The following is a 144,179-nucleotide window of genomic DNA, read 5'->3' as shown; positions in this document are numbered from 1 at the left end:
TTGGTCGTGCAGTGGATGGTCTTGTCCTTGGTCTTGCAGTGGATGGTCTTGTCCATGTTCTTGCAGTGGATGGTCTTGTCCTTGTTCGTGCAGTGGATGGTCTTGTCCTTGGTCGTGCAGTGGATGGTCTTGTCCTTGGTCGTGCAGCGAATGGTTTTGTCCTTGGTCGTGCAGTGGATGGTCTTGTCCTTGGTCGTGCAGCAGATGGTCTTGTCCTTGTTCTTAAAGTGGATGGTCTTGTCCTTGGTCTTGCAGTGGATGGTCTTGTCCTTGGTCGTGCAGTGGATGGTCTTGTCCTTGGTTGTGCAGTGGATGGTCTTGTTCTTGTTCTTACAGTGGATGGTCTTGTCCTTGGTCTTGCAGTGGATGGTCTTGTCCTTGGTCGTGCAGTGGATGGTCTTGTCCTTGGTCGTGCAGTGGATGGTCTTGTCCTTGGTCTTACAGTGGATGGTCTTGTCCTTGGTCTTGCAGTGGATGGTCTTGTCCTTGGTCTTGCAGTGGATGGTCTTGTCCTTGTTCTTACAGTGGATGGTCTTGTCCTTGTTCTTACAGTGGATGGTCTTGTCCTTGTTCTTACAGTGGATGGTCTTGTCCTTGGTCGTGCAGTGGATGGTCTTGTCCTTGGTTGTGCAGTGGATGGTCTTGTCCTTGGTCTTGCAGTGGATGGTCTTGTCCTTGGTCGTGCAGTGGATGGTCTTGTCCTTGGTCGTGCAGCGGATGGTCTTGTCCTTGGTCTTGCAGTGGATGGTCTTGTCCTTGGTCTTGCAGTGGATGGTCTTGTCCTTGTTCTTACAGTGGATGGTCTTGTCCTTGTTCTTACAGTGGATGGTCTTGTCCTTGTTCTTACAGTGGATGGTCTTGTCCTTGTTCTTACAGTGGATGGTCTTGTCCTTGGTCGTGCAGTGGATGGTCTTGTCCTTGTTCTTACAGTGGATGGTCTTGTCCTTGGTCGTGCAGTGGATGGTCTTGTCCTTGTTCTTACAGTGAATGGTCTTGTCCTTGTTCTTACAGCGGATGGTCTTGTCCTTGGTCGTGCAGTGGATGGTCTTGTCCTTGGTTGTGCAGTGGATGGTCTTGTCCTTGGTCGTGCAGTGGATGGTCTTGTCCTTGTTCTTACAGTGGATGGTCTTGTCCTTGGTCGTGCAGTGGATGGTCTTGTCCTTGGTCGTGCAGTGGATGGTCTTGTCCTTGTTCTTACAGTGGATGGTCTTGTCCTTGTTCGTGCAGTGGATGGTCTTGTCCTTGGTCGTGCAGTGGATGGTCTTGTTCTTGTTCTTACAGTGGATGGTCTTGTCCTTGGTCTTGCAGTGGATGGTCTTGTCCTTGTTCTTACAGTGGATGGTCTTGTCCTTGGTCGTGCAGTGGATGGTCTTGTTCTTGTTCTTACAGTGGATGGTCTTGTCCTTGGTCTTGCAGTGGATGGTCTTGTCCTTGTTCTTACAGTGGATGGTCTTGTCCTTGTTCGTGCAGTGGATGGTCTTGTCCTTGGTCGTGCAGTGGATGGTCTTGTTCTTGTTCTTACAGTGGATGGTCTTGTCCTTGGTCTTGCAGTGGATGGTCTTGTCCTTGTTCTTACAGTGGATGGTATTGTCCTTGTTCTTACAGTGGATGGTCTTGTCCTTGGTCGTGCAGTGGATGGTCTTGTCCTTGGTCTTGCAGTGGATGGTCTTGTCCTTGGTCTTGCAGTGGATGGTCTTGTACTTGGTTGTGCAGTGGATGGTCTTGTCCTTGGTCGTGCAGTGGATGGTCTTGTCCTTGGTCTTGCAGTGGATGGTCTTGTCCTTGGTCTTGCAGTGGACTTGTCCTTGGTCTTACAGTGGATGTCTTATCCTTGGTCGTGCAGTGGATGGTCTTGTTCTTGTTCTTACAGTGGATGGTCTTGTCCTTGGTCGTGCAGTGGATGGTCTTGTCCTTGTTCTTACAGTGGATGGTCTTGTCCTTGGTCGTGCAGTGGATGGTCTTGTCCTTGGTCTTGCAGTGGATGGTCTTGTCCTTGTTCTTACAGTGGATGGTCTTGTCCTTGTTCATAAGGATGCAGTGGATGGTCTTGTCCTTGGTCATGCAGTGGATGGTCTTGTTCTTGTTCTTACAGTGGATGGTCTTGTCCTTGGTCTTGCAGTGGATGGTCTTGTCCTTGTTCTTACAGTGGATGGTCTTGTCCTTGGTCGTGCAGTGGATGGTCTTGTTCTTGTTCTTACAGTGGATGGTCTTGTCCTTGGTCTTGCAGTGGATGGTCTTGTCCTCTTGTTCTTACAGTGGATGGTCTTGTCCTTGTTCAGTCTGATGGCAGTGGATGGTCTTGTCAGTCTCAGTGGATGGTCTTGTTCTTGCTTTGATGCAGTGGATGGTCCTTGTCTGGATGATAGCGGGGTCTTGGCAGTGGCTCGGGATGGTTGTCCTTGATGATCTTTGGATGGTCTTCCTTGTAACAGTGGATGGTCTTGTCCTTGTTCTTACAGTGGATGGTCTTGTCCTTGTTCTTACAGTGGATGGTCTTGTCCTTGGTCTTGCAGTGGATGGTCTTGTCCTTGTTCTTACAGTGGATGGTCTTGTCCTTGGTCGTACAGTGGATGGTCTTGTCCTTGTTCTTACAGGGATGGTCTTGTCCTTGTTCTTACAGTGAATGGTCTTGTCCTTGTTCTTTTGGTGGATGGTCTTTTCCTTGGTCGTGCAGTGGATGGTCTTGTCCTTGGTCGTGCAGTGGAAGGTCTTGTCCTTGGTCTTGCAGTGGATGGTCTTGTCCTTGTGTGAGTGGATGGTCTTGTCCTTGGTCTGTGCAGTGGATGGTCTTGTTCTTGTTCTTACAGTGGATGGTCTTGTCCTTGTTTGCAGTGGATGGTCTTGTCCTTGGTCTTGCAGTGGATGGTCTTGTCCTTGTTCTTACAGTGGATGGTCTTGTCCTTGTTCGTTGCAGTGGATGGTCTTGTCCTTGGTTCACAGTGGATGGTCTTGTTCTTGTTCTCTATAGTGGATGGTCTTGTCCTTGGTCTTGCAGTGGATGGTCTTGTCCTTGTTCTTACAGTGGATGGTCTTGTCCTTGTTCTTGTGGATGGTCTTGTCCTTGGTCGTGCAGTGGATGGTCTTGTCCTTGTTCTTACAGTGGATGGTCTTGTCCTTGGTCGTGCAGTGGATGGTCTTGTCCTTGTGTCGTGCAGTGGATGGTCTTGTCCTTGGTCTTGCAGTGGATGGTCTTGTCCTTGGTCGTGAAGTGGATGGTCTTGTCCTTGGTCTGCAGTGGATGGTCTTGTCCTTGTCTTACAGTGGATGGTCTTGTCCTTGTTCACAGTGGATGGTCTTGTCCTTGGTCTTGCAATGGATGGTCTTGTCCTTGGTCTTACAGTGGATGGTCTTGTCCTTGTTCTTAGTCAGTGGATGGTCTTGTCCTTGTTCTTACAGTGGATGGTCTTGTCCTTGTTCTTAGTGTGGATGGTCTTGTCCTTGTCTTGCAGTGGATGGTCTTGTCCTTGTTCTTACAGTGGATGGTCTTGTCCTTGTTCTTAAAGGATGGTCTTGTCTTGTCTTGTTCTTGTCCTTGGTCGTGCAGTGGATGGTCTTGTCCTTGTTCTTACAGTGGATGGTCTTGTCCTTGTTCTTACAGTGGATGGTCTTGTCCTTGTTCTTGCACGCAGTGCAGATATGGATTCAGACAAATTTTGTTTTTCAACAACTATTTCCTTCTGAAACCTGAAATGGCACACAAACCAGAGATTGATATTAATTGGACACAAGGTCCAAGTGAAAATTGACTTCCACTTTTAACACCTCCGAAGACACACACACCTTGGAGAGGTGCGGGGGGCTGCCACACTGTGCGCCCAGAGAGTTGTTGTTGTGGGAGGTTAAGTGCCTTGCTCAAGGGCACAACAGCAGGCAATGGCATCTAGGATTTGAAACCAGCAACTCTCCAGCAACTCTCCAGCAGCTCACTTCCCGCTAGATCTTTCCAGTCAGACCTAGAAGAACTTGTCAACCCTCCAGTTGCTATTGCCTCTCTAACCACTAGGCTACATATTTCTGTCTTCATCTAAGTTGATAGCATGGTGGTTTGGGCTGAGCCTTGCAGAGAGGTTAACACGTTTAAATGTTTTACTCACCTCGGCTGCAGTGGTTTGCAGGCAGTGGTCCTCACTTTAGTCTGCCTGGGAGCAGTTTGATAGCCTTACGTGGAACACAGATGGAGGTCTCCCAATTAACCTGCACACAACACACACACACACACACACACACACACACACACAGCACACACACACACACACACACACACACACACACACACACACACACACACACACACACAGTCACCTGCAGTTTCAAACAGAAACCTGAGAATCTTGGATAGTTAGGAGAGATGAAGAGATGAAAGACGTCGAAAGGAAAGAGAGAGAGTGCTGCTGTCTCTCAGTGTGTCTGTTTATAGGAGGAGACGTGGAGATGAGAACCCTCCTGCAGGTTTCAAGAGAGAGGAAAGTTTGCTCTTTAAAGACTAAGAACACGGCTCCTTCTGTTTTAGCCCCTGATGCTGTGCCTACCCCCATCTTCCCTGACATATGGTGTGTCACTTTCTCTCACTCCCTCTCTCTTCCTCCCTCTTTCCTTCTCCCTCTCACACATATGCACCTGCATCTTCATCAATGCAGCAAACACAGAAATAGAAAATCAGGTTTTTGCCTGCTGAAAAGATGCCAAGAACCAATTTTTGCTCTCTTGTCCTTGTGCTTGCTATAAATGGTCTTGACTTGTCCTTGTTCTTACAGTGGATGGCTTCTGTCATATGTAAATACATATGGATTGACGAATGGGAAGTGAAAAACTAGTGTTAAAAAATGTTAATATGTGTTTGGGAAAACAAGACATTTGTCCAAGTGAAAATAATGTTTTCCACTTTTAAATCCACATTTTGTTGGCTTGTGAATACAGAGGCCCATGAGGAGAGACGTCTTGGGGAAAATATGTTCATTTTTCAATGTTTCTCTCCCTCCTTTAAAAGGGAGCTGAAAGTAAAAGTGAAAGTATGTGTGGAGGAACACAGGACATCTGCCCCAGTGACATGTGGAGGAACACAGGACATCTGCCCCAGTGACATGTGGAGGAACACAGGACATCTGCCCCAGTGACATGTGGAGGAACACAGGACATCTGCCCCAGTGACATGTGGAGGAACACAGGACATCTGCCCCAGTGACATGTGTGGAGGAACACAGGACATCTGCCTCAATGACATGTGGAGGAACACAGGACATCTGCCCCAGTGACATGTGGAGGAACACAGGACATCTGCCTCTGTGACATGTGTGGAGGAACACAGGGCATCTGCCCCAGTGACATGTGTGGAGGAACACAGGACATCTGCCCCAGTGACATGTGTGGACACACACACACACACACACACACACACACAGGACATCTGCCCCAGTGACATGTGTGAGGAACACAGGACATCTGCCCCAGTGACATGTGGAGGACACCTGCAGTGACATGTGGAGGAACACAGGACATCTGCCCCAGTGACATGTGTGGAGGAACACAGGAGATCTGCCTCAGTGACATGTGTGAGGAACACAGGGCATCTGCCCCAGTGACTGCTGTGGAGGAACACAGGACATCTGCCTAATGACATGTGGAGGAACACAGGACATCTGCCTGCAGTGACATGTGGAGGAACACAGGACATCTGCCCCAGTGACATGTGGAGGAACACAGGACATCTGCCCCAGTGACATGTGTGGAGGAACACAGCACATCTGCCCCAGTGACATGTGTGGAGGATCACAGGCCATCTGCCCCAGTGACATGTGGGAGGAACACAGGACTCTGCCCCAGTGACATGTGGAGGAACACAGGACTTCTGCCCCAGTGACATGTGGAGGAACACAGGACTTCTGCCCCAGTGACATGTGGAGGAACACAGGACATCTGCCCCAGTGACATGTGGAGGAACACAGGACATCTGCCCCAGTGACATGTGGAGGAACACAGGACATCTGCCCCAGTGACATGTGTGGAGGATCACAGGACATCTGCCCCAGTGACATGTGGAGGATCAAGGCCATAGTGTTAAAAAACATGTTAATATTGTGTTTGGGAAAATGTCTAATACATGTGGAGGAACACAGGACATCTGCCCCAGTGACATGTGTGGAGGAACACAGGACATCTGCCCCAGTGACATGTGTGGAGGAACACAGGACATCTGCCCCAGTGACATGTGTGGAGGAACACAGGACATCTGCCCCAGTGACATGTGTGGAGGAACACAGGACTTCTGCCCCAGTGACATGTGGAGGAACACAGGACATCTGCCCCAGTGACATGTGTGGAGGAACACAGGACATCTGCCCCAGTGACATGTGGAGGAACACAGGACATCTGCCCCAGTGACATGTGGAGGAACACAGGACATCTGCCCCAGTGACATGTGTGGAGGAACACAGGACATCTGCCCCAGTGACATGTGTGGAGGAACACACCTTTAGGTGGGTCACAACAGAACTCTAAATATTTAGGTGGGTCACAACAGAACTCTAAATCCTTTAGGTGGGTCACAAAAGAACTCTAAATCCCTTAGGTGGGTCACAGTGCAGAACATTTAGGAATCGACTCAGTTAAACAGCACATTGAGGAAATGCATGTAGTGTTTGGTAGCCTAGTGGGACCTTAATAAGTTACAAACACTAAGTTCCAGAGGGTTAGACTCAGTCTTTTAAAATAGCTTTAGCCCTCATTATAAACTGTTCAGGGTAACACATGTCAGTAGTCTCGCCACCCTGAGCACAAGACACTATTTTAATTGCTGTCTGACCCCATGTCTTTCTGATCTAAGAGTATTGTGTGTGTGTGTGTGTGTGTGTGTGTGTGTGTGTGTGTGTGTGTGTGTGTGTGTGTGTGTGTGTGTGTGTGTGTGTGTGTGTGTGTGTGTGTGTGTGTGTGTGTGTGTGTGTGTGTGTGTGTGTGTGTGTGTGTGTGTGTGTGTGTGTGTGTGTGTGTGTGTGTTGTGCTGGTGTAATGCAGTCATTAACAAAGTAAATGAACGGACTTCATTAAACAGATGATTAGACCTCGCTCACGTTGTTTCAGATTTTGAGCTTTTCCAAAAAGGAGGAGGGAGGATAGGAGGGACAAAGGGAAGAAGAGAGGGAGCAGAGAAAGAGTGTGATGGGGCAAAAGAGGAAGGGAGGAAGCAAAGAAAGTGAATGACGGAGATTATTCACTGGTCTATTCCCTTTCACTACTGTACATATGACTGTACTTATGAACAGTTATGAACACTAAACCATTGAAAAGAGTTCTCAACAAATCAAATCAAATTGTATTTGTCACATACACATGGTTAGCAGATGTTAATGCGAGTGTAGCGAAATGCTTGTGCTTCTAGTTCTGACAATGCAGTAATAACCAACAAGTAATCTAACTAACAATTCCAAAACTACTGTCTTATACACACAAGTGTAAGGGGATAAAGAACATGTACATAAAGATATATGAATGAGTGATGGTACAGAGCAGCATAGGCAAGATATAGTAGATGGTATCGAGTACAGTATATACATATGAGATGAGTATGTAAACAAAGTGGCATAGTTAAAGTGGCTGGTGATACATGTATTACATAAAGATGCAGTAGATGATATAGAGTACAGTATATACGTATACATATGAGATGAATAATGTAGGGTATGTAAACATTATATTAGGTAGCATTGTTTAAAGTGGCTAGTGATATTTTACATAATTTCCCATCAACTCCCATTATTAAAGTGGCTGGAGTTGAGTCAGTGTGTTGGCAGCAGCCACTCCATGTTAGTGGTGGCTGTTTAACAGCCTGATGGCCTTGAGATAGAAGCTGTTTTTCAGTCTCTCGGTCCCAGCTTTGATGCACCTGTACTGACCTCGCCTTCTGGATGATAGCGGGGTGAACAGGCAGTGGCTCGGGTGGTTGATGTCCTTGATGATCTTTATGGCCTTCCTGTAACATCGGGTGGTGTAGGTGTCCTGGAGGGCAGGTAGTTTGCCCCCGGTGATGCGTTGTGCAGACCTCACTACCCTCTGGAGAGCCTTACGGTTGTGGGCGGAGCAGTTGCCGTACCAGGCGGTGATACAGCCCGACAGGATGTTCTCGATTGTGCATCTCTAGAAGTTTTTGAGTGCTTTTGGTGACAAGCCGAATTTCTTCAGCCTCCTGAGGTTGAAGAGGCGCTGCTGCGCCTTCTTCACGATGCTGTCTGTGTGGGTGGACCAATTCAGTTTGTCTGTGATGTGTATGCCGAGGAACTTAAAACTTACTACCCTCTCCACTACTGTTCCATCGATGTGGATAGGGGGGTGTTCCCTCCGCTGTTTCCTGAAGTCCACAATCATCTACTTAGTTTTGTTGACGTTGAGTGTGAGGTTGTTTTCCTGACACCACACTCCGAGGACCCTCACCTCCTCCCTGTAGGCCGTCTTTGTTGGTAATCAAGCCTACCACTGTTGTGTCGTCCGCAAACTTGATGATTGAGTTGGAGGCGTGCGTGGCCACGCAGTCGTGGGGAACAGGGAGTACAGGAGAGGGCTCAGAACGCACCCTTGTGGGGCCCCAGTGTTGAGGATCAGCGGGGTGGAGATGTTGTTGCCTACCCTCACCACCTGGGGGCGGCCCGTCAGGAAGTCCAGTACCCAGTTGCACAGGGCGGGGTCGAGACCCAGGGTCTCGAGCTTGATGACGAGCTTGGAGGGTACTATGGTGTTAAATGCCGAGCTGTAGTCGATGAACAGTATTCTCACATAGGTATTCCTCTTGTCCAGATGGGTTAGGGCAATGTGCAGTGTGGTTGAGATTGCATCGTCTGTGGACCTATTTGGGCGGTAATTTGGGCCTGCAGCCTTGCGAGGGTTAACACGTTTAAATGTTTTACTCACCTCGGCTGCAGTGAAGGAGAGTCTACATGTTTTCGTTGCAGGCCGTGTCAGTGGCACTGTATTGTCCTCAAAGCGGGCAAAAAAGTTATTTAGTCTGCCTGGGAGCAAGACATCCTGGTCCGTGACGGGGCAGGTTTTCTTTTTGTAATCCGTGATTGACTGTAGACCCTGCCACATACCTCTTGTGTCTGAGCCGTTGAATTGAGATTCTACTTTGTTTCTATACTGACGCTTAGCTTGTTTGATTGCCTTGCGGAGGGAATAGCTACACTGTTTGTATTCGGTCATGTTTCCGGTCACCTTTCCCTGATTAAAAGCAGTGGTTCGCGCTTTCAGTTTCACTCGAATGCTGCCATCAATCCACGGTTTCTGGTTTGGGAATGTTTTATTCGTTGCTAAGGGAACGACATCTTCAACGCACGTTCTAATGAACTCGCACACCAATCAGCAGCTGTTGTCTGCGCATGCTATCTATGGACGCGTCTGGGGATATCCCAGTCCACGTGATGGAAGCAGTCTTGGAGTGTGGAATCAGATTGGTCGGACCAGCGTTGGACAGACCTCAGCGTGGGAGCTTCTTGCTTTAGTTTCTGTCTGTAGGCAGGGATCAACAAAATGGAGTCGTGGTCAGCTTTTCCGAAATAAAGGTGTTCTCTGACTGTCGCCTCTTGAATCCTGTCTCTGATATATAAAAAAGAGGTGAGAAAAAAGAGAGATGATTTAGTGTTACCCAGCTCTGTTGTCTCCTGCTGTCTCCTGCTGCATCTGTCTCCTGCTGTCTCTGTCTCCTGCTGGTCTCCTGCTGCATCTGTCTCCTGCAGTGTCTCCTGCTGCATCTGTCTCCTGCTGCGTCTCCTGCTGCGTCTCCTGCTGTGTCTCCTGCTGCGTCTCCTGCAGTGTCTCCTGCTGTGTCTCCTGCTGTGTCTCCTGCTGTGTCTCCTGCAGTGTCTGTCTCCTGCTGTGTCTCCTGCTGTGTCTCCTGCTGCGTCTCCTGCTGTGTCTCCTGCTGCGTCTCCTGCTTCCTGCTGCGTCTCCTGCTGTGTCTCCTGCTGCATCTGTCTCCTTTCCTGCAGTGTCTCCTGCTGTGTCTCCTGCTGCGTCTCCTGCTGTGTCTCCTGCTGTGTCTCCTGCTGTGTCTCCTGCAGTGTCTGTCTCCTGCAGTGTCTGTCTCCTGCTGTGTCTCCTGCTGTGTCTCCTGCTGTGTCTCCTGCTGTGTCTCTGCTGTGTCTGCTGGTGTCTGTCTGCTGTGTCTGCTGTGAATGTCTCCTGCTTTTCCTGCAGTGTCTCTCCTGTGCTATGTGGAACTGTCTCCTCTGTGTCTCCTGCACGTGTCTCCTGCTCTGCTGTCCTGCAGTGTCTGTCTCCTGCTGTGTCTCCTGCTGTGTCTCCTGCTGTTCTCCTGCTGTGTCTGTCTCCTGCTGTGTCTCCTGCTGTGTCTCCTGCTGGTCTCCTGCTGTCTCCTGCTGTGTCTCCTGCTGGTCTCCTGCTGTGTCTGTCTCCTGCTGTGTCTCCTGCTGTGTCTCCTGCGTGTCTCCTGAGTGTCTCCTGCTGTGTCTCCTGCTGTCTGTCTCCTGCTGTCTCCTGCTGCGTCTCCAGCTGTGTCTCCTGCTGCGTCTCCTGCTGGTCAGCTTTCTCCTGCTGTGTCTCCTGCTGTGTCTGTCTCCTGCTGTGTCTCCTGCTCTCCTGATATCTCCTGCTGAGTCTCCTGTGAGTCTCCTGCTGAGTCTATGCTGTGTTCATGCTATATCTCCTGCTGTGGTGTCTCCTGCTGTGTCTCCTGCTGTGTCTGTCTCCTGCTGTCTCCTGTCTCCTGCTGTATCTCTCTCTGCTGTGTCTCCTGCTGTGTCTGTCTGTGTCTCTGCTGTGTCTCCTGCTGTGTCTCCTGCTGTGTCTCCTGCTGTGTCTGTCTCCTGTGTCCTGCTGTGTCTCCTGCAGTGTCTCTGCTCTCCTGCTGTGTCTCCTGCTGTGTCTCCTGCTGTGTCTCCTGCTGTGTCTCATCTGTATCTCCTGCTGTGTCTGTCTCCTGCTGTGTCTCCTGCTGTCTGTCTCCTGCTGTGTCTCCTGCTGTGTCTCCTGCTGTGTCTCCTGCTGTGTCTCCTGCTGTGTCTCCTGCTGTGTCTGTCTCCTGCTGTGTCTCCTGCTGTGTCTCCTGCTGCGTGCTGTGTCTCCTGCTGTGTCTCCTGCTGCGTCTGTCTCCTGCTGTGTCTCCTGCTGTGTCTGTCTCCTGCTGTGTCTCCTGCTGTGTCTCCTGCTGTGTCTGTCTCCTGCTGTGTCTCCTGCTGTGGTGTCTCCTGCTGTGTCTCCTGCTGTGTCTCCTGCTGTGTCTCCTGCTGTGTCTCCCTGCTGTGCTGTCTCCTGCTGTGGTGTCTCCTGCTGTGTCTCCTGCTGTGTCTGTCTCCTGCTGTCTGTCTCCTGCAGTGTCTGTCTCCTGCAGTGTCTGTCTCCTGCTGTCTCCTGCTGTGTCTCCTGCTGTGTCTGCTGCTGTGTCTGCTGTGGTGTCTGTCTCCTGTGTCTGTCTCCTGCTGTGTCTCCTGCAGTGTCTGTCTCCTGCTGTGTCTCCTGCAGTGTCTGTCTCCTGCTGTGTCTCTGTGTGTCTCCTGCAGTGTCTGTCTCCTGCTGTGTCTCCTGCTGTGTCTCCTGCTGTTGTCTCCTGCTGTGTCTCCTGCTGTGTCTCCTGCTATGTCTCCTGCTGTGTCTCCTGTGTCTCCTGCTGTGTCTCCTGCTGTGTCTGTCTCCTGCTGTGTCTCCTGCTGTGTCTCATGCTGTGTCTCCTGCTGTGGTGTCTCCTGCTGTGTCTGTCTACCTGCTGTGTCTCCTGCTGTGTCTGTCTCCTGCTGTGTCTGCTGCTGTGTCTCCTGCAGTGTCTCATGCTATATCTCCTGCTGTGTCTGTCTCCTGCTGTGTCTGTCTCCTGCTGTGTCTGCTGCTGTGTCTCCTGCAGTGTCTCATGCTATATCTCCTGCTGTGTCTCCTGCTGTGTCTGTCTCCTGCTGTGTCTGTCTCCTGCTGTGTCTGCTGCTGTGTCTCCTGCAGTGTCTCATGCTATATCTCCTGCTGTGTCTGCTGTGGTGTCTCCTGCTGTGGTGTCTGCTGCAGTGGAGTTTGGTGAGGAATGTGTGTAGGTTCAATTGACAATGTGTGTGTGTGTATTGGGAGATGAACGGCAGTACCCAGTGGGGGTGTCTGAAGTTCTCTGTCTCTCTCAGAACCCAGTGGAGTCCATAGTTCTCTCTCTCAGTCTCTCTCGGAACCCAGTGGAGGAGTCCATAGTTCTCTCTATCAGTCTCTCTCAGAACCCAGTGGAGGAGTCCCTAGTTCTCTCTCTCAGTCTCTCTCAGAACCCAATGGAGTCCATAGTTCTCTCTCTCGGAACCCAGTGGAGGAGTCCATAGTTCTCTCTTATAGTCTCTCTCAGAACCCAGTGGAGCCCATAGTTCTCTCTCTGTCTCTCTCAGAACCCAGTGGAGGCCATAGTTCTCTCTAATAGTCTCTCTCAGAACCCAGTGGAGCCCATAGTTCTCTCTCTGTCTCTCTCAGAACCCAGTGGAGCCCATAGTTCTCTCTCTGTCTCTCTCAGAACCCAGTGGAGGTGTCCATAGTTCTCTCTATCAGTCTCTCTCAGAACCCAGTGGAGGCCATAGTTCTCTCTATCAGTCTCTCTCAGAACCCAGTGGAGCCCATAGTTCTCTCTATCAGTCTCTCTCAGAACCCAGTGGAGCCCATAGTTCTCTCTCTGAACCCAGTGGAGGTGTCCATAGTTCTCTCTATCAGTCTCTCTCAGAACCCAGTGGAGGCCATAGTTCTCTCTAATAGTCTCTCTCAGAACCCAGTGGAGGTGTCCATAGTTCTCTCTCTCAGTCTCTCTCGGAACCCAGTGGAGGAGTCCATAGTTCTCTCTATCAGTCTCTCTCAGAACCCAGTGGAGGAGTCCCTAGTTCTCTCAGTCTCTCTCAGAACCCAATGGAGTCCATAGTTCTCTCGGAACCCAGTGGAGGAGTCCATAGTTCTCTCTTATAGTCTCTCTCAGAACCCAGTGGAGCCCATAGTTCTCTCTCTGTCTCTCTCAGAACCCAGTGGAGGTGTCCATAGTTCTCTCTATCAGTCTCTCTCAGAACCCAGTGGAGGCCATAGTTCTCTCTATCAGTCTCTCTCAGACCCCAGTGGAGGCCATAGTTCTCTCTCTGTCTCTCTCAGAACCCAGTGGAGGCCATAGTTCTCTCTATCAGTCTCTCTCAGAACCCAGTGGAGCCCATAGTTCTCTCTCTGTCTCTCTCAGAACCCAGTGGAGGTGTCCATAGTTCTCTCTATCAGTCTGTCTCAGAACCCAGTGGAGGCCATAGTTCTCTCTAATAGTCTCTCTCAGAACCCAGTGGAGCCCATAGTGCTCTCTATCAGTCTCTCTCAGAACCCAGTGGAGCCCATAGTTCTCTCTCTGTCTCTCTCAGAACCCAGTGGAGGCCATAGTTCTCTCTAATAGTCTCTCTCAGAACCCAGTGGAGCCCATAGTTCTCTCTCTGTCTCTCTCAGAACCCAGTGGAGCCCATAGTTCTCTCTCTGTCTCTCTCAGAACCCAGTGGAGGTGTCCATAGTTCTCTCTATCAGTCTCTCTCAGAACCCAGTGGAGGCCATAGTTCTCTCTATCAGTCTCTCTCAGAACCCAGTGGAGCCCATAGTTCTCTCTATCAGTCTCTCTCAGAACCCAGTGGAGCCCATAGTTCTCTCTCTGAACCCAGTGGAGGTGTCCATAGTTCTCTCTATCAGTCTCTCTCAGAACCCAGTGGAGGCCATAGTTCTCTCTAATAGTCTCTCTCAGAACCCAGTGGAGGTGTCCATAGTTCTCTCTCTCAGTCTCTCTCGGAACCCAGTGGAGGAGTCCATAGTTCTCTCTATCAGTCTCTCTCAGAACCCAGTGGAGGAGTCCCTAGTTCTCTCAGTCTCTCTCAGAACCCAATGGAGTCCATAGTTCTCTCGGAACCCAGTGGAGGAGTCCATAGTTCTCTCTTGTAGTCTCTCTCAGAACCCAGTGGAGCCCATAGTTCTCTCTCTGTCTCTCTCAGAACCCAGTGGAGGTGTCCATAGTTCTCTCTATCAGTCTCTCTCAGAACCCAGTGGAGGCCATAGTTCTCTCTAATAGTCTCTCTCAGAACCCAGTGGAGCCCATAGTTCTCTCTATCAGTCTCTCTCAGACCCCAGTGGAGGCCATAGTTCTCTCTCTGTCTCTCTCAGAACCCAGTGGAGGCCATAGTTCTCTCTATCAGTCTCTCTCAGAACCCAGTGGAGCCCATAGTTCTCTCTCTGTCTCTCTCAGAACCCAGTGGAGGTGTCCATAGTTCTCTCTATCAGTCTGTCTCAGAACCCAGTGGAGGCCATAGTTCTCTCTAATAGTCTCTCTCAGAACCCAGTGGAGCCCATAGTGCTCTCTATCAGTCTCTCTCAGAACCCAGTGGAGCCCATAGTTCTCTCTCTGTCTCTCTCAGAACCCAGTGGAGCCCATAGTTCTCTCTCTGTCTCTCTCAGAACCCAGTGGAGGCCATAGTTCACTCTCTGTCTCTCTCAGAACCCAGTGGAGGAGTCCATAGTTCTCTCTATCAGAACCCAGTGGAGGAGTCCATAGTTCTCTCTCTGTCTCTCTCAGAACCCAGTGGAGGAGTCCATAGTTCACTCTCTTAGTACTCCGTAAAGGCTACGCCTGGTCATTTTTATTTATTTATTTTTTATTTTACCTTTATTTTACTAGGCAAGTCAGTTAAGAACAACTTCTTATTTTCAATGACGGCCTAGGAACAGTGGGTTAACTGCCTGTTCAGGGGCAGAACGACCGATTTGTACCTTGTCAACTCGGGGATTTGAACTTGCAACCTTTCAGTTACTAGTCAAACGCTCTAACCACTAGGCTACCCTGCCTCCGTCATGATATAAGTCGTGTTGTCCACCACTGCAGGTCTTCATCATGCTTGAACAAAGAAAAAATGTCTTTTCACTGGCACACTATCTTGTTTTATCTGTTTAAATGGCTCTTTCTGAGAGCACCATCTCCTCACTTCTGAACATATCATTACTGTTTAAATGGCTCTTTCTGAGAGCTCCATCTCCTCACTTCTGAACATATCATTACTATTTAAATGGCTCTTTCTGAGAGCACCATCTCCTCACTTCTGAACATATCATTACTGTTTAAATGGCTCTTTCTGAGAGCACCATCTCCTCACTTCTGAACATATCATTACTGTTTAAATGGCTCTTTCTGAGAGCTCCATCTCCTCACTTCTGAACATATCATTACTGTTTAAATGGCTCTTTCTGAGAGCACCATCTCCTCACTTCTGAACACATCATTACAGTGCAGGGAGACAGAGACAGAGAGTACAGCTTCATTCACTGCTCTTATGTTTTCCATTTAGATAGCTCTCATTTCTCAACTGACCCCTTTGATGCCCCGCCTGCGCTCAGAGGAGAGAGACCAACAGACAGAGGATAGAAAGAGAAATGGGGGAAAGGGAGAAAGAGAGAGCAGACCCTGTTCATTTCTTTTGATTGTCAGATCTGTGAGTGTCTCGTTCTGTTATATAAGAGACAGTTTATGGTGTCTGTGTCAAATTTTTCAAGTCAGGTCGCGACCTTAAAGTCTTCCATACACAATGCTAAGCAACCCCCCACACACACCAATCAGTTTGGTCTTTCACTTGTTTCTGAACCGCCCTGCTTCAATCAGAAATGTGAGGGTCGAAGTGTGAGTGGGGTGTTTCCGTCTGTGCGCGCGAGTGTGTGTGTGTGTGTGCGCACGTGGTGCATGTGTTTGTGTGTGTGTTCCCTCAGGAAGGGGGCATTCCTTCTGGCTTTCATCTTTAATGATGCAACGGGTTAGCTGACTGGAGTTGTTTGATCCAGCAACATCCTCCTCTTTAACAGGAGAAGACCAGAAGAAAGGTTGCCTGTTCAAATCCCAGTTGTACCTTAACACTTCTGATAAAGCCTACGGGTTTGTGTTTGGGAGCACAGAACACTAATGACACATCTCTATCACGTTTTAGGTCAGACCCAGATGCAGACAGCGTCGGATTAGCAGCAGTCTATTAATCCAACAGGGGCAATAAGCAGGTCAAGGCAGGCAGAGGTCAGTAATCCAGATATGTGGGGCAAAGGTACAGGACGGCAGGCAGGCAGGCTCAGGGCAGGCAGAGGTCAGTAATCCAGATATGTGGGGCAAAGGTACAGGACGGCAGGCAGGCTCAGGGCAGGCAGAGGTCAGTAATGCAGATATGTGGGGCAAAGGTACAGGACGGCAGGCAGGCTCAGGGCAGGCAGAAAAGGTAAAAACTGGGAAAACTAGAAAACAGGAACAATCGAGAGACAGAAACAGAGGGGAAAATGCTGGTAGGCTTGACGAAACAAAACAAACTGGCAACAGACAAACAGAGAACACAGGTATAAATACACAGGGGATAATGGGGAAGATGGGTGACACCTGGAGGGGGGTGGAGACAATCACAAAGACAGGTGAAACAGATCAGAGTGTGACCATCTCAGTAGGATATGGTGACTTCCTCTCATTGAGAGTCCTTGAAACTTCTCTTTTCATTACTAATGTGAAATCATTCAACAGGTGACTGGAGCAAATACCTGGTAGGCATCCATGTTGCTTTCACCTATCCTATGTTTTCATGTGAGTGGAGAGTAAGGAAAGGAAGTGAGGCGAGGAAACCACTGTAGACCATTAAAATCTGTCCAATGTCTTCTAAAGCAGGCGACTTTTGCTGATGCAAGCAGTAATGAGTCCTTGATGTTTCCGGGAACTACCTGAGGCACGTACAGTGTGGCTGTTGCCTCTACTTACCAATGCGTTTAACCTCCGTCTCAACCCAGCCATACGTCAAACGACAAACACACGCATATTTCTGAAGAGAGCTGCCATCTGTACTTGTTGTCACCTTGACAGCTGTCTCATGTTTGTCTTGTTCTTCCAAAGTACATCTCTATCCTCCCTTGATTATCTCTCTTTTTCTCTCCCCCTCTCTATCCCCCCATCCTCCTCCGTCTTTGGTTTCACTCTCTCGCTCTCCCTATCTCTGCCTCTCCTTGTCCTTTATTTCCTCTATCCTCTCCCCCCACTCTCTTCTCATCCTTAGGTTTCCCCCTTTGTCTTTCCCCCTCTACTTTTCCATTGGTAGCTTGGTGTGTATGTCTGGTTAAGAGCACTGCGGTGTGTGTGTGTGTGTCAGACCGCTGGAGGACTTTTAGAAGTCAGAGAGAGACTGTGGTGGTCCCGAGGGTTGGCAGACATCAGATTCCCCTTTCTGTGAGCCATGACGCTCACAGAAAACAAAGGCAGGGATGGGTTTTTTCTCTTTTTCTGCCTCTATCTCATTCTCCCCCACACTGTCATTACCAGTCTCTACAGAACAGTACAAACATGAAGAGTGATCAAAGTGCCTGGGGTGTCAGTCAGCCAGAAGAGAGGGACAAGAAGAGGGACGTGAGTGGAAGACATGATGAGCTGGTCACCATAGAAACATACATTCCATTACCCTCAGTCACATTTACCAAGCCATGATGAGCCGGTCACCATAGAAACACACATTCCATTTGGCTCAGTCACATTTACCAAGCCATGATGAGCCGGTCACCATAGAAACACACATTCCATTTGGCTCAGTCACATTTACCAAGCCATGATGAGCTGGTCACCATAGAAACACACATTCCATTTGGCTCAGTCACATTTACCAAGCCATGATGAGCTGGTCACCATAGAAACACACATTCCATTTGGCTCAGTCACATTTACCAAGCCATGATGAGCTGGTCACCATAGAAACGCACATTCCATTTGGCTCCGTCACATTTGCCAAGCCATGATGATCTGGTCACAATAGAAACACACATTCTATTTGCCTCAGTCACATTTACCAAGCCATGATGATCTGGTCACAATAGAAACACACATTCTATTTGCCTCAGTCACATTTACCAAGCCATGATGAGCAGAAACAACACTGACTTTTCAGACGGGAGCCAAGCAAGATTACAGCACAAAGACAGAACACACTCTCATCTGTGCTCCTTGGCTAGACGAAGATACCTCTGTGCTCCTTGACTAGAAGAAGATACCTCTGTGCTCCTTGGCTAGACGAAGATACCTCTGTGCTCCTTGACTAGACGAAGATACCTCTGTGCTTCTTGGCTAGACGAAGATACCTCTGTGCTCCTTGTGCACAGAGTGGAGTAGCAGTTCACTACTGGATTGCAGCACAGTGCAACAGGTGCAGAGGTTGTGGGATTCCTCAGCGTGTCTGCTAGATAAATCTGCCCTTGTCTAAAGACAGACTAGTTTAGGAAAGGAGACAAAGTCTAAGGACGCTTCTTCCCTTGTCTCGCCTCCTTCATCTGCATGGTCATGAAAGAACTGGACAGCAGAGAAGAATCCCTGATCTCTCTTTTTCAACTATCCCCTATAAAGTAAATTCACCTGATCGTCAACAGTTCTCTGGAGTCCGGACTCAAATTTTTATTTAACTAGGCAAGTCAGTCAAGAACAAATTCTTATTTACAATGACGGCCTACCCCGGCCAAACCCTAACCCAATTGTGCACCGCCCTATGGGACTCCCAATCATGGCCAGGTTGTGATACAGCCTGGAATCAAACCAGAGTCTGTAGTGATGCCTCTAGCACTGAGATGCGGTGCTTTAGACCGCTGCGCCACTCGAGAGCCCCTTTAAATTATGAGAGAGAACACCTGTCAAGACTAACTCTCCCACCCACATGGGCATGCTCATCTGTGAATGTGTCAGTGTTACTGATGCCATGCAAACCTCCGGGCTTCACTGAGAGGGTGGTCCCCAGGAAGATGTGTCTGTACGTCTCAGGTGCTGTGGAGTCACATCGCCCTCTAGAGGAGACATTTACATTACATTTAAGTCATTTGGCAGACGCTCTTATCCAGAGCGACTTACAAATTGGTGAATTCACCTTATGACATCCAGTGGAACAGCCACTTTACAATAGTGCATCTAAATCATTTAAGGGGGGGTGAGAAGGATTACTTTATCCTATCCTAGGTATTCCTTAAAGAGGTGGGGTTTCAGGTGTCTCCGGAAGGTGGTGATTGACTCTGCATCAAAGCAGCAACAGACCTGCTCCTGTATCAGACTATACATTCGTCACTCGAGAACAGCAGACTCTTGGTGCACCTCAATAGTCTAAACAGGCTTGTATTTCTTCACACACACACACACACACACACACACACACACACACACACACACACACACACACACACACACACACACACACACACACACACACACACACACACTATTGTTTAGCACTCAGATTCCCTGTTCGAAAATGCATTTCTGAAATGAATGCTGAAATCCACCAGAGGGAGGAAGTGACACACGCAATAATTCTTCTCATGTCATACCTCATACGCTAGGTGGTGCAGGATATAAATACATTCAACTACTGTGTAACAACGGCTGCCTTTACACAGGCAGCATAATTCAGATATTTTGCCAATTATTTGCATATCTGATATAAATCTGATCTAATACATAATGTGTAAACAGCAAAAAAACACATGCGGAATCTGATGTTGTATTAACTTCCTGTGTAATACCACTTCCATACGGCTGTGTTTGCCCAATTCGTATATTTTTTTCAGTAATTGGTATTTTGACCAATCAGTTCTGAAAAAGATCTGATGTGAAAAAATATTATGTGATTGGTAAAAGGCCAAGTAGAGGAAAAAAGATCAGAATTGTCTGCCTGTGTAAACGCAGCCATTGTGGATCTGAATCCTGATACAAACCCAATCTTCATTATGCAACCTGGATGCCCAGATCACATTTATTTGCTCTGAAGTGGTGTTTTTGCACATGACCTGACATTACCATGACAACCACTGTCAATTTGAAAGGAACAATAACCAGGTTTACATCCAATCATTTCATGTGAAAGAATTACATGACTCATGGAAAAACATGTATTCTTGTAATGACCTCAGTAATCCATAAACGCAGGAATTAAAGAAGGTCCAGAACGTGTTGTAGAATTCTCTAATTAAACAGACTATTTGTTAACCATAGGCTACTGTTTGGTCGTAGCCTACGCCAAAAGAAACCTGCTCTTTTTAATGTAAAGTAAACAGCAAAAACAACATGCATGTCAAGTTGGTCAGGACATAAGAGCAAATGGGGTAGACTGCATGGTCCCCAAAATGGTTGCCCTCACACAAATAATAAGCTGTGTTCAAGACAACCAAAGCTATGATGTTGTGGGTAAAGGGTGACTGATCTCCAAATAATAATGAGTAGGTATTTATGGCGCATGATGATTTGTAGATTCTCAATGAAGTGTCTGAGCCGCGAGCTGAGGACCAATGAAATCAGATTCCCTCCTTCTTGCAAAGATTTTATCCTCCTCCACTTTACTTGAGGAAGACAACTGATTATGTTTTATTAATCAAATTTGTTTTTTTGTGAGTATTTTATGTTAATTCCTATCACATTACATTACTTTTGGTAATGTCAAATGCATTTAAAACTTCACACACACTAAAACCTTTGAAGGAGTGGGGAAAAGGTGACCACACTGAAAGTCTATTTCAACCAATAGTCTGTTGAATTCAGTGGCGGTCAGTGCCGTTTAAGATGAAGGAAGATCACTTTTTTTCTACATTTGTTTTGCTTTTTTAAATCCCCTTTTTCTCCGCAATTTCGTGGTATGTAATTGGTAGTTACAGTCTTGTCCCATCGCTGCAACTCCCGTACAGTCTCGGGAGAGGCGAAGGTCGAGAGCAGTGTGTCCTCCGAAACACAACCCAGTCAAGCCGCACTGCTTCTTGACACAATGCTCGCTTAACCTGGAAGCACCAATGTGTCGGAGGAAACACTGTACACCTGGCGACCGTGTCAGCGTGCATTGCGCCCGGTCCGCCACAGGAGTCGCTAGTGCACAATGGGACAAGAACTTCCCTGCCGGCCAAATCCTACCCTAACTCAGACGACGCTGGGCCAATTGTGCGCCGCCCCATGGCTCTCCTGGTCACGGCCGGCTGCGACAGAGCCTGGACTCAAACCAGGATCTCTAGTGACACAGAATGACACGTAGCTAGCACTACGATGCTGTGCCTTAGACCACTGAGCCACTAGGGAGGCCTGCAGGGCCTTATTGCTATTACAGCATATTGGATGACTCATTCATATTCCATTCACCAAGTTCAATGTAACATTGATCGGTTTTCCCTATACCCCATCATGAGGTTGCTACAACCTAGCCATGAATTAAAGTTTACAACGTAGGTGCACACAGGTCGAGAGACAGATTTGAGGTGACAGACAGTGACATTCAGTACCGCCTTGCACAATTTTACCTGTGTCGAGCTGATCTAGGGTGTAATCATTAGTCCAACAGTTGCCAACGAGAGTTTCTATTGGACAAATTAATTTGTTTTTCCCCGTTTTGTGTCCGTTTGCTTTAATTTAAGAAACATTTTTCAACAGAATCGGTGAAACGAATACACCCTGATTACACATAAACACAGTTCACTTTCATAGCAGCCAAGTTGTATTCCTTCTGGCATCTCTCCTCCTCTCACCTCTTCCATTCACTTGTTGACTTCAATACACAACACATCAGCTGTATGTGACCAGGTGAAAAAAACTTTCCAAGCCAAACCGCTAAACACATCCTACATCGTTGTCACCAAATTAGTCATAGTCAGCGTAGCTAATAGAAATAACACGTTAGTAAACCCGCTACAATAATGCAGTAAGGTTACAGTGTACAGTCAGTAAGCAGTTACAGCGGCGCGTCCCAGTGGCAAAAAATTAGTAAAACCAAAAGCATACCTTGACTTGGAAGAGTTCCAGTGGTCTGTTGGTAAGTCATAGCCAGCTAGCTAACATAGCATCCCTCTGTTTGAGTGAGGTGTTTCAGTAGGCTAAACTAGCTCACTGCATTTGCTAGCTAATTACGTGAAACTGAAAGTGAAGAAAAATGACAATCTCTCTATTTCTCTCTTGCTTCTCCATCATTTTGGAAGAAATTAATTTGTTCAAAACTGTTCAACTATTGTCTTTCTCTCTCTTCGAGTCAACTACTCACCACATGTTATGCACTGCAGTGCTAGCTAGCTGTAGCTTATGCTTTCAGTACTAGATTAATTCTCTGATCCTTTGATTGGGTGGACAACATGTCAGTTCATGATGCAAGAGCTCTGATAGGCTGGAGGACATCCTCCGGAAGTTGTCATAATTACTGTGTAAGTCTATGGAAGGGGTTGAGAACGTTTAAAGGCATGAGAAAAAAACTAGTTTAACTTTTTTTGCCTTTTACACACTAACAGTTCTTGATAATGTCTGTTTGTGTCTGTGGTTGAGAGGTGGGTAGCCTACTTCAAGTACTAGCTACTTGACTTGTAGCTACCCTAGATAGTTGTATTATTTCAGTCTGGCTTTTTGAGAGGTTTCAGAGATGAACTGATTATCATCCTCGAGTCAACAGTGTGCTTACTTTACTGTGGGACAACATGGATATGTTTGCTGTTACCCTCTTGACAACAGATCTATAGTATTTCATTTGTATTTATTTATTTAACCTTTATTTAACTAGGCAAGTCAGTTAAGAACAAATTCTCATTTACAATGACGGCCTACACCAGCCAAACCCGGACGACGCTGGGCCAATTGTGTGCCGCCTATGGGACTCCCAATCACGGCCGGTTGTGATACAGCCTGGAATCGAACCAAGGTGTCTGTAGTGATGCCTCAAGCACTGAGATGCAGTGCCGTAGTCCGCTATAGCTAGTAGGTAGTGGTATGTAACCTTATTGTCACGCCCTGGTCTTAGTATTTTGTGTTTTCTTTATTTATTTGGTGTGACATGGGTTTTGGTATGTGGTGTGTTTTGTCTTGGGGTTTTTTCATAGGTATTGGGATTGTGGCTTAGTGGGGTTTCTAGCATAGTCTATGGCTGTCTGAAGTGGTTCTCAATCAGAGGCAGGTGTTTATCATTGTCTCTGATTGGGATCCATATTTACGCAGCCATATTCTTTGAGTGTGTCGTGGGTGATTGTTCCTGTTCCTGTCTTAGATTGCACCAGTTTAGGCTGTTTCGGTTTTCACGTCACGTTTATTGATTCGTGTTTCCTTTGGTTCATTAAACATGAATCTCAATAGCCACGCCGCATTTTGGTCCGACTCTCCTTCGCATAAAGAAAACCGTTACACTTATTTAGTCCTACCTATTACGGTGGGTTTTAAATTCAAAGGTATTGGTTTGTTTTTGAGGTAGAATTACTGTCATGTTATTGATGCCAAATTACAACATTTATTTGCACCTTCTTTATTCCAGAATCAATGGGTGCACCCGAGTCTTATCACCGTTCAACAAGGTCAGCTGTTTCAACCTGGAACACTATTCTCCTCCTTTGGTCTGGTTCAGTCATTGCAGGAAATCCTGAAGAGCAGAAGTGTATGAAGGGTTTTGTCCCAGCCCAGCTCTAACACCTGACTTAAATAAACAACATACCGAATCACAGCGATTGACTATTATCTGTAATCCGGTATGAGCTGGAACTAAAGCTTATACACACTCCTGCCATTCAGATCTGGAGTTATCCACCTGTTTATGTCATTGCTCCACTCTCAAGTTAAAGTTGAACTTGTTGACTGATGTCATGGCAGCGGCTGCCAAGAAGGGAGCAGCTGCGAACCAGAAGACTGCAGCCAAGGCAGCACTGGTCCACACCTGCCCTGTCTGTCGGGTGAGCAGTATTGGTTGATACTGTATATGTCTTTAGGTTCCTCTCCATGTGTAGGCTATTGTACTGGCCTGTGTGGCACAGTCTTTCAACTGTGTAGTAGTTTGTTGCATCGTATTGCTTACTTAATCATTTGTGTTAACTTTGAATTCAATCACAGATTGTCAACTTCTTCCATTTTGTACTTGACCTTTACAGATGAAACCCCAAAGACATTCAAGCAGCACTCTGACAGCAAGTATCCCAAGTCTCCAATGGTCCCAGAACTGGTTGATGTGCAGGCCTAAGTGAACACACACACTCAAATAGACCTACAGCTGGGCTAAGATTCTTCCATCATTCACATACAGTAGACAAAAGCTGTGTTCAAATACTCATACTGACCGCACTAACTGTACTATTTGTGATGTGAACTGAGTATATACTATGCTTATTGGTCGTAGTATGGATATAGTTAGTATGCTTATTGGTCGTAGTATGGATATAGTTAGTATGCTTATTGGTCGTAGTATGGATATAGTCAGTATGCTTATTGGTCGTAGTATGGATATAGTTAGTATGCCAAAAGTTCCTGGATGTCGTACTAAATTCGCCAATACACTAAGTATATATGCAGTGGACACTATTTCCGTGCTTTTAGGGCCCATAATGCATTTCTTCAGAAAACACTTTCAGATTTGAAGAAAATGGCGAAAAATAATCAGGCAAAGTCTGATGAGACCGGATCCAAATTCATTGCTTTAACTAATTATGACAAATGTTTAAAAAATGTGGAGCAATGTAATAAAGTAATGATTTTTCAAATAAGTTTTAGCTACACTATCCTTAAGAACTGCATAGCATATACCACCCACTACTGAGGCCTGTATGCTCTAGCCGGCTGGCCCTCGCTACATATTCGTCGCCAGACCCACTGGCTCCAGGTCTTCTATAAGTCTATGCTAGGTAAAGCTCCACCTTATCTCAGTTCACGATAACAACACCCACCCGTAGCACATGTTCCAGCAGGTATATCTCACTGATCATCCCCAAAGCCAACACCTCATTTGGCCGCTGCTAGTGACTGGAACGAATTGCAAAAATCACTGAAGTTGGAGACTTTTATTTCCCTCACCAACTTTAAACATCTGCTATCTGAGCAGCTAACCGATCGCTGCAGCTGTACATAGTCCATCGGTAAATAGCCCTCCCAATCTATCTACCTCATCCCCATACTGTTTTTATTTTATTTACTTTTCTGCTCTTTTGCACACCAGTATCTCTACTTGCACATCGTCATCTGCTCATTTATCACTCCAGTGTTAATCTGCTAAATTGTAACTATTTGCTCCTGTGGCCTATTTATTGCCTACCTCGTGCCTTTTGCACACATTATATATAGACTTTATTTTTTCTACTGTGTCATTGATTTGTTTATTGTGTTATTGACTTGTTTTTATTGTTTACTCCATGTGTAACTCTGTGTTGTTGTCTGTGTTACACTGCTTTGCTTTATCTTGGCCAGGTCGCAGATGCAAATGAGAACTTGTTTTCAACTAGTGGGTACTTCCGGCGCCGACAGAGATGGCCGCCTCGCTTTGCGTTCCTAGGAAACTATGCAGTTTTTTGTTTTTTTTTACGTGTTATTTCTTACATTAGTACCCCAGGTCATCTTAGGTTTCATTACATACAGTCGAGAAGAACTACTGAATATAAGAGCAGCGTCAGCTCACCATCAGTACGATCAAGAATATGACCATCAGTACGACCAAGAATATGCCTTTCACCCAGGACAACGGAATGGATCTCAGCAGGCGACCCAAAAAAACGACTTCGTAAAAGAGGGAAACGAAGCGGTCTTCTGGTCAGACTTCAGAGACGGGCACATCGTGCACCACTCCCTAGTATACTTCTCGCCAATGTCCAGTCTCTTGACAACAAGGTTGATGAAATCCGAGCAAGAGTAGCATTCTAGAGGGACATCAGAGACTGTAACGTTCTTTGCTTCACGGAAACATGGCTCACTGGAGAGACGCTATCGGAGTCGGTGCGGCCAGCTGGTTTCTCCACGCATCGCACCGACAGAAACAAACAAGCAGACACATCGATGGCTCTGAACTAACTTTATTTGACTCTTTGCAAACTGGAATCCATACATCCTGAGGCTGCATTCATTGTAGCTGGGGATTTTAACAAGGCTAATCTGAAAACAAGACTCCCTAAATTGTATCAGCATATCGATTGCGCAACCAGGGCTGGCAAAACCTTGGATCACTGCTATTCTAACTTCCGCGATGCATATAAGGCCCTGCCCCGCCCTCCTTTCGGAAAAGCTGACCACGACTCCATTTTGTTGATCCCTGCCTACAGACAGAAACTGAAACAAGAAGCTCCCACGCTGAGGTCTGTCCAACGCTGGTCCGACCAATCTGATTCCACACTCCAAGAATGCTTCCATCACGTGGACTGGGATATGTTTCGTATTGCGTCAGACAACAACATTGACGAATACGCTGATTTGGTGTGCGAGTTCATTAGAACGTGCGTTGAAGATGTTGTTCCCATAGCAACGATTAACACATTCCCAAACCAGAAACCGTGGATTGATGGCAGCATTCGCGTGAAACTGAAAGCGCGAACCACTGCTTTTAATCAGGGCAAGGTGACCGGAAACATGACCGAATACAAACAGTGTAGCTATTCCCTCCGCAAGGCAATCAAACAAACTAAGCTTCAGTATAGAGACAAAGTAGAATCTCAATTCAACGGCTCAGACACAAGAGGTATGTGGCAGGGTCTACAGTCAATCACAGATTACAAAAAGAAAACCAGCCCCGTCACGGACCAGGATGTCTTGCTCCCAGGCAGACTAAATAACTTTTTTGCCCGCTTTGAGGACAATACAGTGCCACTGACACGGCCTGCAACGAAAACATGTAGACTCTCCTTCACTGCAGCCGAGGTGAGTAAAACATTTAAACGTGTTAACCCTCGCAAGGCTGCTGGCCCAGACGGCATCCCCAGCCGCGCCCTCAGAGCATGCGCTGGCTGGTGTGTTTACGGACATATTCAATCAATCCCTATCCCAGTCTGCTGTTCCCACATGCTTCAAGAGGGACACCATTGTTCCTGTTCCCAAGAAAGCTAAGGTAACTGAGCTAAACGACTACCGCCCCGTAGCACTCACTTCCGTCATCATGAAGTGCTTTGAGAGACTAGTCAAGGACCATATCACCTAAACCCTACCCTAGACATACTCCAATTTGCTTACCGCCCAAATAGGTCCACAGACGATGCAATCTCAACCATACTGCACACTGCCCTAACCCATCTGGACAAGAGGAATACCTATGTGAGAATGCTGTTCATCGACTACAGCTCGGCATTTAACACATAGTACCCTCCAAGCTCGTCATCAAGCTCGAGACCCTGGGTCTCAATCCCGCTCTGTACAACTTGGTACTGGACTTCCTGACGGGCTGCCCCCAGGTGGTGAGGGTAGGCAACAACATCTCCACCCCGCTGATCCTCAACACTGGGGCCCCACAAGGGTGCGTTCTGAGCCCTCTCCTGTACTCCCTGTTCACCCACGAATGCGTGGCCACACACACCTCCAACTCAATCATCAAGTTTGCGGACAACACAACAGTGGTAGGCTTGATTACCAACAACGACGAGACGGCCTACAGGGAGGAGGTGAGGGCCCTCGGAGTGTGGTGTCAGGAAAATAACCTCACACTCAACGTCAACAAAACTAAGGAGATGATTGTGGACTTCAGGAAACAGCAGAGGGAACACCCCCCTATCCACATCGACGGAACAGTAGTGGAGAGGGTTGTAAGCTTTAAGTTCCTCGGCATACACATCACGGACAAACTGAATTGGTCCACCCACACAGACAGCATCGTGAAGAAGGCGCAGCAGCGCCTCTTCAACCTCAGGAGGCTGAAGAAATTTGGCTTGTCACCAAAAGCACTCACAAACTTCTACAGATGAACAATCGAGAGCATCCTGGCGGGCTGTATCACCGCCTGGTACGGCAACTGCTCCGCCCACAACCGTAAGGCTCTCCAGAGGGTAGTGAGGTCTGCACAACGCATCACCGAGGGCAAACTACCTGCCCTCCAGGACACCTACACCACCCGTTGTTACAGGAAGACCATAAAGATCATCAAGGACAACAACCACCCGAGCCACTGCCTGTTCACCCCGCTATCATCCAGAAGGTGAGGTCAGTACAGGTGCATCAAAGCTGGGACCGAGAGACTGAAAAACAGCTTCTATCTCAAGGCCATCAGACTGTTAAACAGCCACCACTAACATTGAGTGGCTGCTGCCAACACACTGATTCAACTCCAGCCACTTTAATAATGGGAATTGTAAAATATATCACTAGCCACTTTAAACAATGCTACCTAATATAATGTTTACATACCCTACATTATTCATCTCATATGTATACGTATATACTGTACTCTATATCATCTACTGCATCTTTATGTAATACATGTATCACTAGCCACTTTAACTATGCCACTTTGTTTACATACTCATCTCATATGTATATACTGTACTCGATACCATCTACTGTATCTTGCCTATGCTTCAGTGAGGATCTCTGAATGATCCAATGTTGACCTAAATGACTAATGATGATAAATACAATCCACCTGTGTGTAATCAAGTCTCCTTATAAATTCACCTGCACTGTGATAGTCTCAGAGGTCCGTTAAAAGCGCAGAGAGCATCATGAAGAACAAGGAACACACCAGGCAGGTCCGAGATACTGTTCTGAAGAAGTTTAAATCCGGATTTGAATACAAAAAGATTTCCCAAGCTTTAAACATCCCAAGGAGCACTGTGCAAGCGATAATATTGAAATGGAAGGAGTATCAGACCACTGCAAATCTACCAAGACCTGGCCGTCCCTCTAAACTTTCAGCTCATACAAGGAGAAGACTGATCAGAGATGCAGCCAAGAGGCCCATGATCACTCTGGATGAACTGCAGAGATCTACAGCTGAGGTGGGAGACTCTGTCCATAGGACAACAATCAGTCGTATATTGCACAAATCTGGCCTTTATGGAAGAGTGGCAAGAAGAAAGCCATTTCTTAAAGATATCCATAAAAAGTGTTGTTTAAAGTTTGCCACAAGCCACCTGGGAGACACACCAAACATGTGGAAGAAGGTGTTCTGGTCAGATGAAACCAAAATTGAACTTTTTGGCAACAATGCAAAACATTATGTTTGGCGTGAAAGCAACACAGCCCATCACCCTGAACACACCATCCCCACTGTCAAACATGGTAGTGGCAGCATCATGTTTTGGGCCTGCTTTTCTTCAGCAGGGACAGGGAAGATGGTTAAAATTGATGGGAAGATGGATGGAGCCAAATACAGGACCATTCTGGAAGAAAACATTTACATTACATTTAACATTTACATTTAAGTCATTTGGCAGACGCTCTTATCCAGAGCGACTTACAAATTGGTGAATTCACCTTATGACATCCAGTGGAACAGCCACTTTACAATAGTGCATCTAAATCATTTAAGGGGGGGTGAGAAGGATTACTTTATCCTATCCTAGGTATTCCTTAAAGAGGTGGGGTTTCAGGTGTCTCCGGAAGGTGGTGATGGACTCCGCTGTCCTGGCGTCGTGAGGGAGTTTGTTCCACCATTGGGGGGCCAGAGCAGCGAACAGTTTTGACTGGGCTGAGCGGGAACTGTACTTCTTCAGTGGTAGGGAGGCGAGCAGGCCAGAGGTGGATGAACGCAGTGCCCTTGTTTGGGTGTAGGGCCTGATCAGAGCCTGGAGGTACTGCGGTGCCGTTCCCCTCACAGCTCCGTAGGCAAGCACCATGGTCTTGTAGCGGATGTGAGCTTCAACTGGAAGCCAGTGGAGAGAGCGGAGGAGCGGGGTGACGTGAGAGAACTTGGGAAGGTTGAACACCAGACGGGCTGCGGCATTCTGGATGAGTTGTAGGGGTTTAATGGCACAGGCAGGGAGCCCAGCCAACAGCGAGTTGCAGTAATCCAGACGGGAGATGACAAGTGCCTGGATTAGGACCTGCGCCGCTTCCTGTGTGAGGCAGGGTCGTACTCTGCGGATGTTGTAGAGCATGAACCTACAGGAACGGGCCACCGCCTTGATGTTAGTTGAGAACGACAGGGTGTTGTCCAGGATCACGCCAAGGTTCTTAGCGCTCTGGGAGGAGGACACAATGGAGTTGTCAACCGTGATGGCGAGATCATGGAACGGGCAGTCCTTCCCCGGGAGGAAGAGCAGCTCCGTCTTGCCGAGGTTCAGCTTGAGGTGGTGATCCGTCATCCACACTGATATGTCTGCCAGACATGCAGAGATGCGATTCGCCACCTGGTCATCAGAAGGGGGAAAGGAGAAGATTAATTGTGTGTCGTCTGCATAGCAATGATAGGAGAGACCATGTGAGGTTATGACAGAGCCAAGTGAGTTGGTGTATAGCGAGAATAGGAGAGGGCCTAGAACAGAGCCCTGGGGGACACCAGTGGTGAGAGCGCGTGGTGAGGAGACAGATTCTCGCCACGCCACCTGGTAGGAGCGACCTGTCAGGTAGGACGCAATCCAAGCGTGGGCCGCGCCGGAGATGCCCAACTCGGAGAGGGTGGAGAGGAAGATCTGATGGTTCACAGTATCGAAGGCAGCCGATAGGTCTAGAAGGATGAGAGCAGAGGAGAGAGAGTTAGCTTTAGCAGTGCGGAGCGCCTCCGTGATACAGAGAAGAGCAGTCTCAGTTGAATGACTAGTCTTGAAACCTGACTGATTTGGATCAAGAATACCTAGGATAGGATAAGTAATCCTTCTCACCCCCCCCCCCCCCCTTAATGACTTAGATGCACTATTGTAAAGTGGCTGTTCCACTGGATGTCAGAAGGTGAATTCACCAATTTGTAAGTCGCTCTGGATAAGAGCGTCTGCTAAATGACTTAAATGTAATGTAAATGTAAGAAGGTCATTCTGAGAGAGATAGCGGGAGAGCTGGCCAAGGACGGCACGTTCAAGAGTTTTGGAGAGAAAAGAAAGAAGGGATACTGGTCTGTAGTTGTTGACATCGGAGGGATCGAGTGTAGGTTTTTTCAGAAGGGGTGCAACTCTCGCTCTCTTGAAGACGGAAGGGACGTAGCCAGCGGTCAGGGATGAGTTGATGAGCGAGGTGAGGTAAGGGAGAAGGTCTCCGGAAATGGTCTGGAGAAGAGAGGAGGGGATAGGGTCAAGCGGGCAGGTTGTTGGGCGGCCGGCCGTCACAAGAAGCGAGATTTCATCTGGAGAGAGAGGGGAGAAAGAGGTCAGAGCACAGGGTAGGGCAGTGTGAGCAGAACCAGCGGTGTCGTTTGACTTAGCAAACGAGGATCGGATGTCGTCGACCTTCTTCTTTTCAAAATGGTTGACGAAGTCATCTGCGGAGAGGGAGGAGGGGGGGGGAGGAGGATTCAGGAGGGAGGAGAAGGTGGCAAAGAGCTTCCTAGGGTTAGAGGCAGATGCTTGGAATTTAGAGTGGTAGAAAGTGGCTTTAGCAGCAGAGACAGAGGAGGAAAATGTAGAGAGGAGGGAGTGAAAGGATGCCAGGTCCGCAGGGAGGCGAGTTTTCCTCCATTTCCGCTCGGCTGCCCGGAGCCCTGTTCTGTGAGCTCGCAATGAGTCGTCGAGCCACGGAGCGGGGAGGGGAGGACCGAGCCGGCCTGGAGGATAGGGGACATAGAGAGTCAAAGGATGCAGAAAGGGAAGAGAGGAGGGTTGAGGAGGCAGAATCAGGAGATAGGTTGGAGAAGGTTTGAGCAGAGGGAAGAGATGATAGGATGGAAGAGGAGAGAGTAGCGGGGGAGAGAGAGCGAAGGTTGGGACGGCGCGATACCATCCGAGTAGGGGCAGTGTGGGAAGTGTTGGATGAGAGCGAGAGGGAAAAGGATACAAGGTAGTGGTCGGAGACTTGGAGGGGAGTTGCAATGAGGTTAGCGGAAGAACAGCATCTAGTAAAGATGAGGTCGAGCGTATTGCCCTCCTTGTGAGTAGGGGGGGAAGTTGAGAGGGTGAGGTCAAAAGAGGAGAGGAGTGGAAAGAAGGAGGCAGAGAGGAATGAGTCAAAGGTAGACGTGGGGAGGTTAAAGTCGCCCAGGACTGTGAGAGGTGAGCCGTCCTCAGGAAAGGAGCTTATCAAGGCATCAAGCTCATTGATGAACTCTCCGAGGGAACCTGGAGGGCGATAAATGATAAGGATGTTAAGCTTGAAAGGGCTGGTAACTGTGACAGCATGGAATTCAAAGGAGGCGATAGACAGATGGGTAAGGGGAGAAAGAGAGAATGACCACTTGGGAGAGATGAGGATCCCGGTGCCACCACCCCGCTGACCAGAAGCTCTCGGGGTGTGCGAGAACACGTGGGCGGACGAAGAGAGAGCAGTAGGAGTAGCAGTGTTATCTGTGGTGATCCATGTTTCCATCAGTGCCAAGAAGTCGAGGGACTGGAGGGAGGCATAGGCTGAGATGAACTCTGCCTTGTTGGCCGCAGATCGGCAGTTCCAGAGGCTACCGGAGACCTGGAACTCCACGTGGGTCGTGCGCGCTGGGACCACCAGATTAGGTGGCCGCGGCCACGCGGTGTGGAGCGTTTGTATGGTCTGTGCAGAGAGGAGAGAACAGGGATAGATAGACACATAGTTGACAGGCTACAGAAGAGGCTACGCTAATGCAGAGGAGATTGGAATGACAAGTGGACTACACGTCTCGAATGTTCAGAAAGTTAAGCTTACGTAGCAAGAATCTTATTGACTAAAATGATTGAAATGATACAGTACTGCTGGAGTAGGCTAGCTGGCAGTGGCTGCGTTGTTGACACTACACTAATCAAGTCGTTCCGTTGAGTGTAATAGTTTCTACAGTGCTGCTATTCGGGGGCTACCTGGCTAGCTAGCAGTGTTGATTACGTTACGTTACGTTAAAAGAACGACAATAGCTGGCTAGCTAACCTAGAAAATCGCTCTAGACTACACAATTGTCTTTGAAACAAAGACGGCTATGTAGCTAGCTAGCTACGATCAAACAAATCAAACCGTTGTACTGTAATGAAGTGAAATGAAAATGTGATACTACCTGTGGAGCGAAGCGGAATGTTGACCGGGTTGTTGAAGTTCTATTCGGTAGACGTTGGCTAGCTGTTGGCTAGCTAGCTAGCAGTATCTCCTGCGGACCGAAGTGTAGATGCGACCGGAAAGCTGAGAGTGTTTTGGTAGAGAAAAGGCCACAGTCGTAGAGCTCTGGTAAAGACGACTTCCTGCTAACTCTGATGGAGTCTGCAAAAGACCTGAAACTGGGACGGAGATTTGTCTTCCAACATGACAATGATCCAAAACATAAAGCAAAATCTACAGTGGAATGGTTAAAAAATAAACATATCCAGGTGTTAGAATGGCCAAGTCAAAGTCCAGACCTGAATCCAATCGAGAATCTGTAGAAAGAACTGAAAACTGCTGTTCACAAATGCTCTCCATCCAACCTCACTGAGCTCGAGCGGTTTTGCAAGGAGGAATGGGAAAAAATTTCAGTCTCTCGATGTGCAAAACTGATAGAGACATACCCCAAGCGACTTACAGCTGTAATTGCAGCAAAAGGTGGCGCTACAAAGTATTAACTTAAGGGGGCTGAATAATTTTGCACGGCCAATTTTTCATTTTTTGATTTGTTAAAAAAGTTTGAAATATCCAATAAATGTCGTTCCACTTCATGATTGTGTCCCACTTGTTGTTGATTCTTCACAAAAAAATATAGTTTTATATCTTTATGTTTGAAGCCTGAAATGTGGCAAAAGGTCGCAAAGTTCAAGGGGGCCGAATACATTCGCAAGGCACTGTACATATTCTTCATCCCCTTACACTTGTGTGTATAAGACAGTCGTTTTGGAATTGTTAGTTAGATTACTTGTTGGTTATTACTGCATTGTCGGAACTAGAAGCACAAGCATTTCGCTACACTCGCATTAACATCTGCTAACCATGTGTATCTGACAAATAACATTTGATTTGATTTGATTACCTGGTTAAATAAAGGTGAAATATTATTATTATTATTATTTTTTACAGCAGTATGTAACTGGAGACTGAAAAGATTTGTCCTCAGATCCTCAAAAAGTTCTACAGCTGCAACATTGAGAGCATCCTGACTAGTTGCATCGCTGCCTGGTATGGCAACTGCTCAGCCTCCGACCGCAAGGCACGACAGAGGGTAATGCGTACAGCCCAGTACATCACTGGAGCCAAGTTTCCTGCCATCCAGGACCTCTATACCAGGCGGTGTCAGAGGAAGGCCCTAAAAATTGTCAAAGACTTCAGCCACCCTAGTCATTGAATGTTTTCTCTGCTACCACATGGCAAGCGGTAACAGAGCGCCAAGTCTAGGACCAAAAGGCTTCTTAACAGCTTCTACCCCCAAGCCATAAGACTGCTGAACAGCTAATGGCTACCCGGACTATTTGCATTGCCCCCCCTCCCCCTCTTTTACATTGCTGAAACTCTGTTCATGATCTATGCATAGTCACTTTAACTCTACCTACATGTACATATTACCTCAATTACCTCGACGAACAGGTGCCCTGTCACATTGATTGGCTCTGTTGCGGTACCCCCTGTATATAGCCTCCACATTGGCTCTGTACCAGTACCGCCTGTATATAGCCTCCACATTGGCTCTGTACCGGTACCCCCTGTATATAGCCTCCACATTGGCTCTGTACTGGTACCCCCTGTATATAGCCTCCACATTGACTCTGTACCGGTACCCCTTGTATATAGCCTCCACATTGACTCTGTATTGGTACCACCTGTATATAGTCTCCACATTGACTCTGTATTGGTACCCCCTGTATATAGTCTCCACATTGACTCTGTACTGGTACCGCCTGTATATAGTCTCCACATTGACTCTGTATTGGTACCCCCTGTATATAGCCTCCACATTGACTCTGTACCGGTACCCCCTGTATATAGCCTCCACATTGACTCTGTACCGGTACCCCCTGTATATAGCCTCCACATTGACTCTGTACTGGTAGACCCTGTATATAGCCTCCACATTGACTCTGTACTGGTAGACCCTGTATATAGCCTCCACATTGACTCTGTACTGGTACCCCCTGCATATATCCTCCACATTGACTCTGTACCGATACCCCCTGTATATAGCCTCCACATTGACTCTGTACCGGTACCCCCTGTATATAGCCTCCACATTGACTCTGTACCGGTACCCCCTGTATATAGCCTCCACATTGACTCTGTACTGGTACCCCCTGTATATAGCCTCCACATTGACTCTGTACCGGTACCCCTGTATATAGCCTCCACATTGACTCTGTACCGGTACCCCCTGTATATAGCCTCCACATTGACTCTGTACCGGTACCCCCTGTATATAGCCTCCACATTGACTCTGTACCGTTACCCCCTGTATATAGCCTCCACATTGACTCTGTATCGTTACCCCCTGTATATAGCCTCCACATTGGCTCTGTACCGGTACCCCCTGTATATAGCCTCCACATTGACTCTGTACCGGTACCCCCTGTATATAGCCTCCACATTGACTCTGTACCGGTACCCCCTGTATATAGCCTCCACATTGACTCTGTACCGGTACCCCCTGTATATAGTCTCCACATTGACTCTGTACCGGTACCCCCTGTATATAGCCTCCACATTGACTCTGTACCGGTAGACCCTGTATATAGCCTCCACATTGACTCTGTACAGGTAGACCCTGTATATAGCCTCCACATTGACTCTGTACTGGTAGACCCTGTATATAGCCTCCACATTGACTCTGTACTGGTAGACCCTGTATATAGCCTCCACATTGACTCTGTACTGGTACCCCCTGCATATAGCCTCCACATTGACTCTGTACCGATACCCCCTGTATATAGCCTCCACATTGACTCTGTACTGGTACCCCCTGTATATAGCCTCCACATTGACTCTGTACCGGTACCCCCTGTATATAGTCTCCACATTGACTCTGTACCGGTACCCCCTGTATATAGCCTCCACATTGACTCTGTACTGGTACCGCCTGTATATAGTCTCCACATTGACTCTGTACTGGTAGACCCTGTATATAGCCTCCACATTGACTCTGTACAGGTACCCCCTGCATATAGCCTCCACATTGACTCTGTACCGATACCCCCTATATATAGCCTCCACATTGACTCTGTACAGGTAGACCCTGTATATAGCCTCCACATTGACTCTGTACTGGTAGACCCTGTATATAGCCTCCACATTGACTCTGTACTGGTACCCCCTGCATATAGCCTCCACATTGACTCTATACCGATACCCCCTGTATATAACCTCCACATTGACTCTGTACTGGTACCCCCTGTATATAGCCTCCACATTGACTCTGTACCGGTACCCCCTGTATATAGCCTCCACATTGACTCTGTACCGGTAGACCCTGTATATAGCCTCCACATTGACTCTGTACAGGTAGACCCTGTATATAGCCTCCACATTGACTCTGTACAGGTAGACCCTGTATATAGCCTCCACATTGACTCTGTACTGGTAGACCCTGTATATAGCCTCCACATTGACTCTGTACTGGTACCCCCTGCATATAGCCTCCACATTGACTCTATACCGATACCCCCTGTATATAACCTCCACATTGACTCTGTACTGGTACCCCCTGTATATAGCCTCCACATTGACTCTGTACCGGTACCCCCTGTATATAGCCTCCACATTGACTCTGTACCGGTAGACCCTGTATATAGCCTCCACATTGACTCTGTACAGGTAGACCCTGTATATAGCCTCCACATTGACTCTGTACTGGTAGACCCTGTATATAGCCTCCACATTGACTCTGTACTGGTAGACCCTGTATATAGCCTCCACATTGACTCTGTACTGGTACCCCCTGTATATAGCCTCCACATTGACTCTGTACCGGTACCCCCTGTATATAGCCTCCACATTGACTCTGTACTGGTACCCCCTGTATATAGCCTCCACATTGACTCTGTACCGGTAGACCCTGTATATAGCCTCCACATTGACTCTGTACTGGTACCGCCTGTATATAGTCTCCACATTGACTCTGTACTGGTAGACCCTGTATACAGTCTCCACATTGACTCTGTACTGGTACCGCCTGTATATAGTCTCCACATTGACTCTGTACTGGTATCCCCTGTATATAGACTCTGTACCGGTACCCCCTGTATATAGCCTCCATATTGACTCTGTACTGGTACCCCCTGTATATAGCCTCCACATTGACTCTGTACTGGTAGACCCTGTATATAGCCTCCACATTGACTCTGTACTGGTACCCCCTGTATATAGCCTCCACATTGACTCTGTACTGGTAGACCCTGTATATAGCCTCCACATTGACTCTGTACTGGTAGACCCTGTATATAGTCTCCACATTGACTCTGTACTGGTACCCCCTGTATATAGCCTCCACATTGACTCTGTATTGGTAGACCCTGTATATAGTCTCCACATTGACTCTGTACTGGTACCCCCTGTATATAGCCTCCACATTGACTCTGTACTGGTAGACCCTGTATATAGTCTCCACATTGACTCTGTACTGGTAGACCCTGTATATAGTCTCCACATTGACTCTGTATTGGTACCCCCTGTATATAGCCTCCACATTGACTCTGTACCGGTAGACCCTGTATATAGCCTCCACATTGACTCTGTACTAGTACCCCCTGTATATAGCCTCCACATTGACTCTGTACTGGTAGACCCTGTATATAGCCTCCACATTGACTCTGTACTGGTAGACCCTGTATATAGTCTCCACATTGACTCTGTATTGGTACCCCCTGTATATAGCCTCCACATTGACTCTGTATTGGTAGACCCTGTATATAGTCTCCACATTGACTCTGTACTGGTACCCCCTGTATATAGCCTCCACATTGACTCTGTATTGGTACCCCCTGTATATAGTCTCCACATTGACTCTGTATTGGTACCCCCTGTATATAGCCTCCACATTGACTCTGTATTGGTAGACCCTGTATATAGCCTCCACATTGACTCTGTATTGGTAGACCCTGTATATAGTCTCCACATTGACTCTGTACTGGTACCCCCTGTATATAGCCTCCACATTGACTCTGTATTGGTACCCTCTGTATACAGTCTCCACATTGACTCTGTATTGGTACCCCCTGTATATAGCCTCCACATTGACTCTGTATTGGTAGACCCTGTATATAGCCTCCACATTGACTCTGTACTGGTACCCCCTGTATATAGTCTCCACATTGACTCTGTATTGGTACCCCCTGTATATAGCCTCCACATTGACTCTGTATTGGTAGACCCTGTATATAGCCTCCACATTGACTCTGTATTGGTAGACCCTGTATATAGTCACGCTACTGTTATTTTACTGCTGCTCTTTCATTATTTGTTACTTTTATTTTTTTACTTATATTTTTTACTTAACACTTTTCTTAAAACTGCATTGTTGGTTAAGGGCTTGTTAAGTAAACATTTCACGGTAAGGTCTACCTACACCTGTTGTATTGGGTGCATATGACACATACAATTTTACTTGGTATGTTAGCTAGTTACCTAACGTTAGTTGGCTACTAACACATCAAACTTGCCAGGCAGTATATTAAGTGTCTGCTATCTAACTAACTACCCAAGGAAGAAGAAGAACAAAGCAAGAACTGTGGTCAGGAAAAGAAGAACCTCAAGAGGAAGAAGCTGCTTCATAAGTGGGATGCACTGTTGAGCGCGACATCCCGAGGAGTTTGTGCTGATTGTACGGAGATTGTGACAGCCGGTTAAATGGCGTCCCTTGAGAAGGCAAGAACAAGATGTATGTCAGGAGAAGTACAGTATATTAGGAATACAGAGGAGGAATGGGGGGGGGGGGGGGGGAGAGAGTGAGCTTTAGTCAGTTGAAAATGGTGGGGAAAAGGGAGATGGTTTGTTGAAGAAGAATGGTACAAAGTGTAAGCAGAGTGAGCTGAAGACCGGAGGAGAAATGGAAGTGAATGATGTGGAAGTATTGGAGGTGGTAGGTGTGATGAAGTTCTCGGGAGCCCGAGGCTTGCACCAGGGGTCAGGATAAAGATGAGTCTATGACAGTAGGAGTGAAGTTTTTGGACCCTTGCCTTTTGACTGACCTATTTGTGGTTTCTAGGTGGATGAAAACAAGAGTTGGCTGCTGTGGAATCAGTGAGGGTAACCAGAAGTGGTCTTGTGATAATTGTTTGAATATATAAGTTAGCCCATATGAGCTTTTGTGCAGAATACATTATGTTGTGACAAGTGTCAAGTTTATGGGCATGTTGCAGTAATGTGTTGGAGGGAGGATCCTAGGTGTGGGAAGTGTGCAGAAGGGCATGAGACAAAGGAATGTGTAGCATTGGGGAAAGTAGTGGTATGTGTTCATTGTAGGGGTGCCCATGGGCCTGGGAATCATACATGTTGTGTGCGAGAGAGGCAGGTTGAACTTGTCTTCAAAATGAGTTACTTCCAAACGAATATTGTTATACTCACTTTAAAGCTGAAGTTGTAGTTCTAGAGGCGGTGTAATTTTGCGAGCCTGAAAAGCCCATCAACGTTCAATGTTTGCCTGCTGCTGGCCCCTCGCTCCCCCCAGTCCCCCATCCCTCCCTCTCTCGGCATCCCCATCCCCCATTCCGCGGTGTTCCCAACGCCGCTGCAAGCTCGAAATCGCTGTAGTGAGAAGCTAGAGCACCGACACCGTTTACATTGCCAGTGCCAGCGAGTTTGAAGATACCTGAACAAAATAAGGAATTTAGAGAGCAACATTTGTCAATCAGACATTGGTAAGGATCACCCGCTAAATATTGTTGTTGTGTCATCTATACTCTTTCCCCCTTTTCCCGTCAATTGTCCGACACGGATATGGCATGGTACTCGGAAAATACAATGATGATGGAGGATAGCTAGCATTAGCGAGCTAGCTAGCCTAGTTGGTGGACAAAAATAACATTTCAGTGATGGACTTGATAGCTTGGTGTGACGAAATGTAATGCATTTCCTCCATCGCTTGAGATAAAATAGCTAGTCAATCTAGTTATCGATTGACAGATTGTACGAGAAGGGACAGTGTGTGACTGATGCAACTATGTTAGTAAACGTGATGGGATACAGTATGATGGCGTTGGAATTGTCTAGTGCCTTGCTAGTTTTCAATAACTAGTCACGCATTTTTCATTCCACGCAGCGCAGTAAAGAGCAGAGTGGTTTTTCAAAATGGTGTCTAAAGCTTATGTGTCCATTTTTGTCAAACCATCTCTGTTCTGTTTAATAATGTTGGAATGTAACTCGCTAAAACCATTGCCGTGGATGTTTTTTTGAGCTAAATCACTTTCCCAAAGCGCTTTGTCAAAAATGAAATGTAATTTTTGTTTGCCGTTCTCAAACCAGCAATAACCGAAGTGGCCATTGCGTTGTTCTCATTTAACCTGGTGTTGTTGAGATTTAACAAGGCAATCAGCAATTTCAGATGCGTGTTAAAAGAGAATCGTGAACAGCCCGAATCCTTTCTGGATTATTGTATTGATGTGAGCCTAATCTGCGAATTTCGGATTATCCGGTTTATAATAGGGATTTATCGCTGGTTTTGTGACTACTGGCTGGCGTTATAACCCGTGTGGGAATTTGTGCAATCAATCACGACATTCATAATAATTAGGACATGTAAATGTTGTCTATATATGGTTTAATAACTATGCCGTGTTATAACGTTATTACTTATCACGGAAATTAATTCATGGCCAAGCAGTATTGACAACACAGGCGTCTAGCTATCGCAAAGTAAGTGGGACAATTAATGTCATTGTGCCTTTTATTCATAACTGCATACCTCGACACAAAGTAAAGACCCTGTATTAACAGCCATTAAAATATTCGCTACAGAGAAAGGAACGGAACTCAAACTACAATGATTTAACCCGATAAAGCCTGAAACCACGTGTAGGCCTACCTTTGTGTGCTTGAGTTATAAACTGTTGTATGCTTGAATGGTAAACAGCTCAAACAATGCAGCCATAAAACTGTCACAGGGAGGCAGAAAGATAAGGGCCTACAGGACTGCGGACGGGAATAGACTGCACTGCTTTCTGATCGTTCTGCTTGTGAATAGGACCAGTGGATCAGTACAGGCCATTTACTCTCAATTCAGGAGGAATCGTCCCATCAGAGGCAGCATTATTACTTAGTCCTCTTTGTGTATTGAATGAATGCTCAGCTGTCAAGGACTGAAAGATGTGTATTTGAAGAGCTTTCTGACTTCAGAACATTATTGTTGATGTCTTGTTTTGATCTCTAGGGTTGTGTGTTTTGATATTAGAGTGGCAGGTCGATTTTGAAATAGGCTAAATCGTCAATATCTGTAGAAATGATTTGACAGAAGTGTTAACAGAATGTTCATTCCAGTTTATCTCAATTAAGTCCTTTGACTGCTTGTTAATCTTTAGGTGAAACGATGCTGTCATTGGGTGTCAGTGTCCTCAGCATCATTTGTTGTAGTGCAAGATTAGTGTGCTTCTTGACTCGTTGTTTGTGTGTGTGTGTGTGTGTGTGTGTGTTAAACATCTCTCGCTGTGTGTGTGTGTGTGCCAGGATCAAACAATCCTGTGTGTCTTTCTGTTCTCGTGGCAGAGGTGCCAGAGTAGAAGCTGGGCCACGAGTGCATTTCTCTGTGGTCTCACTCTCAACTATCTGTGTGTGTGGCCCTAGTTCTGACCCAGGATCATTTGTTTCCTGTGTTATTCCTTTTACACCTGGAAATAAACCCACGGCTAGTCCAGTCAGGTGTCACAACGTGTACTGGCCCACCTCTCTGCCTTGTTATCTCTTGCCCTACCTGACAGTGCTGCTTCTTCTTGGTGACAATCACTCATCGGCCTGTGTAGTATCTGCCAAATCAGAGTTTTAATAAAAAAGGCCTCTATGTCCTCTTACCTTGAGAGTAGAGGTCGACCGATTTAATCGGAATGGCCGATTTAATTAGGGTCGATTTCAAGTTTTCATAACAATTATTTTTTTATATACCATTATTTAACTTGGCAAGTCAGTTAAGAACACATTCTTATTTTCAATGATGGCCTAGGAACGGTGGGTTAACTGCCTTGTTCAGGGGCAGATTTTCACCTTGTCAGCTCAGGGGTTCTAATCTTGCAACCTTACAGTTAAGTAGTCCAACGCTATAACCACATGCACTCCACGAGGAGCCTGCCTGTTACGCGAATGCAGTAGAAGCCAAGGTAAGTTGCTAGCTAGCATTAAACTTATCTTAGAAAAAACAATCAATCATAATCACTAGTTATAACTACTAATCCAGGTTAGCAGGCAATATTAACCAGGTGAAATTGTGTCATTTCTCTTGCGTTCATTGCACGCAGAGTCAGGGTATATGCAACCGTTTGGGCTGCCTGTCTCATTGCGAACTAATTTGCCAGAATTGTACGTAATTATTACATAACATTGAAGGTTGTGCAATGTAACAAGAATATTTAGACTTATGGATGCCACCCGTTAGATAAAATACCGAACGGTTCTGTATTTCACTGAAATAATAAACGTTTTGTTTTCGAAATGGAGCAGTCTGACTGAGCAGCAGCAGGCTCGTAATCATTCATTCAAACCGCACTTGCGTTTTGCCAGCAGCTCTTCAGCTCTTCATAAGCACAGCGCTGTTTATGACTTCAAGCCTATCAACCTAATGGCTGGTGTAACCAATGTGAAATGGCTAGCTAGTTAGCTGTGTGTGCGCTAATACTGTTTCAAACGTCACTCGCTCTGAGACTTGGAGTAGTTATTCCCCTTGCACTGCTTTTGTGGAGCGATGGGTAACGCTGCTTCGAGTGTGGCTGTTGTCGATGTGTTCCTGGTTCGAGCCCAGGTAGGGGCGAGGAGAGGGACGGAAGCTATACTGTTACACCGGCAATACTAAAGTGCCTATAAGAACATCCAATAGTCAAAGGTATATGAAATACAAAATGGTAGAGATATAGTCCTATAAATACTATAATAACTACAACCTAAAACCTCTTACCTTGGAATATTGAAGTCTCATGTTAAAAAGAACCACCAACTTTCATATGTTCTCATGTTCTGAGCACGGAACTTAAACTTTTGCTTTTTTACATGGCACATATTGCACTTATACTTTCTTCTCCAACACTTTGTTTTTGCATTATTTAAACCAAATTGAACATGTTTCATTATTTATTTGAGGCTAAATTGATTTTATTGATGTATTATATTAAGTTAAAATAAGTGTTCATTCAGTATTGTTGTAATTGTCATTATTACAAATAAATAAATAAAAATCGGCCGATTAATCGGTATCGGCTTTTTTGGTCCTCCAATAATCGGTATCGAAAAATGATAATTGGTCAACCTCTACTCGTGAGAGGTCAGTTCTGGCCTACACCATATTCTCTGTAGTATCCCCAAAAGGTGAGCTTGTCCGATCAGACGGACAGAAGTGCTGAAGTCCAAGGCCAGGTCTGTGAGTCAGTCATGCTGTCCAGCCATGCTGTGACCAGTTGGCTTGTCGTCTGTTTAGTCTGCTCTCTGAGACACTACTACAGAGCGGTGTGTGTCTAGGGACTCCCTCTCTTTTCTCTGGTAACACCAACTACATCCTGGTACATCCCTTAGGAAAATGTGGCGCTGGACAACATGATGAGAAGATTTTTAATTTACCGGCCATTTGAGAAATGCACCAGACACATATTCATTAGTGCATCCACCCACAGTGATCACAATCACAGAATTCACATGTAGATTATGGTAATTAATCTGAACAAAAACATGCAACACCTGTAATGAAGCAGCCAATGAAACAGCATTTTCAAACATTTGCCTAAATGTAATTGGCAGGGAAAGGGGAAAACAGCATTCTAAACAGCATGGTAGATGTTAGAGAAAGATGGTAGATCTAAAGATGCAACAACTAGGATGGGTTGCTCATTTGGTAGGGCTGACCCCATGTAGTTGACGGGTCGAATGACTGGGCGATAGGCGGTTGGTCGACCAGTCACTTTTTAGTTGAGCAGTTGCAACAACAAAAAATGTTATACAAAATGTATGGCACATGTCTTGATTGATGCCTGTCATGAGTGATGCCTGTCTCAGTGGACTAGTCCATTGTGGAGACCATGGGGGTGGTTCACCAGTAGTAGATTTACTGTTAATTCACATAATTTCTCATCGACAATGTTTGTTTGGTTACTGTAATTTATGTTGATGCATTCAATATATTATTATTAATCTTTTACAGTTTTCATTGTCAGAGTGGATATGTTGTTTGCAGAGTGCACAACCTAGATACAATGCTATTTTATAGCAAATAAATTGACAACATACTTACAGCATTCTCATAGGGAACAAGCACAGCACTGAGAGAAGTTGATAATACAAATATTGTGGTGGCTGTTTTGTTAGACTTCAGTGTGGCTTTTGACATTATCGATCATAGTCTGCTGCTGGAATAACTTGTGTTATGGCTTTACACCACCTGCTATACCGTGGATAAAGAGCTACCTGTCTAACAGAACACAGAGGGGCCTTCCTAGTGGCACAGTGGTCTAAGGCACTGCATCGCAGTGCTAGAGGCTTCTCTACAGATCTGGGTTTGAGGGTTTGGCCCAGCATCGTCCGGGTTAGGGGAGGGTTTGGCGCAGCATCGTTTGGGTTAGGGGAGGGTTTGGCGCAGCATCGTTTGGGTTAGGGGAGGGTTTGGCCCAGCATCGTCCGGGTTAGGGGAGGGTTTGGCGCAGCATCGTTTGGGTTAGGGGAGGGTTTGGCCAGCCGGGATGTCCTTGTGCGCTCTAGTGATTCCTTGTGGTTGGCCGGGCGCATGCACGATGACTTCGGTCGCCAGTTGTACGGTGTTGCAAGTTCAATTCAGGGTAGCCTAGTGGTTAGAGCGTTCAAACCCCCGAGCTGACAAGGTACAAATCTGTCATTCTGCCTACAAATCAGTCATTGTAGCCGACAGTCATTGTAATTGTAGCCGACAGTCATTGTAGCATACAGTCATTGTAGCCTACAGTCATTGTCATTGTAGCCTACAGTCATTGTAGCCGACAGTCATTGTAATTGTAGCCAACAGTCATTGTAGCCGACAGTCATTGTAGCCGACAGTCATTGTAGCCGACAGTCATTGTAGCCGACAGTCATTGTAGCAGACAGTCATTGTAGCAGACAGTCATTGTAGCAGACAGTCATTGTAGCCGACAGTCATTGTAGCCTACAGTCATTGTAGCCTACAGTCATTGTAATTGTTGCCTACAGTCATTGTAGCCTACAGTCATTGTAGCCTACAGTCATTGTAATTGTAGCCTACAGTCATTGTAGCCTGCAGTCAATGTAGCCTACAGTCATTGTAATTGTAGCCTACAGTCATTGTAATTGTAGCCTACAGTCATTGTAGCCTACAGTCATTGTAATTGTAGCCTACAGTCATTGTAGCCTACAGTCATTGTAGCCTACAGTCATTGTAATTGTAGCCGACAGTCATTGTAGCCTACAGTCATTGTAATTGTAGCCGACAGTCATTGTAGCCTACAGTCATTCTACAATCTCGGAGTGGAAACGTTGTTTGCCGAGTTCACAACCTGCTACACTTGCGACAACGTGAGTTTTGGTTTATTTCATACCACGAGTTGTCCATTGTCTCATTGTCTTTTGTTTGTAGAGCTCCATATGAGCATGGGTCTGGTTTCTCTGTCTGGTTAATGATGAATAATGAGTGCATGCCCCGGAGCACGGGTAGCCGACCTGGCCTGCTGCTCACAAATGTAGGAAAGTGCCCATTTTGGGATGTTTTGATTTCTGATTGGCTTAGTCACCACATCCACCACTAATAAGCTGAGCTTCTCACTCATTATTTCTTCACCTCACAAAGTCTGCTTTTTTTAACATCCATTGCGAATTACCTCCTAATAGGTCCTCACCGTAGGCCTATTTCTGAGTACCATGCGCTCATTTATGCTATTTAGTCCGCCAATGGGCGGCAGGGTAGCCTAGTGGTTAGAGCGTTGGACTTGTAACCGAAAGGTTGTGAGATAGAATCCCCGAGCTGACAAGGTAAAAAATCTGTCGTTCTGCCCCTGAACAAGGCAGTTAACCCACCGTTTCTAGGCCGTCATTGAAAATAGAAAATAAGAACTTGTTCTTAACTGACTTGCCTACTAAAATAGAATGTGATTAGGGTGTATCAATGCGTCCATATGGCAGAGGCTGGTGCTTTAGTTGATTGTTAGGTTTTATATTTTTATCATTTAATTAAGATTTTTAGGATTAACCACATGACACTGATTTTGAGGATCGAAAAACCTTATTATTGAAATAAAATGGTTCCACAAAAATGCACATATGAAAATCATAACTGACACGCAGACTGGTAGAAATGGTAGGATAAATTCTTTATATAATAATTGCCTTACACCTTTCTATGGTCGGATTTTCAAACAATGAAGTATGTTTTGAAAATGCATACAGCCTCCAGCTCATATTATGAAGTGGTTGGTGAAACGCTGATGGCCGACCGAATGTTGTTTTTCCTCCCGGACCGGATACAATTTATCGAATGTTCATTTTTATTTAACGGCCGGCAATTACCGCCTAACGGAATCCCTGAATCAGGACACCCCGTAAGCTTAAAAAATATGAATATTGATGTTTGTCTAGACCCCTTTTTTTAAAGAACCAAGAGTTCATATTTGATTCACATGCTTCTGTCTCACCCTCATTCATGTTCCCTGGGGGAGCCATGTTGGCTCCCAGTATTTTTTTTAGCAGGCCCACAGGCCCAGCCCTGGGCTGGTCTAAGTGGAAGCCATCTCGTGGCCTGTTTGATTTATAATTGATTAGTGCAGCTCCATGTCATCTTCTTTAGCTGTTCTTCCCAGAATATGACAGCTTCAGGCTCCCTGCTTTTCCAAACAGGAATAAATTAGCTCACCTCTTGAATCAAACCAAATCCAAGTTTATTGGTTGTGTACACACATTTGCAGATGTTATCACAGGTGTAGCAGCGAAAGGCTTGTTTCTAACTGTACCCTAGCAATACAAAACAATATGCACATCATCCAAAAAGGAAGTAAAAATAAGGAAATTAAGAAATATCGGACACGGGCAGAGTCCGGAATATATATATATAATACACAAACCTTAACCCCGAAGTGTGTTTTTTTTCTTCTTCCGGTGGTATCTGTTAGCATGTAGCTATGCACATTACCAGGCTAGGAACTGCTGCTCTCTCTGTTATTGTTGTTCCCCGAGGGCCCCCGCACAGCTGAGTCTGGGATCAGGTGTGTTACACTTAATCGTGACCCCCTCGTATGTCCAATCATGTGGTTCTGTGACATGGTAGTTGTGTGAATTAGAGCTCTGACACAAAGAAAGGTGTCGATCACACAGGATGCCTGTAGGAATTTAAAGATCATCTTTTTCTGTGTTTGTTCAGTTTGATTGTCCTGTGAAGAATAGTCTTTACAAATGGAGGTAGTGGTCTGCTGAATGGAAGGCTTAGGGGAAGAATGGGCTTTTCACAACCAAGGGACCAAAAACACTCAACATCAACCATTTTAAAACTAAGGGCTGTTTGATGAAGACACTCCCATTTCCCTTGCCCCAGACACACACACACACTCCAGAGTCGCACCCAGCCTAAAATATGCTTGTGTGACCATCGTTGAACAACATGACCAACGATAGTCACACAAGCATATTTCAGGCGGGATGTGACTCTGGAATCCAGTTTAGCCTCTGAGAGGTCCATGGATTTACCGATCCGAGACCCTTTCACAGGTCTTCCTGCTGCTGGTGCTGTGACACACACACACACTCATACTCTGACACACACACACACTCATACTCTGACACACACACACTCATAGGTTTCTGTGGAGAAGTGAGAGGAGAGGAGAGGTGGAGGTAGGTTTCTGTGGAGAAGTGAGAGGAGAGGTGGAGGTAGGTTTCTGTGGAGAAGTGAGAGGAGAGGAGAGGTGGAGGTAGGTTTCTGTGGAGAAGTGAGAGGAGAGGTGGAGGTAGGTTTCTGTGGAGAAGTGAGAGGAGAGGTGGAGGTAGGTTTCTGTGGAGAAGTGAGAGGAGAGGTGGAGGTAGGTTTCTGTGGAGAAGTGAGAGGAGAGGTGGAGGTAGGTTTCTGTGGAGAAGTGAGAGGAGAGGTGGAGGTAGGTTTCTGTGGAGAAGTGAGAGGAGAGGTGGAGGTAGGTTTCTGTGGAGAAGTGAGAGGAGAGGAGAGGAGAGGTGGAGGTAGGTTTCTGTGGAGAAGTGAGAGGAGAGGTGGAGGTAGGTTTCTGTGGAGAAGTGAGAGGAGAGGTGGAGGTAGGTTTCTGTGGAGAAGTGAGAGGAGAGGTGGAGGTAGGTTTCTGTGGGGAAGTGAGAGGAGAGGTGGAGGTAGGTTTCTGTGGAGAAGTGAGAGGAGAGGTGGAGGTAGGTTTCTGTGGAGAAGTGAGAGGAGAGGTGGAGGTAGGTTTCTGTGGAGAGGAGAGGTGGAGGTAGGTTTCTGTGGAGAAGTGAGAGGAGAGGTGGAGGTAGGTTTCTGTGGAGAAGTGAGAGGAGAGGTGGAGGTAGGTTTCTGTGGAGAAGTGAGAGGAGAGGTGGAGGTAGGTTTCTGTGGAGAAGTGAGAGGAGAGGTGGAGGGAGGGAGAGGATGACTAAGTAAGAGGATGGTAGACGGAGAGAAAGGAGGTGGTGGAGGGAGGGAGAGGATGGTAGACAGAAAGAGAGAAGGAGAAAGGAGGTGATGGTAGAATTATGGGTAGACGTTTCACTCCATTTTACAAGAGCTTTTCCCCTGTTTCCTGACTAATGAATCTCTGGCCAATTAATGAACAATAAACTATCAATTAGTCTAACTACCAGAGAGAAAATGAAAAAAAAAACACCCTATTTGAGTGGCAACAGTAATGATAGCAGACTATCTGTGTGTATGTATGTGGAGGTGTATTAGTGGTATCACAGTGGTTGGTTCCCACTGTGTTATTGAATTAGAAACACTGCAATTAGATTGTACTGACGACCTCCTCTATCAAGTGTGAGCCAGCCATCACCATGGATACGGGGGAGGGGGGGGGGCAAACGGGAAGGAGAGAAACCGAAAGAGAGTATGGAAGGGATAAACAGAGGGCGGAATATATCTGATTGATTGAGGTTGAGTGGGTTCCAATCAGTGACTCAGCCACGCCATCTCTCTTCTTCACTTCCAGTCTCACTCCTTCAATTCCAATCAATGACACTTAGCACGGAACCTGGGTTCTAGAGAACCAGACGGTGGGCAGGTTCAAGCCCAACATTAAAATGCACGAGTCAACTAATTGTGTGTGTGTGTGTGTGTCAGCGGCTGCCTCTAAACCTGTCCTTTAGCCAGCGGTAGCTCGTTAACCAGCGGGACTACACAGTGGAACACACAGGGTTTCCACCGAGTGACACAGACTCTTCTGGCCTGCTATGCTGCTACAGTGTTCCTCTCAGCAGTCAGCAGATGAATCATTTACACCTGGCCTTGTTTTTTCTCTCTCCCTCTCTCAATTTAAGGGGCTATGTTGGCATGGGAAACACATGTTTACATTAAATAGATAATAAACAAAAGTGAAATAAGCAATACAAATTTAACCGTAAACATTTTTTTTATAAAAATGCGATAATTTATAATGACATGGCCTGTGTCTCATAATGTGCCTGCATTCCGTACAGAACCAGGCTGGTAATGTCTAGCCATCTCTTAAATTACCATGCCCTTGTGTTCTCATATTGATTTGGATAGATTTACTGTAATTGCAAATAATTTATTTATTTATTTTAAATTTTATTTCAGATTTCAAAGTGCCATGTATTATTTTCTGAGAAATCCTCGAGAGGGCACAATTTTTTTTAAACGTAACTTTTTAAATGTATTTCACCGTTATTTAACCAGGTAGGCTAGTTGATGACAAGTTCTCATTTACAACTGCGACCTGGCCAAGATAAAGCAAAGCAGTGCGACACAAACAACAACACATGGAATAAACAAACATAGTCAATAATACAATAGAAAAAGTCTATATACAATGTGTGCAAATGGGGTGAGATATGGGAGGTAAGGCAATAAATAGGCCATAGTGGCGAAGTAATTACAAATATAGCAATTAAACACTGGAGTGATAGATGTGCAGAAGATGAGTGTGCAAGTAGAGATACTGGGGTGCAAAGGAGCAAGATAAATAACAGTATGTGGAGGAGGTAGTTGGATGGGCTATTTACAGATGAGCTATGTACAGGTGCAGTGATCTGTGAGCTGCTCTGACAGCTGGTGCTTAAACTAGTGAGGGAGATATGAGTCTCCAGCTTCAGTGATTTTTGCAGTTCGTTCCAGTCATTGGCAGCAGAGAACTGGAAGGAAAGGTGGCCGAACGAGGAATTGGCTTTGGGGGTGACCAGTGAAATATACCTGCTGGAGCACGTGCTATGGGTTGGTGCTGCTATGGTGACCAGTGAACTGAGATAAGGTGTGGCTTTACCTAGCAGAGACTTGTTGATGACCTGGAGCCAGTGGGTTTGGCGACGAATATGAAGCGAGGGCCAGCCAACGAGAGCATACAGGTCGCAGTGGTGGGTAGTATATGGGGCTTTGGTGACAAAACGGATGTAGATTGTTGGAGGCTATTTTGTAAATGACATTGCTGAAGTCAAGGATCGGTAGGATGGTCAGTTTTATGAGGGTATGTTTTAGAGGTCGACCGATTTGATTTTTCAATGCCGATACTGATTATTGGAGGACCAAAAAAAGCTGATACCGATTAATCGACCGATTTAAAAAAAAAAAAAAAAAAATTTAAAATAATAATAATATAAAAAAATAAAATAATAAAAATAAAAATAAATGTAATAATAATAAAATAAACAAAAAAATGTAATAATGACAATTACAACAATACTGAATGAATACTTTTTTTGAACTTAATACATCAATAAAAATCAATTTAGCCTCAAATAAATAATGAATCATGTTCAATTTGGTTTAAATAATGCAAAAACAAAGTGTTGGAGAAGAAAGTAAAAGTGCAATATGTGCCATGTAAAAAAAGCTAACGTTTCAGTTCCTTGCTTAGAACATGAGAACATATGAATTTTGGTGGTTCTTTTTAACATGAGACTTCAATATTCCAAGGTAAGAGGTTTTAGGTTGTAGTTATTATAGGAATTACAGGATACCCGGGCCAGGTCGTTTGGAAAGTCCTGCTCGCTGAAGTGTTTTAGGGAGCGTTTGACAGTGATGAGGGGTGGTCGTTTGACCGCCAACCCATTACGGACACAGGCAATGAGGCAATGATTGCTGAGATCTTGGTTGAAGACAGCAGAGGTGTATTTGGAGGGCAGGTTGGTTAGGATGATATCTATGATGGTGCCCATGTTTACAGATTTTGGGTTGTACCTGGTAGGTTCATTGATCATTTGTGTGAGATTGGAGACATTAAGCTTGATACCAAAAGAATACCACAAAAAGAAGAAAACAATTACGAGGAGAAGGACTATTATTTTTCCCCAGTATTTAAGTTTCTGTTTTCGAAAAGACACTTAATAGAACATCCAATTCTGTTGTCCACAACAACGCTTAAACCACATCAAGGGACCTTTGTTTGAGAAAATCTGAGACAGTTACCTTTTAATTCCGATGCACACCAGCCAGACAGTTGTGTTTGGCTAGCTGTGTTTCTGCAGCTCGCTTGTGATGGAGGTTTCAAAACAAATGGCCACTGGATTGATGTAAATAATCATGGGTCTGCCAGGTAGGCATAGGCTACTTTGTAGTTCCCTTTTCATTGCACTTCATCTGTCTGAAAATGGTAATTCCATCATTTGCATCACTAACGTCTACACAAAGTAGTAGATAGTAGTTGAAAAGGGCCGTCCCCATTTAGTCTATTGTTTGGTCAATAGGCTGTTGGTCGAGAATTGGCACATATATAAAAAGAAATGTGGCACACAAGACACCGGTCTGATTCATGCCTGTCTCCGTGGAGACCGCGAGGATGGCTCACCAGTAGTAGATTTACTGTTAATTGCCATCCTTTTTAATGTACAATGTTTATTTGGTTTCAGTCATTTCTGTTAATGCATTCAATATTATTATTCCAGTCTCCCCGTTTTCATTGTCTGAGTGGACACTTTGTTTGCAGATTGCACAACCTAAGCTGTTATTGTTATATAAAACATTTTTTACCCTTTTTTCTCCCCAATTTCAATCTTGTCTCATAGCTGCAACTCACCAACGGGCTCAGGAGGCGAAGGTCAATTCATGCGTCCTCCGAAACATGTCCTGCCAAACCGCACTTTTTAACACCTGGCCGCTTAACCCAAAAGCCAGCTGCACCAATGTGTCAGAGGAAACGCCATTCAACTGACAACCGAGGTCAGCCTGCAGGCGCTCAGCCCGCCACAAGGAGTCGCAAGAGCGCGATGAGCCAAGTAAAGTCCCCCCCGGCCAAAACCGAGTGACGCTGGGCCAATTGTGTGCCCTCCTATGGGACTCCCGGTCACAGCCAGTTGTGACACAGCCTGGGATCAAACCCGGGTCTGTAATGACGCCTCAAGAAATGCAATGCAGTGCCTTAGACCGCTGTGTCACTCGGGAGGCAGTTTTGGTTTATTTCGACAAGCAAACAAAGTCTGTTTTTACAACCATTTAGAATGACAATAGTTCCTCAACTTAGCCTATTTGAAAAATCTTTCCAGCTCTCTCCCTTTCCATAACCAGTCATCATGAAATGGGAAAAAATGTCATGCTCTGATCCACTGGAAACGTCATAAAATAGGCCTACCTGATTTCTTCTTATCCCTTGCGCAAATAGACTACAGCAGTGTCTGTCTGTCTGTCTGTCTGTCTGTCTGTCTGTCTGTCTGTCTGTCTGTCTGTCTTTCCGTCGGTCTGTCTGTCTGTCTGTCTGTCTGTCTGTCTGTCTTTCCGTCCGTCCAAATGGAAAAGTTTGCTGACCACTGGTGTAGCCTATTACCGGCAACTTTAGGAGCTTAATGGCAAACTCTGCAAAGACTAGCAGCAGCGGGAGGATGGTATGGGAGCAGGCTTTTTTTCTTCTGGTTAGGCTATATTGATCTCTAGCTCCCTCTTTAGTCATTTGTGTGTCTTCATTTGTAATATCAGTGCTGAAAGCATCAGACAATCTCAGTAGCCTACACATAGTTGATTTTATTAAAACATTGGGTGTGTCTATGTATGGAAAAATACACGTAAAAATAATTGCCAGTCGATTGGTCGAAAGAAGAGACGACGTTGTCGACTAAGATTATTATATTTTGTCGGGAACAGCCCTACATTATTTTCACATTCTAAAATGTGTCTGAATATTGTGGGCACAGCCTGACTAAATTGGCAACATGCTCCCGACGCAAGCAGCAGGGTAGCCTAGTGGTTAGAGCATTGGACTAGCATTGGACTAGGAACCGAAAGGTTGCAAGTTCAAACCCCCGAGCTGACAAGGTACACAATCTGTCGTTCTGCCCCTGAACAGGCAGTTAACCCACTGTTCCTAGGCCGTCATTGAAAATAAGAATTTTTTCTTAACTGACTTGCCTAGTTAAATAAAGGTAAACAACAAGCACACTAATGAAGTCTGTCTATGTGGTAGCTAGTCAGTCTCACCATTTTGAGATGTTGAAGAGTTATTCAGGGTTTCTGTATCATGTTTTAAAATGAGAAAGCAACCAAAAAGCGGGTTCCCTTTGTAATGTAAGGCTTTGAATGGGAAACCAAGTTGAAGCCATCATTTTGATGTCATCTTGGTCATGATAACGGGACATGGTTTTACAGCAACAGAGTAACAGAAACACTGGGAAACAAAGGAAAGTGCTTGCATCTCTCATAAAAACGGATCAGAAATGAAATCACAGATAATTGTAGTGGAGCAGGCGAACTTAAAAAAGCGGATACCATAACTTCAGTGACTTGTCAAGGACCAAAGAGCCGAGAGGAAATGTCAGATTTTCAAGGTAAGCTATTCCATGATGACTGAATTGAGGATGACAAGTTTTTAACCAAGACTTTGATATTTTTAAATACCTGGTTTACATACTCATTCTTGACTTAGAATTTACTGGTAGATATCATAACTTAGAAACTCTTTCTTACTGCTTTCCTACACCTACCGCTGTCGGTCTTCACTCCACACAACAACCAGCTGTTTGAGAGTGGTGCATTCTCTCTGCCAGACATTATCTAGGCCAGTGGTTCTTAACCTTGTTGGAGGTACTGAACCCCACCAGTTTCATATGCGCATTCACCGAACCCTTCTTAATTGGAAAAATAAAATGTAATTTTTTCCAAATTCAAAACATAGGTATATATTTTACTGGTGCACAACATGAACCGTTTATCAACATCACTGTGTTCAAAGAACAAAATCGTCAAAACATGAGCTTTCTTAGCAATAACAGGGTACGTTACCATTTGTTGATACCAAAACGTTGAAAGCGTTGTTGTTCTGAAGAGTTGTTGTTGAACCTGGCTATGCTGAATTTCAATGATTTCATCGAGGTATTCATCATTGACATCTGTTGTCTCAACACTAAACGTGAACGGCGGTCTCACCCATGCTGGACATGACTCTCTTGTAGGGAAGTATCCGTCGAGAGACTTTGCAAGCTCATCTAAGTACGTGGCAATTGCTTGCTTCAGTTCCGCCGGTACAGAAATGTCTCCGATTCCAGATACATCTTCGATCTTACTTACACAGTCGTCCAGCAGGGGAAAGTTTGCGAAGTTATCGTTCTCTGTTCGTCGTTTCCATAACGGTAGCTTTTTTTGAAAAGCCTTCAGGTTTTCCTCCGCTTCGATGATGTTGACTCCACCACCCTGATTGAGATGATTGAGATGATTGAGAGCTGCGGAGATATCAGCCATGTACGCTAAAATGAGAATGAACTCAGAATTTTTGAAGCAATCTGCATGTTGGTGCTCTTGCAAAAACAGGGCTAATTCCACACGCACGGCAAAAACACGATTCCGCACCTGTCCCCGGGATAACCACCGAACGTTAGAATGGTACAGAAGTACCTCGAATTCAGAGCCCATTTCTTTACACAGCTCACTGAAGATGCGGTGCCTCAGAGCACTAGTTCGCACATAGTTCACGCATTCCACTACATTTGTAATACTTCTGCCAGTTTTGGAGGCAAGGTTTTTGTTGCCAATGCATGCCTGTGCAGAATACAATGCGTAACAATGACGGGTGATGCATCGGCTTTCTCTAGCGCACCAAAACCAGACTTTCTTCCCAGCACGACTGGAGCTCCGTCCGAACAAACTGGAGAAACCATATCCCACGAAAGATGGTTGTCTTTGGAGAAGTCATCCACAAGTTTCTTCACATCGGCTGCCTTAGTTGTTGTTGTAAGAGGCTTACAAAATAAAACAATCTTCCTTTATCATGTCGTCTTTCACATAGCGCACGAATACAGCAAGCTGGCTTAGATTGGAAGCGTCTGTGGTCTCGTCGAGTTGAAGGCTGAATTTTGCCGGGCTTGAAATCAGATCTGCAACTACTTGAGCCAAGATGTCTTTGCTCATGTCCTCTATTCTGTCGCTGATGGTGTCATTTGAAAGAGGAATTTGGGATAACTTAACTTCAGCCTCTTTTCCCAGCATGATATTCGCCATCTTCAACACAGCTGATTGTATCAGTGTTTCACCAATGATGTGTGGTTTGCCCTGCTTTGCGATCAGGTAAGCAACTTCGTACAATGCTGTAAGGATCGGTTTGATGATGGGTACAAAGCCGAGAACAGGCAGAGTAGCCTTTTCATCGAATCTGTCTCTCTTCACCTTGAATTCAGCGAGCGTTGTGTTCTTGCATTTTCCATCTCCATGCAGAAGTGTTCTCTTAGTTTTGCCGGTGCTAGACTAGAATTGCTCAACTTGGCATTGCAAATCATGCAGTTAGGACGCTGACTCCCATCACGTTCCGTTATACATGTGAATCCATATTGTACATATTCGTCCGACCACTTTCTTTTTTTGCTCGACATAGTAAGTATGAAGGGATTAAAATATTACGAAAGAAATCACAAGACAGTCACAAGTCGACTACTGAGCGCACCAAATTCCCTGCAGCACAGATAGGCCAAGCGATGTAGCGTGATCACCTGCAGCCAATGATGGCCAAGCGGGGCGTGTCATCACGAATCATATGAGTCGGATGTGTGTCTTGACCTCCGCCGAACCCCTGAGACTGACTCACCGAACCCCTGGGGTTCGATCGAACCCAGATTAATTAAGAACCACTGATCTAGGCTATATGTGTGCAGCGCGCGTGATAAATAACAAACGAACAGCTTCGACAATCCATCTGTTTAAAAAAAAAAATCATTTATAGAACCTAGATGTAAAATAGCATTATTACAATATTTTTGGGGTCAAAGCTGAAGGGGATGATCGACTGGCCCGGAGGGTTTCCAGAACCTTCACTGTATGCTGAGCCTTGACACACAGACACACATAGACACACACATAGACACACATATACACACACACACACACCTCTTCAGAAAGTTGGTTTATTTTTGGCAGTTGCACATTACCGTTTAAATAAATCACGATGATTAAAAAAGAGCTAATCGTAAAGCAAAATCTAATGTGAGCAAGTAAAACATAGAACCTGAGAGTAATAGGCTGCTGGTATCAATGACACGTGGAAGTCTTTATAAAACAATAGGCTGCTGGTATCAATGACACGTGGAAGTCTTTATAAAACAATAGGCTGTTGGTATCAATGACACGTGGAAGTCTTTATAAAACAATAGGCTGCTGGTATCAATGACACGTGGAAGTCTTTATAAAACAAAATCAATGACACGTGGAAGTCTTTATAAAACAAAAGGCTGCTGGTATCAATGGCACGTGGAAGTCTTTATAAAACAAAAGGCTGCTGGTATCAATGACACGTGGAAGTCTTTATAAAACAATAGGCTGCTGGTTTCAATGGCACGTGGAAGTCTTTATAAAACAATAGGCTGCTGGTATCAATGGCACGTGGAAGTCTTTATAAAACAATAGGCTGTTGGTATCAATGGCACATGGAAGTCTTTATAAAACAATAGGCTGCTGGTATCAATGACACGTGGAAGTCTTTATAAAACAATAGGCTGCTGGTATCAATGGCACGTGGAAGTCTTTATAAAACAATAGGCTGCTGGTATCAATGGCACGTCTTTATAAAACAATAGGAAGTCTTTATAAAACAATAGGCTGCTGGTATCAATGGCACGTGGAAGTCTTTATAAAACAATAGGCTGCTGGTATCAATGGCACGTGGAAGTCTTTATAAAACAATAGGCTGCTGGTATCAATGGCACGTGGAAGTCTTTATAAAACAATAGGCTGCTGGTATCAATGACACGTGGAAGTCTTTATAAAACAATAGGCTGCTGGTATCAATGACACGTGGAAGTCTTTATAAAACAATAGGCTGCTGGTATCAATGACACGTGGAAGTCTTTATAAAACAATAGGCTGCTGGTATCAATGACACGTGGAAGTCTTTATAAAACAATAGGCTGCTGGTATCAATGACACGTGGAAGTCTTTATAAAACAATAGGCTGCTGGTATCAATGACACGTGGAAGTCTTTATAAAACAATAGGCTGCTGGTATCAATGACACATGGAAGTCTTTATTAAACAATTGCCTCCACAGATATGGTTTGATTTTGACGAGGCTATTTTGAAGCCAGGTTAAACATGCCTCATAATATGTATTAAAACGTTAAGTTGCTGTATGTTTTCAAAGTGTATACGGCCTCCAGCTCATTGCAACGTGGTGTGTGACTCGCTGATGAAGCCTGCCTGTTGTTGACTATGCATTTTAATGGCGAATGAGATGCACGCTTCTATTACAAGTTGAGAAATAAAAAATAATAGGTATTTTTAATCGTGGCCCAAAAACTATTTTTAACACAATTACATTCGTAATTTTTGCCCAAAAATAAAACCGCTGACAGATCCCCAATCTGTAGGCTCTGTATGATATGCACATGTGATAAATAATATACTTAAAGAATTTATACACGCGGCAATCTAATTACACAAGATTATGCAAATGAACCCGTAGACCGATAAGCGTGACCGGTCAAATGCCTTTACATCAACCGGTGTCTGTATCAATGACTAGGGGGAAAAACAGCATTTCTTCTTCTCTGAAACATGTCTGGCTAATGGAAACCCTGCATTGTAAAACATTTACTATACAAATACAACGTAATAAAAACACACAACATTTACAAGCAGTTTAAGAAAAGCAAGAACATTCCTTTAGCTCATCTATTATGGTAGGATTTAAGTGTGAATGGTATGATTTTTCACGTTTAATTTTTTTACCTTTATTTAACTAGGCAAGTCAGTTAAGAACAAATTCTTATTTTCAACAACATCCTAGAAACAGTGGGTTAACTGCCTGTTCAGGGGCAGATTTGTACCTTGTCAGCTCTGGGATTTGAACTTGCAACCTTCCGGTTACGCTCTAACGCTCTAACCACTAGGCTACCCTGCCACCTGGTAGGGTCAAGTGTGATTTGTAATTGTCTGTTTATGGGAAGTATCAGGCTTAAATTTAATGCACTCATTAAAAATAATCTATATTTTTTCTATTTGAACATGTTCATATTGCAACACCATAGGCCTATTTATTGAAAACATAACACATTTTCAGTCAAGAAAGTAGAAATATAGGCCCACTAACAATAGAGCTAGTGAATGGTAGAGTGGTGACATGGAGGGAGGGATATGGGGGAGGGAGAGGGAAAGGGAGGGGAGGGGAGGGGAGGGAGGGAGTGACATGGAGGGAGGAGGGAGTGACATGGAGGGGAGGGAGGAGGGAGTGACATGGAGGGAGAGAGGGATATAGGGGAGGGAGGGAGTGACATGGAGGGGAGGGAGTGACATGGAGGGAGAGAGGGATATAGGGGAGGGAGGGAGTGACATGGAGTGAGGGAGGGATGTAGAGCACTCGGGGGCACCTTCATTTTCTATCAGCAGAACAAGGTGATCCTGTCAAGGATTAATCAGACACAGAGTGGAACAACACACACACACCGCAGAATAGCACACAACAGACACACAATAACTCAACACTAAATAACATTTACGCAGTCTACACAATGCAGTAAAATACAGATGGGCACACAACAGACACACAATAACTCAACACTAAATAACATTTACGCAGTCTACACAATGCAGTAAAATACAGATGGGCACACACAGCACCACACTGACTGACAGGGGCACACACACACACACACACACACACACACACACTTGACTCGCAACACATTTGCTTTGATTAGCTCATCTGTGTATTGATCCATTGCTTGGTGGATGATTTGGCAAACCCCTATATTCTCTCTCCTTCTGTCTCTCTCTGTTTTTGTGCCTTCTCACCGGCTGGTGGTGTGTTTGCTTTGCTGCCTCCTGTGCATTGCATGGACATATACACACACACACACACACACACACACACACGTATACAAAACATTAAGAACTTCCTAATATTGAGCTGCAAACAGCCTCATATTGTCGGGGCATGGACTCTACAAGGTGTTGAAAGTGTTCCACAGGGATGCTGGTCCATGTTGACTCCAATGCTTCCCACAGTTGTGTCAAGTTGGCTGGATGTCCTTTGGGTAGTGGACCCTTCTTGATACACACAGGAAAGTGTTGACCGTGAAAATCCCAGCAGCGTTGCAGGTCTTGACTCACTCAAACCGGTGCGCCTGGCACCTAATTCCATACCCCGTTCAAAGTTATTTAAATCTTTTGTCTTGCTCATTCACCCTCTGAATGGTACACATACACAATCCATGTCTTGATTGTCTCAAGGCTTAAAAATCCTTATTTAACCTGTCTCCTCCCCTTCATCTACACTGATTTAAGTTGTTTTAACAAGTGACATCAATAAGGGATCATAGATTTCACCTGGTCAGTGACTTGGAAGAGCAGGTGTTCCTAATGTTTTGTACACTCAAGTGTACATACACACGCATCAGTTAAGACAACCATTCCTACCACATATAAGCATGAACATGCATCTCTATCTCTCTCTCTGTTTCTCTCTCTGTCTCTGTTTCTCTCTGTTTCTCTCTCTGTATCTCTCTCTCGCTCTCTCTCTGCATCTCTCTCTGTATCTCTCGCTCTCTCTGTATCTCTCGCTCTCTCTGTATCTCTCGCTCTCTCTGTATCTCTCGCTCACTCTGTATCTCTCGCTTTCTCTGTATCTCTCGCTCTCTCTCTCTGTATCTCTCGCTCTCTGTATCTCTCTCACTCTCTGTATCTCTCTCGCTCTCTGTATCTCTCTCGCTCTTTCTGTATCTCTCGCTCTCTCTGTATCTCTCTCTCTCTCTGTATCTCTCGCTCACTCTGTATCTCTCGCTCTCTGTATCTCTCGCTCTCTGTATCTCTCACTCTCTGTATCTCTCTCGCTCTCTGTATCTCTCTCGCTCTCTGTATCACTCGCTCTCTCTCTGTATCTCTCTCTGTATCTCTCTCTCTGTATCTCTCTCTGTATCTCTCTCGCTCTCTGTATCTCTCGCTCTCTGTATCTCTCTCTCTGTATCTCTCTCTCTGTGTATCTCTCTATCTGTGTATCTCTCTGTATCTCTCTCGCTCTCTGTATCTCTCGCTCTCTGTATCTCTCACTCTCTGTATCTCTCTCGCTCTCTGTATCTCTCTCGCTCTCTGTGTCTCTCGCTCTCTCTCTGTATCTCTCGCTCTCTCTCTGTATCTCTCTCTCTGTATCTCTCTCTGTATCTCTCTCGCTCTCTGTATCTCTCGCTCTCTGTATCTCTCTCTCTGTGTATCTCTCTATCTGTGTAGCTCTCTGTATTTCTCTCGCTCTCTGTATCTCTCTCGCTCTCTGTATCTCTCTCGCTCTCTGTATCTCTCTCGCTCTCTGTATCTCTCGCTCTCTCTGTATCTCTCGCTCTCTCTGTATCGCTCTCTCTCTGTATCTGTATCTCTCTCTCTGTATCTCTCTCTCTCTCTCTCTCACACTCACAAACACACACATCAGTACAACCATTCAGCATAAGATTCCTCAATGTAAACAAACACGTACCTCTACCATGACTGTGATTGATGTGTTTACTTTGCTGTGTTCATTATAATCATGTTCTGTCGCTGTTTTAATTTCAGATTTGCATATCCACTCCCACCTCTTCCTCATTTGCATACAGCAAGAATGGCGAGCGGGCACCCCACTGACAAATACAGTTTCATGTACCAACCAGACACGCACAAGAGGTACGACACACACACCAGACATGTACGAGAGGTAAAACACACACACACCCCAGACATGTACAAGAAGTAAAACACACACACCAGACATGTACGAGAGGTAAAACACACGCACACACACACACCAGGCATGTGCGAGAGGTAAAACACACACCAGACATGTACGAGAGGTAAAACACACACACACACACCAGACATGTACGAGAGGTAAAACACACACACACCCCAGACATGTACGAGAGGTAAAACACACACACCAGACATGTACGAGAAGTAAAAGACACACACACACACACACACACACACCAGGCATGTGCGAGAGGTAAAACACACACCAGGCATGTACGAGAGGTAAAACACACACACACACACCAGACATGTACGAGAGGTAAAACACACACACACACACAGACATGTACGAGAGGTAAAACACACACACCAGACATGTACGAGAGGTAAAACACACACACCAGACATGTACGAGAGGTGAAACACACACACACACACACCAGACATGTACGAGAAGTAAAACACACACACACCAGACATTTATGAGAGGTAAAACACACACACACACACAACCCAGACATGTACGAGAGGTAAAACACACACACACACACCAGACATGTACGAGAGGTAAAACACACACACACCAGACATGTACGAGAAGTAAAACACACACACACCAGACATGTACGAGAAGTAAAAGACACACACACACACACACACCAGACATGTACGAGAAGTAAAAGACACACACAGACACACACACAAACACCAGACATGTACGAGAGGTAAAACACACACACACCAGACATGTACGAGAGGTAAAACACACACACACCAGACATGTACGAGAGGTAAAACACACACCCCAGACATGTGCGAGAGGTAAAACACGCACACCCCAGACATGTACGAGAGGTATAACACACACACCCCAGACATGTACGAGAGGTAAAACACACACACCCCAGACATGTACGAGAGGTAAAACGCACACACCAGACATGTACGAGAGGTAAAACACACACACACACCAGACATGTACGAGAGGTAAAACACACACACACACACACAGACATGTACGAGAGTCACACACACACACCAGACATGTACGAGAGGTACACACACACACCATACATGTACGAGAGGTAAAACACACACACACACCAGACATGTACGAGAGGTACAACACACACACCAGGCATGTACGAGAGGTACAACACACACCAGGCATGTACGAGAGGTAAAACACACACACACACCAGACATGTACGAGAGGTAAAACACACACACACATCCCAGACATGTACGAGAGGTAAAACACACACACACACACACACCAGACATGTACGAGAGGTACAACACACACACCAGACATGTACGAGAGGTAAAACACCCACACACTAGACATGTACGAGAGGTACAACACACACACACCCCAGACATGTACGAAAGGTAAAACACACACACACCCCAGACATGTACGAGAGGTAAAACACACACACACACACAGACATGTACGAGAGGTAAAACACACACACACACACCAGACATGTACGAGAGGTAAAACACACACACACACACACACCCCAGACATGTACGAGAAGTAAAACACACACAACACACCAGACATGCACGAGAGGTAAAACACACACACACACACCAGACATGTACGAGAGGTAAAACACACACACACACATCCCAGACATGTACGAGAGGTAAAACACACACACACACACACCAGACATGTACGAGAAGTCACACACACACGCCAGACATGTACGAGAGGTAAAACACACACACACACACGCACCATACATGTACGAGAGGTAAAACACACACACACCCCAGACATGTACGAGAGGTAAAATGCACACACACACCAGACATGTACGAGAGGTAAACACACACCCCAGACATGTACAGAGGTAAGACATCCCAGACATGTACGAGAGGTAAAACACACACACACACACACACCAGACATGTACGAGAGGTAAAACACACACACCAGACATGTACGAGGGTAAAACACCCACACACTAGACATGTACGAGAGGTACAACACACACACACCCCAGACATGTACGAAAGGTAAAACACACACACACCCCAGACATGTACGAGAGGTAAAACACACACACACACCCAGACATGTACGAGAGGTAAAACACACACACACACACCAGACATGTACGAGAGGTAAAACACACACACACACACACCCCCAGACATGTACGACACACACACACACCAGACATGCACGAGAGGTAAAACACACACACACACAGACATGTACACACACACACACATCCCAGACATGTACGAGAGGTAAAACACACACACACACACACCAGACATGTACGAGAAGTCACACACACACGAGACATGTACGGTAAAACACACACACACACACGCACCATACATGTACACACACACACACCCCAGACATGTACGAGAGGTAAAATGCACACACACACCAGACATGTACGAGAGGTACAACACACACCCCAGACATGTACGACACACACACACACCAGACATGTACGAGAGGTAACACACACACACACCCCAGACATGTACGAGAGGTAAAACACACACACACACCCCAGACATGTACGAGAGGTAAAACACACACACACACACACAGACATGTACGAGAGGTAAAACACACACACCAGACATGTACGAGAGGTAAAACACCCACACACTAGACATGTACGAGAGGTACAACACACACACACACACACACACACACACCAGACATGTACGAGAGGTAAAACACACACACACACACACCCCAGACATGTACGAGAAGTAAAACACACACACACCAGACATGTACGAGAGGTAAAACACACACACACACACACATCCCAGACATGTACGAGAGGTGAAATGCACACACACACCAGACATGTACGAGAGGTACAACACACACACACACCAGACATGTACGAGAGGTAAAACACACACACCAGGCATGTACGAGAGGTACAACACACACACACACCAGACATGTACGAGAGGTAAAACACACACACACCCCAGACATGTACGTGAGGTAATACACACACACACCGTTAGACATGTACGAGAGGTAAAATGCACACACACACCAGACATGTACGAGAGGTACAACACACACACACCCCAGACATGTACGAGAGGTAAAACACACACACACCCCAGACATCTACGAGAGGTAAAACGCACACACACCCCAGACATGTACGAGAGGTGAAATGCACACACACACCAGACATGTACGAGAGGTACAACACACACACCAGGCATGTACGAGAGGTACAACACACTCACACACCAGGCATGTACGAACACACACATCCCAGACATGTACGAGACACACACACACACCAGACATGTACGAGAGGTAAAACACACATCCCAGACATGTACGAGAAAAACACACACACACACACCCAGACATGTACGAGAGGTAAAACACACACACCAGGCATGTACGAGAGGTACAACACACTCACACACCAGGCATGTACGAGAGGTAAAACACACACACACATCCCAGACATGTACGAGAGGTAAAACACACACACACACCCAGACATGTACGAGAGGTAAAACACACACACCAGACATGTACGAGAGGTAAAACACCCACACACTAGACATGAACGAGAGGTACAACACACACACACACACACCAGACATGTACGAGAGGTAAAACACACACACACATCCCAGACATGTACGAGAGGTAAAACACACACACACACACACACACCAGACATGTACACACACACACCAGACATGTACGAGAGGTAAAACACCCACACACTAGACATGTACGAGAGGTACAACACACACACACACCCCAGACATGTACGAGAGGTAAAACACACACACACATCCCAGACATGTACGAGAGGTAAAACACACACACACACACCAGACATGTACGAGAGGTAAAACACACACACCAGACATGTACGAGAGGTAAAACACCCACACACTAGACATGTACGAGAGGTACAACACACACACACACACAGACATGTACGAAAGGTAAAACACACACACACACACACACCCCAGACATGTACGGTAAAACACACACACACACACCAGACATGTACGAGAGGTAAAACACACACACACACATCCCAGACATGTACGAGAGGTAAAACACACACACACACACACCAGACATGTACGAGAGGTACAACACACACACACCAGACATGCACGAGAGGTACACACACCCCAGACATGTACGAGAGGTAAAACACACACACACCCCAGACATGTACGTGAGGTAAAACACACACACACCCCAGACATGTACGAGAGGTAAAATGCACACACACACCAGACATGTACGAGAGGTACAACGCACACACACCCCAGACATGTACGAGAGGTAAAACACACACACACCCCAGACATCTACGAGAGGTAAAACGCACACACACCCCAGACATGTACGAGAGGTGAAATGCACACACACACCAGACATGTACGAGAGGTACAACACACACACCAGGCATGTACGAGAGGTACAACACACACACACACCAGACATGTACGAGAGGTAAAACACACACACACCCCAGACATGTACGAGAGGTAAAACACACACACACATCCCAGACATGTACGAGAGGTAAAACGCACACACACACCAGACATGTACGAGAGGTACAACACACACCCCAGCCATGTACGAGAGGTAAAACACACACATCAGACATGTTTGAGAGGTAACCCAAACACATGCACCCCACTCATACTTTCTATGCACCAAGCAAACACACACGAGGTATGGACACCTACCAACCAGACACACACACACCAGTAAGACCTACCTAGTAGAAAGAGGTAAGTACACACATTATGACCAGGCGTTATAAACTGTATTATTCACGCTGTTCTTCTCCCCTCTGTCAATGTAGATTGTGTGAGAAAGAGACTGTGCTTGTCCTGTTGTCTTTTCCTTCTATACACTCTAATATGCCCTCCTCCCCTTCCCTGTCCCCCCCAGTAAGAACAGATTATCCAGCAGCATGAATCCCGTCTACAGTCCTGTTCAGCCTGGAGCTCCGTACGGTAACCCCAAGAACATGGCCTACACAGGTGAGACACACACATACATTACCTTGCTCCCATACACCAATCAACACCCTCTAATCAAACCGGCGTGATTGTGCTAGCTAACGGTGGACAGAAATGGCAGGAGGAAACAGATCTGTCTGGTGTAAGATGTGCCATGCTGGATCCTTACTAGGAATGTTGCAAACGCACAATTTTGCTTAACGTTTAAACTGCCATTTATTATGGTCTTTCTGTTAATTAAAACGATAAGAATAATGTTCCTAATGCGTATGTATGACCACTAGGGCCTTATGGTTAGGTTTAGGGCTAACCCTTAGGCTAACCAATAGGGCTAACCCTTAGGCTAACCCATAGGGCTAACCCATAGGGCTAACCCTTAGGCTAACCTATAGGGCTAACCCTTAGGGCTAACCCTTAGGCTAACCCTAACCCAAGGACGTTCTATCTACCCTGGCCGTATACCCTTGAGAGTGCGTAGGCTACGACTTGTTTGTTTGTCTATACGGTAGCTTTTCAAATGCCGACACGAAACCTCTGAAGATTGTTTTGTGCCACTGAACGGTTATTTTACTCTGTGCCACTGAACGGTTATTTTACTCTGTGCCACTGAATGGTTATTTTACTCTGTGCCACTGAATGGTTATTTTACTCTGTGCCACTGAATGGTTATTTTATTCTGTGCCACTGAATGGTTATTTTATTCTGTGCCACTGAATGGTTATTTTACTCTGTGCCACTGAATGGTTATTTTACTCTGTGCCACTGAATGGTTATTTTACTCTGTGCCACTGAATGGTTATTTTATTCTGTGCCACTGAATGGTTATTTTACTCTGTGCCACTGAATGGTTATTTTACTCTGTGCCACTGAATGGTTATTTTACTCTGTGCCACTGAACGGTTATTTTACTCTGTGCCACTGAATGGTTATTTTATTCTGTGCCACTGAATGGTTATTTTATTCTGTGCCACTGAATGGTTATTTTACTCTGTGCCACTGAATGGTTATTTTACTCTGTGCCACTGAATGGTTATTTTACTCTGTGCCACTGAATGGTTATTTCGCTTGTCTGTAAAGGAATGCCAGTTCCTGTACTCTGACCACTGTCTCCTAAAAAAAGTCCTTTTAAAGTTTGTTAAATACCGTGATTTACCAAGACATGTAGCAGAACGAAAACACATCTTCCGGTAGGGTGCGAATCCTAATATTCAGTATTTTTGGAATGGAGGAGACTGATTAGTTGCCGTACCTCCATGAATGCGAACCTGGCATCTTTCATAGAGAGCTAGCATGGGCCGGAGGCTTTACCTCACAATGTAATGTTGTATTTTGCCATTTATTGGCTTGTAATGTCTCGCAACTTCAGTAAAGCAAAACCTATCATTACTGAATAGGCAAGGGTATTCTATACGCAACAGACTGAACACACTGGCATTGTTAACGTTTAAACTCCTAATCCCTACGCTGACAACAGGCGTTCAGGAAGTGACCCGTTCTGATCTATCAGTCTCCTCTACATCAGTCTCCTCTACATCAGTCTCTTCTACATCAGTCTCTTCTACATCAGTCTCTTCTACATCAGTCTCTTCTACATCAGTCTCTTCTACATCAGTCTCTTCTACATCAGTCTCTTCTACAACCGTCTCTTCTACAACCGTCTCCTCTACAACCGTCTCCTCTACAACCGTCTCCTCTACATCAGTCTCTTCTACATCAGTCTCCTCTACAACCGTCTCCTCTACAACCGTCTCCTCTACAACCGTCTCCTCTACAACCGTCTCCTCTACATCCGTCTCCTCTACATCAGTCTCCTCTACATCAGTCTCCTCTACATCAGTCTCCTCTACATCAGTCTCCTCTACAACCGTCTCCTCTACATCAGTCTCCTCTACATCAGTCTCCTCTAGAACTGTCTCTTCTACAACTGTCTCCTCTACAACCGTCTCCTCTACAATCATAGTATGACAGCCATTCATTATAACAGGGATGTTATGACTAGAGGTTGACCGATTATGATTTTTCACCGCCGATACCGATTATTGGAGGACCAAAAAATGCAGATACCGATTAATTGGACGATTTAAAAAAAAAAAAAAAAAGATATATATAATTTTTACATTTGATTTGTAATAATGACAATTATAACAATACTGAATGAACACTTATTTTAACTTAATATGATACACCAATAAAATCAATTTAGCCACAAATAAATAATAAAACATGTTCAATTTGGTTTAAATAATGCAAAAACAAAGTGTTTATTTATGTGTGTGTGTGTGTGTGTGTGTGTGTGTGTGTGTGTGTGTGTGTGTGTGTGTGTGTGTGTGTGTGTGTGTGTGTGTGTGTGTGTGTGTGTGTGTGTGTGTGTGTGTGTGATATATACAGTGAGGGGAAAAAGTATTTGATCCCCTGCTGATGTACGTTTGCCCACTGACAAAGAAATGATCAGTCTATAATTTTAATGGTAGGTTTATTTGAACAGTGAGAGACAGCATAACATAAAAAAAATCCAGAAAAACGCACGTCAAAAATGTTATAAATTGATTTGCATTTTAATGAGGGAAATAAGTATTTGACCCCCTCTCAATCAGAAACATTTCTGGCTCCCAGGTGTCTTATATACAGGTAACAAGCTGAGATTAGGAGCACACTCTTAAAGGGAGTGCTCCTAATCTCAGGTTGTTACCTGTATAAAAGACTCCTGTCCACAGAAGCAATCAATCAATCAGATTCCAAACTCTCCACCATGGCCAAGACCAAAGAGCTCTCCAAGGATGTTAGGGACAAGATTATAGATCTACTCAAGGCTAAAATGGGCTACAAGACCATCGCCAAGCAGCTTGGTGAGAAGGTGACAACAGTTGGTGCGATTATTCGCAAATGGAAGAAACACAAAAGAACTGTCAATCTCCCTCGGCCTGGGGCTCCATGCAAGGTCTCATCTCGTGGAGTTGCAATGATCATGAGAACGGTGAGGAATCAGCCCAGAACTACACGGGAGGATCTTGTCAATGATCTCAAGGCAGAAAACAATTGGTAACACACTATGCCGTGAAGGACTGAAATCCTGCAGCGCCCGCAAGGTCCCCCTGCTCAAGAAAGCACATATACATGCCCGTCTGAAGTTTGCCAATGAATGTTTCAGAGGACAACTGGGTGAAAGTGTTGTGGTCAGATGAGACCAAAATGGAGCTCTTTGGCATCAACTCAACTCGCCGTGTTTGGAGGAGGAGGAATGCTGCCTATGACCCCAAGAACACCATCCCCACCGTCAAACATGGAGGTGGAAACATTGTGCTTTGGGGCTGTTTTTCTGCTAAGGGGACAGGACAACTTCACCGCATCAAAGGGACAATGGACGGGGCCATGTACCGTCAAATCTTGGGTGAGAACCTCCTTCCCTCAGCCAGGGCATTGAACATGGGTCATGGATGGGTACTCCAGCATGACAATGACCCAAAACACACGGCCAAGGCAACAAAGGAGTGGCTCAAGAAGAAGCACATTAAGGTCCTGGAGTGGCCTAACCCGTCTCCAGACCTTAATCCCATAGAACATCTGTGGAGGAAGCTGAAGGTTTGAGTTGCCAAACGCCAGCCTCAACCTTAATGACTTGGAGAAGATCTGCAAAGAGGAGTGGGACAAAATCCCTCCTGTGGTGTGTGCAAACCTGCTGGCCAATTACAAGAAAAGTCTGACCTCTGTGATTGGGTTTTGCCACCAAGTACTAAGTCATGTTTTGCAGAGGGGTCAAATACTTATTTCCCTTATTAAAATGCAAATCAATTTATAACATTTTACATGCGTTTTTCTGGATTTTTTTGTTGTTATTCTGTCTCTCACTGTTCAAATAAACCTACCATTAAAATTATAGACTGATCATTTCTTTGTCAGTTGGCAAATGTACAAAATCAGCAGGGGATCAAATACTTTTTTCCCTCACTGTGTGTGTATATATATATATATATATATATATATATACAGTGCCTTGCGAAAGTATTCGGCCCCCTTGAACTTTGTGACCTTTTGCCACATTTCAGGCTTCAAACATAAAGATATAAAACTGTATTTTTTTGTGAAGAATCAACAACAAGTGGGACACAATCATGAAGTGGAATGACATTTATTGGATATTTCAAACTTTTTTAACAAATCAAAAACTGAAAAATTGGGAGTGCAAAATTATTCAGCCCCCTTAAGTTAATACTTTGTAGCGCCACCTTTTGCTGCGATTACAGCTGTAAGTCGCTTGGGGTATGTCTATCAGTTTTGCACATCGAGAGACTGAAATTTTTTCCCATTCCTCCTTGCAAAACAGCTCGAGCTCAGTGAGGTTGGATGGAGAGCATTTGTGAACAGCAGTTTTCAGTTCTTTCCACAGATTCTCGATTGGATTCAGGTTTGGACTTTGACTTGGCCATTCTAACACCTGGATATGTTTATTTTTGAACCATTCCATTGTAGATTTTGCTTTATGTTTTGGATCATTGTCTTGTTGGAAGACAAATCTCCGTCCCAGTCTCAGGTCTTTTGCAGACTCCATCAGGTTTTCTTCCAGAATGGTCCTGTATTTGGCTCCATCCATCGTCCCATCAATTTTAACCATCTTCCCTGTCCCTGCTGAAGAAAAGCAGGCCCAAACCATGATTCTGCCACCACCATGTTTGACAGTGGGGATGGTGTGTTCAGGGTGATGTGCTGTGTTGCTTTTACGCCAAACATAACGTTTTATATTGGGGCGGCAGCGTAGCCTAGTGGTTAGAGCATTGGACTAGTAACTGGAAGGTTGTGAGTTCAAACCCCTGAGCTGACAAGGTAGAAATCTGTTGTTCTGCCCCCGAACAGGCAGTTAACCCACTGTTCCCAGGCCGTCATTGAAAATAAGAATGTGTTCTTAACTGACTTGCCTGGTTAAATAAAGGTAAAAAAAAAATTGTTGCCAAAAAGTTCAATTTTGGTTTCATCTGACCAGAGCACCTTCTTCCACATGTTTGGTGTGTCTCCCAGGTGGCTTGTGGCAAACTTTAAACAACACTTTTTATGGATATCTTTAAGAAATGGCTTTCTTCTTGCCTCTCTTCCATAAAGGCCAGATTTGTGCAATATACGACTGATTGTTGTCCTATGGACAGAGTCTCCCACCTCAGCTGTAGATCTCTGCAGTTCATCCAGAGTGATCATGGGCCTCTTGGCTGCATCTCTGATCAGTCTTCTCCTTGTATGAGCTGAAAGTTTAGAGGGACGGCCAGGTCTTGGTAGATTTGCAGTGGTCTGATACTCCTTCCATTTCAATATTATCGCTTGCACAGTGCTCCTTGGGATGTTTAAAGCTTGGGAAATCTTTTTGTATCCAAATCCGGCTTTAAACTTCTTCACAACAGTATCTCGGACCTGCCTGGTGTATTCCTTGATCTTCATGATGCTCTCTGCGCTTTTAACGGACCTCTGAGACTATCACAGTGCAGGTGCATTTATACGGAGACTTGATTACGCACAGGTGGATTGTATTTACCATCATTAGTCATTTAGGTCAACATTGGATCATTCAGAGATCCTCACTGAACTTCTGGAGAGAGTTTGCTGCACTGAAAGTAAAGGGGCTGAATAATTTTGCACGGCCAATTTTTCAGTTTTTGAATTGTTAAAAAAGTTTGAAATATCCAATAAATGTCGTTCCACTTCATGATTGTGTCCCACTTGTTGTTGATTCTAAACAAAAAAATACAGTTTTATATCTTTATGTTTGAAGCCTGAAATGTGGCAAAAGGTCGCAAAGTTCAAGGGGGCCGAATACTTTTGCAAGGCACTGTATATACAGACAGACAGACAGACAGACAGACAGACAGACAGACGGTACCCGTCAAAAGTTTGGACGGACACACTTACTCATTCCAGGGTTTTTCTTTATTTTTACTATTTTCTTCATTGTAGAATAATAGTGAAGACATCAAAACTATGAAATAACACATATTATGTATTAACCCAAAAAGTTATAAACAAATCAAAATATATTTTATATTCTTCAAAGTAGTAATCTGGAAAATTTCAAGAACTTTAAAAGTTTCTTCCAGTGCAGTCGCAAAAACCATCAAGCGCTATGATGAAACTGGCTCTCATGAGGACCGCCACAGGAAAGGAAGACCCAGAGTTACCTCTGCTGCAGAGGATCAGTTCATTTAGTTACCAGCCTCAGAAATTGCAGCCCAAATAAATGCTCCAGAGTTCAAGTAACAGACACATCTCAACATCAACTGTTCAGAGGAGACTGCATGAATCAAATCAAATTTGATTTGTCACATGCGCCGAATACAACAGGTGGAACCAGGAAGAAGGCTGGAACCAGGAAGAAACCTAGAGAGGAACCAGGCTATGAGGGGTTGCCAGTCCTCTTCCAGCTGTGCCGGGTGGAGATTATAGCAGAACATGGCCAAGATATTCAAATGTTCATAGATGACCAGCAGGGTCAAATAATAATAATCACAGTGGTTGTTGAGGGTGCAACAGGTCAGCCCCTCAGGAGTAAATGTCAGTTGGCCTTTCATAGCCGATCATTGAGAGTATCTCTACTGCTCCTGCTGTCTTTAGAGAGTTGAAAACAGCAGGTCTGGGACAGGTAGCACGTCCGGTGAACAGGTCAGGTTTCCATGGCCACAGGCAGAACAATTGAAACTGAGACTGTTGTGTCATTGGCAAACTAAATGATGGTTTGGAGTCATGCCTGGCCCTGCAGTCATGAGTGAACAGGGAGTACAAGAGGGGACTGAGCATGCACCCCTGAGGGGCCCCCGTGTTGAGGATCAGCATGGCGGATGTGTTGTTATCTACCCTTACCACCTGGGCGGCGGCCCGTCAGGAAGTCCAGGATCCAGTTGCAGAGGGAGATGTTTAGTCCCAGGGTCCTTAGACCTCATGGTCGAATTGCTGCAAAGAAACCACTACTAAAGGATACCAATAAGAAGAACAGACTTGCTTGGTCCACGAAACATGAGCAGCGTACATTAGACCTGTGGAAAACTGTCCTTTGGTCTGACGAGTCCAAATGTGAGATTTTTGGTTCCAACCGCTGTGTCTTTGTGAGACACAGAGTAGGTGAGCAAAAAAAAAATGTATTTATTTATTTGTCATATACAAATGGTTAGCAGATGTTAATGCGAGCGTAGCGAAATGCTTGTGCATCTAGTTCCGACAATGCAGTAATAACCAACAAGTAATCTAACTAACAATTCCAAAACTACTGTCTTATACACACAAGTGTAAGGGGATAAAGAATATGTACATAAAGATATATGAATGAGTGATGGTACAGAGCAGCATAGGCAAGATACAGTAGATGGTATCGAGTACAGTATATACATATGAGATGAGTATGTAAACAAAGTGGCATAGTTAAAGTGGCTAGTGATACATGTATTACATAAAGATGCAGTAGATGATATAGAGTACAGTATATACGTATACATATGAGATGAATAATGTAGGGTATGTAAACATTATATTAGGTAGCATTGTTTAAAGTGGCTAGTGATATATTTTACATAATTTCCCTTCAATTCCCATTATTAAAGTGGCTGGAGTTGAGTCAGTGTGTTGGCAGCAGCCACTCAATGTTAGTGGTGGCTGTTTAACAGTCTGATGGCCTTGAGATAGAAGCTGTTTTTCAGGCCCTCGGTCCCAGCTTTGATGCACCTGTACTGACCTCGCCTTCTGGATGATAGCGGGGTGAACAGGCAGTGGCTCGGGGGTTGTTGTCCTTGATGATCTTTATGGCCTTCCTGTAACATCGGGTGGTGTAGGTGTCCTGGAGGGCAGGTAGTTTGCCCCCGGTGATGCGTTGTGCAGACCTCACTACCCTCTGGAGAGCCTTACGGTTGTGGGCGGAGCAGTTGCCGTACCAGGCGGTGATACAGCCCGCCAGGATGCTCTCGATTGTGCATCTGTAGAAGTTTGTGAGTGCTTTTGGTGACAAGCCGAATTTCGTCAGCCTCTTGAGGTTGTAGAGGCGCTGCTGCGCCTTCTTCACGATGCTGTCTGTGTGGGTGGACCAATTCAGTTTGTCCGTGATGTGAATGCCGAGGAACTTAAAGCTTACTACCCTCTCCACTACTGTTCCATCGATGTGGATAGGGGGGTGTTCCCTCTGCTGTTTCCTGAAGTCCACAATCATCACCTTAGTTTTGTTGACGTTGAGTGTGCGGTTATTTTCCTGACACCACACTCCGAGGGCCCTCACCTCCTCCCTGTAGGCCGTCTCGTCGTTGTTGGTAATCAAGCCTACCACTGTTGTGTCGTCTGCAAACTTGATGATTGAGTTGGAGGCGTGTGTGGCCACGCAGTCGTGGGTGAACAGGGAGTACAGGAGAGGGCTCAGAACGCACCCTTGTGGGGCCCCAGTGTTGAGGATCAGTGGGGTGGAGATGTTGTTGCCTACCCTCACCACCTGGGGGAGGCCCGTCAGGAAGTCCAGTACCCAGTTGCACAGGGCGGGGTCGAGACCCAGGGTCTCGAGCTTGATGACGAGCTTGGAGGGTACTATGTGTTAAATGCCGAGCTGTATTCGATGAACAGCATTCTCACATAGGTATTCCTCTTGTCCAGATGGGTTAGGGCAGTGTGCAGTGTGGTTGAGATTGCATCGTCTGTGGACCTATTTGGGCGGTAAGCAAATTGAAGTGGGTCTAGGGTGTCAGGTAGGGTGGAGGTGATATGGTCCTTGACTAGTCTCTCAAAGCACTTCATGATGACGGAAGTGAGTGCTACGGGGCGGTGGTCGTTTAGCTCAGTTACCTTAGCTTTCTTGGGAACAGGAACAATGGTGGCCCTCTTGAAGCATGTGGGAACACTAGACTGGGATAGGGATTGATTGAATATGTCCATAACCACACCAGCCAGCTGATCTGCTCATGCTCTGAGGGCGCGGCTGGGGATGCCGTCTGGGCCTGCAGCCTTGCGAGGGTTAACACGTTTAAATGTTTTACTCACCTCGGCTGCAGTGAAGGAGAGTCTACATGTTTTCGTTGCAGGCCGTGTCAGTGGCACTGTATTGTCCTCAAAGCGGGCAAAAAAGTTATTTAGTCTGCCTTTGAGCAAGACATCCTGGTCCGTGACGGGGCTGGTTTTCTTTTTGTAATCCGTGATTGACTGTAGACCCTGCCACATACCTCTTGTGTCTGAGCCATTGAATTCAGATTCTACTTTGTCTCTATACTGATGCTTAGCTTGTTTGATTGCCTTGCGGAGGGAATAGCTACACTGTTTGTATTCGGTCATGTTTCCTGTCACCTTGCCCTGATTAAAAGCAGTGGTTCGCACTTTCAGTTTCACGCGAATGCTGCCATCAATCCACGGTTTCTGGTTTGGGAATGTGTTGATCGTTGCTATGGGAACAACATCTTCAACGCACGTTCTAATGAACTCGCACACCGAATCAGCGTATTCGTCAATGTTGTTGTCTGACGCAATACGAAACATATCCCAGTCCACGTGATGGAAGCAGTCTTGGAGTGTGGAATCAGATTGGTCGGACCAGCGTTGGACAGACCTCAGCATGGGAGCTTCTTGTTTTAGTTTCTGTCTGTAGGCAGGGATCAACAAAATGGAGTCGTGATCAGCTTTTCCGAAAGGAGGGCGGGGCAGGGCCTTATATGCGTCGCGGAAGTTAGAATAGCAATGATCCAAGGTTTTGCCAGCCCTGGTTGCGCAATCAATATGCTGATACAATTTAGGGAGTCTTGTTTTCAGATTAGCCTTGTTAAAATCCCCAGCTACAATTAATGCAGCCTCAGGATGTATGGATTCCAGTTTGCAAAGAGTCAAATAAAGTTTGTTCAGAGCCATCGATGTGTCTGCTTGGGGGGAAATATATACGGCTGTGATTATAATCGAAGAGAATTCCCTTGGTGGTTAATGCGGTCGACATTTGATTGTGAGGAATTCTAAATCAGGTGAACAGAAGGATTTGAGTTCCTGTATGTTTTTGTGATCACGCCACGTCTCGTTAGCCATAAGGCATATGCCCCCGCCCCTCTTCTTACCAGAAAGATGTTTGTTTCTGTCGGCGCGATGCGTGGAGAAACCAGCTGGCTGCACCGACTCCGATAGCGTCTCTCCTGTGAGCCATGTTTCCGTGAAGCAAAGAACGTTACATTCTCTGATGTCCCTCTGGAATGCCACCCTTGCTCGGATTTCATCAACCTTGTTGTCAAGAGACTGGACATTGGCGAGAAGTATACTAGGGAGTGGTGCACGATGTGCCCGTCTACGTAGTCTGACCAGAAGACCGCCTCGTTTCCCTCTTTTACAAAGTCGTTTTTTTGGGTCGCCGGCTGGGATCCATTCCGTTGTCCTGGGTGAAAGGCAGAACACAGGATCCGCTTCGCGAAAGTCATATTCTTGGTCGTACTGATGGTGAGTTGACGCTGCTCTTATATTCAATAGTTCTTCTCGACTGTATGTAATGAAACCTAAGATGACCTGGGGTACTAATGTAAGAAATAACACGTAAAAAAAACAAAAAACTGCATAGTTTCCTAGGAACGCGAAGCGAGGCGGCCATCTCTGTCGGCGCCGGATGTAGACTAGGGTGATTTCCGTAAGTGTGGTTCCCACTGTGAAGCATGGAGGAAGAGTTGTCCGTGATTTAATTAGATTCCAGGCATATATATCAGCATTCTGCAGCAATACGCCATACCATCTGGTTTGCACTTAGTGGGACTATAATTTGTTTTTCAACACGACAATGACCCAACACACTTCCAGGCTGTGTAAGTGCTATTTGACTGAGAAGGAGAGTGATGGAGTGCTGCATCAGATGACCTGGCCTCCACAATCACCTGACCTCAAACCAATTCAGATGGTTTGGGATGAGTTGGACTCCATTTTTTTGGTTACTACATGATTCCATATGTGTTATTTCATAGTTTTGATGTCTTCACTATTATTCTACAATGTCGGAAATAGTCAAAGTTAAGAAAAACCCTTGTGTGTCCAAACTTTTGACTTATACTGTACACTACCATTCAAAAGTTTGGGGTCACTTAGAAATGTCCTTGTTTTTGAAAGAAAAGCAAAAAATGTGTCTATTAATATAACAACAAATTGATAAGAAATACAGCGTAGACATTGTTAATGTTGTTAATGACTATTGTAGCTGGAAACGGCTGATTTTGAGTGGAATATCTACATGGGAGTACAGAGGCCCATTATCAGCAACCATCACTCCTGTGTTCCAATGGCACGTTGTGTTGGCTAATCCAAGTTTATCATTTTAAAAGGCTATTTGATCATTAGAAAACCCTTTTGCAAATATGTTAGCACAGCTGAAAAGTGTTGTGCTTATTAAAGAAGAAATAAAACTGGCCTTTAGACTAGTTGAGTATCTGGAGCATCAGCATTTGTGGGTTCGATTAAGGCTCAAAATGGCCAGAAACAAATATCTTTCTTCTGAAACTCGTCAGTCTATTCTTGTTCTGAGAGATTAAGGCTATTCCATGCGAGAAATTGCCAAGAAACTAAAGATCTTGTATAATGCTGTGTACCACTCCTTTCACAGAACAGCGCAAACAGGCTCTAACCAGAATAGAATGAGTCTGAGAAACAGATGCCTCACAAGTCCTCAACTGGCAGCTTAATTAAAATAGTACCCGCAAAACACCAGTCTCAACGTCAACAGTTGCTGGCCTTCTTGGCAGAGTTCCTCTGTCCAGTGTCTGTGTTCATTTGCCCATCTTAATCTTTTCTTTTTATTGGCCAGTCTGAGATATGGCTTTTGCTTTGCAACTCTGCCTAGAAGGCCAGCATCCCAGAGTCGCCTCTTCACTGTTGACGTTGAGACTGGTGTTTTGCATTAAGATTACGATTTCCCTTCACTGGAACTAAGAGGCCTAAACCATGAAAAACATCCCCATACCATTATTCCTCCTCCATCAAACTTCACAGTTGACACTAGGCATTGGGGCAGATAGCGTTCTCCTGGCATCCGCCAAACCCAGGCGTGATTCATCACTCCAGAGAATGCGTTTCCACTGCTCCAGAGTCCAATGGTCCCGTTTTGTAGGCTTGTGTGTCCTACCACTTCGCGGCTGAGCCGTTGTTGCTCCTAGACGTTTCCACTTCACAATAGCTGCACTTACAGTTGACCGGGGCAGCTCTAGCAGGGCAGAAATGTGACGAACTGACTTGTTGGAAAGGTGGCATCCTATGATGGTGCCATGTTGAAAGCCACTGAGCTCTTCAGTAAGGCAATTCTACTGCCAATGTTTGTCTGTGGAGATTGCATGTGCTTGATTTAACACACCTGTCAGCAACAGGTGGCTGAAATAACCAAATCCACTCATTTGAAGGGGTGTCCACCTACCTTTGTGTCTATATAGTGTACATACTATATATCCTCTTTCTCCTGTTCTTCTGTATCTACTTCCTTCATTTACACTCTTATTCATCGTTCCCTCTCCTTCCTCCTCTCATTTCTCACCCTCCTCCGACACAGTGTCTCGTTAGTGGTTAGAGTGGGGGGTTGTAATGTCTGCTAATTGGTGAAACAATTAGCTGTCTCCGCTTAGGTGTTTCACACAACCAGACAACTGGGACCAGACAGTGTGTTAACCATATGTGTTTGTGTGTGTAATGAAGAGTTAGAACCGACACTATTCAACCTGTTGTAGACTGCTGAACAAAACATCAGGACACTATCTGCATGTGTTTATGCACTTTGCAGTGTGTTCTTTGTGATACAGACTAATCTGGTGGCGTGAAAAACGCACACCTGCGAAGTAGAACACTCGAGAAATTAAAGGAGAGCCACACACTCTAGGAGCTCAGATGCAATAGTTGAATAACCTAATATCCAATGTTTTGACAGACAAGCTGTCTTCATCAGGGTATAATACCCAGATGGAGACAGTTGGATATTAGGTTATTCAATTATTGCGTCTGAGCTCCTAGTGTGTGTGGCTTTTCTTTTCTTTGTGACACAGGCACTATGTTCTGTCTACACACACACACACACACACACACACAGAGAGACACACACAGAGACCGACACAGGTGTTAACTCAGCATGAGAGCTCTCCACCTCCTGCTGTGTTTTAGAGCCATATGACAGGCCTTATATACACACACACCCCTCCCTACAGGTCATAGCTGTGTGTCCAAGGTTAAGGGGTTTCTTTGTATGCATCTATTCCTATGTCAACATTTACAATTGTACATTCACCCCAGAGTGTGTTAAATGCCAGTGTCTGTGTGTTGCGTTCATCCGAGTGTGTGTTATTGAGACAGACAATGTGTAATGATCACCATCTGTGCACATCCTGCTCAGTAACTACCCACTCTACCTACTGGTGTCTCTCTCGCTCTCTCAAGGCGTCAGCATACATAGGTTGGGTTTGCTCCTAGCAGAACTCGGCTAGGCGAAGTGAACATCTGTGCTCTCATACTCCCTTAAAATATGTTCCCCTGAAAAACAAGAAGAAAAGGGTACTAATACTGTGTGTCCCTCCTTGAGACACCGTACCAACAATATAACCAGGAGCACTTCCTCAAAATAGTCAGATTCACTTTAAGATAAATCAAGAAATATGTCATTAATTGTTGATGGTTTTTGCTGGGTAGGTCTTCATCGCAAAATTGTACATCTCAGATGTTTGGTGCCGTATTTTTCAAGTGTAAAAATGTGTTTTCTCTCGTTGAATGACAACAAATACTTAATTGAAGAATCCCTACTGGTGACCAATCATCGACGAAAGGGCGTGGACTTCCGGAACAAACAGCCGGGGAAAAAACTTGTCGGAGACCAAAACAAACAAAAATGGTCAAACTATATGTACAAACTGTTTCAGATGGGAAGCATGCGGGCACCTTAAGACTCTCTCTTGTCCTGTGTCTGTAGGCTACCCAGGAGGTTACCCTACTGCTGCTCCCACCTACACCCCTAACCTCTACCAAACGGGTAGTCCAGGGTACCCACCAGGTAGGAACAAACACACACACCCAACCTCTACCAATCAGTCCAGGGTACCCACCGGGTAGGAACACACACACACCCCCAACCTCTACCAATCAGCCCAGGGTACCCACCAGGTAGGAACACACACACACACCCAACCTCTACCAAACGGGTAGTCCAGGGTACCCACCAGGTAGGAACACACCTACACACCTAACCTCTACCAAACGGGTAGTCCAGGGTACCCACCAGGTAGGAACACACACACACACCTAACCTCTACCAAACGGGTAGTCCAGGGTACCCACCAGGTAGGAACACACACACACACCTAACCTCTACCAAACGGGTAGTCCAGGGTACCCACCAGGTAGGAACACACCTACACACCTAACCTCTACCAAACGGGTAGTCCAGGGTACCCACCAGGTAGGAACACACATACACACACCCAACCTCTACCAAACTGGTAGTCCAGGGTACCCACCAGGTAGGAACACACACACACACCTAACCTCTACCAAACGGGTAGTCCAGGGTACCCACCAGGTAGGAACACACACACACCCAACCTCTACCAAACGGGTAGTCCAGGGTACCCACCAGGTAGGAACACACACACACACCCAACCTCTACCAAACGGGTAGTCCAGGGTACCCACCGGGTAGGAACACACACACACCCCCAACCTCTACCAATCAGTCCAGGGTACCCACCAGGTAGGAACACACACACACACACACACCAACCTCTACCAAACGGGTAGTCCAGGGTACCCACCAGGTAGGAACACACACACACACCCAACCTCTACCAAACAGGTAGTCTAGGGTACCCACCGGGTAGGAACACACACACACACACCCAACCTCTACCAAACGGGTAGTCCAGGGTACCCACCAGGTAGGAACACACACCCAACCTCTACCAAACAGGTAGTCCAGGGTACCCACCGGGTAGGAACACACACACACACCCAACCTCTACCAATCAGTCTAGGGTACCCACCGGGTAAGAACACACACACCGGGTAAGAACACACACACACCCAACCTCTTGGAGGTAGTTGCTACTGTAGCTGTCAGCTAACTCTTGGAGGTGGTTACTACTGTAGCTGTCAGCTAGTACTAGGAGGTAGTTACTACTGTAGCTGTCAGCTAGTACTAGGAGGTAGTTACTACTGTAGCTGTCAGCTAACTCTAGGAGGTAGTTACTACTGTAGCTGTCAACTAGTACTAGGAGGTAGTTACTACTGTAGCTGTCAGCTAACTCTAGGAGGTAGTTACTACTGTAGCTGTCAGCTAGTACTAGGAGGTAGTTACTACTGTAGCTGTCAGCTAACTCTAGGAGGTAGTTACTACTGTAGCTGTCAGCTAACTCTAGGAGGTAGTTACTACTGTAGCTGTCAGCTAGTACTAGGAGGTAGTTACTACTGTAGCTGTCAGCTAACTCTAGGAGGTAGTTACTACTGTAGCTGTCAGCTAACTCTAGGAGGTAGTTACTACTGTAGCTGTCATCTAGTACTAGGAGGTAGTTACTACTGTAGCTGTCATCTAGTACTAGGAGGTAGTTACTACTGTAGCTGTCAGCTAACTCTAGGAGGTAGTTACTACTGTAGCTGTCAGCTAGTACTAGGAGGTAGTTACTACTGTAGCTGTCATCTAGTACTAGGAGGTAGTTACTACTGTAGCTGTCAGCTAACTCTAGGAGGTAGTTACTACTGTAGCTGTCAGCTAACTCTAGGAGGTAGTTACTACTGTAGCTGTCAGCTAACTCTAGGAGGTAGTTACTACTGTAGCTGTCATCTAGTACTAGGAGGTAGTTACTACTGTAGCTGTCAGCTAACTCTAGGAGGTAGTTACTACTGTAGCTGTCAGCTAGTACTAGGAGGTAGTTACTACTGTAGCTGTCAGCTAGTACTAGGAGGTAGTTACTACTGTAGCTGTCAGCTAACTCTAGGGGGTAGTTACTACTGTAGCTGTCAGCTAACTCTAGGAGGTAGTTACTACTGTAGCTGTCAGCTAGTACTAGGAGGTAGTTACTACTGTAGCTGTCAGCTAGTACTAGGAGGTAGTTACTACTGTAGCTGTCAGCTAACTCTAGGGGGTAGTTACTACTGTAGCTGTCAGCTAACTCTAGGAGGTAGTTACTACTGTAGCTGTCAGCTAACTCTAGGAGGTAGTTACTACTGTAGCTGTCAGCTAACTCTAGGAGGTAGTTACTACTGTAGCTGTCAGCTAAGTCTAGGAGGTAGTTACTACTGTAGCTGTCAGCTAGTACTAGGAGGTAGTTACTACTGTAGCTGTCAGCTAACTCTAGGAGGTAGTTACTACTGTAGCTGTCAGCTAGTACTAGGAGGTAGTTACTACTGTAGCTGTCATCTAGTACTAGGAGGTAGTTACTACTGTAGCTGTCAGCTAACTCTAGGAGGTAGTTACTACTGTAGCTGTCAGCTAACTCTAGGAGGTAGTTACTACTGTAGCTGTCAGCTAACTCTAGGAGGTAGTTACTACTGTAGCTGTCATCTAGTACTAGGAGGTAGTTACTACTGTAGCTGTCAGCTAACTCTAGGAGGTAGTTACTACTGTAGCTGTCAGCTAGTACTAGGAGGTAGTTACTACTGTAGCTGTCAGCTAGTACTAGGAGGTAGTTACTACTGTAGCTGTCAGCTAACTCTAGGGGTAGTTACTACTGTAGCTGTCAGCTAACTCTAGGAGGTAGTTACTACTGTAGCTGTCAGCTAGTACTAGGAGGTAGTTACTACTGTAGCTGTCAGCTAGTACTAGGATGTAGTTACTACTGTAGCTGTCAGCTAACTCTAGGGGTAGTTACTACTGTAGCTGTCAGCTAACTCTAGGAGGTAGTTACTACTGTAGCTGTCAGCTAACTCTAGGAGGTAGTTACTACTGTAGCTGTCAGCTAACTCTAGGAGGTAGTTACTACTGTAGCTGTCAGCTAACTCTAGGAGGTAGTTACTACTGTAGCTGTCAGCTAGTACTAGGAGGTAGTTACTACTGTAGCTGTCAGCTAACTCTAGGAGGTAGTTACTACTGTAGCTGTCAGCTAGTACTAGGAGGTAGTTACTACTGTAGCTGTCATCTAGTACTAGGAGGTAGTTACTACTGTAGCTGTCAGCTAACTCTAGGAGGTAGTTACTACTGTAGCTGTCAGCTAACTCTAGGAGGTAGTTACTACTGTAGCTGTCAGCTAACTCTAGGAGGTAGTTACTACTGTAGCTGTCATCTAGTACTAGGAGGTAGTTACTACTGTAGCTGTCAGCTAACTCTAGGAGGTAGTTACTACTGTAGCTGTCAGCTAGTACTAGGAGGTAGTTACTACTGTAGCTGTCAGCTAGTACTAGGAGGTAGTTACTACTGTAGCTGTCAGCTAACTCTAGGGGGTAGTTACTACTGTAGCTGTCAGCTAACTCTAGGAGGTAGTTACTACTGTAGCTGTCAGCTAACTCTAGGAGGTAGTTACTACTGTAGCTGTCAGCTAACTCTAGGAGGTAGTTACTACTGTAGCTGTCAGCTAACTCTAGGAGGTAGTTACTACTGTAGCTGTCAGCTAACTCTAGGAGGTAGTTACTACTGTAGCTGTCAGCTAGTACTAGGAGGTAGTTACTACTGTAGCTGTCAGCTAACTCTAGGAGGTAGTTACTACTGTAGCTGTCATCTAGTACTAGGAGGTAGTTACTACTGTAGCTGTCATCTAGTACTAGGAGGTAGTTACTACTGTAGCTGTCAGCTAACTCTAGGAGGTAGTTACTACTGTAGCTGTCAGCTAACTCTAGGAGGTAGTTACTACTGTAGCTGTCAGCTAACTCTAGGAGGTAGTTATTACTGTAGCTGTCAGCTAACTCTAGGAGGTAGTTACTACTGTAGCTATCAGCTAACTCTAGGAGGTAGTTACTACTGTAGCTGTCAGCTAACTCTAGGAGGTAGTTACTTCTGTAGCTGTCAGCTAGTACTAGGAGGTAGTTACCACTGTAGCTGTCAGCTAGTACTAGGAGGTAGTTACTACTGTAGCTGTCAGCTAGTACTAGGAGGTAGTTACTACTGTAGCTGTCAGCTAGTACTAGGAGGTAGTTACTACTGTAGCTGTCAGCTAACTCTAGGAGGTAGTTACTACTGTAGCTGTCAGCTAACTCTAGCAAGTAGTTACTACTGTAGCTGTCAGCTAGTACTAGGAGGTAGTTACTACTGTAGCTGTCAGCTAACTCTAGGAGGTAGTTACTACTGTAGCTGTCAGCTAACTCTAGGAGGTAGTTACTACTGTAGCTGTCAGCTAACTCTAGGAGGTAGTTACTACTGTAGCTGTCAGCTAACTCTAGGAGGTAGTTACTACTGTAGCTGTCAGCTAACTCTAGGAGGTAGTTACTACTGTAGCTGTCAGCTAACTCTAGGAGGTAGTTACTACTGTAGCTGTCAGCTAACTCTAGGAGGTAGTTACTACTGTAGCTGTCAGCTAACTCTAGGAGGTAGTTACTACTGTAGCTGTCAGCTAACTCTAGGAGGTAGTTACTACTGTAGCTGTCAGCTAACTCTAGGAGGTAGTTACTACTGTAGCTGTCAGCTAGTACTAGGAGGTAGTTACTACTGTAGCTGTCAGCTAACTCTAGGAGGTAGTTACTACTGTAGCTGTCAGCTAACTCTAGGAGGTAGTTACTACTGTAGCTGTCAGCTAACTCTAGGAGGTAGTTACTACTGTAGCTGTCAGCTAGTACTAGGAGGTAGTTACTACTGTAGCTGTCAGCTAGTACTAGAAGGTAGTTACTACTGTAGCTGTCAGCTAGTGCTAGGAGGTAGTTACTACTGTAGCTGTCAGCTAACTCTAGGAGGTAGTTACTACTGTAGCTGTCAGCTAACTCTAGGAGGTAGTTACTACTGTAGCTGTCAGCTAACTCTAGGAGGTAGTTACTACTGTAGCTGTCAGCTAACTCTAGGAGGTAGTTACTACTGTAGCTGTCAGTTAGTACTAGGAGGTAGTTACTACTGTAGCTGTCAGCTAGTACTAGAAGGTAGTTACTACTGTAGCTGTCAGCTAGTGCTAGGAGGTAGTTACTACTGTAGCTGTCAGCTAACTCTAGGAGGTAGTTACTACTGTAGCTGTCAGCTAACTCTAGGAGGTAGTTACTACTGTAGCTGTCAGCTAACTCTAGGAGGTAGTTACTACTGTAGCTGTCAGCTAACTCTAGGAGGTAGTTACTACTGTAGCTGTCAGCTAGTACTAGGAGGTAGTTACTACTGTAGCTGTCAGCTAGTACTAGGAGGTAGTTACTACTGTAGCTGTCAGCTAGTACTAGGAGGTAGTTACTACTGTAGCTGTCAGCTAACTCTAGGAGGTAGTTACTACTGTAGCTGTCAGCTAACTCTAGGAGGTAGTTACTACTGTAGCTGTCAGCTAACTCTAGGAGGTAGTTACTACTGTAGCTGTCAGCTAACTCTAGGATGTAGTTACTACTGTAGCTGTCAGCTAACTCTAGGAGGTAGTTACTACTGTAGCTGTCAGCTAGTACTAGGAGGTAGTTACTACTGTAGCTGTCAGCTAACTCTAGGAGGTAGTTACTACTGTAGCTGTCAGCTAACTCTAGGAGGTAGTTACTACTGTAGCTGTCAGCTAGTACTAGGAGGTAGTTACTACTGTAGCTGTCAGCTTGTACTAGGAGGTAGTTACTACTGTAGCTGTCAGCTAACTCTAGGAGGTAGTTACTACTGTAGCTGTCAGCTAGTACTAGGAGGTAGTTACTACTGTAGCTGTCAGCTAACTCTAGGAGGTAGTTACTACTGTAGCTGTCAGCTAACTCTAGGAGGTAGTTACTACTGTAGCTGTCAGCTAGTACTAGGAGGTAGTTACTACTGTAGCTGTCAGCTAGTACTAGGAGGTAGTTACTACTGTAGCTGTCAGCTAACTCTAGGAGGTATTTACTACTGTAGCTGTCAGCTAACTCTAGGAGGTAGTTACTACTGTAGCTGTCATCTAGTACTAGGAGGTAGTTACTACTGTAGCTGTCATCTAGTACTAGGAGGTAGTTACTACTGTAGCTGTCAGCTAACTCTAGGAGGTTGTTGCTACTGTAGCTGTCAGCTAACTCTAGGAGGTAGTTACTACTGTAGCTGTCAGCTAACTCTAGGAGGTAGTTACTACTGTAGCTGTCATCTAGTACTAGGAGGTAGTTACTACTGTAGCTGTCAGCTAACTCTAGGAGGTAGTTACTACTGTAGCTGTCATCTAGTACTAGGAGGTAGTTGCTACTGTAGCTGTCAGCTAACTCTAGGAGGTAGTTGCTACTGTAGCTGTCAGCTAACTCTAGGAGGTAGTTACTACTGTAGCTGTCAGCTAACTCTAGGAGGTAGTTACTACTGTAGCTGTCATCTAGTACTAGGAGGTAGTTACTACTGTAGCTGTCAGCTAACTCTAGGAGGTAGTTACTACTGTAGCTGTCATCTAGTACTAGGAGGTAGTTACTACTGTAGCTGTCATCTAGTACTAGGAGGTAGTTACTACTGTAGCTGTCATCTAGTACTAGGAGGTAGTTACTACTGTAGCTGTCAGCTAACTCTAGGAGGTAGTTACTACTGTAGCTGTCATCTAGTACTAGGAGGTAGTTGCTACTGTAGCTGTCAGCTAGTACTAGGAGGTAGTTACTACTGTAGCTGTCAGCTAGTACTAGGAGGTAGTTACTACTGTAGCTGTCATCTAGTACTAGGAGGTAGTTACTACTGTAGCTGTCAGCTAACTCTAGGAGGTAGTTACTACTGTAGCTGTCAGCTAACTCTAGGGGGTAGTTACAACTGTAGCTGTCAGCTAACTCTAGGAGGTAGTTACTACTGTAGCTGTCATCTAGTACTAGGAGGTAGTTACTACTGTAGCTGTCAGCTAACTCTAGGAGGTAGTTACTACTGTAGCTGTCAGCTAACTCTAGGAGGTAGTTACTACTGTAGCTGTCAATCAGATCAGTCACCGTCTAAATGTACATTGAGAGTTAGAATAGTGGTAGGAATTTAGAAATATAGTTGTGTATCAGCAGTTTTTCTCTTGTTATCTCAGTCACTCAATTAGCCCATGTCAGCTTTTAGATTGTTAAGTTAGCCTGGCGACCAGCTATCTAAACTTAGTAATCATGGTCGCATTACCGGCCGGGGGGGGGCCCATTCATTTTGTTACCAGTTTCACTCAGATATCATATTAACAACTCCGAACAATTCTCTCCAAAATATACAATTCTCTCCAACATATACAATACTCTCCAACATATACAATTCTCTCCAACATATACCAAATGGATATGAGTTCGGAGACCAAATGGATGTGAATATGCAGACGTGCGAGCAACTGTGGCCCCTGGTGATGACATCAGCTTTTTTGTGGCTCCCCATCCCTGGTCTAGAAGGTGGAGGGTAAAGGCATTGCTGGCCAGTATATATTCTGAAGGTCTGAGTGATAATGACTGACAGCTTCCCCGATGGGAGGGTTTGTCCCCCTGTCTGTGCTCTTGTCTGTCTGTCCCCCCCAGCAGACGGGCTGGCAGTGGTCCTCATGCTCCACACACACTGTGTTAGTGGAACAGCAGACCCACTTGACTAGGACTTCAATGTGTATTTTTTTATTTTACCTTTATTTAACTAGGCAAGTCAGTTAAGAACAAATTCTTATTTTCAATGACAGCCTAGGAACAGTGGGTTAACTGGGTAGTACACGAGTAGTACTGTTCAGGGGCAGAATGACAGATGTGTACCTTGTCAGCTCGGTGGTTTGAACTTACAACCTTCCGGTTACTAGTCCAACGCTCCAATCACTTGCTGTTGAAACGTTGGCGAATAAATGATTGCATCCGGAGCTACAAGTAGCTTTTCATTTTCTTTTCCCGTAATCTGTAGCTAACAACCTTGTCTCATCTCCACCTTGCAGCCCTAGTGATTCTCTGATGGGTTACTTGTTTTCTTCTACAGCACTAGACTTCAACGTTCTGAATAGCCGACCCCCCTCAAGTCATATTTAGAGGCCAACATCGTGATTAATATATTGTCCACATAATATTCATTCACCCATGGCCTTCGGACTGGACACAATAACACAGACTGATATCGGCTGCACGCTGATGTTTGTGTAATTGCCATTCAGAGCTGGCTAATGCTGATGCACGGTGGAGCTCCTCGGCATCTCTCGCTCTCTTTGTTCCTGTGTCCTTGGCTTTGTGTTCTATAATCCTCTGAGCAGCGCAGCATGATCTTCAGCTGCCCCCTGGTGGTTCCACCAGATTACTACACAAAGTACTACACAAGTCAGCTGCCCCCTGGTGGTTCTTACAGATTACTACACAAAGTACTACTTGTGTACTACAAAAACATATAGCGCAGGGGTCCCCTGACAGGTCAATCGGGAACTACCAGTAGCTGGCATCCCACATATGAGTAGCTCACCAAACAATTCTGAAAGTACATGCAATTTGTTATGATTTCCCCTGCAAACTGTCAATCAAATCTCACAAGTTTTGGACAACGCAAGCTTCCAGCTTTTATCTAATCAACGCAACATTGACTTTATCCCACCCCCGGTTAGCCGCTATTTGCTTAAAAGAAAAAAACTTAACTCAAAATCTGCCAATACATTTCCATAAATATTGCCCCTGTCTGTCTGGGATGCCCACGTTTGTCTTATTAGTCTGTCTGTAGCCAGTTGATGTAGGTTGACAGAAATACTTTCCCCTTCTCAATTAAATGTTGACTGCAAAGTAGGCTTACCTGGCAGAATTATATAATAAGTACACTGAACACAAATGTAAACACAACATGCAACAATTACAAAGATTTTACTGAGTTACAGTTCATATAAGGAAATCAGTCAATTGAACTAAATTCATTAGCCACTAACCTATGTATTTCACATGACTGGGAATACAGATATGCATCTGTTGGTCACAGATACCTTATAAAAAGATAGGGATTGTGGCCTGGGGAATGTTGTCCCACTCCTCTTCAATGGCTGTGCAAAGTTGCTTGATATTGACGGGAACTGGAACACGCTGTTGTACACATCAATTCGGAGCATCCCAAACATGCTCAATGGGTGACATGTCTGGTTACTATGCAGGCCATGGAAAAACTGGGACATTTTCAGTTTCCTGGAATTGTGTACAGATATTTGCGACATGGGGCCATGCATTATCATGGTGAAACATCAGGTGATGGCGGCGGATGAATGGCACAACAATGGGTCTCGGGATCTTGTCACAGTATCTCTGTGCATTCAAATTGCCATCAATAAAATGCAATTGTGTTCGTTGTCTATAGCTTACGCCTGCCCGTACCATAATTCCCACGCCACTATGGGGCACTCTGTTCACAACGTTGACATCAGCAAACCGCTCGCCCACACGACGCCATTCACGTGGTCTGCGGTTTGAGGCCAGTTGGGGATACTGACAAATTCTTTAAAACAACATTGGCAGCGGCTTATTGTAGAGAAATTAACCTTCAATTGTCTGGCAATAGCTCTCGTGGGCATTCCTGCAGTCAGCATGCCAATTGCACGCTCCCACAACTTGAGACATCTGTGGCATTGTGTTGTGACAAAACTGCACATTTTAGTGGCCTTTATTTGTCCCCAGCACAAAGTGCTCCTGTATAATGATCGTGCTGTTTAATCAGCTTCTTGATATGCCACACCTGTCAGGTGGATGGATTATCTTGGCAAAGGGGAAATGCTCACTAACAGGGATGTAAACAAATTTGTGCACAAAAATTTGAGAGAAATAAACCTTTTGTGTGTATGGAACATTTCTGGAATCTTTTATTTCAGCTCATGAAACATGGGAACCAACACTTTACATGTTGCGTTTATATTTTTGTTCAGTGTTTATCATTTATCTATTATTTATTATTTGTAAACTTTGCCATGAAATGAGCAGCAGCAGTACTGAACCATTGCTAGACCGGCACATTCCTCACTCGTTAGATGAGCAATTAAAGGGGAATTACACTCATCTAAACGTGTTTGTTTTATTTAAGCATTGACATGGACTCCACTTGCATATTTTCTCTATAAACAATTGTAATTTTGAGAGTGAAATATAAAATCGATCTAAAACCAGGAAATGTACAACTGAGAAAACAACCTCATTTGGGAATATATAAAACTGATTTTATAGGACCCTCTTCGAGTTGTTTATTAACCTTTATATGAACAGGTATATTGACAGAAAACACTGCACTACTTTCTCTTGTACGCTAAGGACCCAGAAGAGAACAGAATAATGTGCCTATTTGAAAGCTCGAATGAGCTCTCAACATATTTCATTATTTTAAAGTAGCTCTCATGCTAGAAAAGGTTGGAGACCCCTGGTATAGAGTAGTCAGCTATCCCCTGGTGGTTCTAGCAGAGTAGGACACAAAGAGACCCTTTTCCAGCACGCGACACACTGACGTCATGCACAGATGCGTGTGCCTCGTGGTGGCAGTATGAAGCCATCGCCTTCTGCGCCCATTCAACAACAGCCTACATTTATGCTCTATTACTTCAAAACAAAATCACTTTCTTGGGTTCTCGTACACTTACAATTATGTTTTGTTTTTGCTTGAAGATTATATTTGGTTGTGATCTTTTCAAAATACCTATTTTGGATGCAGCGGTCGTTAGCTAGAATGCTAACGTTCATTGATATAGGCTGTAGCCAAAGAGCAATATTACTGGTTGAAGTTGTTTTTTAAGTATATTGCAGTTGATTTGGGATGATGACACAAACATTATATTAAGCAGGACATTCAAACGAGCCTTAAAATCCAATTATAATCCAAAAGTATTGAGAAATGCACTCAAAAGCAGCTTGTAAATAGAGGCTTTTGTTGCTGCCTTCCAAGTTGTGCGCATCGGCCTCGTGCTGCACTGTAAAGAGGTCTATAGAGCAGTCCTAGGATAACCATAGGCACATCTCAATAACCCGCTATATATAGCCTAATAGTTTAATGTATGTAGCATAAAGCAATATAAGTAGCTAATAAGATATTGTGTAATGCATGTGGTGTATCTAAATCATGTCAGTGGCTTCATTTCCTTTCCCTGTTGTCATCTGAAAACACTGGACAGGGGGAAGCAATATTTTAGATTCCTGCCTAATGCCTATACTCAGTGGTGTAAAAATACAATCAAGTACTACTTTAAGTCGTTTTTTGGGGGTATCAGTACTTTACTTTACTTTATTTATATTTTTGCCAACTTTTACTTCACTACATTAATAAAGAAAATAAAGTACGTTTTACTCCATATATTTTCCCTGACATCCAAAAGTACTCGTTACATTTTGACAGGAAAATGTTCCAATTCACACTTATCATGAGAACATCCCTGATCATCCCCATGCCTCTGATCTGGTGGACTCACTTGTGCTTCGTTTGTAAATTATGTCGAGTGTTGGAATGTTCCCCCTGACTATCCGTCAATTTAAAAAAAGAAGAATATTGTGCAGTCTGCTTTGCTTAATATAAAGAATTTTAAATGGTTTATACGTTTACTTTTACTTTTGATACTTAAGTATATTTAAAACCAAAAACTTTTTGACTTTTATTCAAGTAGTATTTTACTGGGTGACTTTCACTAGGAGGAAACTAGTGATGAGGCTCTACCACTAGGAGACTGTAGTGATGAGGCTCCACCACTAGAAGGAGATTGTAATGACGAGGCTTTACCAAAAGGACAAGACTGTAGTGACGAGGCTCTACCACTAGGAGACTGTAGTGACGAGGCTCTACCACTAGGAGACTGTAGTGATGAGGCTCTACCACTAGGAGACTGTAGTGATGAGGCTCCACCACTAGGAGACTGTAGTGATGAGGCTCTACCACTTGGAGACTGTAGTGATGAGGCTCTACCACTAGGAGACTGTAGTGATGAGGCTCTACCACTAGGAGACTGTAGTGATGAGGCTCCACCACTAGGAGACTGTAGTGATGAGGCTCCACCACTAGGAGACTGTAGTGATGAGGCTCTACCACTAGGAGACTGTAGTGATGAGGCTCTACCACTAGGAGGAGACTGTAGTGATGGGGCTCTACCACTAGGAGGAGACTAATGATGAGGCTACACCACTAGGAGGAGACTGTAGTGATGGGGCTCTACCACTAGGAGGAGACTGTAGTGATGGGGCTCTACCACTAGGAGACTGTAGTGATGAGGCTCTACCACTAGGAGACTGTAGTGATGAGGCTCTACCACTAGGAGACTGTAGTGATGAGGCTCTACCACTAGGAGACTGTAGTGATGAGGCTCTACCACTAGGAGGAGACTGTAGTGATGAGGCTCTACCACTAGGATACTGTAGTGATGAGGCTCTACCACTAGGAGGAGACTGTAGTGATGAGGCTCTACCACTAGGAGGAGACTGTAGTGATGAGGCTCTACCACTAGGAGGAGACTGTAGTGATGAGGCTCTACCACTAGGAGGAGACTGTAGTGATGAGGCTTTACCACTAGGAGACTGTAGTGATGAGGCTCTACCACTAGGATACTGTAGTGATGAGGCTCTACCACTAGGGGGAGACTGTAGTGATGAGGCTCTACCACTAGGAGGAGACTAATGATGAGGCTACACCACTAGGAGGAGACTGTAGTGATGGGGCTCTACCACTAGGAGACTGTAGTGATGAGGCTCTACCACTAGGAGACTGTAGTGATGAGGCTCTACCACTAGGAGGAGACTGTAGTGATGAGGCTCTACCACTAGGAGACTGTAGTGATGAGGCTCTCCCACTAGGAGACTGTAGTGATGAGGCTACACCACTAGGAGACTGTAGTGATGAGGTTCTACCACTAGGAGGAGACTGTAGTGATGAGGCTCTACCACTAGGAGACTGTAGTGATGAGGCTCTCCCACTAGGAGACTGTAGTGATGAGGCTCTCCCACTAGGAGACTGTAGTGATGAGGCTCTCCCACTAGGAGACTGTAATGATGAGGCTACACCACTAGGAGACTGTAGTGATGAGGCTCTACCACTAGGAGACTGTAGTGATGAGGCTCTACCACTAGGAGGAGACTGTAGTGATGGGGCTCTACCACTAGGAGACTGTAGTGATGAGGCTCTACCACTAGGAGACTAATGATGAGGCTACACCACTAGGAGGAGACTGTAGTGATGGGGCTCTACCACTAGGAGACTGTAGTGATGAGGCTCTACCACTAGGAGGAGACTGTAGTGATGGGGCTCTACCACTAGGAGGAGACTAATGATGAGGCTACACCACTAGGAGGAGACTGTAGTGATGGGGCTCTACCACTAGGAGGAGACTGTAGTGATGGGGCTCTACCACTAGGAGACTGTAGTGATGAGGCTCTACCACTAGGAGACTGTAGTGATGAGGCTCTACCACTAGGAGACTGTAGTGATGAGGCTCTACCACTAGGAGGAGACTGTAGTGATGAGGCTCTACCACTAGGAGGAGACTAATGATGAGGCTACACCACTAGGAGGAGACTGTAGTGATGAGGCTTTACCACTAGGAGACTGTAGTGATGAGGCTCTACCACTAGGATACTGTAGTGATGAGGCTCTACCACTAGGGGGAGACTGTAGTGATGAGGCTCTACCACTAGGAGGAGACTAATGATGAGGCTACACCACTAGGAGGAGACTGTAGTGATGGGGCTCTACCACTAGGAGACTGTAGTGATGAGGCTCTACCACTAGGAGACTGTAGTGATGAGGCTCTACCACTAGGAGACTGTAGTGATGAGGCTCTACCACTAGGAGACTGTAGTGATGAGGCTCCACCACTAGGAGGAGACTGTAGTGATGAGGCTCTCCCACTAGGAGACTGTAATGATGAGGCTACACCACTAGGAGGAGACTGTAGTGATGAGACTCTACCACTAGGAGACTGTAGTGATGAGGCTCTCCCACTAGGAGACTGTAGTGATGAGGCTCTCCCACTAGGAGACTGTAATGATGAGGCTACACCACTAGGAGGAGACTGTAGTGATGAGACTCTACCACTAGGAGACTGTAGTGATGAGGCTCTCCCACTAGGAGACTGTAGTGATGAGGCTCTCCCACTAGGAGACTGTAATGATGAGGCTACACCACTAGGAGACTGTAGTGATGAGACTCTACCACTAGGAGACTGTAGTGATGAGGCTCTACCACTAGGAGGAGACTGTAGTGATGGGGCTCTACCACTAGGAGACTGTAGTGATGAGGCTCTCCCACTAGGAGACTGTAGTGATGAGGCTCTACCACTAGGAGACTGCAGTGATGAGGCTCTACCACTAGGAGACTGTAGTGATGAGGCTTTACCACTAGGAGACTGTAGTGATGAGGCTCTACCACTAGGAGACTGTAGTGATGAGGCTTTACCACTTGGAGACTGTAGTGATGAGGCTTTACCACTTGGAGACTGTAGTGATGAGGCTTTACCACTTGGAGACTGTAGTGATGAGGCTTTACCACTTGGGGACTGTAGTGATGAGGCTTTACCACTAGGAGACCGTAGTGATGAGGCTTTACCACTTGGAGACTGTAGTGATGAGGCTCTGCCACTAGGAGACTGTAGTGATGAGGCTCTACCACTAGGATGAGACTGTAGTGATGAGGCTCTACCACTAGGAGACTGTAGTGATGAGGCTTTACCACTAGGAGACTGTAGTGATGAGGTTCTACCACTAGGAGACTGTAGTGATGAAGTGATGAGGCTCTACCACTAGGAGACTGTAGTGATGAAGTGATGAGGCTCTACCACTAGGAGACTGTAGTGATGAAGTGATGAGGCTCTACCACTAGGAGACTGTAGTGATGAAGTGATGAGGCTCTACCACTAGGAGACTGTAGTGATGAAGTGATGAGGCTCTACCACTAGGAGACTGTAGTGATGAGGCTTTACCACTAGGAGACTGTAGTGATGAGGCTCTCCCACTAGGAGACTGTAATGATGAGGCTACACCACTAGGAAGAGACTGTAGTGATGAGGCTCTACCCCTAGGAGGAGACTGTAATGATGAGGCTACACCACTCGGAGGAGACTGTAGTGATGAGGCTTTACCACTAGGAGGAGACTGTAATGATGAGACTCTACCACTAGGAGGAGACTGTAGTGATGAGACTCTACCACTAGGAGGAGACTGTAATGATGAGGCTACACCACTAGGAGTAGACTGTAGTGATGAGGCTTTACCACTTGGATACTGTAATGATGAGGCTCTACCACTAGGGGGAGACATTGACTAGTCATTCTCTGACTGGATTGCATTCTATTGCCGTGTTCATTTTTGCACAATTTTTTTTAATTTTCTCTATTTGTAGTCATTTTGGCCAAATTATCAAGTCTTATTCACATGTTTTGTCATTTGAATAATGATTTAGTCTAGTTATTGTCAAAATGACAAAAACAGTGGGCCAAAATGCCCTTTCATTTTAGTCACATCGGATTTGTATTGCCTCATTAAACTATAGTAAACATAAATCACTGACTTCCATGTGCACAAGTATGCATAGCCTTGTCCTACCAACATAATTGAAGATAGGTCTATTATCAGAATTTCTAACGTTATGCCTTATTCAACATGTCAGAGGCATGTTTGTTCTACATACCATATGTCTATCTGAACGCTCCAGAACGTTGCATCCTGCTGAATGCAGGTTGTTAGCTGTAGCTAGCTAATGAGGTAACATGACTGAACAAGGCGTATCCTGAACACATGTTTAATGGTCTGGTCTGCAAGTAGCCTGGTGTTAGAGCGGACCACAATATGATTCATGCGATAAAAGGAGAGAAAAAAACATAGAGCCAGTGGGTCATTATGGGTCATTATGGGTCATTCCTGAAAAGCTCTCAATCTCTCCAAAACCTCTTGTCCAGTCCATTTACTAGTCTGTTTTTGGTCACAGAGATGATTTTTGTCACGTTTTAGTCTACTGAAATAATTTTAATTTCGTTTTTTCTTTTCTGGGTCTATTTAGTCAGTTAAAGTCTCGTCAATTGCCACTGAAATATAGGTGTTTCACAAATATTTGAGTCACTATTGTTGTTGATGAAATGAACACTTCTGAAGTACTTCATTAGGACTGAGAGGAAGGGTATGTTACTCTTATACATGTCTTGGCTGCTGGATCTATGTTTTATCTCTCTCTTTCTCTCTGTGTGTGTGTGTGTGTAGGATACACCACAGCGGGTACTCCGTATAAAGTGCCCCCCACCCAGACGAACGGAGCCCCTCCGCCCTACTCCCCCTCCCCCAACCCCTACCAAACAGCCATGTACCCCATCAGAAGTGCCTACCCCCAGCAGAACATGCAGAGCATGCAGAACCTGCAGAGCATGCAGAACCTGCAGAACTTATATGCACAGGTAAGCACACATACCCTTCACACAAACACACACACACACACACACACACCCTACTCCTACCCTCAGCAGCTTCTATACAAACACACACACACACCTATATACAATCCTAACCTCAGCGTACACACACATCCTACTCCCTCAACGTCTACTACCCTCAGTAGGACCTTTATGTACTGATAAGCACACACACACCCTAACCTCTCTCTCTGTCTCCCTGTAGGCAGCAGCGTATTATGGCCAGCCAGTGTATGCGGCCCAGCCCTATGTAAATCAACACACTACTCACATGCACACACACATCAACACACACAGACACACACTAACACAGTCACACTCTGACCTCTGTCTCTGTGTCTGTAGGCGTATTACACCCAGCCTGTGTATGCTGCTCAGCCTCAGCCTCATGTAATCCACCACACCACAGTGGTTCAGCCAAACAGCATGCCCTCAGCCCTCTACCCCGCCCCGGTCCAAGCCCCTAGAAACAACGGAATGGCTGCCATGGGGATGGTTGCCGGGACCACCATGGCTATGAGTGCAGGTAGGACGGATGACTGAGGAAGCTGATGTGGCTACATCATGTTGACATCACGTGAACATTAAATATATTTTCATATTAAACACATTTTTTTAAATGATTCTATTTAATTTCCTATGCAAAATGGATTATGCTAAAATGATTGTGTTTTTGGTATAAGTTGTATTAGTTTGGTCTGCGTCATATAGTCCCTGATGTTACGGTCCAAACAATAGTGATGATGCATGGTGTCGTCCTGTAGGAACCCTGTTGACCACGCCTCAGCACGCTCAGCTGGGTGCTCACCAACATGTCACCATGCCACAGTACCGGTCCCAGGGCACACCTGGTTACAGCTATGTCCCGCCCCACTGGTAGACCCCGCCCCCCGAGAGGTAAGTCATCTCAGAATTCCAAATGTCCACATTCCGCTGTCAATCAATCCGATGTCTTTAAACTCCTTCTCTGGGTCCCGTCTCTGTCGTTTCAGATCTGGAGTCCAACGTATGCAACTACTCCAGTCTTACACGGGCTTCTTATGGTCACCATGGCAACCTCACATCTGTCTGCAACAACAAAACTAAAGAGCAACGGACACTTGCTGCATTCTGTAGTGTTTTATAAAAGCTTATTTTTTTATTTTTTTTACACAACGATTCTTTTCTTCTTCTTTGATTTGCCGATATGTCAATTTGTTACGTTGTTTTCTTTCTTTTGTTTGTTTTATTTATTTCATTTTTTTTTTACTTTTTTTTTTTACATCATTTCAATTTTTCCATTGTCATTGGAACTCCAGAGTGATTGACCAATCATGGGTGTCTGTTGCTCTGCTTGTGGTCCGTGTTCTGTTGGTGGGTCCAGATCCAATGGTGGGAATGTACTGGACACTTCCACCACCACCTTCATCATCACGCCATCATCATCATCAATTTATGCTGCCAAATTTTCTAACGATTAGATGTCAGCACAGAGTTGTGATTTGATTGATTTCTGTTTGTTTTAACCCTTTAATTTTCCACAAAGCACTGTCTTGGAACAGTATACCTCTTTTCTCTTTGTTCACAATCTCTGTTCCACTTCTCCTTCTGATCTTCAGTTCATCTTCCACTTCTGATAACAAGGGTTGTCTTCCAGCTGCTAGCTGTTTCTTAGATAGATCTGTAACGTCTAGATCCGCTGTCTGACTAGATCTGTAACGTCTAGATCTGTAAAGTCTAGATCCACTGTCTGACTAGATCCTCTATCTGACTAGATCTGTAACGTCTAGATCCGCTGTCTGACTAGATCTGTAACGTCTAGATCCACTGTCTGACTAGATCCTCTATCTGACTAGATCTGTAACGTCTAGATCCACTGTCTGACTAGATCCGCTATCTGACTAGATCTGTAACGTCTAGATCCGCTGTCTGACTAGATCTGTAACGTCTAGATCCACTGTCTGACTAGATCTGTAACGTCTAGATCTGTAAAGTCTAGATCCACTGTCTGACTAGATCCGCTATCTGACTAGATCTGTAACGTCTAGATCTACTGTCTGACTAGATCCGCTATCTGACTAGATCTGTAACGTCTAGATCCACTGTCTGACTAGATCCACTATCTGACTAGATCTGTAACGTCTAGATCTACTGTCTGACTAGATCCGCTATCTGACTAGATCTGTAACGTCTAGATCCGCTGTCTGACTAGATCTGTAACGTCTAGATCTGTAAAGTCTAGATCCACTGTCTGACTAGATCTGTAACGTCTAGATCTGTAAAGTCTAGATCCGCTATCTGACTAGATCTGTAACGTCTAGATCCGCTATCTGACTAGATCTGTAACGTCTAGGTCCGCTATCTGACTAGATCTGCAACGTCTAGATCCGCTATCTGACTAGATCTGCAACGTCTAGGTCCGCTGTCTGACTAGATCTGCAACGTCTAGGTCCGCTATCTGACTAGATCTGCAACGTCTAGATCCGCTATCTGACTAGATCTGTAACGACTAGATCTGCTGTGTGGCTGTAAAGACGTGGTATGCAGCATCACAAGGTCACAGTACTTACCAGTTACTGAATTCATCTCATTATAGAGGCCATTTGTCATTTAGCGTAAACTGATCAATTATAAAATGTTAATATATTTATATAGCTGTGTGTACAGGATGTGTTCATGCACACAGTCACCCACATACATACATACATACATACATACATACATACATGCAAAGTCATACTTAAAGCAGGATCACTTAATATAATCAAATAATCATACATGGATTCAAACGTGTTCCAACACACTTAAACACACACATATACATACGCTCTCTCTCTCACACACACACACACTCTCACACACACACACACACACACACAGTACATTAGACCACCACTCGGACTGTTTGCTTATTGAGGAACATGTTTAGGAGTTAAAGGGATATGGAAGCACTTGGCAGGGTGACGTGGCAGAGGAGGGTCAGGAGGGGAGTGGAGGGTCAGGAGGGGAGTGGAGGGTCAGGAGGGGAGTGGAGGGTCAGGAGGGGAGTGGAGGGTCAGGAGGGGAGTGGAGGGTCAGGAGGGGAGTGGAGGGTCAGGAGGGGAGGGGAGTAGAGGGTCAGAAGGGGAGTGGAGGGTCAGGAGGGGAGTGGAGGCTCAGGGGGGGAGTGGTGGGTCGGGAGGGGAGTGGAGGGTCAGGAGGGGAGTGGAGGGTCAGGAGGGGGAGTGGTGGGTCGGGAGGGGGAGTGGTGGGTCAGGAGGGGAGTGGAGGGTCAGGAGGGGGAGTGGAGGGTCAGGAGGGGGAGTGGAGGGTCAGGAGGGGGAGTGGAGGCTCAGGGGGGGAGTGGTGGGTCGGGAGGGGGAGTGGTGGGTCGGGAGGGGAGTGGAGGGTCAGGAGGGGAGTGGAGGCTCAGGAGGGGGAGTGGAGGCTCAGGGGGGGAGTGGAGGGTCAGGAGGGGAGTGGAGGGTCAGGGGGAGTGGTGGGTCGGGAGGGGGAGTGGTGGGTAGGGGGGAGTGGAGGGTCAGGGGGAGTGGAGGCTCAGGGGGGAGTGGTGGGTCAGGGGGAGTGGAGGGTCAGGGGGAGTGGAGGCTCAGGGGGAGTGGAGGGTCAGGGGGAGTGGAGGCTCAGGGGGAGTGGAGGCTCAGGGGGGGAGTGGAGGGTCAGGGGGGAGTGGAGGGTCAGGGGGGGAGTGGAGGGTCAGGAGGGGAGTGGAGGGTCAGGGGGGAGAGCAGCAGGGAACAGTGTATACCATGTTTCAGGGTTTTAATAGATAAGTATGAATCACAGTTAGGATCTGTGAGGCACGGGTCATTACAAAGCATTTACAATGTATCAAAGTAGATCAAGTCGTTAATTGCAATAATAAGATAACATGCCTCGTTATACGGTTACCGCACAGTAATTATTTTATAGTCATTTAGAATTAAAATCATTTTACAATTCTTATTCCTGGTAATCCTTAAATCTGGATTATGGGCTGTGTATCCAGACTCAATCCATTTGAATCACTGTTACTGTATTCTGAGGTGTCAGCAGTACATATCAGAGTTCACTGTTACTGTATTCTGAGGTGTCAGAAGTACATATCAGAGTTCACTGTTACTGTATTCTGTGGCGTCAGCAGTGCATATCAGAGTTCACTGTTACTGTATTCTGAGGTGTCAGCAGTACATATCAGAGTTCACTGTTACTGTATTCTGTGGCGTCAGCAGTACATATCAGAGTTCACTGTTACTGTATTCTGTGGCGTCAGCAGTGCATATCAGAGTTCACTGTTACTGTATTCTGAGGTGTCAGCAGTACATATCAGAGTTCACTGTTACTGTATTCTGTGGCGTCAGCAGTGCATATCAGAGTTCACTGTTACTGTATTCTGTGGCGTCAGCAGTGCATATCAGAGTTCACTGTTACTGTATTCTGAGGTGTCAGCAGTACATATCAGAGTTCACTGTTACTGTATTCTGTGGCGTCAGCAGTGCATATCAGAGTTCACTGTTACTGTATTCTGTGGCGTCAGCAGTGCATATCAGAGTTCACTGTTACTGTATTCTGAGGTGTCAGCAGTACATATCAGAGTTCACTGTTACTGTATTCTGTGGCGTCAGCAGTACATATCAGAGTTCACTGTTACTGTATTCTGAGGTGTCAGCAGTACATATCAGAGTTCACTGTTACTGTATTCTGTGGCGTCAGCAGTGCATATCAGAGTTCACTGTTACTGTATTCTGAGGTGTCAGCAGTACATATCAGAGTTCACTGTTACTGTATTCTGTGGCGTCAGCAGTGCATATCAGAGTTCACTGTTACTGTATTCTGTGGCGTCAGCAGTGCATATCAGAGTTCACTGTTACTGTATTCTGTGGCGTCAGCAGTGCATATCAGAGTTATTCTAATGATCTCACGAGGAAGCGTTGCACAATTTAAAAAAGCCTGACAACAATAATTTCTACTAGTTACCAGGTAGCTAGGCTTTGTAGTGAAACAGAGAGAGGCAGTTTCAACTGTCATTTAAGAAAACAAACCAATAGATATCAAGCGTTCAGTAAGGGTTCCTTAGTCCTGATAATGTTTGTACAAGTTAGTATAAATATCAACATAAGAAAATGGCTTATTGTTCCTGAGCATTTATTGAATCATCCACTGTTTCATTGTTGTTTCACATTGAGGTTAAGAAAAAGATGGCGTGTTTTTCCTTCTGTGGTCTTTTGAGCGTTGTGGGGATGGTTCATATTCAGGTGTAGTGTAGCATGGAGCGTCATGCACCACAATGCAGTCTATTTATACACGGAGTAGTTGTGTGTTACTGTGCTTGAATTAAGGTAGGAAGGAAGGAAGGAAGGAAGGAAGGAAGGAAGGAAGGAAGGAAGGAAGGAAGGAAGGAAGGAAGGAAGGAAGAAAGGCGACTAGAGTAATGGCTGATTTCTGTCTATCACTCTGGTGGTGTATTTTAGTAACTGGTTTATTCCAAACATGATCTGTCTGAAAATGACCTCCACATCCTGCCATCGGGGTTGGAACTGGTCTGATTCTATATCTCTCTTCCTCAATTTTACTCTCTCTGTGGCTCTGTGTTCCAGCTCTCTCCTCACTCTCTCTCTCTCTCTGTGGCTCTGTGTTCCAGCTCTCTCCTCACTCTCTCTCTCTCTGTGGCTCTGTGTTCCAGCTCTCTCCTCACTCTCTCTCTCTCTGTGGCTCTGTGTTCCAGCTCTCTCCTCACTCTCTCTCTCTCTTTCTCTCTGTGGCTCTGTGTTCCAGCTCTCTCCTCACTCTCTCTCTCTCTCTCTCTGTATGGCTCTGTGTTCCAGCTCTCTCTCTCTGTCTGGCTCTTTGTTCCAGCTCTCTCTCTCTCTCTGTGTGTTCCAGCTCTCCCTCTCTGTGTCTGGCTCTTTGTTCCAGCTCTCTCTCTCTTCTCTCTCTCTCTCTGTGTCTGTGTTCCAGCTGTCTCCTCTCTCTCTCGGTGTCTCTGTTCCAACTGTCTCTTCTCTCTCTCTCTGTGTCTCTGTGTTCCAGCTGTCTCCTCTCTCTGTGTGTCTCTGTTCCAGCTGTCTCTTCTCTCTCTTTGTGTGTCTCTATGTTCCAGCTGTCTCTTTCTCTCTCTGTGTCTCTGTGTTCCAGCAGTCTCCTCTCTCTCTCTCGGTCTCTATTTTCCAGCTGTCTCCTCTCTCTCTCTCTGTGTCGCTGTGTTCCAGCTGTCTCCTCTCTCTCTCTCTGTGTGTCTCTATGTTCCAGCTGTCTCCTCTCTCTCTCTCTCTCTCTCTCTCTCTCTCTCTCTCTCTCTCTCTCTCTCTCTGCGTTCCAGCTGTCTCCTCTCTCTCTCTGTGTCTGTGTTCCTGCTGTCTCCTCTCTCTCTGTCTCTGTGTTCCAGCTGTCTCCTCTCTCTCTCTCTGTGTCTCTGTGTTCCAGCTGTCTCTTCTCTCTCTCTCTCTGTGTCTCTGTGTTCCAGCTCTCTTCTCTCTCTCTCTCTGTGTGTCTCTGTGTTCCAGCTGTCTCTTCTCTCTCTCTCTCTCTGTGTCTCTGTGTTCCAGCAGTCTCCTCTCTCTCTCTCGGTCTCTATTTTCCAGCTGTCTCCTCTCTCTCTCTGTGTCTCTATGTTCCAGCTGTCTCCTCTCTCTCTCTCTCTCTGCGTTCCAGCTGTCTCCTCTCTCTCTGTGTCTCTGTGTTCCTGCTGTCTCCTCTCTCTCTGTGTCTCTGTGTTCCAGCTGTCTCTTCTCTCTCTCTGTGTCTCCGTGTTCCAGCTGTCTCCTCTCTCTCTCTCTCTGTGTCTCTGTGTTCCAGCTGTCTCTTCTCTCTCTCTCTCTGTGTCTCTGTGTTCCAGCTTTCTCTTCTCTCTCTCTCCGTGTCTCCATGTTCCTCTCTTTCTCTGTGTCTCTGTGTTCCAGCTGATTCTTCTCTCTCTGTGTCTCTATGTTCCAGCTGTCTCTTCTCTCTCTGTGTCTCTGTGTTCCAGCTGTTTCTTCACACCATCCCTCCCCCTTCTTCTCTCCCTCCCTCACCCCCTTTAAGCGTTGGTACCTCTTCATATCAGAGATAAAGTGATGACACAGGTCATGAGAAGTGAAGTGTAATGGCAGACTGGAACTATGTAGATGACAGTAAGCAGGACTGTCTCATGTAATACAATCTAATCCTATCTGAGGTTGGGCTCTGGATGTGGGGTCACTAACCAACCAGAGTCTGGTGCCCAGTCTGACATCACCCTCTACCTCCACACGTCATGTTGATCTGAGACGTTTGGATGTGTTGAAGAGAGATGGTTGTTCAACTCTGCTGAACCTTCCAGAAGGCTACTGTAGGTGCTTAAACCCATCTGATGCTTTAAGAGCAACTATAAAAAGGGGATCATTTTGGAACAGGGAAAGGAGTTCCCTCCAGTATTCTACACCTCAGCCTAAAATAGGAAACAGAATATGTTGGACTTCCTGAGCCGTGTGAAGTTGAGCGCTTTTTACCATAAGTGTTATTTAAGGTTTAACTGCAATTTGGTGTTTATTATTCATACATAGAGCACAAGTCTGAGGGTCCGGTGTCCCACACACACTCTGAGGGGGCTTGTTTCTGACTTTCTCGCTCACACTTGTTTGCATGCCTGTGTTTTGGATGGGAGTGATGTCATGAACAGGGTGCGGGTCAGTTCCATTTCAACATTGTCATTTCAGAAAGGGAACTGAAAATCAACTCATTCTGAGTGGAAATGGAACTGGCCCCAGCCCTGATTAACATTTAACTGCAGAGCTCAAAGGAGGATATATTTGAAGGTATTTTTTACTCGTACACTATCAACTTATGAGTCCTTCACCTTTTGTATCATTCCATCTCTGAATAAGTTTTTAAAAAATGTGAAAGAAGATAAAAGATCATTTGTTGTTGATGTTTTTATGTATTTTGCTCTTCATTTCTTCACAACTATGTCAAATCAAAATGGTGTTAGTATGTTTAAATACCCACTCAAACATCCACCTCTTTTTCTTAGTCTTTTATCTCTGTGGTCATGTCTTAGCCGTTTTCATGTCTTAGCCGTTTTCATGTCTTAGCAGTTTCCTCAAATTAAAACACTACTATTGGAGGAATAGTGCACTTATTTTTGTGGTTTTTCCTCAATGTTCTGCAGCTTTTTATTTCACTTGTTGGAGATTTCTAAAATAATAATTTGAACACTAAATGTGATGCAAAAAGTGGAAATTCCTCGTCTTCCAAAATACTTTTATCCCTGGAGCGAGTTTAGGAACAACCCCCTTGAAGTTTTGTACCCAGTTTGCACAAACAATGGTAACATTACCATACCGTTATGGCAAAACATGGCACAACGTTTTCTCAACGTTGCGTGAACTGAATTGTATGTTAGCTATTGGTCCAGCGTTCCGGACCCATGTCAGGCTTGTGATATGAAGTGTACATCTGTTTTTCATTTCTTTTTTTTAAATGTTTTTGTTCATTTTTTTGTTTTTATTTTTTGAAGATCAGTTAGTGATCTTCGTACCATAACTAAGCCAAGTTTGTTATTGTATAATATGTACTGTAAGATGTAGAACATTGAATAACTATTAAAATATTCCTATAAAAGGAATTCTGTCTTTGTGAGGTTTTTCTTTCCATGAAATACAGTAGAAGTGGGTGTGTACCAGAAGCAGGGGTGTGACTAACACAGCCAGTAGTGATGGGTGGACAGAGACGCGGCTGGGTACGGTGTGGTGACATTACAACTGCTTTAAGTATTAGTAGTGGTAGGTGGGTGCATTCGCAGCCTCTGACTATAGTGATGGGTTAAGCCTACAGATTTCATTAAGGTCCAATTGCACACATGGTAGAGATCTTGCTGCTGATCCTACAGACTGTGTGTGTGTGTGTGGGCGTAACCTATTGAGAAAGAGTCGTCGGTCTTTCACCTCTAGCAGTACACACCACTCCCTATGCAAACACACACTGATGGCACAAGCAGGGAGCCCAGCCAACAAAGAGTTGCACTAGTCCAGATGGGATACGACAAGCGCCAAGATTAGGACAAGATGATCTGGCCCTGCTGAACCACAAGGATCTGTGTCAGTGCTGTCATCATCCCCAGACTGATGGAGGAGTGAAGCTGAGAGCCCAGACTGATGGAGGAGTGAAGCTGAGAGCCCAGACTGATGGAGGAGTGAAGCTGAGAGCCCAGACTGATGGAGGAGTGAAGCTGAGAGCCCAGACTGATGGAGGAGAGTGAAGCTGAGAGCCCAGACTGATGGAGGAGTGAAGCTGAGAGCCCAGACTGATGGAGGAGTGAAGCTGAGAGCCCAGACTGATGGAGGAGTGAAGCTGAGAGCCCAGACTGATGGAGGAGTGTAGCTGAGAGCCCAGACTGATGGAGGAGTGAAGCTGAGAGCCCAGACTGATGGAGGAGTGAAGCTGAGAGCCCAGACTGATGGAGGAGTGAAGCTGAGAGCCCAGACTGATGGAGGAGTGAAGCTGAGAGCCCAGACTGATGGAGGAGTGAAGCTGAGAGCCCAGACTGATGGAGGAGTGAAGCTGAGAGCCCAGACTGATGGAGGAGTGAAGATGGGAGCCCAGACTGATGGAGGAGTGAAGTAGATAGCTAGTAGATCATAATGACCATAGTGTTTCCAGACCTAGCTAGTAGATAATAATCACCATAGAGTTTCCAGACCTAGCTAGTAGATCATAAGGACCATAGAGTTTCCAGACCAAGCTAGTAGATCAGATCTAATGAGCATAGAGTTTCCAGACCAAGCTAGTAGATCATAATGACCATCGATTTCCAGACCTAACTAGTAGATAATAATCACTATAGGGTTTCCAGACCTAGCAAGTAGATCATAATGACCATAGTATCCAGACCTAGGTAGTAGATCATAATGAGCATAGAGTTTCCAGACCTAGCTAGTAGATCATAAGGATCATCGTTTCCAGACCTAACTAGTAGATAATAATCACTATAGGGTTTCCAGACCTAGCTAGTAGATAATAATCACCATAGAGTTTCCAGACCTAGCTAGTAGATCATAAGGACCATAGAGTTTCCAGACCAAGCTAGTAGATCATAATGAGCATAGAGTTTCCAGACCAAGCTAGTAGATCATAATGACCATCGTTTCCAGACCTAACTAGTAGATAATAATCACTATAGGGTTTCCAGACCTAGCAAGTAGATCATAATGACCATAGTATCCAGACCTAGGTAGTAGATCATAATGAGCATAGAGTTTCCAGACCTAGCTAGTAGATCATAAGGATCATCGTTTCCAGACCTAACTAGTAGATAATAATCACTATAGGGTTTCCAGACCTAGCTAGTAGATAATAATCACCATAGAGTTTCCAGACCTAGCTAGTAGATCATAATGACCATAGTATCCAGACCAAGCTAGTAGATCCTAATGACCACAGAGATTCTGTAGGTTATTATTCATGTCTAATGGTGATGACCACAAACTATATCTATGGTAATAAAGATTGCTCTGTCTCCATCCTCCCCTAATGTCTGGGGCAGTACAGTTGGCTCTGTCTCCATCCTCCCCTAATGTCTGGGGCAGTACAGTTGGCTCTGTCTCCATCCTCCCCTAATGTCTGGAGCAGTACAGCTGGCTCTGTCTCCATCCTCCCCTAATGTCTGGGGCAGTACAGTTGGCTCTGTCTCCATCCTCCCCTAATGTTTGGAGCAGTACAGCTGGCTCTGTCTCCATCCTCCCCTAATGTCTGGAGCAGTACAGCTGGCTCTGTCTCCATCCTCCCCTAATGTTTGGAGCAGTACAGCTGGCTCTGTCTCCATCCTCCCCTAATGTCTGGGGCAGTACTGTTGGCTCTGTCTCCATCCTCCCCTAATGTCTGGGGCAGTACAGCTGGCTCTGTCTCCATCCTCCCCTAATGTCTGGGGCAGTACAGCTGGCTCTGTCTCCATCCTCCCCTAATGTCTGGGGCAGTACAGCTGGCTCTGTCTCCATCCTCCCCTAATGTCTGGGGCAGTACAGCTGGCTCTGTCTCCATCCTCCACAAATGTCTGGGGCAGTACAGCTGGCTCTGTCTCCATCCTCCACAAATGTCTGGGGCAGTACAGTTGGCTCTGTCTCCATCCTCCCCTAATGTCTGGGGCAGTACAGCTGGCTCTGTCTCCATCCTCCACAAATGTCTGGGGCAGTACAGCTGGCCCTGTCTCCATCCTCCCCTAATGTCTGGGGCAGTACAGTTGGCTCTGTCTCCATCCTCCCCTAATGTCTGGGGCAGTACAGTTGGCTCTGTCTCCATCCTCCCCTAATGTCTGGGGCAGTACAATTGGCTCTGTCTCCATCCTCCCCTAATGTCTGGGGCAGTACAGTTGGCTCTGTCTCCATCCTCCCCTAATGTCTGGGGCAGTACAGCTGGCTCTGTCTCCATCCTCCACAAATGTCTGGGGCAGTACAGCTTGCTCTGTCTCCATCCTCCACAAATGTCTGGGGCAGTACAGTTGGCTCTGTCTCCATCCTCCCCTAATGTCTGGGGCAGTACAGCTGGCTCTGTCTCCATCCTCCACAAATGTCTGGGGCAATACAGCTGGCCCTGTCTCCATCCTCCCCTAATGTCTGGGGCAGTACAGTTGGCTCTGTCTCCATCCTCCCCTAATGTCTGGGGCAGTACAGTTGGCTCTGTCTCCATCCTCCCCTAATGTCTGGAGCAGTACAGCTGGCTCTGTCTCCATCCTCCCCTAATGTCTGGGGCAGTACAGTTGGCTGTCTCCATGTCTGGGGCAGTACAGTTGGCTCTGTCTCCATCCTCCCCTAATGTTTGGAGCAGTACAGCTGGCTCTGTCTCCATCCTCCCCTAATGTCTGGAGCAGTACAGTTGGCTCTGTCTCCATCCTCCCCTAATGTCTGGGGCAGTACAGCTGGCTCTGTCTCCATCCTCCCCTAATGTCTGGAGCAGTACAGTTGGCTCTGTGTCCATCCTCCCCTAATGTCTGGAGCAGTACAGTTGGCTCTGTCTCCATCCTCCCCTAATGTCTGGAGCAGTACAGTTGGCTCTGTCTCCATCCTCCCCTAATGTCTGGAGCAGTACAGCTGGCTCTGTCTCCATCCTCCCCTAATGTCTGGGGCAGTACAGCTGGCTCTGTCTCCATCCTCCCCTAATGTCTGGAGCAGTACAGCTGGCTCTGTCTCCATCCTCCACAAATGTCTGGAGCAGTACAGCTGGCAACCCTCGTGTAAATAGTAATCACTCACTGCACTGGTGGGGGTGGGATCCTCCATGAACCTGTCAGTGATTGTTATTTTATGCTAATGTTCTTTCTGTCGCTAGTCCTCAATAACGAATGTGGGTAGTTAAAGGTTTTTTTTTAAAACAGAAGGATGTCACATTGTGCGTGATAGCATAGATACATACCTGCCAGGTACTTTCACCCTGTCATCATAACACCATTCAGAGTCAGTGTTCCCCTGCATACCTGACAAAATACATCGCTACACACACCACTACACATACCACTATACACACACCACTACACTTACCTGTTTGACTAGCTGTCTCATTAATGATCACACACTGGTAAATAGCTGGCATGCAGTAGTTATGCAGCTCCAGGCCTGAGGGTGATAGAAGTCAGTTGGAACATGGTTGCTGTGGAAAAACTGGTCTAAATCCCAGCACTCACACCCTGTTGGAGAGAAATGGTTATGGTAACACCTGCATGTACAGTACAGGATCCCATGGCCCTTCACAACAATACCCATTCCACCATGATAAAGTGTCATGACAATGAGCTGTTGTCATGTCATGGATAAGGGCAAGTTACGTCTTGGTCAGGTAATGTGTTAAAGGTTATGGTATCTGTAAGGTAACTTTTCACATTTTTACATTTACATTTTAGCCACTTTGCAGACGCTCTTATCCAAAGTGCCACACAGTTAGTACATTCATTTCAAAACCTCTACAGTACAGGATAGGTTGTCCCCCCCCCCCGCGGGACAGTTGAGCTAACATGTGCAATTAGCAATTAGCATGACGTTGTAAGTAACAAGAACATTGCCCAGGTCTTATATAGACAGAAAGCTTAAATTATTGTTAATCTAACTGCACTATCCAATTTACAGTAACTATTAGAGTTACCCATCGCTCCACAAAAGCCACGGAAGGGGAACCACTACTTCAAGGTCTCAGAGCAAGTGACGTCAACGATTGAAACGCTCTTTAGCGCACACCGCTAACTAAGCTAGCGGTTTCACATCCGTTACACTCACCCCCCTTTTGACCTTCCTCCTTTTTCCGCAGCAACCAGTGATCCGGGTTCACATCCGTTACATCATTTTAGGCGAAAATTTTAAAAAAGGATCTGATCCTTAAGATAGTCATAGTTAGGACATTTTTCTACTTGAAGGACAAGTTTTCTTTTTATGCTTATGATTTATTTATTTGTGGGTTGGGGGGGTGAGGAGGGGGTGTGAGGGGGGTCTTGTAGGGTTATTTAAGATACTCAATTCCTTTTTCAGTACACTGTAACACAAAGCAGGCAGCAGGTCCTTGGAACTTCGTCTTTTCATTCTGACTAATTATTGCTCAAGCAACATTGCATTATTCAACACACACACGTGATGCAAGGCAGCTCTTGCATAAAATAAAACCAACTCATCGAGTTGATTTTTAACCATCAAGGTGTTTTCCCATAACTCATGGTACGCCAGACTTCACATGATGCCATTGTTTTTAGTTTTTTACTTTGCAAGTCAGTTAATTAAGAAGACATTCTTATTTTCCATGACAGCCTAGTAACAGTGGGTTAACTGCCTGTTCAGGGGCAGAATGACAGATCTGTACCTTGTCAGCTCAGGGATTTGAACTTGCAACCTTTTGGGTACTAGTCCAACACTCTACCCACTAGCATACCCTGCCGCCCCATTATTTGGTGCAAAACATTAAATACAAAATATGCTGTATATATTTATGTATTCATTCATTTGTTTGTTTGTTTATTTATTATTCATTCATTAATTTATCAGACATGAAAAGTTCATTTTATTCAAACATGATGTAATTTGACGCAGAATGGTGTTAATTGAGGACATAGGTTAAGCTAGATTTCAGTTGAGGACATATTGTTTTCAAGGCCACCAGATCCTGAACAGCAGGCAGGCTGCAGAATGAACAGATTCAATAAAAAGGCAAGACTAGTTGAGACAGAGCCTGGGGCTTGTTTCATTATTTACATGTTATTTTTCCCTCTGGAGAGCACGGGATGAAGAATATCCATCATCGTAGACCAGCATGTCCTGTACTGTAAATGTACTGCATTGTACTGGCAGCAGAATGGCTGCAGTGCAATCTACAGCATTAAACGTTGTAAAATACATTTATGATATTTTACTGTGTCACAGGTGAGGCCCAAAAAGCGGCCCTCCCCCTCTTTACGCGCGAACCCTCTTGTCTCTAATTCGGCGAGAACAATGGCGCGTGAACGTAAAACATACCCGTTCACCGGGAAAATTTGATACAAGCAGAGCACAACTGTGTGAAGCTAGCCACAATAATGATTAGACACAATAAGTGGAATTTGCTATTGGCCTTTAAAATAAAAGTTATGCATTGAAACTGATCCTAACAGATACAAATAGCGAAATAGAGCCACATTTGGACTAGATTTAGCTTAACAAGGTCGGAATGTTTTTATATCACTTACAAAAAAAATACAATAATGAATTATTCTACAATAAACAGTAATTGCATTTTCTCCCTAAACGTCGTGAAAGAAGATTACAGAAAACAATTTGAAGCAGGAAGCACCAGGGCAATAAAAAAGTGAGTCAGATGAAGCAGATGCTAAACTACAGGACTGTTTTGCTATCACAGACTGGATTCTTCCGATGGCATTGAGGAGTACACTACATCAGTCACTGGCTTCATCATCTCCACAGTGACTGTGCATACATACAGCTGAAGTCGGAAGTTTACATACACCTTAGCCAAATACATGTAAACTCAGTTTTTCACAATTCCTGACATTTAATCCTAGTAAAATGCCCTGTTTTAGGTCTGTTAGGTTCACCACTTTATTTTAAGAATGTGAAATGTCATGTAAACAGAATGCTTTATTTGAGCTTTTATTTCTTTCATCACATTCCCAGTGGGTCAGAAGTTTACATACACTCAATTAGCATTTGGTAGCATTGCCTTTAAATTGTTTAACTTGAGTCAAACTTTTTGGGTAGCCTTCCACCAGCTTCCCACAATAAATTGGGTGAATCTTGGCCCATTACTCCTGACAGAGCTGGTGTAGCTGAGTCAGGTTTGTGGGCCTCCTTGCTCGCACACACTTTTTCAGTTCTGCCCACAAATTTTCTATAGGATTGAGGTCAGGGCTTTGTGATGGCCACTCCAATACCTTGACTTTGTTGTCCTTAAGCCATTTTGCCACAACTTTGGAAGTATGCTTGGGGTCATTGTCCATTTGGAAGACAAATTTGCGACCAAGCTTTACCTTCCTGACTGATGTCTTGAGATGTTGCTTCAATATATCCACATCATTTTCCTTCCTCATGATACCATCTATTTTGTGAGGTGCACCAGTCCCTCCTGCAGCAATGCACCCCCACAACATGATGCTGTCACCCCCATGCTTCACGGTTCAGATTGTGTTCTTCGGCTTGCAAGCCTCCCCCTTTTTCTTCCAAACATAACGATGGTCATTATGGCCAAACCGTTCTATTTTTGCTTCATCAGACCACAGGAAATTTCTCCAAAAAATATGATCTTTGTCCCCATGTGCAGTCGCAAACCGTAGTCTGGCTTTTTTATGGCGGTTTTGGAGCAGTGGCTTCTTCCTTCTTCCTTGCTGAGCGGCCTTTCAGGTTATGTCAATATAGGACTCGTTTTACCATGGATACTTTTGTACCAGTTTCCACCAGCATCTTCACAAGGTCCTTTGCTGTTGTTATGGGATTGATTTGCACTTTTTGCACCAAAGTACGTTCATCTCCAGGAGACAGAAAGCGTCTCCTTTCTGAGCAGTATGACGGCTGCATGGTCCCATGGTGTTTATACTTGCGTACTATTGTTTGTACAGATGAACGTGGTACCTTCAGGCGTTTGGAAATTGCTCCCAAGAATGAACCAGACTTGTGGAGGTCTACAATTGTTTTTCTGAGGTCTTGTCTGATTTCTTTTGATTTTCCAATGATGTCAAGCAAAGAGGCACTGAGTTTGAAGGTAGGCCTTGAAATACAATTTGATTTAATTTGATGTCAACTAGATTGAAGCATTCATTCTATCGATCTATTACATTATTTTGTTGAGAAAGGGTTTATTTAGTCTGCTACGTCAGCATATAATGACAGAAGAGAAGCTGCAGGTATCTAATTATAGATAAATTGACTAACAAATAGCCTACCAAAATGTCAGAAATTATAAGCAGAAACAACTAAATCAGGCCGCAACAAAAATCCTGCACCGCCTGTCAAAAAATCTTCCTGCATTCTTTGACTGTAGCCTATAGCACATGTTAATATGCAGGTTAGGGCTGGGTGCCGGCCTCAGATTTTCACTTTATCACAGTCGATTAGCAATTGCGGGCAGAAGCAGGTGAACAAACAGCTGACCTGCGCTCCTCTAGTGTGCACCCATGGAATGGGGTATCAGTCTACCCAGTGACACCAACAGAACACAACTATAGAGTTTATACACATATTAGCGTCAAAGCTCTTATTGCAGGACTCTGAAACCACTTTGTAATGACCACATTAAGATCACCAGTCAACCTAATTAGCACGTGGAGTAATGATTGCTTTTGATTTAAAAAATATATATATTTAAAAAAAAACGCTTTATCTGCCTTTCCAATAAAAACACGTTTGAAAATTAAAACATATATTTTATGGAAAAGACATGTTATATATTTCTGGAAAATGCACCATGCTGCCTTGTTGACAACATGACCAAGCAGCGCAGATTAGGCTGTTCGATTTGAGCTGGGCGCTCCTCCCATTTGCCAGGTCACGTCACCGGCCATAAACCGCTGCCCCGCGGCTCAGCATAATCGAATCCGCCCAATATCTTTGATATCATGCGCTCTGGTGCTCCAAAAAACATATCCAAATCAGTTGGACTTTATGAAGGATCTCCATTGATTGGTTTACTGATTTTTCTCACTAAAGTACTCATTTGTTTGGGCGACTTACTAGGCGAGACTGCCTGGTAAAACACGAGGCAGGTTTGGATCTCACACTTGTTTACAGGAGCAGAGAAAGTCAGTATTTTGTCGCAGCCACAGAGGTAAAAAAAAAAACAGTGTTATAATTGTACTTTATATGCAGACGACCGAAACAACCTCATTGGCACAGTGTATAGTCATTATACCATAGTAGTCTGAAACATGTTTCCATGGAATATAGAATCATTTTGGCAATGGCCTTCCGAATTAAATGCGCAGGGTGCATAGTATTAGTTAAATACTTTAAAGGGGAATTCTACGATGCGGAAGGTAGTAGATTACATTTTTTTCAAACTTTTAAATTAAAGATATATGCCCATTGATTCTTGAAGAATATAATTTATAGCTGCCTCGTCAGTTTAGGTCAACTGTCATACCTGTCTCCGATGTTACTGTTTGATTCCTCCTTTAAGCCACAGCTATTTTAACCTGTCTAAACCTGTCAACAACATGAAGTAGCCTATTATTCCTAACCTTCAGTGTATCATGATGAATGGTGGGGAATTTGTACTCCTATTGTTGTAACTCTGATAACCAGTAAATACTGTTTTGGTGGTGCACTTTAGAGCAGCACATTGATGAAGCCAACCCAAGAGCTGATCTTTTCTCTGAGATTCAATCATATTTCATTAGGAACCGTAAGGACTATGTCATGCATATGGAGTATAGAACCCACTCAGATAAACACAGTTTTAACAGTCCGTTTTACAGTTCTCCATACCTCTAGCTCAGTGGAGGCTGCTGAGTGGAGGATGGCTTGAATGGCGCGAATGCAATGGCATCAAACACATGTATTTGATACCAATCCACTAATTCCCTCCAGCCATTACCAGGAGCCTGTCCTCCCCAGCACCCGAGCTCTAACTTCTGTCTGAGACATGTTTAGGCTACTCAGTGTTCCCCATTTCCCCTATATGCATTTAGAAGTGACATTTGTCGGGGATCCCTGCTAACTCTGCCACCGCTGCTGAAATAAATCCTAGGAGAAACACTTAATTATGAATAAAACACATGGCTGATGAATGATATACAGTTGCTGCTATTGTTATTACAGTGTCCTCTATAACATCACTTCACACATCCCTGCAGCAGAATAGTGTGCCGTGTGTGTTAGTGTGTACCTGTGTGTGTATCTTTTGTGATGGAAAGCGTATAGTATAGAAAGTGTATAGTGACCACAGCAGTAAAGGTCCTGTTGGGTCGGACCACACCAGACATTAGTCAGGGTCCTGTGGGTGCTTTCTCTGGGTCCACTGGCACAGATATAGTTGACATAGAGGATGGAGGGAGATGTTAACTGTCTCCTCTCCTGGTCTGATAGGGTTAACGTTAAGTCAGGGATGGACAGACTATACAGGTTGGTGCCATTGCTACAGGTGGTGGATCTGGAGAGTTCCTCACCTACAGATTAAATGCTTTGAGACCTGGTGATGAATATAAATACAATTAATTAACATGGTCTCTTAGTGTCCAGGGTAAACTGTCCTGCTTGTCTCTGTAGTTCACCGACGTCCCTTTCAACAGCTGTGAACTGTCCTACATGTTTCTGTAGTTCACCGACGTCCCTTTCAACAGCTGTGAACTGTCCTACATGTCTCTGTAGTTCACCGACGTCCCTTTCAACAGCTGTGAACTGTCCTACATGTCTCTGTAGTTCACCGACGGCCCTTTCAACAGCTGTGAACTGTCCTACATGTCTCTGTAGTTCACCGACGGCCCTTTCAACAGCTGTGAACTGTCCTACATGTCTCTGTAGTTCACCGACGGCCCTTTCAACAGCTGTGAACTGTCCTACATGTCTCTGTAGTTCACCGACGGCCCTTTCAACAGCTGTGAACTGTCCTGCTTGTCTCTGTAGTTCACCGACGGCCCTTTCAACAGCTGTGAACTGTCCTACATGTCTCTGTAGTTCACCGACGCCCCTTTCAACAGCTGTGAACTGTCCTACATGTCTCTGTAGTTCACAATGTCCCTTTCAACAGCTGTGAACTGTCCTACATGTCTCTGTAGTTCACCGACGGCCCTTTCAACAGCTGTGAACTGTCCTACATGTCTCTGTAGTTCACAATGTCCCTTTCAACAGCTGTGAACTGTCCTACATGTTTCTGTAGTTCACCGACGTCCCTTTCAACAGCTGTGAACTGTCCTACATGTCTCTGTAGTTCACCGACGTCCCTTTCAACAGCTGTGAACTGTCCTACATGTCTCTGTAGTTCACCGACGTCCCTTTCAACAGCTGTGAACTGTCCTACATGTCTCTGTAGTTCACAATGTCCCTTTCAACAGCTGTGAACTGTCCTACATGTTTCTGTAGTTCACCGACGTCCCTTTCAACAGCTGTGAACTGTCCTACATGTCTCTGTAGTTCACCGACGTCCCTTTCAACAGCTGTGAACTGTCCTACATGTCTCTGTAGTTCACCGACGGCCCTTTCAACAGCTGTGAACTGTCCTACATGTCTCTGTAGTTCACCGACGGCCCTTTCAACAGCTGTGAACTGTCCTACATGTCTCTGTAGTTCACCGACGGCCCTTTCAACAGCTGTGAACTGTCCTACATGTCTCTGTAGTTCACCGACGGCCCTTTCAACAGCTGTGAACTGTCCTACATGTCTCTGTAGTTCACCGACGGCCCTTTCAACAGCTGTGAACTGTCCTGCTTGTCTCTGTAGTTCACCGACGGCCCTTTCAACAGCTGTGAACTGTCCTACATGTCTCTGTAGTTCACCGACGTCCCTTTCAACAGCTGTGAACTGTCCTACATGTCTCTGTAGTTCACAATGTCCCTTTCAACAGCTGTGAACTGTCCTACATGTCTCTGTAGTTCACCGACGGCCCTTTCAACAGCTGTGAACTGTCCTACATGTCTCTGTAGTTCACCGACGTCCCTTTCAACAGCTGTGAACTGTCCTACATGTCTCTGTAGTTCACCGACGGCCCTTTCAACAGCTGTGAACTGTCCTACATGTCTCTGTAGTTCACCGACGGCCCTTTCAACAGCTGTGAACTGTCCTACATGTCTCTGTAGTTCACCGACGGCCCTTTCAACAGCTGTGAACTGTCCTACATGTCTCTGTAGTTCACCGACGTCCCTTTCAACAGCTGTGAACTGTCCTACATGTCTCTGTAGTTCACCGACGGCCCTTTCAACAGCTGTGAACTGTCCTACATGTCTCTGTAGTTCACCGACGGCCCTTTCAACAGCTGTGAACTGTCCTGCTTGTCTCTGTAGTTCACCGACGGCCCTTTCAACAGCTGTGAACTGTCCTACATGTCTCTGTAGTTCACCGACGGCCCTTTCAACAGCTGTGAACTGTCCTACATGTCTCTGTAGTTCACCGACGGCCCTTTCAATAGCTGCACATTTTCCTCCTCCTCGCCTTGCAAAACCATGACAGCTTCTTTGTCGGTGACAGAGGTATCTATACAAACCCTTTAACAATGCACGAGAGTGGGTCTTTTTTAAGTGCCTAAATGCCACTGTAGGATCTCCTTTTGGGTGTAACTGAAAATCCGTAGCTGTAAGACTGAAGGTTTCGGAGACAAAAATAAGTTGTTTGAAGAATTGATATTGAGCTACATGCTGAATAAGCTGGTCTACTCGTCATAACATCAGAGTCATTATAGCTTGATGTTGCACTTAGCAGAGCAGACCTTTGTCCCAGGACACTCAGGCAAAGTACTGCCTCCGTCTGCATCAAATCTGCATTTAGCCTCTTTCCAGTTACTCCACGTCCTCCTAACTGTTCCCTAACTGTGTCACCCTAGGGGGAGAAGCCAGCTCTGAAGACTGATCTGTAATGGTTGGATAATGTTTGTTGTTGTAATATTGACCCACTGTAGCATACAGAAATCTGGAAGTGACGTGTTATCTTGAAGCGATGGTGTCCCCGCTGGGTTAGGTGAGGGTCAGATTTGGGTTAAAAATAAACCCTGGCATCTTCCACTTTTCCCATATGTCGCATGTATATTTTAGAGTTATACATTGACTGTCTTGAGATTGATTGATGGGGTCTGTTTCCATTGCTGCAATGTCTGTCTCCAGAGTGATTTGATGATTTCAATTAATTGAATGAGATATGGCCTTGGCTTTAAATGTCAAGTGTGTTTGCGTGTGTGTGTGTGTGTGTGTGTGTGTGTGTGTTTGCGTGTGTGTGTGTCATTCAATTCAACAGGCTCTGCTTTCTCTCCTACAATCTAATGACCGTGGTTGAGGGATGGTAATGAAACTTGACTGGAAGGAAGGGATGTGTGTGTGTGTGTGTGTGTGTGTATAATCACTGTATAATCACTGTGCATCACTGTGCAACATGATATCATTAGCCTGCTCTATCTGATGTGTCTGGTTCGGGTCATGTGATCATGTGGTTTATAAATAAGTGTGTTACACTGCCTGTGCGATAGCATGTAATCTTGGCATACACACACACACACACACACACACACACACACACACACACACACACACACACACACACACACACACACACACACACACACACACACACACACACACACACACACACACACACACGTGATGTGAAGAACTCTCCCTCATTGCCCAGCTGTGTGTGTCAGCTACTACTGTATGTGAGTTTGCACCTGTCTCTGATTGCTGAGAATTCCAGCCAGGTCAACTGGGATACAAGTCAGTATTCGATGTCCATCTCTGAGGATGTCGGGAGATGATGTGAAAACCGGCCACTAGGGGCAACGGTGTGTGCTGTTACCTTCAAGTAGGTTTGGGTTTTGCTAGGGCGTAAAAGCCTTGGATTCCAAAGGTTGCAACTTTGAATCCAGCAATAGAAAGTTTATTTTTTTATTTATTTTTTATTTTTATGTAAGCTTGTCCCAAACATTGATACTTACTTTACCCTTTCAGAGTTAATGACTAACCTTAAGAATTTGAAGTTAACACCTGAACTTTGCCCTTACCTTAAAAAATTGGAGCTAAGGCTTTAAACTTGATTGATTAGAATCCCCATTAGCTTGGCGACAGCTTGTCTTACAGGGGTCTGACACATAACGAGAAATACATTACAGGTAAAAAACTTTACATTGACATGTACAGTGTGTGTGTACAGTGTGTGTGTGTACAGTGTGTGTGTGTACAGTGTGTGTGCATCTATCAGCTCCAAATACATGTCAGTCCATACACACAACCAGTAGGTCACATGTCAGTCCATACACACAACCAGTAGGTCACATGTCAGTCCATACACACAACCAGTAGGTCACATGTCAGTCCATACACACAACCAGTAGGTCACATGTCAGTCCATACACACAACCAGTAGGTCACATGTCAGTCCATACACACAACCAGTAGGTCACATGTCAGTCCATACACACAACCAGTAGGTCACATGTCAGTCCATACACACAACCAGTAGGTCACATGTCAGTCCATACACACAACCAGTAGGTCACATGTCAGTCCATACGCACAACCAGTAGGTCACATGGGGGAGAGGTGTTGTGCCGTGAGGTGTTGCTTTATTTGTTTTTTGAAACCAGGTTTTCTGTCCACTTGCACTATATAATATGGAAACGAGCTCCAGGCACGGCTCTGTATAATGCTGTACGTTTCCCTGAATTTGCTCTGGACCTGGGGACTGTGAAAAGACCACTGGTGGCACGTCTGGTGGGGTACAGGAGAGCTGGAAGGAGAAGTCACTGAAACACACACACATTAGCTGGGAAATGATGGAGCTTTTTATTACAAATGCTCACACTAGGGATGTTTACATTAAAATGAGAGGCTTTGTGTAAGCACTTCACCCGAAGGCTATGGCAGCCCTTTAGGGTGCTGGTGATGACACACACATCACACACATTCAGAGAGTGTGAGGGAGAGAGAATGGTGTGGAGAGAAAGAGAGAGGGGGGAGAAGGTAGATGGGGGAAGAGAGAGATGGAGGAAGAGAAAGGGGGGGTGGAGGTTAATCAGCTGCCAGGAAACGGGTACTTCAGCCATCTTACACACAAACACACAGTGATATGGCATATTGGCACTCCCTTTCCTTCCCCTTCACTTAGTCATTCCTGGTATGAAGTGTTGTGAAACCATGCGTCACTGTTCAGACAATAGAGCGCTAGTATGTGTTGGAGATTGGCTCTGGAAGTCAGCTCTAGCGATCTAATACTCTCCGACATTCGGTTTGGACGGCGAGACGTGACGGATAATTATGATCATGATGTTGATGAAGGGGCGAGGATAAGAGACTGATGATTAAGGGGCTAGGATAAGAGACTGATGAAGGGGCTAGGATAAGAGATTGATGATGAAGGGGATAGGATAAGAGACTGATGAAGGGGCTCGGATAAGAGATTGATGAAGGGGCTAGGATAAGAGACTGATGATGAAGGGGCTAGGATAAGAGATTGATGAAGGGGCTCGGATAAGAGATTGATGATGAATGGGCTAGGATAAGAGATTGATGAAGGGGCTAGGATAAGAGATTGATGAAGGGGCTAGGATAAGAGATTGATGATGAAGGGGCTAGGATAAGAGACTGATGAAGGGGCTAGGATAAGAGATTGATGAAGGGGCTAGGATAAGAGATTGATGAAGGGGCTAGGATAAGAGATTGATGAAGGGGCTAGGATAAGAGACTGATGAAGGGGCTAGGATAAGAGATTGATGATGAAGGGGCTAGGATAAGAGATTGATGATGAAGGGGCTAGGATAAGAGATTGATGATGAAGGGGCTAGGATAAGAGATTGATGATGAAGGGGCTAGGATAAGAGATTGATGATGAAGGGGCTAGGATAAGAGATTGATGATGAACGGGCTAGGATAAGAGATTGATGAAGGGGCTAGGATAAGAGATTGATGAAGGGGCGAGGATAAGAGATTGATGAAGGGGCGAGGATAAGAGATTGATGAAGGGGCTAGGATAAGAGATTGATGATGAAGGGGCTAGGATAAGAGATTGATGATGAAGGGGCTAGGATAAGAGATTGATGATGAAGGGGCTAGGATAAGAGATTGATGATGAAGGGGCTAGGATAAGAGATTGATGATGAAGGGGCTAGGATAAGAGATTGATGATGAACGGGCTATAAGAGATTGATGAAGGGAGATTGATGAAGGGCTAGGATAAGAGATTGATGAAGGGGCTAGGATAAGAGATTGATGAAGGGGCTAGGATAAGAGACTGATGAAGGGGCTAGGATAAGAGATTGATGATGAAGGGGCTAGGATAAGAGATTGATGAAGGGGCTAGGATAAGAGATTGATGAAGGGGCGAGGATAAGAGATTGATGAAGGGGCGAGGATAAGAGATTGATGAAGGGGCTAGGATAAGAGATTGATGAAGGGGCGAGGATAAGAGATTGATGAAGGGGCGAGGATAAGAGATTGATGAAGGGGCTAGGATAAGAAACTGATGTTGATGATGAAGGGGCTAGGATTAGAGATTGATGATGATGATGAAGGGGCTAGGATAAGAGACTGATGATGATGATGATGATGATGAAGAGGATAAGAGGTTGATGATGATGATACACAGCTTGAACCACAGACGTCCAACCGCTGAGTGGGTAGTAGGGGGCTGACAGAGAGACAGGCATTCCCACTGCTAAAATACTGTACTTTTGGCTGCGTTTGGTCCTCAGGTTTGGACCAGTACACTAATGTATACATACAATTTAGCAGACACTTTATCCAAAGCGACTCACAGACATGCATGCATTTTGTACGCATGGATGGTCCCGTAGCACACAGACAGAATTTAGAGATAGTTAAACCAAGTGAGTTACTATGAAAACACCGTATTCTCCTACCTCACCTGGTGGAGAGTACTGGTCGACTGAGATGAAGAGGACAGTCGTTAGAAGAGGGGGAAATAGTGCTGAGCGAGCGGGGTTGTAGTGCTGAGCGGGGTTGTAGTGCTGAGCGGGGTTGTAGTGCTGAGCGGGGTTGTAGTGCTGAGCGGGGTTGTAGTGCTGAGCGAGCGGGGTTGTAGTGCTGAGCGAGCGGGGTTGTAGTGCTGAGCGGGGTTGTAGTGCTGAGCGAGCGAGGTTGTAGTGCTGAGCTGGGTTGTAGTGCTGAGCGGGGTTGTAGTGCTGAGCGGGGTTGTAGTGCTGAGCGGGGTTGTAGTGCTGAGCGGGGTTGTAGTGCTGAGCGGGGTTGTAGTGCTGAGCGAGCGGGGTTGTAGTGCTGAGCGGGGGTTGTAGTGCTGAGCGGGGTTGTAGTGCTGAGCGAGCGAGGTTGTAGTGCTGAGCTGGGTTGTAGTGCTGAGCGGGGTTGTAGTGCTGAGCGGGGTTGTAGTGCTGAGCGGGGTTGTAGTGCTGAGCTGGGTTGTAGTGCTGAGCGGGGTTGTAGTGCTGAGCGGGGTTGTAGTGCTGAGCGGGGTTGTAGTGTTGAGCGGGGTTGTAGTGCTGAGCGGGGTTGTAGTGCTGAGCGGGGTTGTAGTGCTGAGCGGGGTTGTAGTGCTGAGCGGGGTTGTAGTGCTGAGCGAGCGGGGTTGTAGTGCTGAGCGGGGTTGTAGTGCTGAGCGGGGTTGTAGTGCTGAGCGGGGTTGTAGTGCTGAGCGAGCGGGGTTGTAGTGCTGAGCTGGGTTGTAGTGCTGAGCGGGGTTGTAGTGCTGAGCGGGGTTGTAGTGCTGAGCGAGCGGGGTTGTAGTGCTGAGCGAACGGGGTTGTAGTGCTGAGCGGGGTTGAAGTGCTGAGCGGGGTTGTAGTGCTGAGCGGGGTTGTAGTGCTGAGCGAGCGGGGTTGTAGTGCTGAGCGGGGTTGTAGTGCTGAGCGAGCGGGGTTGTAGTGCTGAGCGGGGTTGTAGTGCTGAGCGAGCGGGGTTGTAGTGCTGAGCAGGGTTGTAGTGCTGAGCGGGGTTGTAGTGCTGAGCGGGGTTGTAGTGCTGAGCGAGCGGGGTTGTAGTGCTAAGCGAGCGGGGTTGTAGTGCTAAGCGGGGTTGTAGTGCTAAGCGGGGTTGTAGTGATGAGCGGGGTTGTAGTGCTGAGCGAGCGGGGTTGTAGTGCTGAGCGGGGTTGTAGTAATGAGCGAGCGGGGTTGTAGTGCTGAGCGAGCGGGGTTGTAGTGCTGAGCGGGGTTGTAGTAATGAGCGAGCGGGGTTGTAGTGCTGAGCGGGGTTGTAGTGCTGAGCGAGCGGGGTTGTAGTGCTGAGCGAGCGGGGTTGTAGTGCTAAGCGGGGTTGTAGTGATGAGCGGGGTTGTAGTGCTGAGCGAGCGGGGTTGTAGTGCTGAGCGAGCGGGGTTGTCGTGCTAAGCGGGATTGTAGTGCTGAGCGAGCGGGGTTGTAGTGCTGAGCGGGGTTGTAGTGCTGAGCGGGGTTGTAGTGCTGAGCGAGCGGGGTTGTAGTGCTGAGCGGGGTTGTAGTGCTGAGCGGGGTTGTAGTGATGAGCGGGGTTGTAGTGCTGAGCGGGGTTGTAGTGATGAGCGGGGTTGTAGTGCTGAGCGGGGTTGAAGTGCTGAGCGGGGTTGTAGTGCTGAGCGAGCGGGGTTGTAGTGCTGAGCGGGGTTGTAGTGCTGAGCTGGGGTGTAGTGCTGAGCGGGGTTGTAGTGCTGAGCGGGGTTGTAGTGCTGAGCGGGGTTGTAGTGCTGAGCGGGGTTGTAGTGCTGAGCGGGGTTGAAGTGCTGAGCGGGGTTGTAGTGCTGAGCGAGCGGGGTTGTAGTGCTGAGCGGGGTTGTAGTGCTGAGCTGGGGTGTAGTGCTGAGCGGGGTTGAAGTGCTGAGCGGGGTTGTAGTGTTGAGCGGGGTTGTAGTGCAGAGCGAGCGGGGTTGTAGTGCTGAGCGGGGTTGTAGTGCTGAGCTGGGGTGTAGTGCTGAGCGGGGTTGTAGTGCTGAGCGGGATTGTAGTGCTGAGCGAGCGGGGTTGTAGTGCTGAGCTGGGGTGTAGTGCTGAGCGGGGTTGTAGTGCTGAGCTGGGGTGTAGTGCTGAGCTGGGGTTGTAGTGCTGAGCTATTAGTGCTTTTTGAGGTCTGTTCAGTTTAAAAAATATTCAAACATTTACTAATATTCAAACATTTACTAATATTCAAACATTTACTAATATTCAAACATTTACTAAATGTACTGTATACAGGGGGTACCGAGTCAGTGTGGAGGCTATATACAGGGGGTACCGAGTCAGTGTGGAGGCTATATACAGGGGGTACCGAGTCAGTGTGGAGGCTATATACAGGGGATACCGGTACCGAGTCAGTGTGGAGGCTATATACAGGGGGTACCGAGTCAGTGTGGAGGCTATATACAGGGGGTACCGAGTCAGTGTGGAGGCTATATACAGGGGATACCGAGTCAGTGTGGAGGCTATATACAGGGGATACCGGTACCGAGTCAGTGTGGAGGCTATATACAGGGGGTACCGAGTCAGTGTGGAGGCTATATACAGGGGATACCGAGTCAGTGTGGAGGCTATATACAGGGGGTACCGAGTCAGTGTGGAGGCTATATACAGGGGGTACCGAGTCAGTGTGGAGACTATATACAGGGGATACCGGTACCGAGTCAGTGTGGAGGCTATATACAGGGAGTACCGAGTCAGTGTGGAGGCTATATACAGGGGGTACCGAGTCAGTGTGGAGGCTATATACAGGGGGTACCGAGTCAGTGTGGAGGCTATATACAGGGTCTACCAGTACCGAGTCAGTGTGGAGGCTTTATACAGGGGGTACCGAGTCAGTGTGGAGGCTATATACAGGGGGTACCGAGTCAGTGTGGCTATATACAGGGGGTACCGAGTCAGTGTGGAGGCTATATACAGGGGATACCGAGTCAGTGTGGAGGCTATATACAGGGGGTACCGAGTCAGTGTGGAGGCTATATACAGGGTCTACCAGTACCGAGTCAGTGTGGAGGCTATATACAGGGGGTACCGAGTCAGTGTGGAGGCTATATACAGGGGGTACCGAGTCAGTGTGGAGGCTATATACAGGGGGTACCGAGTCAGTGTGGAGGCTATATACAGGGTGTACCGAGTCAGTGTGGAGGCTATATACAGGGGATACCGGTACCGAGTCAGTGTGGAGGCTATATACAGGGGGTACCAAGTCAGTGTGGAGGCTATATACAGGGGGTACCGAGTCAGTGTGGAGACTATATACAGGGGGTACCGGTACCGAGTCAGTGTGGAGGCTATATACAGGGGGTACCGAGTCAGTGTGGAGGCTATATACAGGGTCTACCAGTACCGAGTCAGTGTGGAGGCTATATACAGGGGGTACCGAGTCAGTGTGGAGGCTATATACAGGGGGTACCAAGTCAGTGTGGAGGCTATATACAGGTGGTACCGAGTCAGTGTGGAGGCTATATACAGGGCGTACCGGTACCGAGTCAGTGTGGAGGCTATATACAGGGGGTACCGAGTCAGTGTGGAGGCTATATACAGGGGGTACCGAGTCAGTGTGGAGGCTATATACAGGGGGTACCGAGTCAGTGTGGAGGCTATATACAGGGCGTACCGAGTCAGTGTGGAGGCTATATGCAGGGGGTACAGAGTCAGTGTGGAGGCTATATACAGGGGGTACCGAGTCAGTGTGGAGGCTATATACAGGGGGTACCTATATACAGGGGGTACCGAGTCAGTGTGGAGGCTATATACAGGGTCTACCAGTACCGAGTCAGTGTGGAGGCTATATACAGGGGGTACCGAGTCAATGTGGAGGCTATATACAGGGGGTACCGAGTCAGTGTGGAGGCTATATACGGGGGGTACCGAGTCAGTGTGGAGGCTATATACAGGGGGTACCGAGTCAGTGTGGAGGCTATATACGGGGGGTACCGAGTCAGTGTGGAGGCTATATACAGGGGGTACCGAGTCAGTGTGGCTATATACAGGGGGTACCGAGTCAGTGTGGAGGCTATATACAGGGGATACCGAGTCAGTGTGGAGGCTATATACAGGGGGTACCGAGTCAGTGTGGAGGCTATATACAGGGTCTACCAGTACCGAGTCAGTGTGGAGGCTATATACAGGGGGTACCGAGTCAGTGTGGAGGCTATATACAGGGGGTACCGAGTCAGTGTGGAGGCTATATACAGGGGGTACCGAGTCAGTGTGGAGGCTATATACAGGGTGTACCGAGTCAGTGTGGAGGCTATATACAGGGGATACCGGTACCGAGTCAGTGTGGAGGCTATATACAGGGGGTACCAAGTCAGTGTGGAGGCTATATACAGGGGGTACCGAGTCAGTGTGGAGACTATATACAGGGGGTACCGGTACCGAGTCAGTGTGGAGGCTATATACAGGGGGTACCGAGTCAGTGTGGAGGCTATATACAGGGTCTACCAGTACCGAGTCAGTGTGGAGGCTATATACAGGGGGTACCGAGTCAGTGTGGAGGCTATATACAGGGGGTACCGAGTCAGTGTGGAGGCTATATACAGGTGGTACCGAGTCAGTGTGGAGGCTATATACAGGGCGTACCGGTACCGAGTCAGTGTGGAGGCTATATACAGGGGGTACCTGTACCGAGTCAGTGTGGAGGCTATATACAGGGGGTACCGAGTCAGTGTGGAGGCTATATACAGGGGGTACCGAGTCAGTGTGGAGGCTATATACAGGGGGTACCGAGTCAGTGTGGAGGCTATATACAGGGCGTACCGAGTCAGTGTGGAGGCTATATGCAGGGGGTACAGAGTCAGTGTGGAGGCTATATACAGGGGGTACCGAGTCAGTGTGGAGGCTATCTACAGGGGGTACCTATATACAGGGGGTACCGAGTCAGTGTGGAGGCTATATACAGGGTCTACCAGTACCGAGTCAGTGTGGAGGCTATATACAGGGGGTACCGAGTCAATGTGGAGGCTATATACAGGGGGTACCGAGTCAGTGTGGAGGCTATATACGGGGGGTACCGAGTCAGTGTGGAGGCTATATACAGGGGGTACCGAGTCAGTGTGGAGGCTATATACGGGGGGTACCGAGTCAGTGTGGAGGCTATATACAGGGGGTACCGGTACAGAGTCAATGTGGAGACTATATACAGGGGGTACCAGTACCGAGTCAGTGTGGAGGCTATATACAGGGGGTACCGAGTCAGTGTGGAGGCTATATACAGGGGATACCGAGTCAGTGTGGAGGCTATATACAGGGGGTACCGGTACCGAGTCAGTGTGGAGGCTATATACAGTGGGTACCGAGTCAGTGTGGAGGCTATATACAGGGTCTACCAGTACCGAGTCAGTGTGGAGGCTATATACAGGGAGTACAGGTACCGAGTCAGTGTGGAGGCTATATACAGGGGGTACCGAGTCAATGTGGAGGCTATATACAGGGGGTACCGAGTCAGTGTGGAGGCTATATACAGGGGGTACCGAGTCAGTGTGGAGGCTATATACAGGGGGTACCGAGTCAGTGTGGAGGCTATATACAGGGGGTACCGAGTCAGTGTGGAGGCTATATACAGGGGGTACCGAGTCAATGTGTGGTGGTACGGGTTAGTCGAGGTAATTGAGGTCATGTGTACATGTAGGTAAAGGGGTAAAGTTACTCTGCATAGATAATAAGCAGCGAGTAACAACAGCATAAGAAAGGGGGTCAATGTAAATAGTCCGGGTAAACATTTCATTAACTGTTCATCAGTCTTATGGCTTGGGGGTAGAAGCTGTTAAGAAGCCTTTTGGACCTAGACTTGGCACCGCTTTCTGTGCGGTAGCAGAGAGAACAGTCTATGACTTGGGCGGCTGGAGTCTGACAATTTTTAGGGCCTTCCTCTGACACCACCTGGTATCAAATTCTTGGAGGGCAGGAAGCTTGGCACCTGGGTTATACTGGGCCATACGCACTACCCTCTGTCGCACCTTGCGGTCGAGTGCCGAGCAGTTGCCATACTAGGTGGTGATGAAACTGATCAGGATGCTCTCGATGGTGCAGCTATGCCCTCTCAGATTTCCAGGGTGTATAATGCCCCTGGGTCTGTGTGTAGCAAGTGTAAAAATGTATCCATCTCTGTCCGACCCAGAAAGGACAGGTGCAATGGATTATGGTCATTGTAGTTATTTACCACATTTCTGCACTGAACAAGAATGAAAACTACAACTCCCTTTAGCCAAGCGTCCCACAAAGTTCTTGACTTGATTTCTCTCTTGAATTATTTGATTTCTCTCTAAAGCGTTGGTCTCACACAAAAGTTAAAAAATACAACATGGAATTCAAGTAATTGAACCGATGTTAGTCAATTAGTTGTTTAATAACCAAAAACAAAAAAAACAAAAAACATTTTGATTAATCACTCAGCACTACATGGTTATCAACTTTGATGTGATTCATCCTGGACTCTCTTCTGTTTCAGAATGTGAAGCTGTTGCCATGTCGATATCCTCTCTAGAAGTGTTCTCTACGGAACCTTTCCTCATTGGAATGTTCACAGCAGAAGGTTCCTCCTCTGGACATTACACAGAACCCCACTTGGAGGAATACCTCATCGCAATGGGCGATAACAATGTCACATGGCCAGTCTGCACCTATAAGGAGGATTTTAAACGCTTCCTACTTCCTGCCGTCTACAGTGTGGTCTTCCTGATTGGTCTGCCTCTGAATGGGGCGGTCATCTTGAAGATCTGGAGGTCACGACCCAACCTGACCCGGAGCAACGTCTACATGCTCAATCTGGCCACGGCTGACTTCCTGTATGTGATGTCACTACCTCTGCTCATCTACAACTACGCCAGTCATGACTACTGGCCCTTTGGAGAGCTGGCCTGCAAACTGGTCCGCTTTCAGTTCTACAGGTAGCATAGCTACTCATTAATTGACACATTCATATCATAGTTCTATAGATTACTTAAAATACTCAAACTCACATACTTAGTCCTACAGTGAATAATCAGTCATATACTGAATGTTACCTTTCTGTGGACAGATATTTGAGTGGATTGTAGAGAGAAAACCCTGTCATTATAACATCATTGGTGTTATTTATTGTTTCCACAGTAACCTGCATGGCAGTATACTGTTCCTGACCTGTATCAGCCTCCAGCGCTACGTGGGCATCTGCCACCCTATGGCCGGCTGGCACAAGCAGGGGGGTCGCAGGCTGGCACGGGTGGTGTGTGGGGGTGTGTGGCTGGTGGTCGCCGTCCTCTGTGCCCCCACGTTCCACTACGCCTCCACAGGAACACAACGCAACCGCACCGTCTGTTACGACCTGAGTCCCCCGGAGCACTCGGCTGACTACTACCCCTATGGGATGGCTCTGACCTGCCTGGGCTTCCTGTTGCCTTTTATGGGCGTGGTGGCGTGCTACTGTCGCATGGGTCGCCTCCTCTGCCGCCCGCCGTCCTATCAGGGCGCTACCATGGCAGCCTCAATGGAGAAACGGGACAAGGCGGTGAAGATGATAGTCATCGTGGTGACGGTGTTCGCTGTGAGCTTCCTGCCGTTCCACCTTACTAAGACCATGTACCTGTTGGTACGAACCTTACCAGGTGCTCCGTGTGCGACACGGAACCTGTTCTCAGTGATCTACAAGTGCACCAGGCCGTTCGCCAGCATGAACAGTGTTCTAGATCCTATACTGTTCTACTTCACACAGCCACGGTTCCGCAGGAGCACCAGAATACTGATCACCAAGATCACCACTCTCAGAGACAGGGAACCAAGGTGTGAGGAAGTGAAAACCCCTAGATTATTTAGATCCCATGTTTAATCAAGGGTTAACTCGCTTTGAGACAAAGGAACCAAGGAGTATGTAAAACAACCATAGTCCACAGTTGTGTTACACCTAGATACATGGGTTCTGGGTAGCTAGAACCAATCCAGAACCCTCATTGACTTCTGCTCTGCCAGCATGGCAACAAGTCAGTGTGTTTGCTAGTGTGTCTGCTTGTGGCTGTATACTAAAATGCATAAAGAGTCAGCCATAACACTGCTTTCGGTTGCCATAGTATTATGTAATGTATCCTGTATGTCCATGCACACTGCGAGTTGTTTTATATATGAGCCACTAGGTGGAGTGTATTACCTACATATCCCATGGCCTTATTTATTTTTTATTTAACCTTTATTTAACCAGGTAGGCCAGTTTAGAACACCTTTATTGAACCAGGTAGGCCAGTTGAGAACACCTTTATTTAACCAGGTAGGCAAGTTGAGAACACGTTCTCATTTACAATAGCGACCTGGCCAAGATAAAGCAAAGCAGTTTGACACAAACAACAACACAGAGTTACACATGGAGTAAAACAAACATACAGTCAATAATACAGTATAAACAAGTCTATATACGATGTGAGCAAATGAGGTGAGATAAGGGAGGAAAAGGTAGTAAGTTATAGGTGGGCTATGTACAGGTGCAGTAATCTGTGAGCTGCTCTGACAGCTGGTGCTAAAAGCTAGTGAGGGAGATAAGTGTTTCCAGTTTCAGAGATTTTTGTAGTTTGTTCCAGTCATTGGCAGCAGAGAACTGGAAGGAGAGGCGGCCAAAGAAATAATTGGTTTTGGGGGTGACTAGAGATATACCTGCTGGAGCGTGTGCTACAAGTGGGAGATGCTATGGTGACCAGCGAGCTGAGATACGGGGGGACTTTACCTAGCAGGGTCTTGTAGATGACCTGGAGCCAGTGGGTTTGGCGACGAGTATGAAGCGAGGGCCAGCCAACGAGAGCATACAGGTCGCAGTGGTGGGTAGTATATGGGGCTTTGGAGACAAAACGGATGGTACTATGATAGACTGCATCCAATTTATTGAGTAGGGTATTGGAGGCTATTTTGTAAATGACAAAGTCGAGGATCGGTAGGATGGTCAGTTTTACAAGGGTATGGTTGGCAGCATGAGTGAAGGATGCTTTGTTGCAACATAGGAAGCCAATTCTAGATTTAACTTTGGATTGGAGATGTTTGATGTGAGTCTGGAAGGAGAGTTAACAGTCTAACCAGACACCTAGGTATTTGTAGTTGTCCACATATTCTAAGTCAGAACCGTCCAGAGTAGTGATGTTGGACGGGCGGGCAGGTGCAGGCAGCGATCGGTTGAAGAGCATGCATTTAGTTCTACTTGTATTTAAGAGCCGTTGGAGGCCACAGAAGGAGGCATTGAAGCTCATCTGGAGGGTTGTTAACACAGTGTCCAAAGAAGGGCCAGAGGTACACAGAATGGTGTTGTCTGCGTAGAAGTTGATCAGAGACTCACCAGCAGCAAGAGCGACATCATTGATGTATACAGAGAAGAGAGTCGGTCCAAGATTTGAACCCTGTGGCACCCCCATAGAGAATGCCAGGGGCCCGGACCGCAGACCCTCCGATTTGACACACTGAACTCTATCAGAGAAGTAGTTGGTGAACCAGGCGAGGCAATCATTTGAGAAACCAAGGCTATCGAGTCTGCCGATGAGGATGTGGTGATTGGCAGGGTCGAAAGCCTTGGCCAGGTCAATGAATACGGCTGCACAGTATTGTTTCTTATCGATGGTGGTTAAGATATCGTTTAGGACCTTGAGCGTGGCTGAGGTGCACCCAGACCAGCTCTGAAACCAGATTGCATAGTGGAGAAGATATGGTGGGATTCGAAATGGTTGGTAATCTGTTTGTTGACTTGGGGTGGCAACAATTTCGGCAGATAATTTTAGAAAGAAAGGGTCCAGATTGTCTAGCCCAGGTGATTTGTAGGGGTCCACATTTTGCTGCTCTTTCAGAACATCAGTTGACTGGATTTGGGTGAAGGAGAAATGGGGAAGGCTTGGGCAAGTTGCTGTGGGGGGTGCAGTGCTGTTGACCGGGGTAGGGGTAGCCAGGTGGAAAGCATGGCCAGCCGTAGAAAAATGCTTATTGAAATTTTCAATTATAGTGGATTTATCGGTGGTGACAGTGTTTCCTATCCTCAGTGCAGTGGGCAGCTGGAAGGAGGGGTTCTTATTCTCCATGGACTTTAGTGTCCCAGAACTTTTTTGAGTTTGTGTTGCAGGAAGCAAACTTCTGCTTGAAAAAGCTAGCCTTGGCTTTTCTAACTGCCTGTGTATATTGGTTTCTAGCTTCCCTGAAAAATTGCATATCACAGGGGCTGTTCGATGCGAATGCAGAACGCCATAGAATGTTTTTGTGTTGGTTAAGGGCAGTCAGGTCTGGGGAGAACCAAGGGCTATATCTGTTCCTGGTTCTAAATTTCTTGAATGGGGCATGCTTATTTAATATGGTGAGGAAGGCGTTTAAAAAGGATAGCCAGGCATACTCTACTGACGGGATGAGATCAATATCCTTCCAGGATACCCGGCCAGGTCGATTAGAAAGGCCTGCTCACTGAAGTGTTTCAGGGAGCGTTTGACAGTGATGAGTGGAGATCGTTTGACCGCTGACCCATTACGGATGCAGGCAATGAGGCAGTGACCGCTGAGATCTTGGTTGAAAACAGCAGAGGTGTATTTAAATAACAGAAAAATGTTAAAGCAATATTTGTGAACACGTTTCATTTTGTCATTATAACAAGGTTGGTAGCAACTTTTGAAAACCGTTGTGGAAATCTGTTGCAGATCAAGTCAATTTACGCTACAAAACCCACAATGCGATGCTCTCTTTCTGGGCTGGCTATCAGGAAAACGTAACGACACACAATAGCCAAATCAATATCAGCATGCAAAATAGTGAGCTAGCTTTAAAAATCACCAAAACAAACTACATTATCAATTTAGGAGAATCTCTCACCAAGCGAGAGCAGAGGACGTTGCCTTTTTCCCACGTTTCCCACAGACACACATTGCATTATGGTACTTGAAGGAGAAAACACACTATATACAGTGATGAGAACCATGTAGCTATGACGCGTTCCTACATGATTTCCTGGTTTCGCAGACGTACCACTTAAAATTTAAATCATGAGGGAAACATTTTTTTATCCACTGATGGAACATAGGCTTTCACGAAATTGATCTGTTTCATTTCTCGGGGTGGATTATCCCTCTTACAGTTTCTCAATTGCTGAGACACAATTCCTGGAACAACTCACCATTTTCTCAAATCTTCATACACAATTGTAAAAACTCACACCCAACGGTACAAACATTTAACTTCTGGGTCCCAAGTCAAACTTTGCCCTCAGACAACACACACAAACTGTCAAAAACAGACTACATAACTGTTTGTTACACACTGGAGGGATTCATTCAAAATACTGCGTCCAAAATGTTTAGAATAGGTTTTCAGATCAATTATTTTGAACTTTGTAAAATCACAGCACTGACTATCCAGATAATCCTTTCAGGAACACCCTGGCGAGAGAACTTCAAAACACTACTGTAATAAAAACCTCGTACATTAGTGGATAAGGTAATACTACTGTAATAAATACCTCGTACATTAGTGGATAAGGTAATACTACTGTAATAAATACCTCGTACATTAGTGGATAAGGGAATACTACTGTAATAAATACCTCGTACATTAGTGGATAAGGGAGTACTACTGTAATAAATACCTCGTACATTAGTGGATAAGGGAATACTACTGTAATAAATACCTCGTACATTAGTGGATAAGGTAATACTACTGTAATAAATACCTCGTACATTAGTGGATAAGGTAATACTACTGTAATAAATACCTCGTACATTAGTGGATAAGGGAATACTACTGTAATAAATACCTCGTACATTAGTGGATAAGGTAATACTACTGTAATAAATACCTCGTACATTAGTGGATAAGGGAATACTACTGTAATAAATACCTCGTACATTAGTGGATAAGGTAATACTACTGTAATAAATACCTCGTACATTAGTGGATAAGGGAATACTACTGTAATAAATACCTCGTACATTAGTGGATAAGGGAATACTACTGTAATAAATACCTCGTACATTAGTGGATAAGGGAATACTACTGTAATAAATACCTCGTACATTAGTGGATAAGGGAATACTACTGTAATAAATACCTCGTACATTAGTGGATAAGGGAATACTACTAATAAATACCTCGTACATTAGTGGATAAGGTAATACTACTAATAAATACCTCGTACATTAGTGGATAAGGGAATACTACTGTAATAAATACCTCATACATTAGTGGATCAGGGAATACTACTGTAATAAATACCTCGTACATTAGTGGATAAGGGAATACTACTGTAATAAATACCTCGTACATTAGTGGATAAGGGAATACTACTGTAATAAATACCTCGTACATTAGTGGATAAGGGAATACTACTGTAATAAATACCTCGTACATTAGTGGATAAGGGAATACTACTGTAATAAATACCTCGTACATTAGTGGATAAGGGAATACTACTAATAAATACCTCGTACATTAGTGGATAAGGTAATACTACTAATAAATACCTCGTACATTAGTGGATAAGGGAATACTACTGTAATAAATACCTCATACATTAGTGGATCAGGGAATACTACTGTAATAAATACCTCGTACATTAGTGGATAAGGTAATACTACTGTAATAAATACCTCGTACATTAGTGGATAAGGGAATACTACTGTAATAAATACCTCGTACATTAGTGGATAAGGGAATACAACTGTAATTAATACCTCATACATTAGTGGATAAGGGGATATTACTGTAATAAATACCTCGTACATTAGTGGATAAGGGAATACTACTGTAATAAATACCTCGTACATTAGTGGATAAGGGAATACTACTGTAATAAATACCTCGTACATTAGTGGATTAGGGAATACTACTGTAATAAATACCTCGTACATTAGTGGATAAGGGAATACTACTGTAATAAATACCTCGTTCATTAGTGGATAAGGGAATACTACTGTAATAAATACCTTGTACATTAGTGGATAAGGGAATACAACTGTAATAAATACCTCGTACATTAGTGGATAAGGGAATACAACTGTAATAAATACCTCGTACATTAGTGGATAAGGGAATACTACTGTAATAAATACCTCGTACATTAGTGGATAAGGGAATACTACTGTAATAAATACCTCGTACATTAGTGGATAAGGGAATACTACTGTAATAAATACCTTGTACATTAGTGGATAAGGGAATACAACTGTAATAAATACCTCGTACATTAGTGGATAAGGGAATACTACTGTAATAAATACCTCGTACATTAGTGGATAAGGGAATACTACTGTATATGCTGTTTTGGTCAAAAACCTGACCTTTGAAATGTCACACTGACAAAAGATGTAAGGAAGAGTCCATGCACAATAAAATACCCATTTTCCAAATGCTTCATTTCCAAATGTAGCAAATGTACAGGTCACTCAGCATCGAGAAAGCAATCGAGAAAAACTGTAAATTGACTTGTATCTGTTTTGGCTGTGCTGTGCTATTTCCAGTGTGTACTGAACCTTTTCTATCTAATAGGTATTTAGACATTTTAAAAGTGAGAATGTCAGAGACAGATATTTAATGTCTTGAAAGAAGCATTTATATGGACGACATGTGTCCCTGACATGTAGATTGACACTGATGCTTTGTGATCTAATGCACTAGTCAATATGATGTCAATATTATTATTTTGCCATTCACCCCCCCCCCAAACCACGTCCTGGTAAGTACACAAGTCTCCAAGAGAATATCACAGGACTAGTTCCTCAAAACAAACCTATCGGCCTGGATTTACAGCTCTGCTGTTGTCCCTTTGTGTATCAGCTGCAGACGATTGGATTGCTCAATAACACTGGCTTGTTTTGGTCAAATGTGTGTGACATCTGATGTTTTTGTTCCCAAATCTGCCGGGAATGTGGTGTGATTGTGTGTGCATTTGTGTATGTTTAACCTCTGCCTTAGCTTAAGGTCCTTAATGAAGTGATAAAATGAAGGTTAATATGTGTACACATGTCTGATAGGAGCCAACATACAGTGAGCTCCAGAAGTAGTGGGACACTGGCAATGTTGCAGTTGTTGTATTGCTCTGTTCTCCAGCACTTTGAATTTGAAATTATACAATGACTAGGAGGTTAGAGTGAAGACTGACAGCTTTTCATTTGAGGTTATTTTAATCCATGTCAAGGAGAACCGTTTAGAAATTAAAGCACTTTTTGTACATAGTTCCCCATTTTAGAGAACCAAAATTATTGGGACAAATTCACTTAAATGTGGATTAAATTAGTCCTAAAGTTTAGTATTTGGTCCCATATACCTAGTACGTAATGATTACATCACGCTTGTGACTCTACAAACTTGTTGGATGCACTTTCTGTTTGTTTTGGTTGTGTTTCAGATTATTTTGTGCCCAGTATGAATTAATGGTAAATAATGTATGCGTTCAGAACCAGAACCAAAAATGTACCTGATTAATGTAGAAGTGTTTAGAAATATATTATATTCTTATTTACAATAAAAGTGACTCCAAAATGACACTACATTATTTACCATTCGTTTCTAAATGCTCCATTGTCCGCTCTTGTTGCAACGGATACGTTTCTGTGTCACTATATCATTTTTTACAGTTAAACTTATTTTTATAACATGGAGAGAACTTAATTATATGTTGGTTATAAATTTGTTTTAATTCATTACTTGTGTATAAGTGCATTTATTAGTTGTACTGTTTTATACATACACATGCATGTCCATAGTTACCTCTGCCTACGTTCTCTCCAATTAAGGAGCCTGTTGACACTGTAATAAACTTGCTATTCAAATCACATGTAATGAGTCACATGCGCCGCATACAACAGGTACCTGTAGACCTTACAGTGAAATGCTGAATACAACAGGTACCTGTAGACCTTACAGTGAAATGCTGAATACAACAGGTACCTGTAGACCTTACAGTGAAATGCTGAATACAACAGGTACCTGTAGACCTTACAGTGAAATGCTGAATACAACAGGTACCTGTAGACCTTACAGTGAAATGCTGAATACAACAGGTACCTGTAGACCTTACAGTGAAATGCTGAATACAACAGGTACCTGTAGACCTTACAGTGAAATGCTGAATACAACAGGTACCTGTAGACCTTACAGTGAAATGCTGAATACAATAGGTACCTGTAGACCTTACAGTGAAATGCTGAATACAACAGGTACCTGTAGACCTTACAGTGAAATGCTGAATACAACAGGTACCTGTAGACCTTACAGTGAAATGCTGAATACAACAGGTACCTGTAGACCTTACAGTGAAATGCTGAATACAACAGGTGTAGTAGACCTTACAGTGAAATGCTGAATACAACAGGTACCTGTAGACCTTACAGTGAAATGCTGAATACAACAGGTACCTGTAGACCTTACAGTGAAATGCTGAATACAACAGGTACCTGTAGACCTTACAGTGAAATGCTGAATACAACAGGTACCTGTAGACCTTACAGTGAAATGCTGAATACAACAGGTGTAGTAGACATTACAGTGAAATGCTGAATACAACAGGTACCTGTAGACCTTACAGTGAAATGCTGAATACAACAGGTACCTGTAGACCTTACAGTGAAATGCTGAATACAACAGGTACCTGTAGACCTTACAGTGAAATGCTGAATACAACAGGTGTAGTAGACCTTACAGTGAAATGCTGAATACAACAGGTACCTGTAGACCTTACAGTGAAATGCTGAATACAACAGGTACCTGTAGACCTTACAGTGAAATGCTGAATACAACAGGTACCTGTAGACCTTACAGTGAAATGCTGAATACAACAGGTACCTGTAGACCTTACAGTGAAATGCTGAATACAACAGGTACCTGTAGACCTTACAGTGAAATGCTGAATACAACAGGTACCTGTAGACCTTACAGTGAAATGCTGAATACAACAGGTACCTGTAGACCTTACAGTGAAATGCTGAATACAACAGGTACCTGTAGACCTTACAGTGAAATGCTGAATACTACAGGTACCTGTAGACCTTACAGTGAAATGCTGAATACAACAGGTACCTGTAGACCTTACAGTGAAATGCTGAATACAACAGGTACCTGTAGACCTTACAGTGAAATGCTGAATACAACAGGTACCTGTAGACCTTACAGTGAAATGCTGAATACAACAGGTACCTGTAGACCTTACAGTGAAATGCTGAATACAACAGGTACCTGTAGACCTTACAGTGAAATGCTGAATACAACAGGTACCTGTAGACCTTACAGTGAAATGCTGAATACAACAGGTACCTGTAGACCTTACAGTGAAATGCTGAATACAACAGGTGTAGTAGACCTTACAGTGAAATGCTGAATACAACAGGTACCTGTAGACCTTACAGTGAAATGCTGAATACAACAGGTACCTGTAGACCTTACAGTGAAATGCTGAATACAACAGGTACCTGTAGACCTTACAGTGAAATGCTGAATACAACAGGTACCTGTAGACCTTACAGTGAAATGCTGAATACAACAGGTACCTGTAGACCTTACAGTGAAATGCTGAATACAACAGGTACCTGTAGACCTTACAGTGAAATGCTGAATACAACAGGTACCTGTAGACCTTACAGTGAAATGCTGAATACAACAGGTGTAGTAGACCTTACAGTGAAATGCTGAATACAACAGGTGTAGTAGACCTTACAATGAAATGCTGAATACAACAGGTACCTGTAGACCTTACAGTGAAATGCTGAATACAACAGGTACCTGTAGACCTTACAGTGAAATGCTGAATACAACAGGTACCTGTAGACCTTACAGTGAAATGCTGAATACAACAGGTGTAGTAGACCTTACAGTGAAATGCTGAATACAACAGGTACCTGTAGACCTTACAGTGAAATGCTGAATACAACAGGTACCTGTAGACCTTACAGTGAAATGCTGAATACAACAGGTACCTGTAGACCTTACAGTGAAATGCTGAATACAACAGGTACCTGTAGACCTTACAGTGAAATGCTGAATACAACAGGTACCTGTAGACCTTACAGTGAAATGCTGAATACAACAGGTACCTGTAGACCTTACAGTGAAATGCTGAATACAACAGGTACCTGTAGACCTTACAGTGAAATGCTGAATACAACAGGTACCTGTAGACCTTACAGTGAAATGCTGAATACAACAGGTACCTGTAGACCTTACAGTGAAATGCTGAATACAACAGGTGTAGTAGACCTTACAGTGAAATGCTGAATACAACAGGTACCTGTAGACCTTACAGTGAAATGCTGAATACAACAGGTACCTGTAGACCTTACAGTGAAATGCTGAATACAACAGGTACCTGTAGACCTTACAGTGAAATGCTGAATACAACAGGTACCTGTAGACCTTACAGTGAAATGCTGAATACAACAGGTACCTGTAGACCTTACAGTGAAATGCTGAATACAACAGGTACCTGTAGACCTTACAGTGAAATGCTGAATACAACAGGTACCTGTAGACCTTACAGTGAAATGCTGAATACAACAGGTACCTGTAGACCTTACAGTGAAATGCTGAATACAACAGGTACCTGTAGACCTTACAGTGAAATGCTGAATACAACAGGTGTAGTAGACCTTACAGTGAAATGCTGAATACAACAGGTACCTGTAGACCTTACAGTGAAATGCTGAATACAACAGGTACCTGTAGACCTTACAGTGAAATGCTGAATACAACAGGTACCTGTAGACCTTACAGTGAAATGCTGAATACAACAGGTACCTGTAGACCTTACAGTGAAATGCTGAATACAACAGGTGTAGTAGACCTTACAGTGAAATGCTGAATACAACAGGTACCTGTAGACCTTACAGTGAAATGCTGAATACAACAGGTACCTGTAGACCTTACAGTGAAATGCTGAATACAACAGGTACCTGTAGACCTTACAGTGAAATGTTGAATACAACAGGTACCTGTAGACCTTACAGTGAAATGCTTACTTACGAGCCCTTAACCAACAATGCAGTTTAAAAAATATGAATAAGAATAATAAATAAAAGTAACAAGTAATTAAAGAGCAGCAGTAAAATAACAATAGCAAGACTATATGCAGGGGGTACCGGTACAGAGTCAATGTACGGGGGCACCGTTTAGTTGAGGCAATTGAGGTAATATGTACATGTAGGTAGAGTTATTAAAGTGGCTATGCATAGATGATAACAACAGAGAGTGAGGTAATTGAGGTAATATGTACATGTAGGTAGAGTTATTAAAGTGGCTATACATAGATGATAACAACAGAGAGTGAGGTAATTGAGGTAATATGTACATGTAGGTAGAGTTATTAAAGTGGCTATGCATAGATGATAACAACAGAGAGTGAGGTAATTGAGGTAATATGTACATATGCCTAGTTAAAGTAAAAATAAATAAATAATAATTTATAGATGTCTATGTTTGGGACAAATCAAGGCCGGTCCAGACTGGACAACATCTGAACCATGCTTAAGACGTCTATGACTGGTTCAGATTTGGTCTGGACCGGACCAAAAATCAACGTCAGTGGACGTGGAAATCAAAGCAGGCATCAGTGTCAGTCTGTCAGTGCATACTGAGGGAGAGCCTACAGTGTCTCCTGAAACTGCATTTAATGAATGCCCATTCATTTGGTAGGCCCACCGTTTGTCAAACAGGCCGTTGCGTTGGCTTTATGATTCCTCTGACTTATCCATTTTTGCTATTTTAAGCTCTGAATATCAGCTACACAACTTTATCAGGAGGAGTTATCCTGAGCCTATTTGCAATGTGTTTGCACAATGGGAAACGCAGAAGTATTTTATTTTTGCATTTTCACTGGTGAAGTCAGTTAAGAACAAATTCTTATTTACAATGACAGCCTACCCCGGCCAAACAATGCTGGGCCAATTGTGCGCCACCCTATGGGATTCCCAATCACAGCTGGTTGTGATACAGCAGGGAATCGAACAAGGGTCTGTAGTGACGCCTCTAGCACTGAGGTGCAGCGTCTTAGACCGCTGCGCCACTCGGGAGCCACGATTTATGTTAGATCTTTTTTTTTTATGGAATGTTGAAGAGCGCCGCAGCGATGCGTATCTCCAACAGCACCCTGGGGAGTCGCACTCGGAATGGAAAATATCAATATTTTGTGTCCCTGCCTTAAACAAAGTGGGCACTGCTTATCACAGGGCGGCATCGGGGCTCACCTTAAAAGGCCCATATCCCACCAGTTGAGAGAAAGTGTCATTGTTTTTAGCAGAATTATGTTAGGTTTCATGTGTTGTTGGAGGTGCGTTTTAGTCAGTTTACTTCAGAAAATGCCGCCCTCGTCAATCTGCCGCCATATGCGGCGGCCTAATGAGCGGGCCAGACCTGACAAGGAGTACGCAATTGAGATTCTCCAATAGCCTCGACCCTTTGAGCAAAAATAATAAAGCCCTTGTATTTATTGCCCGTAAGATGGCGCTGCCGTCAGCATTCCACCGCCCAGAGGTCAGTGTAATAATATACGTGCTTGAACAAAGAGCTACATAACCAGAGTCATGGGAAAAACCACAAGTCATTTTGCAAGAGAGAAAATGCTTTAACGTTGACACATAATTCACAAACCCGTGTGAGACAGCACTAATAGTAGCTTCATTAATACACTGTTACATGTTCTTGTTTAACTTTGTGAAAAGTAACGTTAACATTTCTCAGCGCGCCAACGGTTTACACGGCCCTGAACTATAATTATATATTTCTGTCCTCGATATCTGTGTTCTCCCATCGAAAAGGAAATGCGTTTTATGCCCATTCCCGAGGGGCTATGACAGCCCTTATACCCCGATTAGTCCCGCCCACGCCTGGTCTATCTCGTTCTCAGGCATTTGCATGTAAAAACATAAATCACAGAAAACTACATTCTGTCAAAATAAGGAATACAGCATCAGTTCGGGATTATAGTGAATTAGGAGTTTAGGGCAAACCGCGTGAATAAAACGATGGGAAAGGGTCTGGAATATGGGGGAATCTATGGAAATGCTGCAGAGTTGACCAAGTTGAAGGAGAAACTGTAGCACTTCTTCGTGCATGGATGCGATTCGAGAATACATGTAAGGTCAGAATGCAGGAGAGTTCTCTCTCACGTTGTTTAATTCACTGTCGTTGTAGTGTAATTCATTGTCGTTGTAGTGTAAACACTGGTTTCTTGTTTTGAGACTCGTAATTAGAGTAGAGTAGAGAGAAAAAGACTGCAGCAAATTGTGGTAAAAAGTGTAGCCTATTGTACTAGCCCAATTGAAAAGGGGCGAAAGCCTAGCCACTGTGGAAGAAAAGGTGCTTTACCGCAATGAATTAACAGAAGGAGAGAACATAACGAAAATACATGCACAATGGCAGAAACGGAGACAGAGAAGGTGTATAGCAGAGTCTCTTTCAAAAAGTTTGAAAGTTGGAGCTCAAACAAAAGTCGCTGTGAAAATCAACAAAACAAATCAAAGGATTTGGAGAGCAGTAGCAGCGCCCTTCCCCCTCCATCTACGGCTGCGGCAGAGAAAGCGCAGCCCTCGGCTATGCGTAATGTTAGTGTGTCAAGGAAAGTTTCCAAAATCTCCGCTGCCAGCCTCGACACCGCAGAGCTAAAGAAAGCCTCTTCCACTCCTCTCTCCTCCATTTCTCCTTCTATTCGCCAACTCACTGAAAAGTTCAGTAGCACTAACTCGGCTCGGAATCACGGAGCCCTGAGCCCAGGCAGTAACGTGGCCGGGAAGAGCACAACTTTACCCCGATTTAAAAGCAGAAGGGGAGAGAGATCCCCGTCTCGGAATGTATTCCACGAGGACAGTGGATATTTACAAGTTACTGACACGGTGTTAACAGAGTCTCCGACTGACACCAAAGTTCAGCAACAAACGTTTTATTCAGGCACAGACTCTGTCTCTGGGTCGGATTCGGATAGAAATCAACAATTGATTTATACTCGTAAATCTGCTCAAGGCAGCAGCGTTGGGACTGGTAAAAGAGATTATTCCCAAATTGATCCGTCTATCTCTGATAACAATAACTGCAGTGAAACGTTGAACGCTGAGGATTATGTTTTTGTCAGTGGGGCGCATGCCTGCAAGTCACACAGGAGCTATTTCCCAAGTCACCATGGAGATCCTCTTGTTCACATTGATTTAACCAACTGGCCCAGTGTCACCAAGATCCGAGAGCTTTTTGGGGACAGGCACAGAAAGAAGCACCGGTCCACCTCTGATGCAGAGGATTTAAAGTCTGCTGACCATCTCGAGCTCTTCAGCAGCTCCAAAGAGAACTCCGTATCAGACAGAAGCAACAGGCAGTCTCCCAACAGCCCAACCCCGGAAGCCACTAGCCTCTCACTGTCAGACAGACACCGCAGCAGGGCTGCCTCCCTGGGCAGAGAGAGGAGACACCAGGGTATGGACTCAGCCTTTCACCCTGACCAGCACTACTCAGACCAGGCAGAGATTGAGCCAGCCAGTGCTAGTATTAGTAGAAGTGGTAGGTTTCTTAGGGTGGCGCAGCCATCAAACACACACAGAGCCCACAGCCCCAGCAGTGGAGGAGAGGGGCCTGAGACCTGGACTTCTAGTCTGAACTCTGACCCTCCACCCTCTGTCCTAGCCGCTGGCCCCACCTCCCCACCTCGGAGCAGCTCCAGGGGCCTCTCCTCATCCTGTGTCTGCCCCTCTGTAGAGCAGCAACAGAGCCAGGGGGCCGGGCAGCCCAGGGATAGTTTACATTCCTCACATAGCTCCTCCAGACCGGTGGCCCCCTCCTCTGATAGAGCCTCAGCCAGGGCAGCCATAACAGCCCGCTGGAGGTTCAGCTCAGGAGACGAAGAAGAGGAGTACCACCGAGCAGGAGGAAGGAGCGCTCCTTCGTTGGGTGTCAGTGGAAGTTACCTCTCCCGCGGTAAGAATGGTTGGTGGGGTGGAAAGGTCCCCGGAAGGTCTTCAGGCAGTGAAGAGGACAGCCCTGCGTCACTAGGACCTAGCCGAGACACCATGCGACGCCGTTCACTGAGGAAGAAGAAGAAGAATAGCGAAGTTGCCATAGCAACGGGACGAGACAATGGTGAATCGGACGACAGCGACGACGAGCAGACAGGTATGATGGAACACCTGGAGAGACACCAACAGAACACCGCCGCCACTACAGAACAGGCTGGTAGCTCTCGGAACCGGCTCGGAGAACCCGAAGACTCTAGAAACAATGCAGCGCAGAGGGGCCGCAATTCCACTCCTAACCAGATGGTGGCGCAGGAGAGCAACAGACGCCAATACACCTCAGGTGTGCCGGGGACATCATCTCCCTTGACCACGCCCCTCACAGGGGTATCACGGGTGTCAAAGGTCAACATCTCATCGTTTATTTCGAGTCCCGGTGGATCGCAGACCAGCAGTAGATACTGTAGCACAGAGACACTGAAAGAAGACCAAGCTAGCTATGCTAACAGAATGGCTAACACTACTACTACTACCACCACCCCAGGCAGTGTGGTCGGTGCATCCTCCTCCATGCTCAGTAAGACCTACCACGGTAACTTCACCATGTACCGCTCCCCCAGCTTCGGACACGGGGATAACTTATCCCGCGCCCCTGTTAGAGTCCAACCCCACCTTCTTCCCCCTGTCAATCCAGCATCTCCAGTCACAGGGGACACTCGAGGGGTTACTAGGGAGGAGACTACAGTGTTCCAGCGGTTGATAAGTGGTGGCGTAGTCGGGGATAAGGACAGGAACAGGATGTCAATGTCAAACCCGGATATTGCTTCGGAAACAATGTCCCTCCTCAGCTTCCTGAAAAGTGACCTATCAGAGCTCAGAGTTCGGAAGACGGACAGGTCAGGGGTTACTGAGGGGTCATCTGCGGTGTACAGGATGGGGTC

General features: G+C 45.5%; 3 protein-coding genes across 5 annotated transcripts in view; all 3 read left to right on the top strand.

Annotated features, from left to right (window-relative positions):
• Positions 1 to 39,369: 39,369 nt before the first annotated feature.
• On the top strand, positions 39,370 to 99,473 carry LOC135553170 (protein FAM168A-like). 3 transcript variants are annotated; one of them, XM_064985332.1, is made up of 9 exons: positions 39,370 to 39,510; positions 60,906 to 61,013; positions 66,040 to 66,131; positions 79,999 to 80,079; positions 96,198 to 96,388; positions 96,609 to 96,653; positions 96,749 to 96,929; positions 97,168 to 97,300; positions 97,396 to 99,473. In XM_064985332.1, exons 2-8 carry the CDS (start codon positions 60,952 to 60,954, stop codon positions 97,281 to 97,283), a joined length of 768 nt encoding a protein of 255 aa, XP_064841404.1. In that variant the 5' UTR covers positions 39,370 to 39,510; positions 60,906 to 60,951; the 3' UTR covers positions 97,284 to 97,300; positions 97,396 to 99,473. The 3 variants fall into 3 exon arrangements, with proteins under 3 accessions (XP_064841404.1, XP_064841406.1, XP_064841405.1); XM_064985334.1 differs by lacking the exon at positions 60,906 to 61,013; XM_064985333.1 differs by lacking the exon at positions 96,609 to 96,653.
• A 13,906-nt stretch (positions 99,474 to 113,379) lies between these two features.
• Positions 113,380 to 132,891, top strand: LOC135553169 (P2Y purinoceptor 3-like). The gene is made up of 3 exons (XM_064985331.1): positions 113,380 to 113,599; positions 127,797 to 128,235; positions 128,438 to 132,891. Exons 2-3 carry the CDS (start codon positions 127,814 to 127,816, stop codon positions 129,150 to 129,152), a joined length of 1,137 nt encoding a protein of 378 aa, XP_064841403.1. The 5' UTR covers positions 113,380 to 113,599; positions 127,797 to 127,813; the 3' UTR covers positions 129,153 to 132,891.
• Positions 132,892 to 141,165: 8,274 nt separating this feature from the next.
• LOC135553167 (rho guanine nucleotide exchange factor 17-like) overlaps positions 141,166 to 144,179 on the top strand; it is a 112,744-nt gene continuing 109,730 nt past the window's right edge. Inside the window, 1 exon segment of the mRNA XM_064985330.1 lies at positions 141,166 to 144,179. This exon segment is cut by the window's right edge and continues 2,192 nt beyond it. Coding sequence (XP_064841402.1) covers positions 141,658 to 144,179 — 2,522 coding nt within the window. The 5' untranslated portion in view covers positions 141,166 to 141,657.

The sequence above is a fragment of the Oncorhynchus masou genome, chromosome 13 (genome assembly GCF_036934945.1).
Source record: "Oncorhynchus masou masou isolate Uvic2021 chromosome 13, UVic_Omas_1.1, whole genome shotgun sequence".
NCBI lineage: Eukaryota > Metazoa > Chordata > Actinopteri > Salmoniformes > Salmonidae > Oncorhynchus > Oncorhynchus masou.
Note: the sequence above shows the minus strand (reverse complement) of the source record. Positions and strands in the feature narration are given on the sequence as shown.

Bases quoted from the DNA above. Each gene is read 5' to 3' on its own strand.
- LOC135553170 (XM_064985332.1), top strand. From the start codon at position 60,952: ATGGCGAGCGGGCACCCCACTGACAAATACAGTTTCATGTACCAACCA. The intron at 96,389-96,608 runs GTAAGCACACAT...GTCTCCCTGTAG, and splicing joins TGCAGAACTTATATGCACAG to GCAGCAGCGTATTATGGCCA. The intron at 96,654-96,748 runs GTAAATCAACAC...CTGTGTCTGTAG, and splicing joins TGTATGCGGCCCAGCCCTAT to GCGTATTACACCCAGCCTGT.
- LOC135553169 (XM_064985331.1), top strand. From the start codon at position 127,814: ATGTCGATATCCTCTCTAGAAGTGTTCTCTACGGAACCTTTCCTCATT. The intron at 128,236-128,437 runs GTAGCATAGCTA...TTGTTTCCACAG, and splicing joins GTCCGCTTTCAGTTCTACAG to TAACCTGCATGGCAGTATAC.